We start from the raw sequence: 144,179 nt of genomic DNA, 5'->3' as shown, positions 1-144,179 counted from the left end.
CTCAATACCGGCCAGCCGTGCTCACTTCCCACCATACAGCTCATACATTGAATATTTAGCTCCTACAGGCAGTCCCCGCTTACCGGCAGCGTCGGTTAACGGCGATCTGGTTTTGCAGCACTTGTCTAACAACATTGTTACTGTAAGTGGATTTTCGGCACCAATCTACGGTTAGCGGCGCTGATATCTGGTTAACAGCGCCATTAAGCGGGTTATTAGTGCTATTATCACCGATTTTCGGTTAGCAGTGCTCGGCCAGGAGTGGAACCCCCGCCGTTAATCAGGGACTGCCTGTACAGGGAAACAAAGTTTTTCAAAAATTTTACTTCGTATAACAAAAGGGAAATTATCTTAATTTTTGGATAGAATGTGGGTCAGTATACATTGTTTTTTGCACTGGGGTGTTTTGTGATCAAAAAGAAATTTTATCATTAGATATATAAATAAGTGAATAAAAGGTACTGCTCAAGTACAGCATAAACAAAAGGCAGATAAAATAATTTTGATTATATATATTATTACAGTATTTGTCTTATAGATAAAATGCAATAGTTATTTGTGCATAAAGTTTCCCAAAAAATATTTGAAAGTTTTATTCTTTTGGTGTCCATTCCATAGGATTTGGCAGTGTTAATTGCAGGGGCAATAGAAGTATGTGAAAAATTATTAATTTGGTAATTTCATTTTTTACTTTTAATGGTGGTTGGTAATTTGCATGTAATGTTGATGATGACAAATCAAACTGGATTTATACAGTATTGGTAAAAGTAAGAGATTTGATGACATGAAATTATCTTCCATCATTTTGCTAAATGATAGCAGATGGAGTGTATGTGATGCATGAATACCAGAGCCTTTAAGGTTAAACAGCGTTTTGTTGCTTTGTTTATGGTTTACAAATTTGTCTGTTATAATTTTCAGAATTTAGGAAGTGACAACTTAATTACATACTGTGTACCTTACTGATTCATATCTTCAGGCTCTCCACAAGGTATTTCTTGTGCCCTACAAGGGTAGCAGAATGATAAATAGACCAAAATTTCATGAGTAATGATGGACTTGAATTTGTGCGGTAGTGTAAGTGAAACTAACCATATTCTGTACTTGGAAGTACTAATAGGTGACAGTAGATATAAACAATGCACAGTACTGGTAGTTTCAAATATCTCTAGATACCATGGCTTGTACAAAGCCATGGATGACAGCAGGTAATGGATATCTGAAAGGGGACTAAGTAAAGGAAGTACGGGACTGTCTTTAAAATGAGGCCAAAAAACAATACTAGAATAAATGACAGTACAATTTTTTTTTACCATTATAATAAAAAATGATGGTCAGCCACTTTTTATGGTTAAGTTTATGGTAGGGACATATATTTTATTTAGTTTTGAATAGAATTTATATTTTAAAGTTTTTGAAGCAAAATACAATATGTTCAGAAATGTCTGCTTCCAGGACCAAAATTATTTGATACAGATTTATATTTACCAATGGAAATATGTTACTCTACAGCTACTAGTTGTTTTATGTATGTCTCAGTGTCCATTTGTATGTTGATGCAAATCACTCATAAGAATTAAAATTGGATGTTATTGTTGCATAACTTTCTGGCTTTTGGTCTAATACTTCAGATGCTTTGTTGAAGATGTAAATGTTAATAGTTCCTGATGAGTGTACAAGGTGTTCTTGAGATTTTGCTTGTACTGTTTTAGGTCAAGTAGCCCTCCCAATTGAACCATTAAATATGAGGATCATATTTCCTCCAAAACTTTAACTGCCCCCCCTCGTTAGACTACCTGTAAAGTCTAAGCTTATGCTCATCTATATTATTTGCCCAAAAAATATGCATGCACCTGAACACCATAAGTAACACACAGTAGAACATTTAAGTTGCACGGGTATACCCTGCAGTTTATATTGATAGTTCCAAATTTCTAACAGGTGTAAGATTATGTTGCCATCTTACCTAATAAAACACATCAATTCCCATAACTAGACAATGCTTCTATGTTCACAGCAGGACTAAATGCAATAAATTCAGCACTTTATTAAAAACATGTCACCATTGTTACCATTGTTCATTTTCAGTGACTCAAAGAAGTGCTATTGAAGCACTTCAGAACCTTCATAAAAAAATTCTCTTGTATAGCAAATTAAGCTTGTATTCCACAAATTATGCAAAGCTGGTGTAAATGTAATACAGGCAGTCCCCAGTTAACGGGGGCTCAGTTGATGACGATCCAGTTTTATGGCGCTTGTCTAGCGATGGAAATCGGCAATTTTCAGCGGTGAAAATCACCAATTTCCGCATATCGGCGCCGATAATTGGGTATTGGCGCTGATACATACCTAACAGAGGTGTCAATAACTGAAAATCGGTGCTTTACGGCGCCAATTAGCCCTGAAAATCACCGAAAAAGTGCCGGAAATCACCGATTTTCAGTTGTCATCACACCTCCAGAAGGGAACCCCCGCCGATAACCAAGGACTGCCTGTACTGTACAGGCAGTCCCCGGTTATCAGCAGCCTCAGTTACTGGCGATCCGGTTTTTTGGCGCTTGTCTAGCGACGACGATAACCAGATTTTCGTCACTGATAACCGGTTAACAGTGCTGATCGCCTCTTATTGGCAGCACTGCTAACCGGTTATCGGCGCCGCTAACCAGGGATCAGTGCTATTATCACCGATTTTCGGTTAGCGGCGATTTTCGGTTGTCGTCACGCCGTCGGGAACAGAACCCCGCCGATAACCGGGGACTGCCTGTATGTTGAATCCTTACCCATTTCAGCATAAAGGAAGGTGAAACCAATAAGGCAACCAAAGCTGCAGTTAATTTGACCAGATCAAATGTAACCATCCCAATCAGTGATTATTTAACATAAACCTGTCTTGTTTAATAAATATAGTAAACCCCCTGTATTCGCGGGGGATGTGTACCGCACCCTGCGAATAGCTAAAATCCACGAATACTTAAAACCCCTCTAAAAACACTTAGAACTGCCTATTTTGATAGTTTAAACACAGGAAAAACTCTAAAAATGCTTATACCTGAATATTTTAAGTTTTATCACAAAAAGTGCATTCAGTCATGAAAATTATATGAAAATACAGTAATTAGTGAATATTTCTCAGTGAAAAATACCGCGAATGGGAGAATTTTCCGCGAATAATGGGTAGATATGTTCCACAGAGAAATCTGCGAATATGTGAGTTCGCGAATTATGAGAACGCGAATACAGGGGGTTTACTGTAGAAGGGTTTTGGGAATAAAGAACCTGATAACAAAATAAAGCAGATCAAACCCTTGGTAATAAAGGCATTCTTCAAACTGAAGAACACCAAACTAAATTCTTTGTATCACTGATCGCACTTGATTGACCCGTGGGTACTTTATGAATAGGACACATGAACCAATCCTTGTATTCAGAGAATGAAGGTCAGTACTAACAGTTACACATATTGTATGTGAATGTCCAAACTTCAGCCAGCATCATGTGTCAGGTTTTGAGAATTAATCAGTAAGAAAATTTTGTCAGAATCTTCATCATTTTCAATTTATCCGGTTATCAAATTTTTAACAAATACAAGGTATTAGGTAAAATAAGTTATGGTATTAAGGACAAACCCTTTAGGGCAGCCATATGATAATTAAGCATGTCAGCTTGGTGGTAAGGTAAACTACTTCATAATAACATGTATCAACTTTCCTACAAATTTTGAGTATTCTTACATTAAGACAGTAGAAAATTATCAAAATTGTTAAAACCAGTGAAAATGTATTTTCTTTAATATTATTTCTTAATTTGCTTCAATTTGTCATTATAATGGATTTTACAGCATTGCAATCAGACATTTGATTACATTATTCTTGTAAAAAGAATCATTAATTTGGCAAAGCCCAAAAAGACATGCATACTGAAGGTAGCTTACAGAAAATTCCACTTTTATAACCTTTACTTTAGCTTGTGAAACAAGAGAATGAGAAAGAAGTGAGATAGTTGGATAAAAACACAATGGGCCTCCACCCACCAATTGTGCCTAGAAATTACTTATCATTTGAATCTCCCCAAACTTCCTTACCAGATCAGTAGTACTGTCAAATGAGTAATATTTATTCAACTTTAAAAAGATATATTGTACCATAAATAGAATTTTATCTGGTAATTCCATATATTATTTTAATAAAAATGGGCACATACACATTGATGGTTGCCACATCAGCAAGATAGGAAGGTTCAGACTAACTTTGAAAAGGAAAATTGAACTTGCAAAATATACTCACACACACACCCACAAGCATAATCACATACTACTAATGCATGCATGAGAAAGGAGATTTTCCTTTCATAACATCATGCTTTATAAAATTTTTGACTCACTTTTTTGTCAGATAATCATTAACATTAATCACCAGCATTAAAATACCTGGAAAAATTAGTTTTTAAAAAATTGTTGGAGACAGAGTTACCAACTGTCCACGAGTCTGTTATTTCAAATCCATGATCTGATTTAATTACCTATTATCATTAATACCCTAAGATTACTAAACTCATTGTTTTTGGTAACATTTTCTGTCGGAATTTAATGTATTCTTTGATCGTATCTAATCTTTCTGGCTATGTTGTATGCGAGGTAAACTGGCCTAGGCATGTTATAAGCTAAGGTTAAAGAGGAAAAAACTAGGAATCCAAAACCCTTTGTCCCACTGATTCTGGATTTGAGTCTCTCTGTTCCATAATTAAATAGTTTAACCAGATGCTACACTTGAGCATCTGAATCATGATACAAAAGTACAGTGTATTAATCCGGTATGTTATTTAGGTATAAACGATAGTTTAACCAGATCTGAATAGTTTGACTCGCTAGCCTAGCTTCAAGGGGTTGTTCTTATGAAATAAAATAAAATAAGTAGAGTATTGCTATTAAAAAAATTCCTTTGTGGTTAAAGCAGCCAAATATATAGCCGTCTAACAGAATCTAACATTAATAAAGCAAATTAGACCCAAAATGTGGGTTCAGCAGTCATCACTTAAAGGAATTATAAAGTGAGGTTATCATGAGTAAATTTTGAGAATTACTCTTTTAACAGTTACTCAATAGTTATCCCCTATAACTCAGTTCCCATCTGTAGTGTGTGTGTGTGTGTGTGCAATACAACATCAGCCATGTGATATTTTGTGTGAATGACCAAATTGCAACTAACTATGAATAACAAGGATTTCTTTTCACAAATCCCTTGAAGAAATTGTCAGGATTTTCAACATTTCAATCTATTACAGATTTTTATATAAAGCTGTAAATTATTGATAATTTTTTTTATTTGTTTTAAAGCTCTCCTAGAGTTATGGAAATTAAAATAATTTAGAAATGTATTATTATGGATGAATATTGCAGCTAATCTCAAACTGGTAGGTGGTTTCAACTCTCAGTGTATATTGTACAGTTAGGACCTTTGTGTTATGTGTTTTGTAATGTGTGATGCTCTGGCATGCATGCAATAATTTTTGTATGCAATGTAAATGGGTCCATGTTTGAACTTTGTTCACCTTTTGAGAGAAGAGGAAATAAAATTTCTTGAGGGATGGTTACATGTACAGTATATGCATGGATTCATTAAGTGAGGATAAATGTTATTTGTAAAAAAAAATCATGATTAAATCATTTATATAAAATTAAAATCCTCATGAAGAAATAATTTGCTATTATTTGCTTATGTAGAATCCCTTGCTTCTAACGTTATAACTCCAGTCATCAATTCGCTCTCTGTATAGTTTTACTGAAAGATTCACCAGTTGCAGTTCATATAGAGAATTGTGGTCAGGCCAGGTAACTTGTGAAGAATCTCAACTGAGTATTTAAAAAACAATATATGGTAATAAAAACAGCTTGAAATAGTTGTAGAATCTTCATTTTACTCTTAATTCTCCAATGGGAGTCTGAAGAGTAAAAATTTTCACCACAGAAATGATTGCCTTTGAAGTTACTTTCCAATCGCTTTCAGCATCCTGTGAGTGTACTGCTTTGATAAGAGGAAAGGAAATAAAAAGTAATGGGTTTCCTACCACCTCATTTGGAGTTAGTTTTCTAGTTGTTTAGTAGTCTTGTGCATCCTTTTTGCCTTTATTTCATGTTTTCGTTAATATAGCTTTCTCTTCAACTTTGCATCTTTTTCTTATGGTAAAGAGTATTGGTAGAAAGCATTCCATCATCCCAGTATAGTAATATTGCTGTGTTATTTAATCATGATTACTGCCATCTAGCCTTTTAAAAATACAACTCATTTAGTGTTGAAGGTGAAGTAACTGTCAAAATGGGGAGAAACAAATGTCTTCCTCTGCTATGTATATGTACAAAATATAATAGAATCACCATTTTTTTTAAATATATGTAGTCTCTTATTATTCTTTATTAGAGGTGAAGTATGTTTAATTTTTGAAACCCACTGATACTGTATGTAGAAGGCAATAAATGCAACTATTGTTAATGAATCTTTTAATGCAATGCAAGCATGTTGAGTTTTGATGAATGAAGTAATCTCACTCAGCACAAAGTATAATACTGTAATAAGATTCAGATGATTCTATAGAAGGTTTCTGTCTGATTACTGTAAAAAACTGTTGTCTGAAAAAGCAGTTTTGCTTGTCATTAGTAAGGTGTTGTTAATTTATTTCAAGTTTTTAGTATTTTATTTACAGTTTAGTTTGTTTATAATAGTTACAGTTTAGTAACTACAGTGACAAAAATAATGATGACCTTCTTGTCCCACTTAACTCCCTAACATTTTAGAAAGTGCCCTTGGACCTGCTTAACTCTTCACTTTTTAGGAAATGCCCTTGAATAAGCAAGTGATTGGAATGGATTTTGCCTCTGAATACTGGCCTTTAAACATTTAAAACTTATAAAGGTGCAATTCAAGTAGCCCTTTTATTGGCTTGTTTTTTATTTTATCAAAGTCTTTCAGGCATTTGCCAAGTTGTTGAAATAGTTACTGTTGATGATGTAAGAGTGTAATAATTTTTCCTAGGACAGTTCAGGAAAAATGCTTCTACTGTTGTGTCTTGCCCTCCAAATAGTAATGCACTGATATTGGACAGTTTTCTTCCAGTTCATCTCAGAAGTAATTTGGACTTGTTGGCATATAGCTTGTATGGGTTTTTCAGTTTGCTGTTAATTTAAGTCAGCTAGAATCTTGTTCACTGAAAAATATTTAATAAATTAGTCCATAACAGTTGGTGTTGTGTTCACTGGGAAGATATTTAATACTTTTTAATCTATATTGTACATCATTTGGTATACAGTATTAACTTGAAAGTAAGCAGTCAGTTTTTTATTATTGTTCAACACCATTTCATAGTTAGAGTACCGGTATGTGCATATGTCACCAATAATATTTGGTTCTAATTCTGTTGGTAGGCGGAACTGGTATTGTGCTAAGATGACCTTGTGATTTTTAATAGAGGCAACATTCTCTCCAAAGTGACGGTTTTATCTCTCAGATTGAAAGGTGAATGAGGTGTCTCATATTGTAGACATTCAGCAACTGTGATAGTGAATCATGGCATGTTGAAGATTATTGTGTAGCTGATGGTAAGATACATTTATATGAATTTTAAATTTTTATGCATTATTTGGCTACCTAAGTAAAACTATGTATGTACTTTTGACTGAACTTTGTGAAAATAATGGCCAGACAAGTGTATTTTGACTCTGTGGTCTGGTCTAACTACCTTTTAATAAATATACAATAATAATGGTGAAAATAGTGGTGAGGAAGTGCACTAACCTATTTTAGAGATGGGGTACCACTTATATTTATTTTTTTCCTCATTAGGAATGTGACTTTATATTGGACTAATCAAGTATTGCCCAATGCTTAAATTAACCCACCTGTAAAAGTTAGGATTTAGCTGGTAGAGTTCTTTAGTGTGTGTTGCATGTAAAGGTTAGCAAGCTAGATCAATACTTTATAGAGAGAACAACTGATGAGCTCCCAGTGAAAGTATGCCTTCCCTTTCTCTGTGTGTGAGAAGGATTTGAAATCAAACATACTTCTAAGCTAATTGGTTCCAGCGGAGAACAGTCTTTTTTGTTTTTATGGAATAGATACATAAATGACTTTAATATTTATAGGAAGCTTGGGTCTTTGATCTTCAAAAGATACTGTAATTCTTAATGTTGGAAAGGTAATGTATAATTTAGATTTTCAACCAGATTTGTCTGTGTCCTGCCCAAATATCATTACTTTACTACAGGAAAGGTTTGCCTTAAGTATTAATTACTGATCAGGTAACATATCAAGAAAGTGAAGCTAGTGATAGGAGGATATGAGCTATTGTCCCATCTTAAGAATGAACTGCACAAGGTGATTTTTTTTTTTCCAATTCTACACCAGGTCAGTGGACATATTATGGTGACCAGTTAAGTTTTGTACCATGTGAAGGGAAGAAAGCTGTGGGTGCTGCTTAAAGGGTATATTATTTATTTTGATAATGTAATTGAAAACTTTTGGGACGGAAGTGTTGCACATATGTTAGGGTTAAGCTAATTGTATTTATATCAAGTAAACAATCATATTTTTGCCCTCATGAATGACTGTTACTCTTCAAAATGTAAGACTCCTATGTCCATTATGGAGGAAGCTCATTGAATTATAGATGTTTGATAAGTACAGTCTATTGAAAATTTTAAAAATTTCTTGGCCGTTCTCTTACATTATTTAGGATAAGAAATACGTGAATAGCTTTGTATCATAAGAACACCTTTGAGGCCTTTAAGGTTATGTACAGTACAGACTTGGTGTTAACCTTGATTTGTAAAATTACTGCTAGGTTTTTCAGATTACCAGGGCTATCAGTATATTTTACTTACTGTAGAATACTTACTGTACATCAACCGAAATAACTGTGTTCTTGATACACTATTATAAATCATGAATAATACAAAAGTAGAAGATAGAAACCTTACCTAAACCATATTGTGAAGTTGTGATTAGTGAATTTAAGGTGGTCCTGGCAACTACATTTTCAATTAGTGTGATAAACACAGCTTTTAGAATAATGCACAGGTTAGCATTTTCATTGTATATTAAAAAAATCACATTGATGGACATGGTTATTTCATATCATTGTTGAGAATAAGAAATTTTATAATGTATATTAATTTGTTGATAAAGTATACTTAATTGTTGAGTACAAGTACTTCAGCTCCTAATCCTTATTAGAAGAAAAAATGAAATGCTATATATAGCATAGGGTTTTTAGTATTATTTTTCAACTTATTTTTGTGAATTTTATTGTTATAATTTTTATTTTGAAGACACTTTATGATTCTCATGTTCTTATTTTATTGGTGCTATGTTTATACATTCAAGCAATCCACGTTCCCTTAGTTCTGGGAAAATTATATATAATTCTTCCCCCACTTTTTGCTGCATATTCAATTACTTACAGTAATGCAATTAACATCTTTGAAATTATTTTATTTATTTTTTTATTTTTTATTTTTGTTCAGAAGATGCACTTCATTATTGCAGTGCTCGAGTTGTCTTTTTTCTCTCCCAGTCGTGACTTCTTTCCAAGCAGTCGTCACTTGAACATTGTTTGTATTCAAGTCATCAAACCACTCTCACTAAAGTTTTTCTAACTGCGTCTGAAGCTCTTAATGTCACACACACACTGAGCCATTTCTTTTAAACATTTGTAGTTTCATTTACCCCTTTGCTTATCCTGAAAGCAAAAATAATAATGGAACTGTAGATTTTGGTGCTATGAATAATAATTTTTTGTTAGGAAGTGAAGATGTTAATTTTAACCCATTTTTTTTTTATTTCATTCTGTGCTAAGTACTTAAAGAGTTGAAGCACTTCAAAATAATTGGGTAGTTGATATAAATTATTTGTTTTTGTAATGATTTGTTACTGTCAAAGTATGTTTGAAATTCAGAGGCTTAAATATCCTAATGAAAAAATATTTCTGTCCATTGTATTTTTTGAACACTTGTTACTTGAGCAAAATCTTATTCCTTGTAATTTTTAATTTCTTTAAATTTATTACTTGTATTACCAGATGCGGTCAGTTACTTGGTTTATTTATTTATTTATTAAGGCAGGTACTATTTTACTTGGGAAAATTACTTTGAATCTCTTGTTGCTGCTTTACTTTTTTTTACCTTATCATCATAAATGCTGGCTGTTAAGAGGCTATTTTATATAGCTTTAATGAAGCCTTGAATATAAAGGGAAAAGAGAAAATCAAGAGGCAAAAGTGTAAATTTTTGCTTGTTTTAAATTATTGGCATAATTTCCATTAAGATGGTGATAGTAGGTCTCAACAGGAACTGGTTTATTTGTACAGTACAAGGATTGTACGAGGACTCCAGTAGAACACTTCCCCCTCCAACTACAGTAAATTATGTTGATCATATACAGGAATGCATATACTATCTGCATGTTTAAGCCAGGATTGAATTTCTTCTATGTTGAATTTTTGTACATATATGTTCCTGAGTCATAATTACCTTTAGATGATCAGTGAAAAAATTCAGTTACAGTAAACCCCCGTATTCACTGGGGATACATACCACAACCCCCTGCGAACAGTTTACACCCCCTCTAAACATGCTTATAACTGCCTATCTTGAAAGTTCAAATACCAAATGTATACCTTAAACTAGCATCCTATATCAAATGTACCTTAAACTATTATCCTATTACTGTATTAATCTCTGAAATTATATTATTAGTATCATTTCAAAGTCATCGTAAACATTTTACCCTTAAAAATATATACTGTACATACTACTAACTCTTCGAGCCAATAACAGAGAGAGAGAGAGAGAGAATATATCTTTCTATCTATCTATCCATCTCTCACATTCTGAGTATCCTTTGGCTGGAGAGAGAGGGTGTTTGTTCTTACATATTATGACAAAGAAAGAAAGAACAATTTTGGAAAGAGAGAGAGAGAGAGAAGTTATTCTTACGTTAGATAATGATTTATGAAGGAAAAAGAAAGAGAGAGAGAGAGATTTTCAGTATTCTTATGACCATCTGTGGGCAACATTACCTCCCCTTCGTGGTTGTGTCAATATGTCAAGTTAATTGACTTGCACTCCTCTCGCTCTGAAGAATCCGAGAAAAAGACTGGGAATGATATGTATTTGTTTAAAATTTATAATAATTTACTATATAAAAATGCAAAAGGTTGTAATTATAGCATGGAAAATATGGAAAAAATTTATAACAAAGTAACATCACGTTTAGCTATAAAAACTACAGTATACAAAACAAACATATGTTACATATGCATAAAAAATCTATCTCAGTTGAGAGAGAGAGATTTTTCAGTATCCTTCGTATGGTATTTTGACAAGAGGCAACATCTTCTACCCTTGTGGTTGGTATGACATGATATGTGACTGGTTACACCACCCCCCCCTTGCTCCAAAACTTTTGGAAAAAGATGAGGGAAAGAATTTATATTAAACTGAAATCTTACTAATTCTCTATATTTTCTTTAATGAATTCATCTTTTGCTGTGGTTAGTACATTAATATTAATGTCTGAAAACTAGTAAATCATTTATTTATCATACAAACAAATAAACATAAATATTACATATACATAAAAATTCTCTCATCTCAGTAAGAGAGAGAGAGTGAGAGAATTATTATTTTTATTTAATATTAAATCTTATTAAACTTAATATTAATATTTGAAAATTACTGTAAATCATTATTTTATAAAATGCATATGCAGGTACAGTACAGTATTTAGTCACAAAAATATGAAAATACAGAATGTTGCTCAACAGAAAAATCTGTGAATGGGTGAGTTTTCCCACAAATAATTTATAGATAGGTTCCACAGAAAATTCCGCGAATTGTAGGAACACGAATCCGAGGGGTTTACTGTGATGAAAAAATACAAACTTTGTGCTACTAATCTTAGCTTGTTCTACTATACTGTATATTGCTCTTAACTGTGTAAGGACTAAGGTTGTCTTTTGCTGGCATTTGACCAGTTTTAATAAATTATAAATCTGTCTTCTTCCCATACAGCTTTAGATGCCAATGCAGTACGTATATGGTCAAGACAAGAGGTTTGAAATGGCCAATATTAATTTAAGATTCTAGTACACTAACCTGCAAAATAAACAAGGACAAAGTTATTCACTACTTTTCATAAAGTATTACTCTAGAAATAATGATTAAAATTATTGAAAGGTAGGCATCCATCCAACTATTCTTGTCAATAGGTATCCATCCAGTTATTGTTGGTTTTAGTGTAATTACTTGTTACAGTAATGAAGCCATAGTTATAGATTATGGGAGATATTCCCACAGGTTGCACTGTTTCACATTCGTTTTGAGCAGTGCACTACCAGTTTTGTGACCTTGTAGCCACTCATGCAAAAGACAGGGCACTATAAGCTTCCATGGGTATTATCTAGCAGTAGTATGAGTACTTTGTATTATCAAAATTGTTTATGGCAGAAGGATGTGGAATTAAGTACTGTACACTGTAATGGCGTATAGTGACAGCGACCAGACACACTGTACCAGAGGTGAAAGTGTCAAATTCTGCTCCTGTTGTGATTTGCTTTAGAGGAAGAAGTGACTAGACTAAGTCAACCTAAACACTGTCAGAATCTTGAACAAGATGTTCTCACCTGGTGTTCTGGTTGCATGCAAGACTGGTCAGCTTGGCCAAGCAGGTTTATTATATCTTGGCCAGACAGGTTTATTATATCTGAGTCTTAAGCAAGAATTAAGACAATTACACTTATGATGTCTTGTAAGCTCAGCAAAAGGACTTGGCCCTCTGGAAGTAACTGACACTGAGTTACAGCTTATTTTCAGAGGTCAACCGGACTCTGGTGCCTATGGCCACTTGGAATTATTGACAGGGTCTTCTTCTGGACAATTGGCTAGCCTTCACATTCTTCAAGGAATAGGTAAAACATCACTTGGACATCCAACTGGCACTGTTATTCCTTAAGGCTACAAATCAACTTGGGCATCATCAGAGTGTCATCCAGGGCTAATTGTGTTATCCACACGTAACTCAGCAGTTACCAGTTAGTCATAATGGTGTCCATGGGAAAGCTGGTTCCCTACAGCATTTAACATTCAGACCCTTCAGCTTCAGTTGAAATTTTGTTGGATAGCAGCCACAGTGTTGTTTTTTATGTCTGCTTTTCAGTCACATAAAGCATTATTTTGGATCTTGGTATTGACAGTAAGAGTAAAATCAGCATTGTATGTTTTTATATATATCAAAGTGTGTGGGACACCAACTGTTGAATCTTTAAGTGAACTTAAAGGGATGTGGTTTTCTTGGGCAAGCATATCAACATCCTCGTGTTGCTGGTGGTCTTCCAGCTTCCTTGGCTCCAAATGAATTGAGCTCTTGTCCTACAAAACTACAGCTAACACCTGAGTCAGTACAAGACCAGACAGTGTCCCTTTGTCTTATGGTAAGGAGAATCACAATATCACCACAGTACTACAGTTTGTTTTAAGAGTAAAATTTTGCAGTGTTTGTGCGCACACTTAAGCAAGAGCCATCAGACCTGTGCCTTAAAGTGGTCTCTTCACATGGATGTTTGCAAAGCCGTTTCACTGATAGGAACTATCACAGCCATGAATGCCAGAACTACTGCTGTTCTATTCTCTGCAGCTAGACCCAGTGGCTTGGGCAATGGATGTGATGCTCCATGTCTGGGGTAGCCTTAACATTTATTCTTTTCATTGTTCAGTTTTATGCATCAGTTGCTGGTAAAGTTTAGATAATCTTCACTCACTTTTGAGGCAACAGCAGGAGCAATTTCCAGACCTAGAACTTGAATACAAACCCTGAGCCTTTTCCACTTGTAGGGGCCTTCTTCTACTGGTACCCACACTTTCATTTTGTTCATACGTGGAACAAACCGGGGTCTTAACTTGATAAATTTTTCTGGGGCCAGCTGGAAACCAGTAAAAAACATCTAAAATTGTTGTGCAAGGAATTGGTGGCAACAGGGTTCGGCAAATGGGATGAGAGAGCAGGCATCAGCCGACCTTCTCTCACTTGATAACCTGTGATGCATCCAGTTTCTTCCTTACCACCTTGCTGGTAGGATGTGCTGCTGCCCTTCTTGCCAAAAGCCAGTGTTTTCCTCTCCTTGCCTGTGTTTCCTTTGGTTTGATTTTTGTGATGTGATAAAGTGCTGTATTGTGTGTTTTGCTTTTGATAATGCAAATCCAAAACTCATCTAAGCCACCCTATCCTAATCCTCGGAGAAAACATCCTGGGGTTGATAACTACCCTTCCTCTTGTTTTCTTGCTTCGTACGAGACTGATCCTCATTCAACTTGCAGCAGATGCAGGTCTAATGCTTGTAACGTTACTAATCCTTGCCCTGGGTGTCGTTCTTGATCTCCTGAGCAATGGAGGATCTTTACCAGGAAGAGGCAGCATAGGAGGAAGTCAGAGGTGCCATCTTGTTTGGGGGGGGCCGTCTTTCCTCCTTAGATGGGTGCTTCTCAAGCTGCTCCATGTTCCACCTCTTCCTTGTCCAGTTGCTTCTTCCTTGTCCAGTTGCTTCTTCCTTGTCCAGTTGCTTCTTCCTTGTCCAGTTGCTTCTTTCCTCCAGTTACTTCTTCTATGGAAGATTTAAACTTCCCATTCTTCCATAGCCTTGCCCTTGGAAATTTTGGGAGAGGGGTCCAGAGATAACCTCTTTTGCTGCCCTTGCTGTCTTGGGGAGGGGAGGCTCCCACCCCCCCCCAGAAGGGAGGAGGCAGCGCCATCTTGTTTTATTGTTTAAGGAGCTGATGCGCAAATGTCGGACATTTGGGCGCTGTTAGGCCTACCGAGGTACCAATGGATGGCCTCTTATCCCACTTCATGTCTTCTCGCGTACCCGTGTTGGCCGCCTTGACAGTTTCCAGACCTGCTGCTCCTCCTGTATCTTGGTCTAGTGCTGCTGTTCCTGGTACGACTCATCTGTCATCAGGGTTCCTCACTCATCATTTTGGGTCAACCTCTGCAGTGGCAACGCCTTCTCGCATTCCTGTCTCATCCACCATGACAGTTTCCAGACCAGCTGCTCTCCCTGCTCCTGTGCCCAGGACCTTAGTTCTTATGACATCTCATCTGTCATCGGTTTACTAGTGTTTTGGTTCAGCTTCCGCAGAGGCGGCTTCTGCTCCCGGTCCGTCTTCAGACTCTCATTCAAACTGTGGTGGACAGAGTTGACATTATTTTCCGAGAGAGGTACGGACGTGTTGTGAAGAGGAAACGTCATAGACCTCCTCCTCCATCCTTGTCTTTGTCTTTTCTTCCTTATCGTCTTCTTCTTCGTCTTCTCCGCCTGCCCAGTCTTCCCCCATCAGATGGAGGATTAGAGACTTCATCACTGTTCCCCGTTTGAGGAATCTTAGGACCACCTTTGTTTCTTTGTCATCTTCCAACCACATACATGGCTCTCCTGCTCATGACTGTTTCTGATGTTGAAGTGTCATGTCTTTCCGCCTCTCGGCCTTCAAGAGGCCTTTCCAGGAAAAAGACTACAGTGGTTTCGTCTTCCCCCGATCGACCAGTTCAGTTTCTTAGGAAAGATGACAAGGCTTCTATCAATAAGTGCTGTGTGGAGGTTCCTCTGTCAGTAGAAGTGAGAAAAGACCTGTGCTGGCTGAACAACGAAAACTTGGCTATAGGAGTGCCTCTTCCTTCACCAACTCCAGAGCTTCTGTTCTTGGACACGTTGTACGAGGGTTGGGGAGCACATCTAGAAGATCTTCTGACATTGGAAGTGTGGAATCTTCAGGACAAGCAACTTATATCAACCTTTTGGAGCTGAAGGCAGCTTTCCTAGCACTTCAGGAGTTTCGGGAAAGGGTGACGAGGCACTCCATAGTTCTAATGTTGGACAACACTATGGTGGTGGCCAACTTCACTTACTGACAGTACTGTTGCACCAGTGGGTGATCGATCACTTAGTAGACCTCTCAGCCAGGTATATTCCAGGCAAGAGGAACGTAGTGGCTGACAAGCTAAGTCGTCAGTGCCATGTCCTAGGGACGGAGTGGTGTCTGCATCAGGAGATAGCAGACAGGCTATTCCATCTTTTGGGGAGACCAATGATAGACCTGTTAGCAACAAGATTCAACAAAGTTAGAAGTGTATTGTTCGGTGGTTCCAGATTCCTTCGCCGTGGCAGAAGACGCCCTGCAACATCTATGGGACAATCTGGAAGTTTACGCCTTTCCTCCCTTTTGCCCGATCCTTCAAGTCTTGGACAGAGTAATGATTTTCCAGAATCTCAGGGCGACCCTGGTAGTTCCCTTGTGGCCTCATGTAGAGGGGTTGCCCGATCTGCTAGCTCTGCTGTCTGCAGTTCTGAGAGAAATTCCCCCAGGGCACAACCTCCTGCCAGCCTCACATTGAGAAATATCTCAATCAGTAGGGTCCCTATCTCTTCACAGCTGGAGACTTATTTAGTATCTCCTGTGAGCAAGAGGTTTTTCTTGCAGAACAGCGACAGAGATGTCTGGCTATCTCAGGTGATCTTCCTCAGCTGTGTACCAGAGAAAATGGGCCGTCTACTGTGATTGGTGTCGTTGACAGGGTTTCTCTCCAGTCGGAACTTCTGTTCAGCAGTTAGCTAATTTCCCTGTTTTTCTCCATACGGAAAAAGTCTTTCTGTCTGCCATCAAAGGCTACACAGCTGCTTTGGGTGTGGTTTTACATTTGAGAGAAGTGGACCTGTCCTCCTTTTCAGAAATTTCAATGATGCTCAAAAGTTTGAGCAGTCTTGTTCTCCTAGAGACCTTAAACCTCCTAGTTGGGACCTGACTCTGGTACTAAGTAGTCTCACTTGTGTACTCCATATGAACCTTTAGGTCAATCTTTGGACAGAAACTTGACCCTCAGGAGCTTCTAACTGGCCTTAGCTTCATCAATGAGAGTGGGCATACTCCATGGTCTCTTATTTAATGTTAAACATATGAGGTGTTGGGGGTCAGTAGTCCCTTCAAATTCGCCCTGGAATTCGTGGCTGAGACTCAGAATCCCTCAGCTCATGATGACAGATTCGAGTCCTTCTCTATTCTGGATGAATTGTTACTTTGTCCTGTCAGGGCACTGCATAGTTACCTAAAAAAGTACTTGTCACTTCAGACCCGGGTGTCAAAGACTTTTTGTCAGCACAGCCTGGAACAAGAAAGAAGTGTCCAAAAATACTGTCAGCACAGGCCGGAACAAGAAAGAAGTGTCCAAGAATACCATCTCCTTTTGGCTACGTGAAGTGATTAGACATGCAGTTCTTCTTCAACTTCGAATGCCAATACAGTGCATGCAAGAGCACATGATGTTGGGATTAGGCCTCTCTTTGGCATTCAAAAAGAACTTGTCTGTTCAAGGGATTCTGAAGGTTGGTACTTGGCTTCGTCAAACCATCTTCACATCCTTTTACCTAAAGGACGTTGCCTACAGGTCCTTGGACACTTTTTCTTTGAGTCCAGTGGTGGCTGCTCAACAAGTTGTGTAGCTCATCCCGTAGCAGGACTGTATCTTACCTAAGATGATGGTATGAAAGTGAGAATGATTGAGATGACTGGTCTTTTTTCTTTTCTCTTTCTTCTCTACTGGCGGGCAGTTAGAAGATTGATCCATCATACCCTGGAACTTGTTAGACAGGTGAGCGAGTGGTCATTCTGTTTGAATATATTGTATTCATACAGGAATATAACCTTTCAGAAGCTAGTCCTTCCTCTCTCTAGCAAGGTTTTTTATCTGAACAGATATAGCTCTTTAAATTCCACCTATGCAGTGAGTAAGAGTCACATTGTATATTAGCCCAGTAGTCTGTCTGTTTGATAACTTTTTATCTAGCAGATCAGATGCTTACGTCTCCTTCCTTTGCATTCTCTTATCCAGGAAACGAGACCAGGTGTGCTGAACCTCGAGTCAGTTCAACTTTCTTTCCTCCCACCAAAAGTCGGTCTATCCTTACGTTAAAACCTAGGTTTTCAGCTTATGCATAAAAGACAAATTTTTAATTAATTTGTATTTTTCATGGCTAACAAACTTGCCGTCTTAATGTATACTTCCCACGTCTTGCCTCCCCTCGTTCTTTTCCTGGGCTGAGAAGAAACCGGATGGGTCACGGCACATCGGGTGAGAGAAGGTCGGCTGATGCCTCCTCTCTCATACCATTGGCCGAACCCCGTTGCCACCAATTCCTTGCACCACAATTTTAGATGTTTTTTACTGGTTTCCAGCTGGCGCTAGAAGAATTTATCTTTACATTAAGAATGCAGGTTTGTTAACTATGAAAAATATAAATTAATTAAAAATTTCTCATTTCCTCAGCAGTCCAGAAACATTTCATCTTCAGATATGGAGGAGTTTATCCTGCAGAGTCTAAGAGAGGCTTTTTGGAAGTTAAAACAGCAACAGCTGCTATGACCCATGCCACACAATATATGCACTGAACTTGAAAAGATAAAGTTGCCAATATTCTTGGCATGGTGTAGCAAATGGTGTTCTATTCCACTTGAAGCCTTATTTCAGTTTAACTAGATTTCTTAGGTTATCCAAGGAGCATTAAGAAGCTCTCTCTCTGAACTATTAAAATCTAATGGCAGATCTATCCAAGATTTTATGTTTTCTCATGTCCAGTCAGTACTAGCCCTTTGGCTTCCTCTTAAATGTGTCAGCAAGTTTCATGCCTTGGGTAGGGATCTTATTCTAGCCATTGGTCTTCCATTGGTATACATGATATGGCTGTGGATTCCTTTGCTACTCTTCTTTACCTGCTCTTCCTGATAAGGATTCTGCAATACCACCTTCTGGTGAAGAGTCCCCTTGGGTAAAAAGTCATCAGGACCTATCTTGAGAGAAGCCAGGTCTTCAAGTCCCCTTCTTGCCTTTTTCTTCATACTAGCTGCAGGAAATTCTAGTCTTGAAGAGTATTATCTCTTACTACTGTACTGTCTTGGTCAGTAATCTCTCATGTTTACCTTGATGTTTTGCAGAAGACTTTACCTAGCTCAGGAATATGGTTCATGAGATCCATGCACATTCGTGTTCATTCTGCAGCTCTGAACCATGCGATAGGCATTGTCAGAACACTTTTTCAAGATTTATCTCATTGATGTCCCATTGATGTGTATTTGTTGGGACTGCCCATTGCAGCGGGATACATTTTATCAGTAAGGAAGGAATGTGGGTGATTCATCCTATCTTTTTTTCATGATCCTCATTTGTGGTTTCTGGTACACAGTTTAGGAGTGTTTTCTTGAAGTTGCCTTCTTGCTTCATGTGTTTGCTTTACATGGAGTAATTGTCTTCTTGCTTTAAGTTCTGGTCTGCTTTTTACACAACCCATATCTTTGTTGAAGGTGGCAGTCTGCTTCTACATTTGCTTTACATGGAGTACAGTAGCTGCCTTCTTGCTGCATGTATTCGTTGGGACTGCCTATTGCAGCGGGATACATTTTATCAGTAAGGAGGAATGTGGGTTATTCATCCTATCTTATTTTGATGATCCTCATTTGTGGTTTCTGGGACACAGTTTAGGAATGTTTCCTTGAAGTTGCCTTCTTGCTCTATGTGATTGCTTTTCCTGGAGTAATTGTCTTCTTGCTTTAAGTTCTGGTCTACTGTTTACACAACCCATATCTTTGTTGAAGCTGGCAAGCTGCCATTGATGATACTTTTGTTCTCCAAGACTTTCAAGAAAAGGATAGACTTTTGTTCTTAATCTTATCTTCTCTTTGGCTGTCTCCTTCCTAAGAGATTCAAGCTACGATAGCTCACCCTATTTATGGTAGATGCACTGTAGATAATAGCAAACTATATGCAGACCCTACATAATTTATAGTGTATGTTAAACCTTTAATGAGAAAAATATACATTTAGTAAGTATTTTACATTATCATACAGTATCGGCATGAAATATTTCCTTTCATAACACCTCACATCAAAAGACTCATTCTTGTTGTGTATCCTGACAACCTCCATAAGTTTTTTCAATTGTGATGATAAGAATTTATTTCCTTACTAACAGGAGCCAAGTGTTGCTTTCTGTTTGGTTCAGAAGCTGTACTGTTATCATCATATTTTGAGGCTTTGGTTACAGCAAATAAGGGCTTTCAAGTACAAAGACTGATAAACTGTGGGATCAGTGAGAATGCTAAAGGCATACTATACTGGATACAGTCTGAGAAGAAACTGGCAGACATAACACAGATATACTGTAGGAGCAGTACTTTCCACTTAAATTTTTTTTTTTTTTTGGGGGGGGCTGCAATAAAGTGTAGAGTGCAGCCACACAGATTTATGATTTATAGGTTATATTTGAACTGATGTTTTTAGGAAATAAAACTTTTTCCATACAAACCAGTTAGTCGTATTCCTAGTGCCCCTCCTCCCATCCTGGCAGTCTCCATGGTTGAGGTTGGCACAGAGGCCTTGTGGGGTGATGGAGTGTGGTTTGGACATGCACAGGTTGATCTTTGTCTTTTAGGAATCAGAGAGTTATATTAATATGGCCAGGAGAGCCATTGCATCAAATAAGGCTATTTATATACTGGGTTTTTATGAAAAAATTTGTTTTATTCTGGGAGAACATTGTCTTTGTATGATCGATGGTTTTACAGGAAGACCACTGAAATTTCTGAAGATCTTTTGAATCTTGGTGATCTTCCCATGCAGTGGGAGGGTTATTGCCAAAGTGAATATCCCATGTTTGGTGCCATACCAATCTCAAGCAGTTGTGATATTCTAAAAAGAGAGTGCAGTTGTAGCTATCTACTACCAATATTTATACCAACATGCTGTCATCTTCCCATATGTAAACTTAGTGTTCCGAGTCATCTAAACCTACAAATACAAATATCTATACTGTACTGCATTAAAATATTCTAAATTAAACCAGTTTGCCTAATGAATTTTCCTTTAACCAAACTTTGCCTGACTTTTTTTATAGCTTTGTTTGGGTTATGAAGAAACAGTTTAACCGTATCACCAAATTGAAAAAAAATAACATATCTGGCATGAAGGGATTTGTTCGAAAATTGGTAATCTTTAATTGTATCTTGACAACAATAAGCACTGCTTTTCTTGTGGGAGGGTAAAGGGAAATGATGTTGATAAAGTAGCCAAAGCTATGATTCCTATGACTAGATCAAATTTCTACCAGTTAGTAATTATTAAATATAAAACCTATAATGTTTAATAAAATGGCAGACTTTATGGATTAATGCACTTGATAACAAACCAAAAAAGTCCACAAAACTAACTTTATCCCATCTATGAATTGGCCTCGCTTATTTGATGCATTGATACTTAATGAACATTCACATGACTGAATCCCTTGTATGCAGTTAAATCAGTTTTATGTGAATGTACGAACTTCAACCAACAGAAAATGCCAGGTTTTGGAAAGTGAATTAAGGGAATTTTGTCAGAACAATTTTTAATTTACAGTTATCAATTTGTCAAGAATTTTAGTTAATAAAATGATTATCATCCAAGGCATCCCCTCAAGGCTAGTCCTTCAAAGTTGAGTATTTTAACTAGGGAGTGGCTCACTCTACGGAACAGCCAACTGCCTTGATACTGGCAGTACACATCCACTTACAGGTTTCCTTCACATCAAGGAAAGAAAAGCACGTTTAAAATTTTAAGCAACATGATTGAGAAAATGTTAAAAAGTTACATAGCACCTTCAGAGTATCATCTTTATATATTATATAGGTGAATGTTTAAGAAATTAATGTACAGTATACTGTCAAGTTCAGAATTTTTTCTCTGTGCAGAATTTTTTGTATGACATGAATAAATATATCAACTGATGTTCCTTTCCTTGTTTATTTTCATACTCTACTGAAAGAGAGAGTATGAAATTAATTAACATAAACATTCAAATGACTTGGTATTTTTAGTTCCTCTTTTGCTACTAAACTCTAAATTTTTCCCTTGCCTTTAAGATGATGGTGGTGTGTTAAAACAATTGTGCTTAAGTAACAAGTGTCAAATGTACTTTTTAAAAACTAGTTGTAATTGTTGCTCAGGAAAGCTTTACTTATTGTCATTTGATTTGTCGTCCTTTTGTATATTATTATTATTGTTAAATCTGTAAGCCTACTGTATAAGAGTTTACTTTTTAAAAGTATAAAATGAATAATATCAGTTAGAAGTTACTGCTGTAGTACAAGGCAAGTCATATCAGGTACTTACAGCTACAAGCATTAGGTTAGTGCCATGTGTTTGTTACAAGTTTAAATCAAGATTTTCAGAATATGTACATAAGTGTAAAAGTCTACTCATGAAAAATAAAGGTATCCTTTCTCTCAATATGTGGAGTATATTGCCCTGTTGTGTACTTTAAGTAGTGTAAGTTTTGTTAAAATGTTTGTTAAGTTGAAAGCCAAAACCCCAAATTTCATTTACATTAATACCTCACACTACATACTTACTATGTTCCAAGATGTGTGACAAGTCGAAAATGACCTAAATCAAATAAGTAATTTAAAGGAGGACCTAGACACCTGATAAACCCACATGAGTAATTCCATGTCACTGGTACTATACATGCACAGTAGGTTGTTTGATAGTTAAACATTTTCCTGTCTTTTACGTAAAGTAAATACATATGTATAGTATTTTAAATTTTAAAAAATTTATATTATAATAATTAATTATGTCGTACTGTTTATATGTACAGTACAACTACCTGATAGGTGACATCGATGTGCTCAATAGGCTAGAAGAGGAAGAGGAGGGAACTGTATATAATACTGAAGGCTCAGTTTGTTCATTTGGATTACTATGCAGCAAGAACCTATTGAGGGTGCCTTGAATTCTGTTGTTCTTTTCATCCAAAATCATCCTGTAAGAAACAGCCGAGTCATGCACTGGTCCCTCAAAAACACGTGTGCAAAGGCCTGGAGCATCATGTTAATGGTGAAGAGTCTTGGTTCTGTTTCTGGTGCGTGCTTCTCTTTGAAGTGCTAGTGCATGTGAAGTTCCGCCAACTCGCATTGTCAGTGGCTGCTCGTTTACCTCAAATGCTGTAATGAGAAATTCTTCTCCAAGTCCATTTTCAGCTTATTGCTCAATGTCATCAGGGCTTTGTTGATGTCCACCTTGGTTGACAAACCCATTAAAATCATGAACAAATTGAGGAAATGGTTTCTTCCAGATGCCATCTGCACTCATGGCTGAAATTTTCTTCCAAGTGGCATTTTTATTCAGGACTGCCTTGCAGATGTCAGAACCCTTCCATTGTGTATTTTTCATTCGTATTCATTGCACCTACAGCCTGGCTGTTTGCCAGAGGTAATAGTGCTTGAAGATAGCAATGATCCCCTGGTCTATGCATTGCAAGATAGTGGTGTTGGCTGGAAGGTAAACAACAGTGACGTTTGGTTGAAAGACAACAATGTTTTGTGGGAGGCCAGTAGCACTGCCCAAAAAAGGATCTTGAAAGTGATACTCATTTTCCTTATATTATTTCTGCATTGCTGGTTTAATTTTATCGAAATTTAGCTTTACCGCCAACTACTGGGGTACTTACAGCTATACAGTGCTTATGACAATGAGAAGAGAGAACTGTAGTGGTTGGAGAGCAAGATGGAAGAACTTGAGTGGGAAAGAAAGGAGGTAAGGAAAAAGGCTAAAAAGCAAGTGCAGTGGGGATTGAATGGATGCTGCAGGCTACCTTTAATAATGCCTACATTGCACCACTTGAGGTGCAATTAACAGCACCAGCCCTCTACAGGGGCCACTGCTGGAAAAGGTGGTTGGAGAACCAATGTTCAAAAATAATGGCTATCACCCATGCCTTGATATTTGACCTCCTTGTAACTGGGAGAGGCCTTGGGATGTTTTTCAACACTCAAGGATTCTCAGCATGATACTGTACACCAGCAGCAGCTTTAGCCCAAAGTCACCTGCACGATTGCCTCCCAACAAAAGTGTTAAACGGTCTTTTGTAACCTTGAACCCTGGCACAGCCTTCACTTTCTTGGATATAAATGAACAGCCTGGCATTTTCCTCATGTTCTCCTTTGGAGGAGCATTAAGGGGAATCAGCACATTCCCATGTGGCAAGTATGCATTTCAGGGCATATGCAATCCAAGCACTCTCACTCAAGAGAGAGGTCTCCTTTGATCTCTTCTACTCTTGTGTGCAGTTTGCCATGAGGGCTTGAGGCATGCAAGAGAGGCTGGTTCACCCTCTTGTTTCTCACGTGTCTTCTTACTCAGTTGTGACCAAGCATAGGAGCAGCAGGGTCAAGGTCTGAAGTTCACTTGTGCAGCCAATCTGCTGGATCTTGTCTGCCTTCTCCTGCAAGAGGCTTTTGTCTGGTTCGCAATGAAAGGGGGAGTGGGAGACTGGTGTGATCCCCTCTTCAGGCTAAGAGGGGACAGCTTCTGCCTTTGGGATCTCTTGGGCTATGAGGGCCTCTCCCCTGGTACCCCTACAGGTTAAGCTGGAGCAGCGCTGTAGATGACTTCAGCTTCACAACTGCCTACAATTGTATCTACGGATCTTTCCTTGGGGATTGCCCCGGAGGCACAATCTTTAGTCAGGTCACCATATTCACAGTCAGCTCATGGTGTTTGGAAGAAATGAACACCCTATTCTGTGAGTTCAGGGGTTCCCTTACCTCCAGTTGATTGAGCAAGCTCCTCCCCCCTGCAGCTTTCATGCCAGCATAGGTACTACAAGCCTAAGGATGCAGAGGCTACTTCTCTGTGGATGGATGTGTCAGTCTACAAACTGACAGCCTCCACCTGGAGAGCCCCATTGGAGGGGATAGTGCCATTAATGCACCTCAAGTAGTGCACTATGGACAGTACTACAGGGTGTTAGCAGTTTTCCTTCAGCCCCTAGTTGCTTCCACTTTTTAGGCCTTTTAATTTACCTTCATTCCCATTTTCTGTCTTCAGTCTTGAAGTCCTATACCTCTAACTGCTACTTCTCAGTGCTGTTGTTGGGCTTTCCCCCAGTTCCACCTTTAGTCCTTTTCTTCATTTCCTTTTTCAGGATCTCTTCATCTTGCTGTCCAACCATTCCAACTCCCTCTTTTTATTGTCTAAAACCCTGAATGGTCCAAAGTGCCATAGTGCTTGGCTTGACAACCTAAATTTCATTAATCCTATGGAAACAAAAACCTTGGAATCCATAGCTAAGGCATCTCTTCAGGCTGCCTTGTTGCTATATCTGTGGATGAACACTTTTGACAGACTATGCCATGACAGATATCTTATATTCAGATAAGACCTTCTAGTCATGCTTTTGATTGATCTGCAAGTTGCTTACTTTCAAGTATCCATTCCTTAGGACTTTCACATGAATCTCCGCTCTGTCTGCAATGAGATGGTCTTCCAGTTCAAGGCCTTGCACTTCAGACTGGCAACAGCTCCTAAGGTGCTTACCCCCATTATTCACCTTGGTCTTGGCTTCAGAATGCCTTCTTCTGGACAGATATTATCTACTGACCTTTTGTCTCTAGTTAGGAATCGTGATAAACTGACAGAAGTCTGACTTAATTCCCAAGCAGGAAGATAAAAGTGGGCATGCTCTTGGATTCAGTAGCATTAAGAGCCTTCCCAGTGGGCTCTCATCTGAGCAATTTCAGGGATACAGCTGTGAAGTTCCTGTCCCAGCAGGAATATCAGTTCAGCTTTGGCAGGCGGTCCTGGGCAATTACTCGTCTTTGAAGAAGCCTATGCCCCACGAGTGGAGTCACCTTCACTTGCATCAGTGGCAACTGAAGCAACACTGGTTCGCTCTTGTATCTCCCTTCTCAACTCATACCATTTGAGTTGGGAAATCAGGGAGGATTTGTTGTGGTGGCTAGAGGACAGAAACCTCTTGAAGGAAGTTCTATTGTGCTCCCCTCTTTGCAAATGCTTCTGTTTATGGTTGCATCACAAAGTGGTGGGATGCAAAACTAAGAATATACTTTGTTTCAGGTGCGTGGACAAAGGACACTTCATTTGCACAACAATATCTTTGAAATGCAAGCACCATGGATAGCATTGCAAGCACTCCAAAAACATGTGAAGAGGCACCCATTGGTGTTGACGAGTGACAAGACAACCATCGTAGTCCACATGCAATGGTTTCTCACACCCTATGCCAGTTGGTGATGCAGATACACAAGTGGACAGTTCTCCAAGCCACCAAGTTGTCAACCAGATACATTCCAAGCAGGTGGAACTTCCTGGTAGATCAGCTCAGTCATCAGGGTTAGGTATTGAGGATGGAATAGTCCTTGCACCTCTGGGTAACAGAGAAGTTGTTTGAGATTCAGAGTTCTCCCAAGATTGATCTGTTTGCAAACAGATTATCCAGAAACCTCCAGTCTTCTGTTCCCAACCCCAGACCCCTGAGCATCGATGGAGGATGCATTCCAACATCCCTAGGACAATCTGGATGTATACACGTTCCCACCCTTCAGTCAATTCCACAGGGTGTTCTTCACCCAAGGTCTTCAGATAACTACAATGACTGCCTGTTGCCCACGCTGAGTGGTACGCAGATCTGCTGACACTCTTAGTTGAGGTGCACAAGATTTGTTCGTGAGACCCATCCTCGTGTGTCAATTCCACAGTTGCAAGTACATCAGGCAGTTCATGCTCTCTGCCTTCATGCATGGAGGTTATCCAGCATAGCCTGAGAGTGAAGCTTATCTTGTGGGGTGACCAGAGAGTTGCCTGGGTTCCTCCATCATTCTCCAAGACCATGTAGTACCAAGGAAAGTAGGCCATCTGAGATTTGTGTCATAGAAGGGGTCTCTCTGCAGCTGGAGCGTCTGTTCAGCGAATCGTAGACTTCCTTATCTACCTTTGCCAAGACAAGTTCCTTTGTTTTTGCAGTGAGAGGCAATTGCTCAGCTTTAATCAGGATTTCAACTGCATTCCTTGTATAGATATCTAACACTTAAAAAACTTTCTCTCAGGCTTTGGTCTTGGCAAAGAGGGAAGGGAAGTTATACTGCTTGTCTTATCTTGTTCGGCACTCAATCAGAACCCATCAGTTTCAGAGAAGCAATTACAGTTTCTAGATCCCCTCCCTTCGAGACTTCTTTGGTGGAAACCCAGATGAGATGCTTCTTTGCTTGGTCTATAACATAAACTGCTATCTGAAGAGAACCCACTCCTTGAGGCCGGAGCATCGGAGACTTTAGTTAGTACAGGAAGGTGAAAACAGATGTCCAGGAAAGACCCTTTCTTTCTGGCTTTGTGAAGTTACCAGATGGGCATATTACTCTTCTCTAGGGAAGACTGGACTTTCTTCTATATAAATTGAATAGGGGGGCCTCCTCCAGTTGACTGGGAGCAGAATGACTAATTCGGAATAGTCTGGCTGATCGACGTAGGCATTGATTGGCTAGAGCCAGGTCCAGGGAGTTTTGGTCATAGAGCACGCTGTCTGAAGTAGCAGATGGCTGAATTGTTATCCCAGGTGTGCGCCTTGCCATTCTAATTGTGATAGGGAGTAGAGGGGGTTAAGAATAATGGTCAGCAATAGCTTCCATCAGAAGATGGCGAGGGCCCCCTTTTATGGGAGGGGGCGATGGTCATTGTCGACATTAAGGATTTTCACCCTCCTTACGATCTGCTGCCCCGGGGGAGCCACTGCCGTGTTCCCTCAAGTAGTGGTGGTATACATTCCCTTGGAGAGTTGAGTCGTAATCACACCAGTGTACAAATGGTAACATCCATTCTCAGGCATGATATTTGGTAAACATGACATTTTTATAATAAAATAAAGTTTTATATATACTTACCAAATAATTACATAGCTACAGTTTCCACTTGAATGGCAGCTTAGATTCAAAATTTCACGGGTAGCGCTCCAATATAGTTTGTGTAAGTGATCAGCCCACCCCACTAACCGAATATTGGAACAATCTAGCAAACAGTTCTCATTCGTTTTATGCCTTATGTCCATCAGAGGGGAGGAGGGTGGTCTCCGATTCTGTAATTACCTGGTAAGTTATATAAAACTTTATTTTATAAAAATATCATTTTTATATATGTACCTTACCAAGTAATTACATAGCTGAATCCCACATTGACAGGAGTTGGGATACATGGACATAATATTCTACTCCAAAACCATTAAGTCATGTAATGAATTTGAAATAGAAAAGTTGCTAGCATTGAATACAATCTGTGGAGCATCACTATATTGTGATTGAAAATAATGAGTAAAAAAGCCACAATAATATAATTGATAAATTGTATTTTTATAATACAAAATTTACAAAAAGGGAGGAACTTTCGATCGCTTATGCAACGTTCTTTTCAGCCAACTGAATAAAATACACGGTTTTTCTTGAAAAAGACACGCTGAAAAGAATTATGGTGATAGTCGATCCAGGAAAACATCAATTCTTCTTTCAGTGTGGACTTGGCAGTTACATAATGGCTGCTTCTCCGCATCTCGGCCAACCGCTAGATGATCTTAACGGTTGTCGCCAGTGTAGGAAATACCACTGAGGATTGTTCGTGGGCAGCCAGCATCGCGCTCAAAGTTGTTTCTGCGACACCATTTTCGACAATTTGTGCAGGGAGAGATGAGATAGACAGCCAGCCCTCGAGAACTGCTCGAAATTTAAATTTATGGAATGACAGACTAGCCTGTCTCAGGGGGTAGCAAGTAGCGATTGTCATCTATCCACTGCAAACATTTATTTCTTCCACTGCATCACTTGACCCACTTGACTACTTCTATATACATTGGGAGGGAGCCAAACTATACATAAAAGTAGTCAAGTAGGCCATAGAAGGGTAGTGGAGGGGCTTTGATAAATATTTGCAATACACTAGATGGCAATAAAGCCTTTACGCAGGAGGACATACATACAGACAGGCTAGTCTGTCATTCCATAAATTTAAATTTCAGGTAGTTTCTCGAGGGCCCTGATACTGTGTCTTCCTCATCTCTCCCCGCACAGGTTGTCGAAGTGGCAGTTGTCGCAGAAACAACAGGCACCGATGCTGAAAGTCTTTCTCCACCCACGAACCACCTAGTCACCAGTGGTGAGCACCATACGCTCGAGCGACAGCCGTTAAGAAGATCACAACAGTTGGCCCACAGATACGGGGAAACAGCCATTACGTAACTGCCAAGTCCATACTGAAAGAGAATTCGATGTTTTCCTGGATCGACTATCACCAAAATTCTTTTCAACGTGTCTTTTTAAGAAAAACAAGTATTTTTATTCAGTTGGCTGAAGAGGACCATTGGGCAAACGGTTGAAAGCTCCCTTGTTTTTATCCCCTTTTTTGTATATTTTTGTATCATAAAAAAAATACAATTTATCAATTATATTATTGTGGCTTTTTTACTCACTGAATACAATGCTTGTTGTTCCTTATTAGTTAAGAGAGCCTGCAGTATAAAACTGCAACTGGTTGTCGCTCAACTTAACCTGTAGTGGTGTGGTGGTAGAGCCAAGGGTCGCCTCTACTAAAGTGGGAGCTTTGTAGCGAAGGCTACCAAAGAATTTTGGTGATAGTCGATCCAGGAAATCGAACTCTCTTTCAATGTGGACTTGGCAGTTACGTAATGGCTGTTTCCCCGTATCTGTGGAAGTTATGCAGCTAAGGGGTTATCCAATAGCTAGCAAAACTTTAATAGGTGCCCTTGCCCTGGGGCAGTACCAACGTAAAAAAAAAAACATACACTGTCACCTACACTGAAATAACACCACAACCCATCCACTGAGTGGTGGGTGCTCCATGTACTTTGTACCTCCTGGCTCCTAAAAAACTCTATACCTCACTATAAGGTGAAGAGATAGTACGAGAAAATCTTATGCTTCCTCCTCCCACACCATGACAGTCACTATCCTGTGGTACTGCAGAATTTACATGCTATTTAGCTGGTGCCAGTCTGGAGCTGGTGCCACGCGTGCTGTGGAAGTAACTTGGATCGGTATATCACTGGTGCCAGACTGTAGCTGGTGCCAGGCGAACTGGGCGCCAGCTGAGCTGCTGGGAGATCACGGAAGCATTAAGCTCTAAAGTTGGAGCCAGACTGTAGCTGGTGCCAGGCGAGCTGAGTGCCAGGGGAGCCTGAAGCTCTGGGGGCTCTATAGCTGGGGCCAGACTTGTAACTGGCACTAGGTGAGCTGGGTGCCAGGTAAGCTAGCAGCTCGAGGCTCTGGAAGCTCTAAAGCTGGCGACAGACTGTAGCTGGCACCCGAAGAGCTGGGTGCCAGCGGAGCTAGAAGTTCAGGTTTCACTTCTTACGATAGTGAGACGCGAAGGACGATTATACTTCTGGTGGGTTGATGCAGAATGGAAGTAATGGGCATATGTGCCTGCGAGACATGAAGGACGATATACTTCCAGTAGGCCAATGCTAAGTGGAAGTAAGGAACATATGTGCCTGAATGCTAAAGAAACAGAGGCTGCTCTGATGACCTTACCTTTCACTAAAAGAAGGCAAAGTTTTTCTCCTGGATCTGAGAGCGTTTCAGAAATTCTTTTTAGGATGAAGGATAATGTGATCTTAATCCAAGGGCGAGGGGTTCTTGATCAAACATCAAAGGATAAAAAGGCCCTCTAGATTAGCAAGTCCTGTTCAGGTAAATACCTAAAAATCCAGTTAGACGGAGAGTTCACTCTTTTCCCTCAGAGTTGGTGAGTGCTCCTGGGTGCTTAGAGCTTGCGCTTGCGCCAGGTTGTAGTTGGTGTCAGGCAAGCTGGACACCAGGCAAGTTAGGAATTCAGGAGCTGAACGGAGCTCCTGGAAGCCAAGGACATCTGTTAAACTCTAAGGGAGAAAGAACAGATCCAGGTCTTGGGTGAATCCTCGTTCTTGGTTAAAATCAAATGGAAAACCGAGGATAACCTATCTCTTGCTTCCTAGCTGGGTGTGAAAAGGCCTTGAGAGGTCTTTGAGAAGAAGATAAAAGACCCAGGTCTCTGTGCTTAACCAGAGATAAGCATAGATCAGTACCTCTTCAAGGAAAGCGAGAGAACCTAGATCTTCTCAGAAACAAAGAGTTAATCTGCAGCAGGGTCAGATGTTTCTAAAAAGAAGAGACGAAGAGTCTGAGACACCAGCTTTGGAAGACAACCAGTAAGTCTGGGAAAAGGAGGAAGAGAGTGACTTCTGAATCTTGTGATAGCCTCTTCAACACGTATTAAAGACTCTTTAGAAGACAATCCTACACAGTCTGGCGCCTGTCTGGGCAAGAGCGGACCACACCTGGTAGCGCTGTATTTCTGAAGCTAGGTTGTCTGAGAAGAGACAGTTTTGGGGAAAGATCTTGAAGAGTCCACCAACAACTGTAAGTAACTGGAAACTGAGCCTGAGACTGTTCAGCACTTCCTCGATCATGTAGAAGGTTCCTTGAAGAGGCAAACAGGTCCAAGGTTGGCTTGATTCATACAATAAAGAGATTCTGACAGCTCAGGGGACTGAAAGGCCATGATGGGAAGGACAAGCTTCTGACGGCCCAGTACTTCCTTCGACGTTTAGTCCCTGAATAAATGACTAGAAGACTTGATTGATCTGTCAACAGAGGAAGAACTCTGCTGTTTGGTCGAGAGGGAATGCTGGATCCAGCTTTCCAGCTTAAGTAGATGTGTTAGGACTGAGGTCTCATCCAAATAGACTACCATAGAGCAAGTGTCAAGCAGTACTAGAGCTGTAAGGGAAACACTTTAGCTCTCCAAAGTATAAGTGAAGGTCCCATTCTTCTTGGGGACTGAGTCCTGGACATCTTCCCGGTTCTTGAAGTGGGCTCCTTTGACCTAGATCTGAGGTGCTGAGAAGAAGACTAGAACTAAGCTCAGCAGAAGAAGGAATTCCCTTGCACAAGTCATGTTCAGACAGCCACCACTGGAAATCTGACTAAAGAAACCTGGGCTAAGAAACAACACGGAGGTGTCCAACCGTGTTTCCCTGTCCTGGTAAAGGTTACTGTCAAGAGCCTTTGAGCCCCTTTTCTTTTTTGAAGATAATGAAGAAGTCATTCAACATGTAAAGACAAGTAATGCCCAGACAAAAGGGAAAGTCAAATGCAGGAAGAGTTAGGAATCGGGAGAGGTCAAAGCACAGACTCCCGATTGGGAAGCCCCATCCCGAAAGGCGGAACTAAAAAACTCTCTGGAGTTCAGTAGGGATCTGGAAGAGTGCTCCCTGCATATCCAAGCTCCTATCCAATCGCCCTGGAGAATGGGTGAAAGAACTATCTGGATCGTCTCCCTCTTGACCTTCATCTACTGTCCAAGAGAGAGAAATGAGGAACTGTGGTCATGCAGCCCATCATCAGGAGCCAAGTACAAGAAAAAGTGTCAAGAGCTCCGAAACTAGTGTCAGAGCGGCATTGTTTGGGAGCAATAGCCCATTGCAACTGTGTGAATCTCACAGTAGAAGAGAGCACCTGAGATCTTGTAGAGAATACAAAGCAAGAGCAGAAAAAACTTAAAACCATAACTGTCCAAGTCTGTACATGACAGGGCATGGAAATAATCCAAGGCGCCAAGCCTCTGGCACCGGATGCTCTGACACTGGACACTCGGACACTAGACTTTAGTGGACGATGTAACAGGCCCAACAAATTACAAAGTTGGTGCTGAATGGTCTCCAACAAAGCATAAGAGTGGATGTTCGGACACTGGGCACTCGGACATGGACACTGGGTGCTCGGATAGTAATCACTTGACCACTGTGCACTCGAACACTGGACACTCGGAGGCACTGTGCACGCGGACATTAGACACTCGGAGGCACTGTGCACTCGGACACTGAACCTTGGAGGCCACTGAGCACCCGGACACTAGGATACATACGGACACTTGGAACTCAGGCGCCTGGAACCTGGGAGCTCGCGAACTCAGGAGCTCAGAGCTCGGAACTTGGAACTCAGGAGTTCAGAACTCGGGCGCTCGGAACTTGGGTGCTCTCTGACTCTGTCCAGATTTGGAGAGCAATGACAACTACTGATGCAACAAAACTGGGAGATATATCTTTAAAATGGCCGAGATAAATCCAAAAAAATGCCATTGGCATCACTGGTCTACACTGTGATCCATAACTAACCACACTGGGATCCCGAAAGTGTCAATGGAGCCTCTTGTCCACACTGGGATCCTTATCTTGCTCACACTGGGATCTGTAAACCGAAAAAATGCCATCGGTGCCACTATGGCCAAAGCAAGCACACCTTTATGAATGCCTTTTCAATGGCTGTCCGTCGAGACCTGTGGACAAACAGGTTTGGAAGTGATCAGCAAGACAGCAGCAGTCCACTCAGACAGCACGACTGCCCTGTCTTACATCAAGAATCAAGGGAGAACGCACTCATTCTCCCTTTAAAGCAGCGAGAGACTTCTTCTTTGGGCGAACCAAAATCACACCAGACACATGACACATTTCATTGAAGGGAAACTAAACGTTCTGGCGACGAATTGAGCCGCCAGAAGCAAGTTCTACCCACAGAGTGGACCCTAGGTCCTCTGGGCTGCTGAGATCTGTGGAAGCTGTGTGGGAGACCAATCCTAGATCTTTTCACTACCTCCAGAAATCATCTCCAGTTGTTTTGTTCGCCAGTCCCGGATCCTTTAGCATGGGCAACAGATGCCATACTACAGGACTGTCGAACAAAGACCTCTATGCCTTTCTGCCTCTCAGTATGGTGAGGCAAGTAATAAACAAATTTCAGACTCATCAAAATGTATCAGTGATTTTAATAGCCCTGTTTTGGACATCAAAGGAGCGGTTTCCAAATCTGTTCCACCTGCTGGTGGATTTTCCAAGACTGCTACCTCAAAAACCTCATCTACTCAGACAGCCTTACTTCAGATGGTTCCATCAGGGATTGTCTGGCCCTGACAGGCTACAAACTGTCAAGATCAGCTTCGGAAGTTATTGCCAAGTGTAGATGACAGTCCTTCGACAGAGTATGTCAGGCTAAGTGGGTAACATTTTGAGCTTGGCGTAGAAGGCAGGGTATCTTGTCTATTCAGACATCTGTAGTGAAAATAGCAGATTTTCTTCTATATTTGAAAAAACCTCTAGAAGCCTGTCTACTTCCATTATCAAAGGTTAAAGGGCCATGTTAAGCTCGTGTCTTCTGACACAGGGAAGTAGATCTTTAATCAAATCAGGACTTGTCGGACCTCAGTAAATCTTTTGACACCACAAAACAGGAGGAGGTAGCAGTAGTGCCAAGGAACTTAGACATAATTCTTAAATGGTTGTCTGGCCTTTGATTTGAGCCCGTGCTCAATTTCATTAAGGGACTTAACTAGGAAGACCCATTTCCTGGTAGCGTTGGCAACAGCAAAACGGGTAAGTGGAATTCATGAAATGGATAAGAGAGTTGGCTTCTCCCAAGGGAATGCTGTCTGCTTTTTTTCCATAGGGTTTTTAGCCAAAAATGAGACATTCTAAGCCCTGGCCTTGTTCTTTTACCATTAAAAGTCTGTCAGGAATTTTAGATCCAGGGAAGAGGAGAGAGCTCTGTGTCATGTGATGGCTCTAAAGTATTACCTACAGAGAACAGAGGGAGTACGTGGACCCTCAAGTGCTCTATGGTGTTCAGCCAAGAATCCCTCACGTCCACTGTCGAAGAATGCCCTGGCATTCTTCCTCAGAGACCTCATCTTGGAAGCTCATTCCTTGATTGGGGATGATGCCTTTCCCTCTTGTAAAGTGAGAGCTCATGAGATAAGGGCTGTCGCCACTTCACTGGCATTCAAACGTAATTTATCTCTCATCCATGTCGAAGGACTGCCGTCTACACTTGGCAATAACTTCCGAAGCTGATCTTGAAAACCCCTTCTTTCGAAGTGGCTTCCTGACAGTTTGTAGCCTGTCAGGGCCAGACAATCCCCGATGGAACCATCTGAAGTAAGGCTGTCTGAGTAGATGAGGTTTTTGAGGTAGCAGTCTTGGAAAATCCGCCAGCAGGTTGAACAGGTCTGGAAACTGCTCCTTTGATGTCCAAAAAGGGGCTATTAAAATCATTGATACATTTTGATGAGTCTGAAATTTGTTTATTACTTGCCTCACCATACTGAGAGGCAGAAAGGCATAGAGGTCTTTGTTCGACCAGTCCTGTAGTATGGCATCTGTTGCCCATGCTAAAGGATCCGGGACTGGCGAACAAAACAACTGGAGACGATGATTTCTGGAGGTAGCGAAAAGATCTAGGATTGGTCTCCCCCACAGCTTCCATAGATCTAATCAGACCAGAGGACCTAGGGTCCACTCTGTGGGTAAAACCTGCTTCTGGTGGCTCAATTCATCGCCAGAACGTTTAGTTTCCCTTCAGTGAAATGTGTCATGAGTCTGGTGTGATTTTGGTTCGCCCAAAGAAGGTCTCTCACTGCTTTGTAAAGGGAGAATGAGTGCATTCCTCCTTGATACTTGATGTAAGACATGGCAGTCGTGCTGTCTGACTGGACTGCTACTGTCTTGCTGATCACTTCCAAACTGAAGAACTACAGTCCTAGATGAATTGCTTTCAATTCTTTGACGTTTATATACCAGTTTTTCTGCTCCAAGGACCATGTCCCAGAGACTTCCTTGCTCCCTTAAAGAGCTCCCCAACCTACATCCGACGCATCTGAGTAGAAGTCTAGGTTGGGGCTCACAAGGCGTGACCTCCCTTCCAACAGCCTTCCTTCAAAACTCCACCAAAGTAGGTCTCTTTATCTTGGGAGTCAGAGAGAAAACAAACATGACTGGGTAATTCTTCCTGTTCCAGCTGATCCTTAGGAAAAACTGCAGCAGTCTCATACATAGTCTGCTTAGGGGAACGAACTGCTCTATGGATGATAACGTTCACACAAGACTCATCCATTTGTTGGCAGAGTAGTTTTCAAGAGAAAGGAATTTGTTCACTGTCCTCAGACTCTACTCTCTTCGGGAATGGAGAAATCTGAAAATTCCGTCTATCATCATTCCTAAATAAGGAATCTGTTGAGAAGGCGTCAGCTGGGCTTTCTGCATGTTGATCATTAAGCCCAGATCCTGGGCCAGGAGAAGGGTACTCCGAAGGTCCTCTGGACACTTCTATCTCGAGTGAGCCCAAAGGAGCCAATCACCTAGATAAAGGGAGATCTTGATTCCCAACAGATGGAGCCATTTTGCGAGGGGAGCAAGAACTCTTGATAAAAACTTGTGGAGCTGGTGAGAGACCAAAGCACAGAGCACAAAACTGGAACACTCTGTTCTCATAACAAACATGAGATACTTCCTTGAGTCCGGATGGATAACAGCATGGAAGTATGCGTCCTGCATATCAATGGATGTCATTCAGTCTCCCTGGTGAATGGACAACAGGACAGTTCGGTTTGTCTCCATCCTGAACTTTGTCTTCTGGACGAAGACATTCAGGGCGCCGACGTGCTGGAAAGGCCTCCAGCCTCCTGACAACTTGGGAACCACAAACAGTTGGTTGTAGAACCCTAGGGAGTTCACATCCTCAACAACTCTCGCCCTCTTCCTGAGGAGGGACGAAATTTCCTCTGAGAGGGCTAATACCTCTTTGAGCCTACAGGGTAGGCTGTCAATACTACTGGCATGCTGACCAAAGGAGGCTTTTCCTTGAAAGGGATGGTGTAACCCTCCCTCAGGACATTTACAATCCAAGGTCCTGCCCCCTTTCCCTCTCCATTTCTCCCAGAAGAGGAGGAGTCTGGCTCTCGGAGTCCGGAGGACAGAGTTCTCATTTACGAGAGGAAGCTCTAGCTGAGGACTTTTTAATGGCACGTGAAGCCAACTTACACTAGATTGGGGTCTAGAATAAGCTTTCTGCCTGCTGCCGCGAAGGGACATCTGCAGGGGAGAGACTGTCCTAGAAGTAAGGGCAGACATCTCGTTAGAACGCCTAGAAGGCTGGGTCAAAAGGTATCTGGTGCTCTTCTGTTGGAGATCTGATGCAATCCCCAGTACTGTGGTCTGTGGGAACAGATGGTGACGGTCCAGAGGGGAAAACATGAGCGCCGACTTCTGCGAGGGAGTAACTCCCTTAGAAGTGTACGAATACCACAGTTCCCCCTATTTTAGTACTCCCATTGTATATAGGGAAGCCAACTCTTGGGAGCTATCCCTGATACCCTTGTCGATACATGAGAGGACTCCTAGCCAGCCCGTAGCACTATCTTCGGGCACAAGTGAACAGTCCTTGATCTTATGGGCCAGAGCACCCACCACCCAGTCAAGGAAGCTCAAAACTTTGAAAACTTTGAACAAGTTTTTAAGATGATGTACTAACTCCAAAGCATTGAACATAATCTTCGCTGAAGAAAACACAGATCTTCGGGATGAGTCTCTCAACCTGGAGAAGTCCCCCTGGGAGGAGGCAGACTCCCAAGGAAGGAGCTTCCCCTATGGCATACAACAAATATCTCCTCTTAGATAATCTGGAAGGGGGATAACTGAAGATGGCTCTTCCTTGATCCCTCTTCTCTACTAGCCATCCATCAACTTCACTCAAGGCTTTCTTCGTCGAGGAAGAAAGCACCAACTTGGGCAACTTCGCTGATTCAGTAGTCTGAGATTCCATTAAAAAAGCAGAACCAGGCAAAGATGGGGCTGCCGGAGAAAAGAAACTCGAAAGGTAACAAGGAAATACCTAAATAAAAATGCATAAGCCATTGGGCGAGTATCCTGGACTAGTACATCATCCTCCTCGTGTGAGGATACTGGAGACAAGGACAAGTCTGGTGGTTGAGGAGCAGATGGGGCCTTCTTGAGTAGGCTCAAAATACGTACTGTCCAGCTTATTTTGAATAGGGTCCACAGCTGCGAGCAACTGAGAACTAGTTGCAAGATTAGCCTGAAGGAGAGAAGTCAGCTATGCAGAAGGGGGCACTGGGTGCTGAACTGCTGGAACCCCAACCAAAGGAGACGGAGCTGAGAGGCCGACAGCAGAAACTAGATGATCAGTCGAAGATGGGTGTTCAGGCGCCAACGGGCACTCTGTAACGGCTGAATGTTTTGACATTAAGGGGTGCTCAGGCGCTCTGTGGAGCTCAAGAGAAGACGGGTGCTTGGGCACTGGAGGGCGATCAAGGGCTAAAGAGCTCTTTGACATTCTCGGGTGCTCGGGTGATACCGGGCGCTTGACCCCCAAGGAAACTTTAGGAGCTGCAGGGAGCTAGGGTGCTGGAGGCCACTCAGGAGAAGACATCTTGGAAGATGAGGAACGCTTACAAGAAGCAGAGCTTTGGGCCGAACTCTGACTCCCACCAAGGGGACATTTTGAGGAAATATGCTCCAGGCTGTTACAATGACTGCAGGACAGAGAAGGGCTGCGCACAGATTCCTTGAATCTTTTACAAGGCACTAGAGGAGAACGCGACACATCTGACGCACGTCTTTTCAGAGGACATGATTCGTCCACAAAGCACCATTGGCATCTGGGACTAGACTCCTCTGAACCTGACGAAAGACGATGCACATCCAAAGATACGCCTTTCCAGTGGCGCCTGGCTGCAACCTGAGATTCGGCAAAAGGTTCAACCGAGGGGGCGACTACCCGTGAGCAGACCCCACCAACCTCCGTTAGGCTACCAATCTGACTCCTCCCAGGTTTAGTGGAGTATGCCATTGACCTTGCCTAGGGAGAATCAGCGGGACGAGTAGCCTCCTCCACTAACACTTTACTAGCACTAGGCACTACTGGGTGCTCGAATCACTCTTTTTGTCCATTAGGACTTTCACTGATGATGCTAATTGGGCTATGGACTCCACTATCAACTCAAACCTTTTATCAATCTTGACTTGAGGCTGGCAATGGGGTTGGGTTCGGAAGCGAGAGAGCCAGGAAAAGGAGAGAGTGGCACACAGAAGGAGAACTGGGACTGGGATTCACAGAAATCATAGGAACATCAACAATGGCATTAACATTAGAATTAGGAGATTCCTGGCTAGCTAAAGACTTACTACTCTGTCTAGCAGTTGCCTTCCTCTTTTTATCCCTAGCCAGTTTAGTCAAATGTGACCTCAAAGTCTTCCACTTCTTATTATCCCAGTCTGAACACTCCTTACATCTTGCATCAGCTGAACATACCTGTCGCCTACAGTGCAAATCGTACGTAAATCGTAAGATTCTTTAGTCAAACGAGTATTGCAGCCTTTGCTGCAGTAACTAAAGCTAGCTGAACTTGAGTCTGACATCATGAAGCAAAAAAAAGTCAACTAAAAGTCGCAATCGGGAAAAAAAACCACAAATTCAATTAAAATAGTGTTTCAAAAAAGAAACCTAACACTATCTAAGTGTGCCACAAGGCTACCAATACAAGAATACTTCACCAATTGATGAAAAGGACAATCAGAAAAAATTACATTTTTATGATAAAATAAAGTTTTATATATACTTACCCAATAATTACTCAACAGCAGCTTAAATTTTGAAAATTCACGATAGCGGCACTTTTGTTTATGTAGGTGACTAGCCCCACCCACTTCCGGGGTAAGAGAGGAACAACTCAACCAAGAGGCTCAATTTGTTTATGCCCAAAAGTCCATGCCCAGGGAGGAGGGTGGGCTCTGTCCGTAATTGCTGGGTGAGTATGTAAAAACTTTATTTTACCATAAAAATGTCATTTTTATATAGGTAACTTACCCAGTAATTACTTAGCTGAATCCATATTGACAGGGGGTGGGATTCATGGACATAATGTACCCCAAATTATTAAAAAGGTTAATGAATTTGAGAACAAAATAAAAAAGGGTTAGCACTGATACAATGCTTGTTGTTCCTTACCTGGTGAGAGAGCTGCTGCAGGTGGATACTGCCTCTGGTTGGCGCTCGTCTCAACCTTGTAGCGGCATGGCGGTATACAGTAAACCCCCCGTATTCATGCTCTCACGATTCGCAGACTCACATAATCACGGATTTCTCTTTTGAACATATCTACCCATTAATTGCAGAAAATTCACCCATTTGCAGTATTTTTCACAGAAATATTCACTAAATACTGGATTTTCATCTCATTTTCAGGATAAATGCACTTTTTGTGATAAAACTATTAAAATACTTAGGTAATGCTCGAGTTACGATAATTCACCGTACGATAAATCGATTTTGCAATGGGGTAAGCAATTAATACCAATACATCATTATTATTTATAAAATATTTTAAAATTTCATGCAGGCGCAGGCAGCAGCGTAATCAGGCAGTGAAAGAGACCAAATTACAATAGACAACTTTTCCTCCATCTCTTTATCCCATCTTCTAGTTAAAAAGTAAGAGAGATTGATAAAAGTATTGTTAGTAACGTTATACTCTTGCGTAAATGCTTACAGCCATAAACAACCAACCAAGAAACTGTTGTTTTGCTTATAACCGAATCGGATAGCAACAGCCGTTTACCTGTTATTTCAACCATCATAAGGTAATAAACAATTACTGTAGGTTATAGCACAAATGGCGTTAAGTAGAATAGGACTGATACATTTTTACATTATACCCTTATTTGGTATGGATAAAAGATTGTCAAGGAAATATTCTGCTAAATTTAAGCTGCAAGTTGTAGCTGAAGCTGAGAAAACAATATTCAAGCTGCTAATGACTCTACTGTAAATTATCGTGCATCGGCAACATGGATGAAACTCAATCGTAATTAAAATGGAAAGTATTTTAATCAAAACTACTGGGCATGAAAGAACACATTATTGTTATTTTACACTGTTAAACAATAAATACATAATGCTCGGGATTATGATGAAATCATGAAAATAGCAAACAAAATCTTGAATTTTTTTTTTACACAAAACAAACGTCCCTAAACGGCCATTGTCAATCGTCATCTATTATAACACAAATGATGTTAAGTGGAATAGGACTGATATATTTTTACACTATACCTTTATTCGGTATGGATAAAAGATTGTCAAGGGAATATACTGCTAAATTCAAGCTGCAAGTTGTAGCTGAAGCTGAGAAAACAATGTTCAAGCTGCTAATGACTATACTGTAAATTATCGTGTATTGGCAACATGGATGAAACTCGATTGTAATTAAAATGGGAGAGAAAGTATTTTGATCAAAACTACTTGGCATGAAAGAACACATTACTGTTATTTTACTCCGTTAAACAATAAATACATAAAGCTCGTATTATGATGAAATCAAGTGAAAATAGCGAACTGAATCTTGAATTTTTTTTTTTACACAAAACAAACGCCCCTAAATGGCCATTGTCAATTGTCATCTATTAATGAAAATAGATAAATTAATTTCATGAGGAGACGTATTTTAGTTATATTTCGACTTAAAAACACGAACACTGACTTACTTATCCAGAATGTACACTGTAGAATTGAAAAAGGCAAAGATTATGTTTAAAAGCTACTGAGGTAGTGACTGCCCTCATATCATGGGCTCTTACCTTCAAGACAGGTAAGTCATCCTCATTAATCTTGGAGTGTGCTTCCCTAATGAGGTCTCTCAAAAAGAATGAGAGCACATTCTTACACAATGGCCTAGACGGGTTCTTCACCCTGCACCACAAGGTGCTTGCTGGACCACTGATCTTCTCTGTCCTCCCAAGATAGAAGAGCCCTTACAGGCCAAAGAACTCTCTCTTTCTCTTCTGCCCCTAAGATGTCTGCTAAACTTTTAATAGTAAAAGAATGAGGTCAGGGTTGTGCTGGACTCTCATTCTTTGTAAGAAAACTCAAGAGGAGGGAATACACTGCATCCCTCTGGGGAAAACCAGTCCATTTATCCATCGTGTGGATTTCACTAAATATTTTAGCTGTGGCTTGGGCCACCAGAAACAAAGTCTTCTTACTAAGGTCCCTCAGTGAAGAAGAACGCATGGGCTTGAAACGGGAACTCGTAGGCCATTTGAGGACTACGTCAAGGTTCCAAGGACAAGTCTCTTCCCTCTTACTCTTGGCTGTGTCAAATGACTTAATCAGGCTGGAAAAGTCCTAGTTCACTGATATGTCTCAACCTTTGTGCCTAAAAACAGAGCTGAGCACAGATCTATACCCTCTTATAGTTGAAGAGGAAAGGCCTCTGGAAGATCTCAAGTATAGAAGAAAATCTGCTACTTGTGCGAAAGTGGTCTTAGAAGACGAGATGTTGCATCTTTTACACCAGAGTCTAAAGACCGCCCACCTAGCCTGGTAGATTCGGTCAGTAGACTTACGTCTACATCTAGCGATAGCTTCTGCTGCAAGCTCTAGAAAAGCCCTCCACTCGTATAAGTCTGCTGATAGTCGAAATCCTGTCAGAGCCAGAGTGGATAAGCCCTGATGGAACCTCCTGAAATTGGAATGGCAGGCAGGAGTCTTGGGAAGTCCACAAGAATTCTGACCAGTTCCAGGAACCACTCTTTCTGATGCCAAAACAGGGCTACTAGTCACCCTGACGTTCTGGTGCAACTGAAATTTTCTGAGCACCTGGCCTATCATCCTGAATGGAGGAAAAGTACACAGATTCAGGTTGGACCAGTTCTGCAACATTGCATCTGTTGCCCAAGCTGCGGATCTGGAAACAGGGAACAGAACAGAGGAAGATGATGGTTCCTGGACGTTACAATAGTCCAGTGTAGGCTCCCCCCACAGCTTCCAAATTTCTGAACAAACCCGACAGTCTAGAGTCCATTCTGTGGGGAAGTTTTGTTTGTGGCGACTTCACTCATCCGCTATCACATTGCATTTCCCTTAAATGAATCGTGTTGTCAATTGGGTTTGATTTTGGTCAGCCCAAAGAAGCAGCTCCTTGGCTGTCTCGTCGAGGGAGAACGAGTGGTTCCCCCCTTGAAGTCTGGTACAGTATATGCCAACGCTGTGGAATTGTCCACATAGATCGCAACCTTTTTGTTGCTGACTTCCTCCGCAGTGTTGTAATCCTAGCTGGACCACTTTCAACTGTTTCAAGGTGATATGCAGGTTCTTCTCCTGTTGGGACCACACCCCTGAAACTTCTTTGTCTCCCAGGAGAGCTCCCCAACCCAGATCCGACGCACTGGAAAAGAACTCTAGGTCGGGGTTCACAATGAAGAGAGACTTTCCCTCCAACAACCTGTCTGTGGAGCTCCACCACCGCAGGTCTTCTTTGATCTCCTCTGTTATCGGAAAAACGCACAAGTCCTGATTTATTTTGCGATCCCAACTGACCCTGAGGAAATGCTGAAGAGGTCCCATATGTAACCTTCCCAACTTTACGAATTGCTCCATGGATGCCAGAGTGCCAAGCAAACTCATCCATTGAGTGGCTGAACAGGTTTGGAGTGAAAGGAACAGGCTGACTTTCTTCAGGCAGTCCTCTATTCTTCTGGGGGATGGAAAAGCCTGAAAAGTCTGGGTATCTATCCTCATCCCCAAATAATGAATCTGCTGAGGAGTTAGTTGGGATTTCGGAAGATTTAGTAATAAACCCAGATCTTGTGTCAAAAGTAGAGCTTTTTGAAGGTCCTTCATGCATCTCTCTTTCGTGGGAGAGCGTATTAGCCAGTCGTCCAGGTAGAGAGATATGTTGACTCTGAGCGAGTGGAGCCACTTGGTCATCAGGGCGAGCACTAGAGTAAAAACTTGTGGGGCTGTTGACAGTCCGAAACACAAAGCCCAAAACTGAAAAACCTGGTTCCCGAAGACAAATCTCAGGTATTTCCTCGATTCCTGATGTATGGGAACATGGAAGTAAGCGTCTCTCATGTTGAGAGAGATCATCCAGCCCCCTTGATGAATGAATGCGAGAACGGATTGGGTCGTCTTCATGTGAAGCTTTTTTTTTATGAAGTTCAAGGCATTCATGTCAAGGACTGGTCTCCATCCTCCTGTGGCCTTGGGAACCATGAACAACCGGTTGTAGAACCCTTTGGATTCAATAGCTTCCACTACCTTTATCACTCCCTTCTTGAGGAGGGAAGAGACTTCTGATAGGACTGAAAACTTCTCCGATCCTACAGAGTAGGCCTTTAATTTGACCAGAGTGCTGGCCAAGGGAGACTTCTCCTTAAAGAGGATGGAGTATCCCTCCTCCAACACTTGTACTGCCCCTTTCTCCCTCCACCTTTTCCAGAAAAGGTGGAGTCTGCCCCTATGGGTGCATGAAGGACTGGGTCCTCACTTCCGAGCGGTAGGCTTTGAGGAAGATCTCTTGATCGCGCCCACAGCAAAGCAAACTGTAGCTCGTGGTCTACATTGAGGCCTTTGTCGGACACCTCAAAAGGGCTGCGACTGAAGGGGAGAGGAGGACTTGGAGGTAATGGTGGCCTAATCCCTGGGATGTCTAGCTGACTGCACAAGTGGATCCTGTGTTGACTTCTTGTGCAGGTGGGAGGCAATTTCTTCGACCGCTGCTCATGGAAACAGGTGAAGGCCGTCAAGGGGCGACAAAAGAAGCACTGATTTGTGTGAAGACACGCCCTTAGAAGTAGAAGACACCCATAGAGTAAACCCCCCATATTCGTGAGGGATGTATTCCAGAGCCCCCCTGCAAATAGTTCATATCCACCAATACTTAGAACTTCCCTCTAAAAATGCTTATAAATGCCTATCTTTAAAGTTCAAATATCAAATGTATACTTAAAAGTATCATCCTACACAAAATATACCTTAAATTATTATTGTATTACTGTGTTAATCTTTGAAATTATATTATTAATGTAATTTCCAAGTCATCTTAAACATTAGAACCCTTAAAAATATATACAAACATACTTCTAATCCTTCCAGCCAAAACAGAGAGAAAGAGAGTGAGTTACCACCAATTTATATTCAACCAGCTGTGCTGGCATGGGCAGAGAGAGAGAGAGAGAGAGAGAGAGAGAGAGAGAGAGAGAGAGAGAGAGAAGAGAGAGAGAGAGAGAGAGAGAGAGAGAGAGAGAGAGAGAGAGAGAGTTACCACTTTTATATTCAACCAGCTGTGCTGGCATGAGCAAGAGAGGGAGAGAGAGCGAATTTATCTTTTCAATCTCTCAAGGAATGTTAATCCATTTCTCTTTTAGTGACTGACAACAAAAAAATATATGTTTGTTTTTTGTCTTCCAAAGATGTATTACCTTTACATACTATGCATTTTTATAATGATATACTGTAATTACAACATTTATGCATTTCTGTAGTAAGTTATGAAAAATTTTCAACAAACAAAGATGTATTACCTTTACATACTATGCATTTTTAAAACACTATGAACGCACACACACACAGTGTGCATATGTGTTAATACCAATTGGTTAAAGAGACTCAGATTAGTAGTATCTTTTCCTGAGAGAGAGAGAGAGAGAGACTCAAATTAGCAGTATCTTTTTCCTGAGAGAGAGAGAGAGAGAGAGGCTGAACTAAATATTATTTATCCATCTATTTATTTCTCACATTCTACCCTTTGGCAAGAGAGAGAGAGAGAGCGAAAGGAAGGAAGAAAAAAAGAGAAACTGATTTGATCACTTGAGGCAACATTTACCCTTGGTCAGAAATGTTGAGTAATTTGACATATTTGATAGGTTCACCCTCCCCACTGAGCTCCAAGACTCACGAAGAGATCAGGGTTGGAATTTGTTGGTTTAAAATTTTTCATAGATTACTACAGAAATGCATAAATGTTGTAATTACAGTATATCATTATAAAAAAGGAATAACATTATCCCCAACATCAACATAATAGATCAAGCGACCGAACATTGCCGCCTACGCCTCCTGGAAGCCCTACACATCAGCAGAGAGAAGCCAAGTCTCAATACTATACAGGAGACCTTCCTCCTCCTGACATCGGCATAAAGGGCACCACCTACTGGCATCCCGGATGAGTGAACCAATCAGGAACATCCATCTGTGGGCAGCAACCCTCCGAACAAGACACCCATTAACGTGCACTCGAGCGCCTGCACGCAAGAGTGCATACAACCACCACCACTTGTGAGGAGACTTCGCGCAAGGAGAATCGCCTCAGGCAGCCAATGAAAAATCGACCTGATCTGAGACCCCCTATATATGCCGCCACGAGCGCCCTGTGTCTCCAGACTCATCCCAACGTCCAGAAGATGACCATTGAGCTGGCTGAAACTTGTCGACACAAAAAGTACTAAAAATACCAGACAGATGTCAGAAAAGAAAAAGAAGAAATACCAGCGAAAATACCATCAGGAAAATCTACGAATCTACATCCCAGGTTTCAGTAACCTGCTGTAATGGCTTAAAATAAAGAATTTCTTTTGTAAGAAATACGCTGTTTCATCCATCGAAATATGAACATTGGGGCAAATTACTGACTAATATTGATGTGCAGGAAAAGCGAATTATTATTAGAAGAATTGAGAAAAACTCAATATAAAATCAATTTGCAAAATACAACTATTTTATTCAACAAAAATATTATTATTATTATTATTGTTATTAATATTTGAAAACTGGTGCTTCTTAATTGGTAAATCATTTATTTATCTTATAAAACAAATAAACATACCATAAAAATTCTCTCATCTCAGTAAGAGAAAGAGAGAGAGAGAGAGAGAGAGAAACTGAGATAGGAAGAGAGAAAGAGAGATAAACAGGTCCCCTGAATGGAGGGGAGGAAACCAATTTCTTCCTATCTTTTCTTTGTTTTGAGTTCCATATTATTTCATCTTATTACATACAGTATTATTTAACCCTTAAACGCTGAAATCTATTTACAAAAACGTCTCCGTATACCTGCGGCGTCAGTGAGTTAGCGAAGCGGAAAAAGTTTTTTCAAAAAATCACAGCACACTTAGTTTTTAAGATTAAGAGTTCATTTTTGGCTCCTTTTTTTGTCATTGCCTGAAGTTTAGTATGCAACCATCAGAAATGAAAAAAATATCATTATCATATATAAATATTGAAATATATGACCGCAAAAAAAATTTTCATATATAATTTTATACAAATCGCGCTGTGAGCAAACGGTTAAAGCTACCTGGATTATTTTTTTTTCTTTGTATTGTACACTAAATTGCGATGATTTTGGTATATAACAAATTGTAAACGATCAAAGCAACACAGAAAATATCACAACATGATGCATGGATCCGTAACGCCGCTGGGACGAAAAAAATTTTTTTCAAAAATTCACCATAAATTGAAATATTGTGCAGAGACTTCCCGTTTGTTGAAAATGAAGCTAATTGATTGAATATTACTAGACTGTAAGTGTTTTAGCTTACAATTGCAGTTTTTACCATTTTGGTCGAGTTAAAAAAATTGACCAAGGTCGAATTTTTCTATTTATCGTAATTTATATGAAAATATTTCAAAACTGATAAAAGCTTCACAACCATGAGTTATTTTCTGTTGTATTCTACATGAAATTGTGCACATTTTAATATATAAAAGTTTATGTAACGACTAATATAAAAACGGTGCAAACATTACGACAACGTGACGAAAGAATTTCCGAGATGTTCGGCCGAGTTACCGGCGGGACGTAAGGAAAAAATTTTTTCAAAAATTCACCATAAATCAAAATATTCTGCTAGAGACTTCCAATTTATTGCAAAATAAAAGGTAAATGATTGAATATTACTAGAATGTAAGAGTTTTAGCTTACAATTGCGTTTTCGACCATTTTGGTTTGTTAAAGTTGACAGAAGGTTGAAATTTTGGCAGTTATCGTGATTTATGTGAAAATATTTCAAAACTGATAAAGCTACAACTATGAATTATTTTCTGTTGTATTCTACATGAAATTGCACATTTTCATATATAAAAGTTTATGTAACGACTAATGTAAAACGATGCAAATAGTACGACAATGTGGCGAAAGAATTTCTGAGATGTTCGCAGAGTTACGGCAGCGCCAGACGTAAGGAAAAAGTTTTTTTTCAGAAATTCACCATAAATCGAAATATTGTGCTAGAGACTTCAGTTTGTTGCAAAATGAAGGTACATGATTGCATATTACTAGAATCTAAGAGTTTTAGCTTATAATTGCATTTTTGCCATTTTGGTCGAGTTAAAAAAGTTGACTGAAGGTTGAAATTTTGGCAGTTATCGTGATTTATATGAAAATATTTCAAAACTGATAAAAACTACAACCATGAGTTATTTTCTGTTGTATTCTACATGAAATTGTGCACATTTCCATATATAAAACTTTATGTAACGACTAATATAAAAACGGTGCAAACATTACGACAGCGTGATGAAAGAATTTCTGGCGCGGACATAAGGGAAAAAGTTTTTTCAAAAATTCATCATAAATCGAAATATTGTGCTAGAGACTTCCAATTTGTTGCAAAAATGAAGGTAAATGATTGAATATTACTAGAATGTAAGAGTTTTAGCTTGCAATTGCGTTTTGACCATTTCGGCGAGTCAAAGTTGACCAAAGGTTGAAATTTTGGCAGTTATTGAGATTTATATGAAAATATTTCAAACTGATAAAAGCTACAACCATGAATTATTTTCTGTTGTATTCTACATGAAATTGCGCACATTTTCATATATAAAAGTTTACGTAACGGCTAATATAAACAGTGCAAAATTACGACAAAATGACGAAAGAATTTCTGAAATTTTCGGCTGAGTTACTTGTGGATTTAAGGAAAAAGTTTTTTTAAAAATTCACCATAAATCGAAATATTGTGCTAGAGACTTCCAATTTGTTGCAAAATGAAAGGTAAATGATTGAATATTACTAGAATGTAAGAGTTTTAGCTTTAATTGCGTTTTCGACCATTTCGATGAGTCAAAGTTGACCAAGGTTGAAATTTTTGTAGTCGATTGTGATTGGTCGTCCACTTGGCACCCAACAGACAATTTTAGTCGGCGTATTATACGTCCAGTAGGCATTTAAGGGTTAATCTTCCAGTATTATTATTATTATTATTATTATTATTATTATTATTATTATTAATCTTAATAATACAGGCAGTCCTCAGTTATCAGCGGATCGGTTATCCGCAATCGGTTTTACAGCGCTTATGTAGCGACAAAAATCAGCAATTTCAGCACCGAAAATCACCGATTTCCGCTTATTAGTGCCGATAATTTTCAGTTATCATCACACCGTCAGAATGGAACCCCCGCCAATAACCGGGGACTGCCTGTATTTGAAAATTAGTAAATAATTTTTTTATCATGAAAAATGTATTTAGTCATGAAAATAACAAAAATACACTAATTAGTGAACATTTCTCAACGAAAAAGTCCCTGAATTGCCAAATTTTTCGCAAATAATTTATAGATACTGTATGTTCCACAGAAATTTGTGCGAATTGTGAGAACGCAAATACGGGGGGTTTACTGTAGTTCTCTTTTCTTAAGGATTCCCACTGCATAAAAGGAGGCCACCTCTCACGAACCATCCCTGATGGCTTTGTCGGAGCAAAAAAGCACGCTGTGCCAATCTGCTGCAACATCATCAGGAAGATTGGGGAAATCTCGAATCTTCTTAGCTAACGTTCCTATGGACAGTCCATAAAGCTTAGAACCTCAAGAACATTAAAAAGGTTCTTAAGCAAATGTTCTATTTCTAAGGCCGAAAACAATCTTGCAGACGTGAAAGCAGACCTCCGGGCTGAGTCAATAAGACTGGAGAAGTCCCCCTGGGAGGTGGCAGCCACTCCCAAAGAAGGAGCTTCTTTAGTTGCGTATGACCAATATCTTCTAGAAGATAAACTTGGGCGGAATACTGTAAGAAGCCTTGCCTTGACACCTCTTCTCCGACAGCCACCTGTCTACTTCACACAAGGCCTTCTTAGATGAAGACAAGAGAACCATCTTAAGTAGTTTGTTGGAACCAGATGGCTGATCACTCATCATAAACGAGGAAGCCTGAGAAACAGGCACTGCAGGGGGCGAAAAAATCTGGAAAATTCTGCAGCAAATACCTAAACAAAGCAGTATAGGCTAATGTAACTCCTTCCTTGCCCATCTCTTCCTCCGAAGAAATAGGGAAAGCAAAGGATCCACAGGAGCGACTACTGATGAAGACGTAGCCTTCTGGAGGAGTCCCAAAATGTTGTCTAATTGCCTCTGTAGAGGTGCCAACAAAGGATCCAATTCCTTTGCAGGCAGGAGGCCCATGCCAAGAGACAGGCTGGAAGGAGCCAAACTAGCCAAAGTCGGCACAGAGTGCTTGGACGAAGATGCTGACACAACAGGAACTGGCACCTGGCGATCCGGTGCCACTGAAGTTCAACCGAAGAAGGGAGCTTGGGCGGCAAAGGGTTGTCAATGACTGAGTCTCAGAAGCACAACGTTGTTTAGGAACCACTGGGGGCTTGGGCGCTACTTGGCACCCATCTACAACTGGGTGCTTGGCTAATCCACTGGGCGCTCAGCCTACTGGGCGCTCCGTCACTACTGGGCACTCTAAAACTCCTGGGAGCTCAGCCACTAATGGGCCCTTGGTGACAAATGGGCACTAAGCTCTCTAAAGAACAACCTGCAGAAGAGCACGGGTGCTCCTGAGAAGAGGCATGCTTAGATGAGTAAGAAGCATGCTTAAAAGAAACAGATAAAAGTCCAGGCGCCGCTGATTGTCCCAAGCACTTCACAATGGCTGTGGGCTACAGGGTTCTCTATGCCTTTTGCTGGGTAGCGGAGGGGACTGATCCCTGAATGTCAAGTGCCTCTTCAGAGGACACGACTTATCTGAGAAATGCCACTGGTGCCCCTTACTCAGACTCAAGTCTCCAGAGCTCAAAGAAAGATGATGAACACCTGACACGCCCTTCCAGTGGCTGTCTTTGTCGCAACCTGGGACACAACAGGTGTGACTGATGTGACAACTAGCCTTGGGCAGACCCCACCTACCTCCCTTGGGCCTCCAGTATGCCTCCTCTTGGGGTTGGGGGAGTATGGCGGTGACTTTTACCTAGGAAAGTCGGTGGGACGGACAGCCACCTCCTCCACTATCACTTCACTTGCACTTTTCTCACTAAACTTGTCCATGAGGAAGTGCATAGATTCCCCAAGGGCCACTGAACTAGTGAGTAGACCAAACTTTTGGTCAAACCTTTGCTTGAGGCTGGTCTAGATCGGAAGTGTGGGAGCCAGGAGAAGGAGTAGGTGGAATTGGAGGAGAGCTGGAAATGGGAGAAATTAATTCAGCAGAAGAAAAAGTAAGTATACCTTAGTTTTACTGCCAGACCACTGAGCTGATTAACAGCTCTCCTAGGGCTGGCCCGAAGGATTAGACTTATTTTACGTGGCTAAGAACCAATTGGTTACATTAGCAACGGGACCCCAGCTTATTGTGGAATCCGAACCACATTATAGCGAGAAATGAATTTCTATCACAAATACATTCCTCTAACTCTTAGATCCAGCGGCCGCGGAATTGAACTCCGGTCCATCGAGACACCAGGCACATCAACGTTACTAGATGCAGGATTCGTACTCCTAAGAGAACTACTGTAAGTCACAATTAAGGTTATCACTGAAAATCTATCTAAATAATCAATGCCAAAGGCTACTGGCCAAAAATACTCCACGAACAGGAAGATCTCGACCAAAAAATTCAAACTCAGCTGCGAATCTTAACACCATGTGTTGTCTTAAGCAGGCAGAAACAAACTGAACTCTTGGTTGAGTTGTTCCTTTCTTACCCCGAAAGTGGGAGGGGCTAGTCACCTACATGAAAAAAAAAAAAAAAAAAAAAAAGTCGCTACCGCGAATTTTCAAAATTTAAGCTGCCACTGAGTAACTCTTAGCTAAGCAATTACTGGGTATGTTACTTATATAAAAATAATAAATTCCAAAATAAAGCTGCTGCTAGTAACTGGTGTACAGGCATCGGCTGGCAGAAACAAATTGAAGCTCTTTTGCTAAGTTGTTCTTGTCTTTCCCCTAAAGTGAGCGGGGCAAGTCACCTACCCAAAACAAAATAGCGTGACCCGCAAATTTCAAAACTTTACCTGCCAAGCGAGTGAAACTAATAGTAATGTAATTATTGGTAAGTTACTTATATAAAACTAAATGTTCAATACTCAAAAAGATGCGTACTAATTGTCCTGTTCACAAGGTCCTACCATCCATTTTCATGTCCACACTTGGATGGTGAAGGATACAGCAAGAACAAATTCTGGTATCAGTCAATCTATTTATTCATAAAATTGATGTTATTGACAAAGTTATGAGCTATAATTATGACTTTATGCATTATCTGCAATGCATAATACAACACGTTTGGCTTCTTGTATTATCTGAAAGGCATGATACATCATGCTGAGAAGTCCAAGTCTGTGTGCCATAATATAACTGCTTCAGTTACTTATTAACATTAATAATAATGATAATTGCTGCTTCAACAGCATTCAACTTTAGTCTTCCCTATTATGTTAGCCTTTTTATCAGCAGGTACATGATACAGGTATAACAAATTCCCAAAGGACATGGAAAGATATAGTGCATTCATCTACAGATAATGAATAAAATACAGTACTAATATGTACTGTACAGGTATTTATAGGTATTTAAGGTTAGTACAAGTCTGTGCAGGTTGATTCATCGCTGATCGACTACAGTGAAATGTTTTTGCTGTAAAGCTTGCCTCCCAAAATGCTGGAACTCCTTTGGTCGTGCTGATCAATGGGGTTAAGGGGTTTATGCTGTTGTCCCCCTGAATTGGTACAACTGGTATAATGGTTTGCTCAGGTGTGGAGGTGATTTAGTTATATCATACTTCTCTTCTCACTGGTATTGGTTGATTACTTGCCTCTCTCTCTCTCTCTCTTTTATTGGCCAATTTTCTATGTTCACTTTCCCATTGTTTGCTGTTAATCCAGGAGTGGCAGCCAATTCAGTTGGTGACATGGGAATACATTCTCACTCTTGATTGGTATTTAGCAGGAAAATGAGAGAGAGACAACACATTGCCATGCCACCACCTAACCAAGCTGCCATTCCTGGAGTAACAGAAAGAATTTGGAAAATCAGAGAATGCCAAACACCAGCAAGCCATGACACCAGTCTTGCCAGTGAGGGACACAACAGCAGAAATGGCCCAATATCCCTTGTCAACACAACCAAGGAGGTCCCAGCATCTTAGAATGCAAGAATAACAACAAAAAGTCTCACTCTGCAACTGACCAATAGCAGTTTGACCTGCCCAGACTTCTACTAACCTTAAATATACCTGTATACATTTTAAATTTATTTTCTATGTAGATGACTCCTGTTTGCACACTGAAAAATTAAGAGTTAATGGCTAAACAGTATTAAATCTTTACACATCCTCTGGGAACTGGTTATATCATATACCTTCCAATAAGAAAAAAGAGAAGGCTGTACAAGCTGTATGCTGTTGAAGCCACAATTGTTTTTAAAGACACTGCCTTTAAAAGAACAACTCCTTCCAAATAATAATAATATAAGCATCTACCTTTCCAATCTACCTGTTCCAAAATACCTGCATGAAACTACTAGAGCTATAGTAACACATACCAAAGGTCCACTTCTGCTAGAAATACATGATTTTACCATGCACTTCTATGCAGAACATGACATCATACCTCCTCTTCTGATAGTTCATCTTTTCTTTTCCAAACAGTTACATGAGCATTTCCTACTTCAGCCAGTCGAGCACATTTAGGTAAAAAATAAGGCAAATTAGCCTCTTTTTGAAAATCCCAGGAAGACTTGAGTATTTCTTTCAACAATGAAAAAGTCTCAACCACACCTTCCCCACCTAGACAGACTTCTGGCCCAACTGACCAATTGTATACATCAGAAATTATTAGTAATCCTCCCACTCTCACATACTGTCCAATAGTTTCTAAAAAAACTTTGGGATCATGCAAGTCTGTGAGGGTATTTGAGACCAAGATACATTCAAACTTCCCACATGTATATAAAAGAGAACATACGTCTTCATTCCAAAACACTACTTTCTTCCTATCAGCTGAGTCAGGCACACGTAATCTATAAAGTTTAATAAACTTCCCTCCTTCACTAGAAAATGGAGACCCAAATTCTGCAAACTGTTTCATCTGTTGCCCTGCCATTATCATTGGCATACTTACATCTGTTCCAATGACTTCCTTGAAAATACTCGACAGGTAGAAAGAAGTGACGCCAGGGCCACAACCTACGTCTAATAACCGGGCTTTGGCTACTCCATGCTCATCACAGGTATTAACAACAAATTTTGCAAGTTCTTCATGATAATTTTCTGCTGTTCTTGGGATGAGGTTTTTCAAGTGGGGAAGGTCTTCCAATTTGGCATAGTGATGAACCAAATATTGTTGAACAACTTCTGTCCTGGTATATTGTTCTACATATTTTCTAAGTTTTCTAGATGTTTGCTGCCACTTCAACACTGCCAGTGTGGCAATACCTGTAGTTACTAAAGCCAGGCCTAGGGCTGAGAGGGCAACAACAGTCTTATCCAACATTACAACACCTGCAAATAGTAAATAATATACTTCATTTGCATCTTTCATCATGTAATTAAAGTGCAAACAGTAAATAATATACTTCATTTGCATCTTTCATCATGTAATTAAAGTAAAGTGCTAGCTATACTGCAATACAGTACTGCTTTAAGTGCCTAATGAAACAAAGCACAATACAGTAATATAAAATGAACATTCTGCCGCTAGTTTCCTCAACAGGTATTACTTTTAGGCTCTAATAACAGTATTTACTTTTAAGCACTAATAGTAATTAAGAATTATCAACCACATTCATTCACCATTCTCCTGGATTTTGCAACACAACAGTGGTAATCTATATCCACACCCATTCTATACTATACGGCTGAGCTTTATTAGGCATAAATACATAGAATTAATTTAAAAGTTAGAAAAATGTAAACCCATTTTAGTTTTATAATTTTACAAACAAACCTAAAAACACTAAGTTTAACTCTTTCAAGAAATGTCTGAACAGATGAAAATGACCTTTTTATGATAAAATAAAGTTTTATGTATACTTATCCAGTAATTGCTTAGCTAAGAGTTCCTACTCAACGGCAGCTTAAATTTTAAAAATTCGCAGTAGCACTACTCTCGTTTATGTAGGTAACTAACCCCGTCCACTTTCAAGGTAAGAGAGAGGAACAACTCAGCCAAAAGCTCAATTTGTTGATGCCCAAAAGGTCCATGTGAGGGAAGGTGGGCAGGCTCCATCCATAATTACTGGCTAAGTACAGTATGTATAAAACTTTATTTTATCATAAAAATGTCATTTTTACTTAAGTAACTTACCCAGTAAGTACTTAGCTGAATCCATATTGACAGGCGGTGAGATTCATGGACACAAAGTACTCCAAAGCATTAATAAGTTAATGAATTTGAGAACAGAATAAAAAATGGTCTAGCATTGGTACAATGCCTGTTGTTCCTTACCTGGTGAGAAAGCTACTGCAGGTAAATACTGCCTCTGGTTGGCACTCATCTCAACCTTGTAGCAGCGTGGCAGAATAGCCAGGATCGCCTCTACTGAAGTGGTACTTGCTGATGAAGCATCGACATAAGCTTTCATGATGAAGGCCATTTCCGAATGCCAACAAAGCCAACAATATAGCCCCTGCCCAGGGTGCAGCACAGTAAACATAACCACCAGAAAAAACGAACATCACCACCTACACCTTTCAATTAAAAAACACAAATCCACCACCCAACACTAAAAAAACTGGTGGGCACTCCTGGTACATAGTAACCCCCTGGGCTCCCCTAGGACTCAATTACCCTAAGTCAAGGTGAAGAGATTACATAAAGGAAGGATTACTTACTACATTTCCTCCCCGAACACTACGCCAGCCATGGACAAAGGTCCTAACGTACTGCATTTTTCGTAGACTGTCTCCACATCTCTTAAGTAGTGCATCACGAAAACTGATTTACATTTCCAGAATGTAGACTGAAGAACAGAAGCTATGGAAAGATTATTTTTATACATGAACTTACCTGTTGTTTACATATAGCTGTAATTCTCGATCTCGACAGAAAATTCAAAACTGGCGGTCCTGCTAATATATGGTCAGGTGATACGACTACCCCGCCCTCTACCGGGTACCTGGATCCATTTCCATCAACAACTAATCATATTTTCTCTGTCGGGCCGGGCGACTAGTCGGCCTGCCTCTTCAGTAAATTCATCAGGTGCTTTTAAATTTTTCTTTGGTGAAGTACCCACTTTTGTTGACGGTTCTGGCTTGTTTTTTGGCTTGGTCGAGATTTTTTTTCTAGTTATGTCTGATTCAGGATCTCAAATTAGATATTGTGGGGGTTGTAAACTGAATGTCTCGGTCTAACATAGACCCTCACTCTTCTTTGCTCTAACTGTAGAGGGAAATTGTGCGAATCTGGATAGATGTGATGAATGTTAAATATTGTCTGTGCTTGATTGGCAAAAGTTGGCTAAATATCAGGCAAAATTAAGTAAAGATAGGACACGTAAGGCTTTGGCCAGAAGTTCCTCCCAAGTAGGGAGTAGTATTGCCTCTTGTTCTATTCCTGCCCCGAACCTGTTGTTTCCAACCACTAAAAACTCAGACCTTCAGACCTTCCCGGGCAAATTTGATGGTAAGATTTCTAACTCTTTTCTCTAGTAGTCGATAGAGAAGATTGGCCAGGATGTGAGTGCGATGTCTAGACATCGAAGTGTTGCAAGTGATAGTGTTGTGGAGGAGGTGACTGTTACGTCCCCTTGCTCTCCTAGGTCTTGGCCTCTGTCCGGCTCCCAGGGCTCAGGAGAAGACATGCCAAAGCCGAAGGGGGAGGCGAGTGGGGTCTGCTCCTGAAAGCAGTTGCTCCCCTGAACAGTCCTGTTGCGTCCCAGGCTGTTGCAGCTCGCCAGTAAAAGCGATGCGAAGTGTCTTCTTGCCTGCTTCTGTTTAGTCGAGAGGAGTTGGAAGCAGTCAGAGTCTAGTAGGCTGCTGAAGAGACGCAGAGCTTCCTCTCCAAGTCAAGTTCCTATCAAGGAACTTTCGGCACGTTCTCCTCTTCCGTCTTGTAGCTTTTTGGGATAGCCCTGAGATCTCTTCTTCTTCAGGCAGTCCGGATGTATGTTCTACGGATCGTAGCGGCGCCGGATCCTCCTGTTAGCATGCAAGTAGCGGCTTCCTTCCTGTTGAAACCCAAGTCGGCTTTTATGCCTCCGGTTCCTGGCCCAACTTTGTCAAGAGTGACAAATTGGACAAGATTTTGAACTTTTCGAAGGTTTTAAAGCACCAGCACTTCAGGATCCTTCTGCAACTGAGCTCGGTCTCTGCCCGCTCACGACCTGGCGCCGCCGGCTTTAGCCTGCCTCCGCTTCGAATCGCGCTCCTGGCGCCCGCTTCTAGCCCGGTACCAAAGGCACTCACGACGCTACTTTGGCGCGAGGCGCTCTCCACAACACGTATTCCAAGCTGACAATGTTTGCCAGCTTCTGGCGCCAATCGTGGTTTTTGCGCCTCTTTGGCTCTTGGATCTTCTAAAATCCCTGACTCCTCTCAAGCTCATGTTTGGATACGCTTGACGACGGTCGGGCACTTAGCGCCGCGGTGACGCTCGCCACACTCAAGAGGGATAGCAAGTTTGGCTCCTGGAGACGTTTCTATCCGCCATGCTCCAACTGCTTCAGAGATTCTCTCCCCAGTTTCGATGTTTCGAAGTAGATGATTTCCGTCTGCTCCTAGAACTTTAAGCATCTCTTACAACTTTTGAAGAACATTTTCAAGAAGACTTTTGCTCCAGCCAACCTCCTCCAATCCAACTACGCAGTTTGCCAAGGATTTTAAACCTCCTTCCTCGAGATTTCTTGAAGCTGGTCCTGTCTGTTTTCAGGACGAAAAGAGCTCTCCGAAGGGAAGAAGGATGGTTGAGCAGAAAAAGATCTCAGGGTAAAACATCTTTCTGTTTTCCCCCTCTCAACTGTCTTTTAAAGTCTCGTTAGTGGTATGAGACTGTCTAAGTCTTTTCCTTGGGAGAGACTGCCTCCTCTCAAGGATTTCTCCAGCCTTGTGGATTCTGCCCGTCGCTCAGCTTTTTCTTAGTCCAAAGTCCATTCTGCGTCTTGGAAATTGACCATCTGGTGAAGAGTTCTATAGGATCTTGGAGATCTTTTCTTTTATTGACTGGTCTATAGGAGCCTTGAGCAGGATAGTGAAAGTCTGTGATCTTCCCCCCCAAGACTGCTCACGGATCTTGATGCTATTTTGGCCTGCCTGGACAAGGAGCCATCATGGAGTGAACGTCAGAAATTGCCTCAGTGACTGCTACTGGCATTTTGAAGAAGAGAGCACATTGGATTTCATTTGTCGCGAAGAGGAGTCTCCAGGAACCAGAAATCTGCTCTTCTTTTTGCTCCCTTTGTTTAAGGAATCCTTTTCCGCCCGTTAGTTAGGGAAATTTGAGCTCTCTGCAATGAAGTCTACTCAAGACCTACTGGCTCATTCTTGAAAAGACCCAGGTTTTCAACTTCTCAGTAGTACCCAAGCCTTCTTTCCCTGTATCCTCTAGGCCTCTCTGGGGTACTCCTTCTCGGCCCTTTTCGTGCTAGAGGAAGAGGAAAATTCTCTTCTCATCCCCAGAAAGCTAGGGGTACCAACCTGATGAGTTCAAGAGGTCCTTCATGCGACGGTTGGAGCCAGACTAAAGTCGTTCTGGCAAGTTTGGGAGGCCAAGGAGCAGAACCCTGGGTGATCAACGTTCTGAGAGAAGGCTACACCATTCCCTTCTCAGAGTCACTCCTTTAAAGTCTTCGGAAAACCAGTAGACTTCAACGTATCATCCAGGGACTCGAGAAACTTGTGGTGCTGGAGGAGGAAGTTACTTCCCTCCTTCAAAGGGAGCCATAGAAGGGTCCTCGAACCTTCATCTCCTGGGTTCTACAACCGTCTGTTTCTGGTTCCAAAATCGTCAGGAGGATGGAGACCAGTCCTCGGCGTAGCGCCCTGAACAAATTTGTGCTTCAAACACCATTCAAGATGGAAACCACAGTCGGTTATCAATTCCCTGAAGGAAGGAGAGACTGGATGGTGTCCCACTCGATCTCCAGGACGATACTTTCATGTAACTATCCATCCGAGATCAAGGAAATTCCCTACGGTTTGTGTTCAGAGGCAGGACTTTTCAATTCAGGGCTCTTTGCTTCGGCCTATCAACAGCCCCACAAGTTTTCACAAGGTGTTTGATGGCTCCAATTGCGAAATGGCTTCACTAGAGGAATTCACATTTCCTTTACCTTTGACGACTGGCTGATCCGGTCTCCGTCAAAACCAATGCATGAAGGACCTACAAAAGGACCCCTTTCTCTTACCGACGAATTGGGACTCATAAAATCTTCCAAAGTTACAACTCTCTCCATCTCAAGACTTGACTTATTTGGGAGTTACGGATGAACTCAGTTCTTTTCAGGTTTTCGACGTCACAAAAGGATCGAAATGCCTGCTGAAAGTGAGATACCTGATGGCAGCCAAGACTTGTTCTGCCAAGGAATGGATGAGCCTTTTAGGCACCCTCTCATCGCTAGGACCTTGAATCAGTCTGGGAGGCTACATGAGACCTCTTCAGTTCTTCCCCAGCAGACCTGGAAAAGGAAGAAAAGACACGGTTCGTTTGTTTTCCTCTATCCACTACGGGTAAAGCAAGACCTGTCATGGTGGAACGACAGGAGCAAACTAGATCGGGGTTTGTCAAGACAGAGGAACCAGACCTGATGTTGTTCTCCGACGCTTCAGACGAGGTTGGGGAGCAACATTGGGGGATCTTCAAATGTCAGGCAATTGGTCTTCATCCCAGGAGCAAAAAGAGCAGAAAGAGTTGAAGGCAATACATCTAGCCTTGGAACATTTAATTAGCTTCAATCTGGAAAACAAAAGATAGTAGTGCACTGGGACAACTCCAGCTCTGGCGTGCCGTGAAGAAAGAAACAAGGGAGGCAGGCACTCCTCTCTGTTCGAGATCGCAAAAGACCTGCTTTTGTGGGGCAACCAAGAACATAGAGCTAGTAACTATCCTGCTTCATCCGGGAGCTCTCAATAAAAGCGTGAAGCGGATATCCTCAGCCAGTCACTCAGATGGTCATTCCAATGGAATGGACCCTCCACCAGAAAAGTTTGCCAAGGCCTGTGGAAGGTTTGAGGGAACTCCCATGCTAGGACCTGTTTCTCAACGAGGAAAACCACAGACTACCTCTCTTTTGCTCTGTTCCAGACCCAGAAAGACATTAAGCGGTGGATGCCATGCTCCTGGACTGGTCGGGTCTCTTCCTTTATGCATTCCCTCCCTTCAGGATGCTGGAGAGTCTGAAAAAGTTTCGAGCACACAAAGGTGTGTCAATGATCTAATAGCTCCATGGTGGCCAGGAAGATCATGGTTTCCAGAGCTGGAGAAAAGTAGTAGATTGGCCAAGGAGGTTGCCATTCAGACCAGACCTTCTGTGCCAGTTGCTTCAGAAAGTTCCAGGGAACCCGTCAGATCTAAATCTGACAGGGTTCAGAATCTCTCAAACGACTCTACAGGAGGAGAGGCTTCTCTAGAAAAGTTAGGCGCAGGCAATGGCTAGGATCAACCAGGCCCTGCGTCTACAAAGGTCTATCAAGCGAACGTGGAGCGCTTCCAGAGTGGTGCTCCGAGTCTGGAGTGTCTTCCACTTCTATGACTCTAAGCCAGGTGGCGGATTTTCTTTTGTTTCTGCACAAGGAGAAGAAATTGGCTGTCAGCAATTATTAAGGGGTATAGGAGTATGCTGTGGAGTTTTCAGGAATAGATTATGAGACCTTTCCTCGGACAAAGATATTGCAGAACTCCTTAAATCCTTTGCTACCACTAAAGGCAAATCTCTTGATGTACGGAGCTTTGGAATTTGGATGTGGTGCTAAAGTGGCTTACCTCCAAATCTTTTGAGCCTTTGCAGAGTTCCTGCTCCGTTAGGAATCTAACTAAGAAAACTCTCTTTCTCTTGGCACTGGCCTCGGCAAAAGAGTAAGTGAGATTCATGCTCTGGACAAAAGAGTTGGTTTTTGTGCGGATAAGGCTGTAGTTTCTTTCACCTTGGGTTTCCAAGCTAAGAACGAAAACCCTAGTAATCCCATGCTACAAGGAATTTCCCATTGCTAGCCTATCCTCCTTGGGTGGAAGGGGAAACAGAGACTTCTCTGTCCGGTCAGAGCACTGAAATTCTATCTGGACAGGGACCAGAAGTGTAAGAGAACTCATGATTTTTATGAGGCTCAACTAAGAACCCCAAGAACCCTCTATCTAAAAATGATTGCTTTCCTTTTGGAAGAACTGATACAGGAGGCACACAAAAGAATTAAAGGGATGTGGATTTCCTTAGTTAAAGTGAGGCCTCTCATGAAATTGGGACGCTATTGCAACTTCTTTAGCCTTCAAGAAGAACTTGGCTTTAAGGACATTCTAAGTTCAACTTATTGGAGATGTTCGTCTGTTTTTTGCCTCGCATTATCTGAGACAGATCCAAACCACATATGAAGACTGCAGCACGTTGGGCCCCTTTATTGCGTCTGACACGGTGATGGGCAAGGAAACCAGAGGCTCTAGATCCTCTCCTTAGTTTCCTTGGGTGCAGAAGTTTCTTTTGGTCGACTAGAGAGCCTTAGAGGTTAGATGGCCCGTAGGTCTAATTTTAATAGGTTGGTGTGAGTTTTTATGGTTGGGTGATATGATGGTGGATGTTTTGAGTACTGCGCCTGAGCAGGGGCATTATATGCTTTGGTTGATTGTGTCGAAGACGGCTGGGCCAACAGACCTTTCTCCCTATATAGCAACCTGGCCTGAGCTACTAGGTCCAACAGTTGCACTAAGGATAGACAAAGGTTACAGAGGCAGTAACCAGAAAAAACAGCTTCCTTAGCAGGTAAGGATCCAAAGAGTAAAGGTCGTTTTTTCTTAGCCTGATGATCTCAGGTTTTTTCATTTAACACTTACAGCTGTCCAATGCCCCCTGCCTCAATGTGGCAAAATCTCAGCTATATGTAAACAACAGGTAAGTTCATGTATAAAAATGACATTTTATAATAAAAAAAGATTTTTATATCACTTACCTGTTGTTTACTAAAAACATTCCCACCCCCTCCCGCCCCGACAAGGGGACATAGAAAATATGATTAGTTGTTGATGGAAATGGATCCAGGTACCCCGGTAGAGGGCGGGTAGTCGTATCACCTGACCATATATTAGCGGGACCGCCAGTTTTGAATTTTCTGTCGAGATCGAGAATTACAGCTATATGTAAACAACAGGTAAGTATGATATAAAATCTTATTTTATTATAAAAAATGTCATGTTTAAAAGCTCCCGAAGTAGCAACTGCCCTCACATCATGGGCTCATAGCTTCAGAACAGGTAATTCATGTATGCTCTCAAAAAATGAAGAGTCCCTTAGATAATGGCCTTGATGGGTTCTTCACTGAGCACCACAAGTTACTTGCTGGACCTTTGATTTTCTCTGTTCGATAATACAGTATCTGAGAGCTCTCACAGGGCACAGAACTCTCTCTTCCTCTTCTGTCCCTACAATGTCAGATAAACGTTTAATAGAAAAAGAATGAGGCCAAGGTTGCATCAGATTCTCGTTCTTTGCAAGAAAGCCCAAGATGAGGGAACACCTGCATCCCCTTAGGAAAATTCAACCCGTTTATCCATCACGTGGATTTCACCAACTATTTTAGCTGTAGCTAAGGCCACTAAAAACAGAGTTTTTCTAGTAATGCCCTTCAGAGAGGAGGAACGCATGGATTCGAAGCGAAGACTCATAAGCCATTTTAGGACTATGTCCAGGTTCCAAGGGCAAACTACTTCTCTTTTAGATTTTGTCATGTCGAACGACCTGATCAAGTCAGAGAGGTCCTGGTTTGTAAACAGAAATATCTATACCTCTGTGCCTAAATACTGAACTCAGCATCGACCTATACCCTCTAATCGTTGAGGAAGAGAGGCCTCTAGAAGATCGTAAATACAACAGAAAATCAGCCATTTCTGCTAAAGTGGTCTTAAAAGACAAGATGTTTCATCTTTTACACCATCTAAATACTGCCCACTTATTTTGGTAGACTTTATCAGTAGACTTTTGTCTACATCTGGCTATAGCTTCTGCCACCACTCTAGAAAAGCCCTTCGCTCGTATAAATCTCCTGATAGTCAAAATCCTGTCAGGGCCAGATTGGATAAGCCCTGATGGAACCTCCTGAAGTGGGGTTGTCTAAGCAGACTTGGAATGGCTGGTAGGAGTCTCAGGAAGTCTACAAGTAGGCTAATCAGCTCCAGGAACCACTCCTTTTGTGCCAAAAAGGAGCTACTACAGTCATCCTGACATTCTAGTGTGAGAGAAATTTCCTGAGTACCTGGCTGATCATCCTGAACGGGAGAAAGGCATATAGGTCCAGATCAGACCGGTTCCACAACATTGCGTCTGTTGCCCAAGGTAGTCGGTCTAGAAAAAGGGATCAGAAAAGATGAAGACAATGGTTTCTGGACATTGCAAACAAGTCCAGCTTGGGCTCCCCACCCCAAAAGTTTCCAAAGATCAGAGCACACCCGACGGTCGAGCATCCACTCTGTGGGGAGGACTTGTTTGTGGCGACTTAGCTTGTCTGCTATCACGTTGCATCTCCCTTGGATGAACCGAGTTATCAGTCGAGTTTGGTTTCGGTCCGCCCAAAATAGCAGATCTTTGGCCATCTCGTAGAGGGAGAACGAGTGGCTCCCTCCCTGAAGTCTTATATATGCCAATGCCATGGTGTTGTCCACGTAGATCGCCACCTTCTTGTTGCTGACTCCTTTGCAAAATGCTGCAACCCTAGGAAGATCTCTTTCAACTCTTCCAAGTTGATGTGCAGGCTCTCCTTCTGTTGAGTCCAAACCCCGGAAATTTCTTTGTCCCCCAGAAGAGCTCCCCAACCCAGATCCAAAGCATCGGAAAAGAACTCTAGGTCAGGGTTCACAACACAAAGAGACACCTCTTCTGATAACTTGCCTGCAGGGTTCCAACACCGCAGGTCTTCCTTGATCTCCTTTGTTATTGGAAATATGCACTCGTCCTGATCCAGTTTTTTATTCCAACCTGCCCCCAGGAAATACTGAAGCAGTCTCATGTGTAACCTCCCCAATTTCACAAGCTGCCCCAAAGATGCCAAAGTGCCTAGCAGACTCATCCACTGGGTTGCTGACCATGACTGGAGCGACAGGAAAAGGTTGACTTTCGTCAGGCAGTCTGATATTCTTCTGGGGGATGGAAAAGCCCAAAAAGTCTGAGTATCTATCCTCATCCCCAAATACAGATCTGTTGAGGAGTCAGTTGGGATTTTTGCAGATTCAATAACAACCACAGATCCTGTGTCAAAAGTAGGGGATTTTGCAGATTCAATAACAACCACAGATCCTGCGTCAAAAGTAGAGTCTCTTGAAGGTCCTTCATGCACTTCTCTTTCGTGGCCAGTCGTCCAAGTAGAGAGAGATCTTGACTCCTAGCAAGTGGAGCCACTTGGTCAATGGTGCGTGCACTCGAGTAAACACTAGCAAGGCTGTTGATAACCCGAAACATAAAGCCTGAAACTGAAAAACATGGTTCCCTTAGATGAACCTCAGGTACTTCCTCGAATGTTGAAGTATGGGAACATGGAAGTAAACGTCTCTCATGTCCAGAAATATCATCCAGTCCCCTGGACGAATGAATGCGGGGAAGGATTGGGTCGTCTCCATGTGGAGTTTCATTTTCTTGAATACAATCATTCAGGGCACTCACGTCTAGGAATGGCCTCCATCCTCCTGTGGCCTTGGGAACCACAAACAATTGGTTGTAAAACTCTCCAGAAAAGGCATCTTCCACCACCTCTATCGCTCCCTTCTTGAGGAGGAAAGAGACTTCCTCTGAGAGGGCCAAAAACTTCTCCAGTCCTACGGAGTAGGCTTTAAGTCGATGGGAGTATTGGTCAATGGAGGCGAATGACCTGCTGCCATACCCCTTTCTCCTTCCACCTTTCCCAAAAAAGGTGGAGCCTGGCCCCTACGGGCACATAAAGGACTGTATCCTCGTTTCATAGCTGCAGGCTTAGGGGAGGATCTTCTGATTGCTCCTGAGGCAAAACGCACTGTATCTTGCAATCTTGACTGAGGCCTATGATGGGTGCCTCGAAAGGGCTGTGGCTGAAGGGGAGAAGCAGACTTTGGAGTAGTCGTGGTCCAATCCCTGGAATGTCTAGGTGACTGTACGAGGAGATCCTGAGTGGACTTCTTGTGCAAATGGGAGGAGATTTCTTCTACTGGCGATTGAGGAAATAGGTGGAGACCATCAAGAGGTGAGAAAAGAAGCACTGACTTGTGGGAAGCCGTAACGCGCTTGGAGGTAAAAGAAACCCACAGCTCTCTCTTCTTAACCCTTAATGGACAGATCCCCTCAATAGAGGATCTAAAACAGGTTTTGAGTGGTGGACTGATCCCCTCTGAGGAGGATTAATATTAAGCGCCATAAGATCTGTCTGTATCGAGCAGGAAAGAATAAAGAATTCAGCTCAGCTCAATTGTGGGCGTCTTGCGAACTTCAGTATTGTTCTTGACTTGGAGGGAGAATGTTTTGCTCCTCTCTCTGCCATGACATCTTTTTATTTGCTCATAAATGTACCCAGGGATTACTGTTGGTTGTAGTTCTTCTCTTTTATGATATGATGTCAGTTATAGTTGTAATTTTGCAAAGAAATATTAGAAAAAACATGTATAAATCCAAAAAGGTCACTGCCTTTCCCGATCTCAGTAAATTTACATAAATATTTTACAACAAATATCCTCAAAATTTGTTACTGATTTTAGTTCTTATGTGTTATGATATCGTGAGAGTTGTAATTATACTTTTACAAAATAAAATCAAATAAATGATTATAAAAAAACATGTATAACTTGGTAAAATTTACGAGTGTTTTGTAAAAGAGGCCCCACACAGGGTTGTAAATACTCACTTTCAACTTCCTGTGGATGCTAGGGAAAATTTTTTAGAATTTTTTTCTTACACCATGTTCATTTGCATATCTTCCTCTTTCCATTGATGTGTATTTTTCTTAAATTGGCCTACCTTAAAGTTTGTCTGGTCTGGGGGTGTGCATTATATCTAATTAGCCCATCCCTTAAGGGTTAAGTATGCCCATAGCATACAACAAGGCCACTTCGAGAGAATCGTCTCTCACGGCCTTGTCGGTACAAGAAAGTATGCTGTGCGCCAATCTGCTGCAATGTCCTCTGTGAGATCAGGAAAATCTCGGATCTTCTTAGCTAAAGCTCCGATGGACCAGTCCATGAAGCTAAGAACTTCAAGAACCTTGAAAAGGTTCTTAAGCAGGTGGTCAGTCTCAAGGGAAGAAAACATAACTTTGGCCGAAGAGACAGCAGATCTCCGAGCCAAATCCATCAAACTGGAGAAGTCCCCTTGGGATGTGGCAGCCACTCCCAATGAGGGAGCTTCTCCAGTAGCGTATGACTTATATCTCCTTAAAGAAAGACGAGAGGCTGGAATGCTGAAGGACGCCTTACCTTGATGCCTCTTCTCAGCTAACCAAATGTCCACTTCCAACAATGCCTTCTTAGAAGATGAGAGAACACTCTTAAAAAGCTTCTTCAAACTTGTCAGCTAATCACTCATAATGAATGAGGAGGCTGGAGATGCAGGAGCTGCTGGGGCAAAAAAATGGGGAAAATTCTGAAGTAAATACCTTAGCAAAGAAGCATAGGCTGATGGAACTTCCTCCTGGCCTATATCCTCTTCATCCAAAAATAGGAGAAAGCAAAGGATCTGCAGGCGTGACTGATCTAGTTCTTTAGCAGAAGTTGGCCCTTACCAATAGATGTGATAGCAGCTGGTAAACCAGTCGATGACAGTGCTGAGAGCTTGAACGAAGAAGCCGAAGTAACAGGAACTGGTACCTGGTAATCCGATGGAAGTCGGACTGAAGAAAGGTGCTTGGGAGCCAATGGGTTGTCCGCACTGCACGATGATCTGATACACTACCTTGATCTGGCGCCGATAAGTGATCAGGTGCCATCTGGCGCTCGGCTGCCAGCAAGAGATCGGCTACCACTGGGCGCTCAGCTACTAATGGGAGCTCTGTTACTACTTGGCACTCTGTTACTCCTGAATGTTCTATCACATCTAGGCGCTCAGCTACTGAGGCGTTTCACCAAACTCCCAGCATTCCAGTTCTAAAGAGCTCAGCACTGAGACAGACGCTGGCTTCAAAACGAGTGATTATCATAAGAACCTGCCCAGGTGCTCTCAAGGAGAGGCATGTTTAGTCGAATGATGAGCATGCTTAGAAGACAGATAATCCAGGCATTACTGAAGGTCGATCGGACTGAGAAAAGTGTTCAGGGCTGTCCCAAGTGCTGCATGATGTCTGTGGGATACGTGAAGGCTCTCAAAGCCTTTTCCTGGGAAGTTGGGACTTATTCCTGAACAAAAAGCACCTTTTCATAGGGTGTGATTTATCTAAAAAAATGCCACTGGAGCCTCTTACTCGGACTTGAGTCTCTGTAACTCGAAAGATCATAAACACCTGAGATGCCTTTCCATTGGCTGTCTCTTGCTGCAACCTGGGACGCAACGGGTGCGACTGAGGGGGCATCTACCTGTGGGCAGACCCCACCGACCTCCCTTGGGCCTCCAGTATGCCTCCTCCCAGGAGAGTTGGTGGGACAGGCAGCCACCTCCTCCATTATCACTTCACTGGCACTAGCACTTTTTTCACTAAACTTTTCCATGAGGAAACGCATCGATCCCCCAATTTGGGCCACAGAATTTGCGAGCAGACTGAGCTTTTGGTCAAATCTTTGCTCGAGGCTGGCGTAGCGGTCCGGGTCAGGAGTGCAGAAGCCAGGAGGCGGGTAGGTGGAAGATAAGGTGGGCTGGAAATGGGAGAAGTTAATTTGCTAGAAGACAATGTTCATCAACACCTAAGTGTCTGAATAGAACCCTTCCAATGATTTTACTTCAACTCTAGAAGCTGCTTTCCTCTTACGGTCTCTCTAATTTAGAAAGATGAGTTCCTAACGTTTTCAATTTTTTGTCATCCCATCCCTTACACGCCTCGCACATCAAATCAATTGAACATACCTGTCCCCTACAAGCAGTGCACAAAGTATGCAAGTCATATGAAGCTTTAGTTAGTCGAGTATTGCAGCCTTTGCTGCAATACCTAAAACTAGAAGTGCTAGAATCTGACATGGTCACAACTGGTAAGTCAAAAATCAGTAAGTCTATTAGACTGGTCACAAGAAAGATAACTGAAGCCATCTAAATAATTAATGCTGAAGGTTACTGGGTCAAAAATACTTCACCAACAGGGGAAGATCTCAACCAATAACTCAAATTCAGCTGCGTAACTTAACACCGTGTTAGTCTTAAGCTGGCAGAAAACAAATTGAGCTTTTGGCTATCGCGAATTTTCAAAATTTAAGCCTAGTAGAAACACTTAGCTAAGTAATTATTGGGTAAATTACTTATATAAAATAAACCTATTGCATGATAACAAACCCATCTCATCCCAAGTCCAATTTTACTGACTTTTTGATATCATTCACAGATGTTCCAGCTATCATTAAGCCCAAGGTCTGTCAGTATATAGGCAATTTTGGTCATTATACCACTGAGACGGACATATCTGTCATTCAGTATATCCTAATACCACCACTGGAAAAATGGTCTGGCTAAAATCTAGAGCCAATTGGGATTGCATTATTGAAGCTTGTCCAGCAATTAATATTTCAGATGCTTATCTGATTCAAATCTCCAGAGAAAGTTGAATGAAATGCTGATTGCTACTTAGTTAGGTATGTACCTAGAAAGGTCAACAAGACTAGGAAAAATAACCAGTCACAGTTTGATGATACATGTAGACGAGCTTACCATGACAAACAGACCAAATTCAGCACATGGAGATGAAATCATTCACACGAAAACTACAACATATTACAGTACTTGGTTTTGCCATGCTGTGAATAGAATTTACCATATAGCCTGAGAAAAATCACAATAATTCTTTAAAGGGAAAACTTGAAGAGGATACTTCACCTCATCTGTGGCGGACCAAATTGGCATCGCCTATCTTTGGGTCAAGCTTGTCTTCCATTCCACCACTACTAACAGATAATGGTAGACTGATTGCTGGCCTTAAAGAAAAGGCTGAACTGTTTCATCAAGCTTTTGAAGCTAAGCAATCAGCTGAGGATGCCCCTCCCCTTGATACTGATCCTGAACCCACTCTAACAAAATTTGCATTTTGCTCTAGTGATGTCAAGAAAATGCTTGATAATCTTGATAGCTGTGGTGGAAAAGATCTGATGGTTTCTTTCCTTTATTTTTTAAAAAGTTTTCTAGTGTCTCTCAAGATTAGTAGATTCTATATATTTTTGTCACTGTAGTAGATTGCATAAATTTTTGGCACTGTAGTAGACTCTATAAATTTTTATGTCACTGTACAGTAGTAGCTTTGCTGATGAGTGCAAGCATAGTTATACTGTACAGTGCCCGTTCCAAAGTGGCTTATCTGCAGACTGCAATAATGACAGGCCAATTTCTATTCACCAAGTATTCTCCACAGTTGCAGTATTTTAAGCAACTATACAAGTATGTGGAATACAAAAGATAGTTGGCTAATGCTCTTTTACATTGGACATACCATTTGCAAGATAACCATGAAAAAAGTTTTGAGTGTAAAGTAATTCAAATAGATTTTAGTGCTGCTTTCGATTTAGTAAATCACAAAGCACTTCTTTACAAACTTCAGAATCTTGGATATGTTTTAGGAGTACTTCATAATTTTCTACAAGGTCAGCAGCAGCAAGTTGCTGTTGATGGAATCTTGAATGGTGTTTCACAAGGTAGTATTCTTGGTCCGCTGTTATTTTTAGTGTATACAAGTAATATGGGTGTTGGCCTGGAAAACAAATGGTTCAATATGCCGATGATGCAACACTTCTGGGTGCAGTAAAATTTCCACTTATGAAAAATGCAGCTAACCTTAGTCTCAACCATGACATGGAGAGCATTAGTGAATGGCAGAGTTGGTTTTCCACCAAATCCTCCCTTTCAAGTTTATGGGACTCTGATGAATGAGTCTAAAATTTTGACTATACTTCATGTAAATTGACTCACATCTTTCCTTTGAGAAACTTCTAATGAAACTGTCAGGATGTTGTGGTTTTATTTCCTCTTGGGAACTGTTAATTAATTGAGAGGTGCAGAGCAAGAGCAATGGTTCAATTCATTAATCTTGGGGAGTAAATAAAAAAAACTACTACTTAACCTCAAGATTTATTTAGTGCTAATTTTGTTTACAAAATCTAGTTAGCAGATTAACTTTGAATTTCCGCAAACAATGTCTTCCTATATAAACCTGCCTAATCAATAACTACCCTGCTTAAGAATAATCAATAATTTCCTTACCACAGTAAATATTTATGATGGCCATCATGCTTACCATAACCTAAGGGTAATTTTTTTATAACCAGAATAGCCAAAATACTTTAGTCAGTCATCTTATCACCCAACTTGTAAACCCACCCTATATATACCTATCTTGAGAAAATTATATTAAAATAATCTTATAATAATACCAAGTTAGTCCTCTTAGCACAAGCACATAGGTCAAATCAAGCTGAACATAAATCAGTTTCCATTTTGGATACACAATGCATTTAGGTCATACTGATTTGCACTGTCGATGCAAGTGTTTATAAAGCTATCATCAATATTCATTCAGAGAGCATTTGCATGACAGCTTAAGTTCAATCCATGAAATTTGTAGTACAAGTACCAAGAGCAAACTATCAACCATCCAACATGCCAGACTTCATTTCCCTAACTATGTTCTCCATTCGCACCTCAATTTATACTCTATTCCTACAAACCCCAGCCACATGACCTACTACCCTGCAAATTGCACACTTAGTCCTAGGCCTATCACGCATTGGGGCAAAATGACACAATTTCCTTTTACACCTGCATCTTGCAATTCACAATTTCTTGCTATATACATATGTCCTTAAGTTCCTACATTTAAAACACCTCACTGTCTTCACCTCTGTAAACTCCCTCACATGATGTCCTACCTTATCACATGCAAAACAGGCTCCTAATTGGATAAACTCTACACACCTGTTTCCATTGCACTTCTTGTCCAATCCACCTCACAACCGCAACAAACAAAAGACAGACTTACAAAATGACACATTTTAAAAGTAATTTGTATTTTTCCTAACTATATAATCCTGAGGACTTTATATAGGAATTACTTCAGCAAAGCTGCAACTGGCCATTAAAACTTTTAACAAGGTGGTATGGTAGTTAACCACCAAAATGGGTGGAAAAGAAAAATCCAGGAGAGAAGAGTGTCACTTGCTTTCAGCCCCAGGTAAATTTGTGTCTACTTGAGGGGTGGCATGAGGCAGGCATTAAACTATAAAGACCCCAGGTTTGTATAGTTAGGAAAAATACAAATTACTTTTAAAATCTGTCATGTGTTCCTACACGATACATGAACCTTTCAGTCTTTATATAGGAAGACTTACTTCTTGGAGGGAGGAAGCTGGGTAAGTCTCTCAACTGACTAGTAGTTCGCCATGCTCAGGTCTTCATCCTGGTTGAGAGATCAAGGAAGAGGACCGTGCCCCTGACAAAATGAACGAAGTATAGGAACTGTATGTTCAACTGTCAGACTTCTGGGCACTTTCTCAAGTAGATGGGTTAAAAGCAACATCATTCAAGAAGAAAGGTTAGGCTGAATCTTGTCGTAGACAATTACAGTATGCGGCCATGTGTAAGCAATGGGTTCACATTGTCTGTCCCTCTCTCCCCTTGCTAGAGGGAGGAAGGATTTGCTTCTATATATCTGAGAGATTACAGAAAGGATGCTCAGATATATATCACTCACTTGCATCGACACCTGTTTCAGCTTGTGACGGCTCAATAACCTACCCTCTGCTCACAGGGGAGGGTAATGTTGAAGGAATGAGGGAGGGGGAGAGGACCAATCACTCAACACACTCTTTCGTTCACAACCCTACATTTAGACGAGATACTACCTGTCCTCTTAGAGGAGCCAGGTAAGCTACACAACTTATTGGGCAGCCACCACAGGACCCATGGAAAATGTGTCCAGGGACTTGTGGGCAATATCCCGAAGGTAGAAGGAGGTGAAAGTGGTCTGACGTGACCCACACCCCCCACCTTCAGAACCTGAGGAACCGACAGATGCTTCCTAAATGCGAGGGATGGACCAATGCCCCTAACTTCATGAGTTTTCACATGAAACATACTGGAGTCCTCCTCACCTGACGTGGAGTACACCCATTTGATTGTCTCACGAAGCCAGAAGGATATAGTGTTCCTGGACACTTCTTTCTTGGTCAAGCCAGTGCTGATGAAAAGTCGTCAACACTCAGGCCAGCACTCCAACGGGACACAGTAACATCTCATCTGGATCATTATCAACAAAGTCCTCTAGGGAGGGGATCATAAAGGACTCGAATTTGGTGTCAGGGACCGACAGATTCTGAGTTTCCACTATGAAATCCGGGACGAAATCAAGCACAATTGATCCCCATCCGCTCAAGTGTTTCACATTGTAGGAAAGTCTGTGTAGTTTGCCCGCTCTCTTTGCCGATGCCAGCACTAGCAGGGAAACAGTCTTGAGGTTTACATCTGTCTGACAACTCTTGTAAGGGCTCATATGGTGCACCAGTCAGACTCCAAAGTACGAGAGTCACATCCCACTCCGGGGGCCTGAGTTACTTGGGAGGGCAAGACTTTTCGAAGCTCTTCATCTACAAAGATATCTCCAGCGAGGAGATATCCACACCTTTCAGGCGGAGGACTAGGCCCAGGGTGGCTCTATAGCCCTTAACCGCTGAGACGGAGAGGAGCATCTCTCAGTGAAGGAAGACGAGGAAATTTGCTACATGCTGAACAGTGGCTCCGACCAGGGCGAGAGACACCGTCCATGACCCCAACTACAGAAGACGGCCCATTTCCCTTGGTAGATTACGGCAAATGACTATCACAGATATCCAGACATCTCTGTTGCTGCACGGCGAGAAAAGCCTCTCATTTGTAAGAGATGCTGGATAGTTTCCAGCCATGAAGTGCAAGCGACTCCTTGGACTAGTGGAACTGTTCTACGTGTGGCTGATGCAGGAGGTTGTACTAGTGGGAAATTTCTCTCAGTGCCTCAACGAGAAGAGCTAGCAGGTCTGGACACCATGCGGCATGTGGCCATTAGGGAGCCACAAGGGTCAACATGAGGTTCTTGGTGATCATTACCCTGCTAATCTCAGAACGGAACAGAGAGAACAGTGGGAAGGCATAAGCGTCCTGGTTGTCCCATGGGTGTTGGAAAGCGTCCTCTGCTGCTGCCCATGGGTCAGGAAATGATGGAGGAAAATACCTGGAGCTTCTTCTTGTCTCGCAAAGGTCAAATCCTTGGCAGAGTTAACGAACCCCCTCCCCAGGTTGCAATCTTGGACACTGTGAGGGACCACAGATCCAGCCAAGAGACTGCCTGGAAGGCTGCCATTGCAGTGGTTTCCGGGGCCGCTGCTTCCTGTTGCATGAAGACTGTGTCTTCCGCTCCAAGCTGCTTCAGTGATAGGCCCAGAGCTAGGCGAACCAAGTCCGGGTCGATGTGTTTCGTCAGCAGTGGATTTGTCAAGGGCACGTAATATTTCTTCTGGCGAGACAGAGGAGGGGGAAGTAGCTTGGCTGAGCGGTTTGATCGAAGGGAACTCTCCTCCCCAGAGACAAGAGAGTTAACCTGATCTAACACACCCTTGGCAATCCTTTTTGGGGCCCCAGTAGACTTCCAGGCCAGAAGGATGATCAGTGGATGTTGCCGTGGTCCCTTCCCTGAGACCACTGCGTTGACAAATCAATGCAACTATCTCCAAAAAGGTTCTCTGTACCTCAAGTGAATCTGCGTCTTGGGGAAGAGGACCCTTGAGTCCTTCCGATCTGCAGTCCTCCCTCGATACTCCCTACAGGAGGGAGAACCTCACCATAACGCTCCCCACTCAACCACTTGGGCATACTAACGGGTAGGTCTGAGAACCTTGTCCCCTTCCTAAGTCCTCGTGGTAGGGCTATGACCAGATAGTGAGTCCAAGTCATGGGCCCTTCTGTTCGACTCGCGGTTCCTGGTAAACCCCCAAGAAGTCAAGGGGACAGGGGAGGGGGAGCGAGTACCCTACCTGTCCTGCTGGAACCCACAGTACCAACAGGGGAGTTAGGCTGGAAGCGATCACCAACCCACAGTGATGGCTTCACGAGTCTAGGAAAGCCCCTCCTGCTGAGCGAATGCGAAGGGGCCCTGTCCTAAGGAGAGGGCAGAGGCTCACGCGGATGCATGTGAAGGCTCTTGGGAGGGGAGCGAACCCATTCGCACTCTCGGAAATGGGAGGTGGGCCAGGAAGAGCAGTCGCACACTCTCAGGCGAAAGATTGTCCCACCCTCATGACGTGCTTCAGTCATCGTCGAGGCCTCCTGGCGAAATGACTGTAAGGGGGACCTCCTCAACGCAACTCCCAGTGAGCGGACCCTCATGTCATCAACACCTTCATGGAACCCTGGATGCGTACTCAGGCGAGTAGCAGAAGGGGGAGGGGAAGCACATGCCTGATTGGACCCCGTCCTCTCTCACGTGCCTGAACCACAACGTGGACTGGTAGAAGAGACTTGCGATTTCCCAAAATACGCTCGCCCCTTGGAGATCAGCGTACTCAAAGCTCCCGCGGTACGTGATGGTTCCGCAGATGACCTCTCTGCTCGAAAGTCTGAGGAGATTCAAGTAGAGGCAGGCACAATACTACACTTAGAGCCAGAGCTCCGAGCAGAAAAGCTGGATGCTTGGATTTCCTCAGAGGTCCGTGCATCCTCGGCTCCTGAATCAACGAGTCTCGAAGAAACTCGTGACGTGGCCCCCAGAGTCTGAAGACCGGGGAGCGCCAGCGAGAGATCCCTGTGTCTCTCTTGAGGAGGGAGACATCCATTCGGAAGACCCAGTGCAGGACTTCTTCCAGGAGGGAGAAGAGACTTCCTTCTACCTCTGCTTGTGGGTTTTGGAAGAGGGGGGGGAGGGAAGGAGGCAGAAGGCGACAACTCTCCTTGATCTTTTCTTGGACTACTTCTTCTTCACCTTCTTCAAAAGGGTGTAGAGGATCTGCTCCCCTAGGTTGGAGGAGGACTCAGGAACAGACACCTGGGGAGCAGGAATGGGCACCACAGAGGCCACAGCAGGAGGGTCTTGTGTACTACTGCCAGGATCATCAAAGTAGGGTGCATCGATACTGGTAAAGGCATCAAGTAGTTGGTTGTCATCGTGACAGTCGACATGGTGACTGTCATTGATGCATGAGTCACAGGAGAGGGAACAGGGATGTGAGTCATTCGGAGGTGACTGAGGATGGCCCGCATCAAAGGGACTGCCAGGTCTCCCGGAGCTCTCCCACCTCCACGCCTGAAACAAAAGTCAGGTGGGGGGGGGGCTACCTCCATTCACGCCGAGGGAGACTCGTCTCTTCCCCAGTGAACGGAGGCCACCGCAGGGGACTGTCCTGGCTTCCAGTTCCCCAACAATGATCTCCTCCTGACAAGGAGAGAGAAGACGACGAAGGGGAGGTAACAAGGCATGATAGTTTCACCGGGGGATAAAAGCATCCGAAGGATTATTTGCCAAGATTGTCATCGGGGGCGTATTACCCTCAGATGACGACTTGGGGAGCTTCTTTTGGTACTTCCTCCTCAACAAACACTTCTTCCATTGCTCTGGAGTCCAGTCACAGCACTCCTCACAAACAGAGTGAGGTTCACACTCAAATCCCCTGTACAATGTGCAGAGGAAATGAGGATCTACATCAATAGGGGAGCGATAATGACTGCAAGCCTTATCTACAGTAGCAGGGGATTTACACATGGTAACTGGCTTGCACTCCAATGGCTTAAATGACTTGTGGGTTTGCTCCATACAGGCAGTCACCGGCTATCGGCAGGGGTTCCGTTCTGACGGTGTGATGATGACCAAAAATTGCCAATAACCAAAAATTGGCGATTTTCTGCATTTTTTGGCAATTTTCAGGGCTTATCGGTGCCGAAAAGCACCAAATATCGCCAATTTTCCATTATCGGTGCCAATAAGCGGAAATTGGCGGTTTTCGGCTCCGTAAATTGCCGCTTTTCGGCGCTAGACTTGCCCGTAAAACCGGATTGCTGATAACCGCGGACTGCCTGTATTAAGCAAGCACACAAGGACATAAAAAGCAAGTAAGAAAAGAAACAATCCCACCAGGAAAATCGATGTCCCAAGAAGAACACGGCAAAAGCAACATCAAGCAGGGTAGAGGGCAGCAAAGCACACCTATTCACAAGGTCGGCTGAAAGTAAAGTGAAGCTCTACCGACTGGGCGGGCAGGACTCCCACCTGGTCATTAGGTACTTAACCCTTAAACGCCTACTGGACGTATCATCGTCGACTACAAAAAATTTCAACCTTCGGTCAACTTTTGATTTCTCGACCGAAATGGTCGAAAAATGCAATTATAGCTAAAACTCTTACATTCTAGTAATATTCAATCATTCACCTTCATTTTGCAACAAATTGGAAGTCTCTAACACAATATTTCGATTTATGGTGAATTTTGAAAAAACTTTCCTTACGTCCGCCTTGCGGTAACAAGGCGAAAATTTCAGAAACTCTTTAAATCATTTGTCGTAATTTTGCACTGTTTTATATTAGCCATTACATAAAGTTTTATATGTGAAAATGTGCACAATTTCATGTAAATACAACAAAATACAACCCATGGTTGTAGCTTTTATCGGTTGGAAATATTTTCATATAAATCGATAACTGCAAAAATTTCAACCTTGATCAACTTTGACTCGACGAAATGGTAAAAAAACGCAATTGTAAGCTAAACCTCTTACATTCTAGTAATATTCAATCATTTACCTTCATTTGCAACAAATTGGAAGTCTCTAGCACAATACTTCGATTTATGATGAATTTTTTGAAAAAACTTTTTTCTTCGTCCGCCAGAAATTCTTTCATCACGTTGTCGTAATGTTTGCACAGTTTATATTAGTCATTACATAAAGTTTTATATGGAAATGTGCAATTTCATGTAGAATACAACAAAATAACTCATGGTTGTAGCTTTTATCAGTTTTGAAATATTTCCATATAAATCCGCGATAACTGCCAAAATTTCAACCTTCAGTCAACTTTAACGACTAAAATGGTAAAAAAGCCAATTATAAGCTAAAACTCTTACATTCTAGTAATATTCAATCATGTACCTTCATTTGCAACAAACTGGAAGTCTCTAGCACAATATTTCGATTTATGGTGAATTTCTGAAAAAAAAAAAAAAAAAAACTTTTTCCTTCGTCTGTGTAGCGGTAACTCGGCGAACATCTCAGAAATTCTTCCAGTCATGTTTAAGTAATGTTTGCATCGTTTTACATTATCGTTACATAAACTTTTATATATGAAAATGTGCGCAATTTCATGTCAGAATACAACAGAAAATAATTCATGGTTGTAGCTTTTATCACTTTTGAAATATTTTCACATAAATCATGATAACTGCCAAAATTTCAACCTTGGTCAACTTTAACTTTCGACCGAAATGGTCGAAAAATGCAATTGTAGATAAAACTCTTACATTCTAGTAATATTCAATCATTTACCTTTATTTTGCAATAAATTGGAAGTCTCTAGCACAATATTTCGATTTATGGTGAATTTTTAAAAAAACATTTTCCTTACGTCCAGCGGCATGTAACTTCGGCGAACATCTAGGAAATTCTTTTGTCACGTTGTCATAATGTTTGCACCGTTTTATATTAGTCGTTACATAAACTTTTATATATGAAAATGTGCGCAATTTCATGTAGAATACAACAGAAAATAACTCATGGTTGTAGCCTTCATCAGTTTTTGAAATATTTTCATATAAATTACGATAAATAGAAAAATTAGACCTTGGTCAACTTTAACTAAAACCGAGTAATGGTGAAACTTTGCAATTATAGCTACAACACTTACAGTCTAGTAATATTCAATCAATTAGCTTCATTTTTCAACAAACAGAAGTCTCTAGCACAATATTTCGATTTATGGTGAATTTTTGAAAAAACATTTTTTCGTCCGCACGTTCAAGTTCATGCATCATATTGTGATAATATTTTCTCTGTGTTGCTTTGATCATTTTACAATTTGTTATATACCAAAATCATTGCAATTTAGTGTACAATACAAAGAAAAAATAAATAATCCGTTAGCTTTAACCGTTTTGCTCACAGCGCGATTTGTATAAAATTATATGAAAAATTTTTTTGCGGTCATATATTTCAATATATATATATGATAATGTTTTTTTTTTTCTGATGGTTGCATACTAAACTTCAGGCAATGACAAAAAAGACCAAAAATGAACTCTTAATCTTAAAAACTAAGCTTTGCTGTGATTTTTGAAAAAAACTTTTTCCGGCTTGGCGCTAACTCCTGAGCACGCCGCCGGCATACGGGAGCGTTTTTGTAAAGAAATGAGGCTCGCGTTTGGGTTAACTACCATACCACCTTGTTAAAGTTTAACGGCCAGTTCTAGCTTCACTGAAGATAATTCCTATATAAAGACTGAAAGGTTTGTGTATCGTGTAAGAACATCCGACCAACAAACCACAAACGAGAGTGCACTCAACCTTATGCCGCCACCACTTACGGGTCATTTCCCGCCACCCTGCTATTCTCCTGACTCTCGTCTTCAGGGCGTCTTATGACGTCACAACAACAACTGTTGCACCATTTCTAACATAAGGAGCGAACTGCTTTAAAAACATCTAATAAAATTAACTGTGTACTTTGTATACATTTCTTAAATGTATAATGCATATACCTACTTCACTAGCCCACAAAATAAAAATAAAACAATAATGATTAAATTTATAAAGCTGACAGATAATCACACTTATCTCCTTCTCCCTCCCCTTCAACCTCTTCTTATCCTGACCCCCTCTAATCTCCATTATTCTCCAATTCTTTAGCCTCTACATAATTTCTGATATTGCAATATACTCCCTGAACACCTGAATTAGCCCTGGTCACTGACCTGCCCGAACTATATCCCCCATAATTTTACCCACAAAGTGGGTAATAAACTGTCAGCGTTACCAACGCTACAGGAAAAATCTTGTCAACTGAGTTATCTGAGGTACCATTGACAACACTGCTGCAAATACCGGCTGACAGAGGCCAACATCCCCAATTGCTATTAGTTCGCTGTGCTGTGGGCGTGTCCCACATCAAGCGAACTTTTGGTCATTTAGCCCGACCCCCATTTAAAGAATCTGGATATCAGATCACGACTTTGGACTGTTTTCAAAGCCTTTTCTTTTGGATTTACGCTTTTTGACTGAATTTGGGACTTCTCTCCCGGTTTTGACTTTGGATCGGTACTTTGGACTCGTTATGGATAAGTCAGACAAGAAAACGTCGCGGTCTGCTAGCGCCATTGCTTCTACTTCGTCTACAGCTTCGACAACCGAGCCTTCTACTGCTGGAGATGCTGCCGCTCATCAGTCCTGCAAGCGTAGGATGAGTACCCTCAAAAACGATTGACATTCTGTTTGTATTTTATGTAGGAAGGTTCAGTGTAGTATCAGCCAAAGATGTGACGAGTGTAGGTCCTGGTCAGCAGATCAAATGGAGGCTTATATGAAACTCAGAATATCCTTAGCCTCGAAGAATAAGCGCAGGTCAGGACCAACTGTAGGGTTACAATCAGTAGATAAGGCAGCATTAGATTCAGAGTTATTCAAGTAGTTAGAGGACAGGTTATCATTCAGTATGTCTAGCCTATTTTCTAGCCTGATGAGTAAGTTAACTGACAATAGAGATACTGGCAGTAGTAGCACAGTTGATTCTAATTACTCTTTTTCAGCTCCCTTCTGCCTGTTCCAGAACCAGCCCTAACGGGTGCCAGGGGTCATGGAGAACCATAAGCCTCGAAGGTAGGTTCCACCAGACCCCCGCGCGGAGCAGGCAGTGTTGGCAGCAGATTCCCCCCTTCCCATTCAAGGTGTAAGTTCTGAGGTTGATGTAGAGTTAGGTAAGACACAGACAAGTAGGGAAAATACGTTAGGAAGTGTTCAGGAAGAGAAGTGGAAGGTGAGTCTTCTTCAGGTTCGGGTTCGGTTGGGGTTTCTAGTGTGACGACTTCGTCTTGGATCCATCTTCGGTTTTATTTCATGCTTTGAGTTCTTTACAACAGAAGATTGCTATCTTTACAACCGAAGATTTCTAAGTCCGTGGTTCGTCGTTCGGATGTGGTTTCGGGTTTGTCGGGTTCTGTAGTGTTGGAAGTGCTCGCGTCTTCAAAGTTCCTCTTCCTTGATTGAAAAGTTTGGTTCATCTTCAGTGGTGGTAATTCTGGTGATAGGGTTTTCAATTTGGCTCAATATAATACAGAACTGATGGGTTTGTCACAGGGTTATAGATTACTAGTTAGGCAATGTTTTCAATTTTGGGTTTTCCAATATTCACGATCACATCTTGAAGAACTTTCCTGAGTTTGCTAGTGATGTCTGTCAAGATTATAAAGGGGAAACAGAGTCTGTCTAGTTTTCTTTCTCTAAAAACTATGGCCTCTTCTGCTGCTTCTGAGTTTTCCTTTTTTCCCCGATTTCTTCTAAGCCTTCTTCCAATGTCTTTACACAATCTTCTTTATCAGGTCACTCTTCGAAGGGCTCTTCGGAGTCTTCTCTCGTTCATCCTGTTTTCTTTGCCATTAAGTCAGCAGAGCAAATAATATTCATTGGTTCAATCCTGCAATGTTGGAGTTTCGGCGGCTCCCTCTCTCTCTTCGGGGTTGAAATAAGGTGTACCTTTGGCGAGGATGTCTTCTTTAGCCACCTACAGGGTCCTGTAGTTTTTCCCAGGCTTCTGGTCTAGGTGCTTCAGAAGTTGCTGAGTCTTCCGCAGCTCCGTATTTTCACACTTTACTGGGTTTGGCAGTGTAAAGTGTGTCCACCCCCAGTTCTTGCGGATGCTACAGCATTTGGTGTTTCGTCTGCACCATCGTTGAGTGTATCAGTACCGATGGTGTCCTGAGCTTCTCTCCTTTTTCACTAGAGTAGCTGGTAATTTCCTTCTTTGGTTACATTGGTTCCTGTTCTAAGTAGCTTGTCTGAAACACCTTTGAGTACTGTTGGTATGTTCTCCACCTGTCCAATGTTGGCAGTAGGTGCTCCGGTGGTTACTCCGAGTGTGGCTTCTTTCTTTTCTCTCCTTCTTCAACTTCTTTCCCAACTTTTCCTGCGGTTATTTCTGTTCCACCTTCTAAGGTGTTTAATGTGGGTTCGGCTTTGGTTCGGGTCATCAGGGAGTTCTTCCTCCCTCTCCCTTAATCAGTGTGACTTCAGCTACGGATACCCGTCCTGGTGTGGCGTTGGTTCATCTGGCGTTGGTTCATCTGGCGTTGGGTGGATCGGGTGTTGCAGCCTCTCCGTTTGCAGGGGTGGGTGCTTGTCGCCCAGGTGTGGTTGACCCAGGCGTTATGTCATCGTTGCTGGGTGGTGTGGGGTTTGCACAGTTGAGTGCATCTGACTCAAGAGTTTTGCCATTGGCTTTAGTTGGTACAGGGTTTGCGCAACCGAGTTACAGTTGGCTCAGGTATGATGGGGTCAGGTTTGTCAGGTGTTGGTCTTGCACATCCTGGTGTAGCAAGTTCTGGGTTATCAGGCGCAGCTCTTGCGGGTGATCAGTCTGTCTCTTTTCCTGTCCCAGCTCAGTCAGACCAGTCTGACAGAGAATGCTCTTTTGAAGAAGAGGAGCTGGTACCAGATACAGGCTTTTTCTCCAGTGAATGAAAGCGAGTATAAGTGGATGGTGGACTGTATCCATTCTCTCCATTCACAGTCCAGGCTCCTGAGGAACCTATACAACCAAACCAAGCAATGTTTGAATCATTGTATGCAACTAAACTAGTAGTCTCCCAAACATCAAGTAAACCAGTCTGGTTAGGCCAAGTCGGGCAGGTGTTGAGGGAGGCGGACTCTAGGTTAGCTTCTCTCATTGGGTCGGGTAGACAGGATTCAACCTTGCTTCCTAATCGGAAGGGGTTCTATAGAGTAGCAGGTAACCCTTCTGCCGGTGTCAGAGTTCCTCTCAACGAATCTGCTGAGGCTCTTCTCTCTCGGGCTCCATTGTCGAATCGTTTGGTAGCGGTTACATCCCGTGAGGCTTGTATTTTGGAGGCCACTTTTCTCAGCCAGTCTGAGGCCTTGTCCCACTCTGTGGATGTTGTCTGGGTTGATGGGGTTTCTCAAACAAGATGGATATACTCCCTTCGATCCTGTACTGTTTGACAACCCCATCACTTTGGTTTCGATAGGGTTGGCATACCAGGCTAACATTTCTGACTGGCTGTACAATGTTCTTTGGCAAGAAGAGGAGGACTTCTTTTAAATCATCTTCTGCCTCACTATCCCGACTTATACATAAGGGTTCTGTTGAGGGTGCCTTTTGAGCTCTGCAACAGTCTTTTAACAGAGGAGGATGTCTCCTCCATGGTCAATTTCGTGTCGTCGTCATCAGCAGTAGGGTCACAGCAGGCTATGATTTGTGTGGCTGCTCAGGGTTCAGGTGATGTGGCCAGTATAATGAACTTTGTTGATCCTAACTCATGTCTCTGGTGTCAGCAATATGCATCATCGAGGGTACAGAATGTTGAAGTATCTAGCACTTGGCTGAGCCTTGTCACCTCTTTAGAGGAGCTAGTAAGGGCGAAGGACTTCTTATTGAATCTATGCAAGATACTAGGAATTCGTCTAATCTTTGCCATGAGTTGCCTGGTTCCAACACAATCTATAACCTTTCAAGGATGAGGATTCTCTCTCTTCCTTTGATTTTTTTTTCCCAACCCTGGAGAGGATCCAGTCAGTCCTTCAGCAAGTAGAGGTGTTCCTGTCCAACAGGGAACAGCTGGTACCAGCCTGGAGAAGCCTCTTAGGGAGATGTCTTCTCTCTCTCTTTTAATTCCAGGGTCTCGTCTCCGGAGCCGTTTCCCTTCAGGTATGTCTCAGGAATCGCTGGGACTTCCGCAGTGAGAATGCAGTTATATTCTGGAGCGATTCTTGCCTGTCAGATCTTCTGTGGTGTTCAGAAGAAGTGCATCTGACATCCGGAAGGTCTGTCGACTCCCCTCACTCGATGTTTCCTTTGTACCCAGATGCCTCAGATCAGGTTGAGGAGCAACCTTGGAGAGCAGGCTTCAGGCCTCTGAAGGGATCGGGAACGAGGGAGTCAATAAATCTTTGAACTCAGGGCTGTAAAGGCCCTCCAGGTGTTTTCAGTCCTAGTGGCAACAGAGTAGTGGCTCTGTTTTGCAACAACATAACTCCGTGTCGGTATCTGAAGAACTCGGGGGGATCCAAGATCAACAGAACTCAATACTATAACACACAGAGTCCTGAGAAGGTGCGAAGAACAGAAAGTGTCTCTTCTTCACCTACTTGTATCAGGGAGTCTCAACGTGCTGGCTGACTCGTTAAGTCACTCTCATCAGGTATTGGGGGGGAGAGTGGACTTTGGCTCAGGAAGTAGTATGTCCGGTTCTCCGGAAGTGGCCAACATCTGTGGACTTTTTCGCGACAAGATTAAACCATCGTCTTCCATTTTATTTCTAACCAGTGGTGGACCCCATGTCGATAGGCACCATTGTGACATTACAAAATTGGAATCACATGCAGGTGTATGCTTTCCGCCATTCCGTCTCATTTATCAGGTAATCAGGAAATTGCAGGAGAGTGTCAAGACGTCTATGACTCTAATAGCTCCTTGCGGGCCCTACACCCTTGGTTTCTGGAACTCCTAAGCTCCTTATGGAAGTTCCGATGTTCCTTCCCTTGCGGAAGATCTTCTCTGACAACCGCATTTTCACCATTATCATCCAAACCCTCATGTGCTGAACCTAGTTGCAAGGCGACTGCCGAGCGAGCAGCTAGACAGACTGGACTCTCTAAAGCTGTGCCTAGACAGCTTTCTTTCAGCTTGAGAAAGTCAACCTGTAAGCTTTACCAGGTCAGCTGGACAATGTATAGAATTTGGTATCGAAAGGAAGGTCATTCCATCTCTAGACCTTCCATGGTCAAAATAGCTGATTTTCTTTTATTCCTTCGGAAAGTCAAGGTTCTTTCGTATTCAGCTATTGCTGGCTACCGCTCAACGCTTAGCAGTACATGTAGTTTCCATCTTCCCGAAAATTTCTAGTACTAAGATCATCCATGATTTATTATATTCCTTTAAGATTAAACGTTCTGTCTTGCCGACTCGGGCTTCTCCGTGGGATTTGTCAAAGTTCTAACATTAAGACAACTGATCAGGTGTTTTTTTCTTATGGCTTTAACTACAGCTAGAAAGGTGGGCAAGCTTCAGGCAGTTTCTAGGCTGGTTTCCTAGTCGGAAAATATGTATTTGTCTCTTCTTCCGGAATTCGTGGTGAAGTCGGAGTCGGAGGTTAACTCTCTGACTCGTTCGTTTAGGGCTCTTTATCTGCAAGAGTTCGTTACTAGCAATCCAGTGGACATGTCCTTATGTCAGGTGCGAGCATTAAAAGTCTATTTATCAAAGGCTGAGAAACTCCTTCCATGTCCGCGTATGCTTCTCATCTCTCCGCGGAATCCTTCCCGTCCGCTGTCAAAGAATGCGATTAGTTACTTTCTGAGGGAGATGATTTCCCAGGCTGCTTCTTCGTTGTCTTCAAGCTCTGTATCACCCCAAGCACACAGTATTCGGAGTACGGCCACTTCATCTTCCTTTCTAAGGAATTGTTCAGTGTCTTCTATTCTGGAGGCGGCTTCTTGGAAATCCATCTCAATGTTTATTTCCTTTTACTTAAAAGACATTCAATTAAGCCTCGTCAGGAGGATTATTCTCTTAGTTAAATGTAACAATAACTCTATTATCTAGGGTGCATTCATTTTATGAGGTGGTATTGCCTTAGTGTGGAGGTTCTTAGGTTAACCAGATAGAAGAATTCCTTTTAATCATTAGAATCTTCGGCAGCAGTAATAGTATAATCACATGAACTTAGGTTTAGTACATTTTTAAGTATCTTAGTCTTTGATAATTTCCCTACGAGAGTCCAAGGAGGCTCTCTAGTAGGCTAGGCTCTTTCGCTGGCACTGAGATACTTCTTCGCTCATCAATCATCGGGCCTTATCCGGAGGATCAGCGGCTCAGCACACTGCTTCATTCCCCTCCATACATGAGAGGCTCTGAATAGCCACATGGGAGGTTCATCGTACTCCTCCATACATGGGAGGTTCTGAAGAACCACACGGGAGGTCGACGGACTGAGACAGTACTGACCTGACTGACGGTCAATTTTTGATAGCGAGTGACTCAATTGGGGATGTTGGCCTCTGTCGGCCAGTATTTGCAGCAGCGTTGTCAACAGTACCTCAGGTAACTCATTTGACAAGATTTTCCTGTATCGTTGGTAACGCTGACAGTTAATTACCCACTTTGTGGGTAAAATTATGGGGATATAGTTCAGGCTGGTCAGTGACCAGGGCTAATTCAGGTGTATTACAATATTAGTTTTATTATGAAAACTTCATACTTACAATATTAGTTTTATTATGAAAACTTCATACTTTCCCCTGACACTCCTGCTTTAGTCAATACATCAGCTATTTGATGCTCTCCCTTTTATCCATCTCACCTCCTTTATTTCTTCAGATTCTATTGTTTCTCTTATTGCTGCAATATCAATGTTTAATCTGTTACTACTTACTCCTGTACAGTACTTGATTCAAATGCAGTCATTAGTGTTTTGCTATCAGTTTTAACCAATGCTTCTAATTTCTCTCTCCTACTATCTCTTCCCACAAATGTTTGAAATATATCAATCCTTCTATGGCCTCCCCAACACTCAGAGCTTCTGCTTCAATGGTGGATTTTGCTACTCTTCTGGATTTCTACCATATGGGACTTCTCCTTTTACCATCTGTCAAGGATATCACAGAACTCAATTGTGTATGACCATCTTCAATATTTCCAAATGAAGCATCTGCATAGGCTTCCCAATAAATCTTTTCTTCTTCCAACTCACTTGTTATCACTTCTTCCATTATGTTCTTAGTTTTTCTCACTAGAGTATTTTAATCAGCTTTTTCATATCTTGAGTCGTTCCTTCTTTAAAAGCTTTACTCAATTCATTAACATCATATGATATTTCTGGCGTGGCGTTTAGCGATACCTAACTCGACTGTCCTACCACTAACCTATACTATGTTAACTCCTTTTGTCATAACACTATTACCTGTACATCTTCTAGCTTCCGTTTCTCTTACAGAATTTATATACAAGTACTGCCACTGATTACGACAAATTCTATTTTCCTTATGTTTTACCATTACTCCTATATACTTCAAACTTTTACTTTCTTGTTCTCCTACTTGCAATTTCCCTTTCAATTTCCCAACTGTTTCCTTTAAAAATCCTTCAGTTCCTCCATAACAAAAATCATCTACAAGTGTGCATAAAATACCATTCAATTTATTGTCTTTCCTCCAAAAGAATATATTACGTTCTAATCTCCTTCTCTAACCTTTGAGCTCCTTCACCACTTTTACCACCTTACAATACCATGCCTTTGCTGCATCTTAAGCCCATAAACAGTTTTCTTCAATTTCCATAATCCACTCCAACCATCTGTACTATGTATGTAGTTTTAAATATACCTCTCTTTGTATTTCATCACCTTGTAAATATTTCTTCTTCAAAACCTCTAACTACCAATCTTGCTTTGCACATATCCTTTCTCTCCCTTTTACCTTTTCAGTTACTATCCATCTTGTAGATATAGCATTTTGTCCAACATCATTTACCTTCTCATATACATTGTTTTCTCTCCAACTTTGTAGTTCTTTTTCTTTAGCTTCAATTATAGTTTATTTTCAAATCCTAGCAAAACCTCTTCTTCATCTTCAATTTTTTCTACACGACTATAAACCCTTGTCACCTGACTGTGCGTCTTGTACACTGTATAAACCGGCCCAAAATTTGCTTGATCTTTTTCTTGCAAGGCTTAATATAGTCCATTCCTGTACTTGTCCTGTATTTTTGTTTATAGCTCTAACTCTATTTCCTTTTTGAATTTGGGTATCTCTTCTATTAACTCAACTTTCCCCTAAATCTTCCAGTGTTTCCTCAGCCAAATCTCTTTCTGTAGTCTCTTCTATATCTGCATTCCTCCTCCAGCCCAATACCACCTCTTTTCCTTCCTGCCCATCTATAGTCCCTTCCTCTGATGCACAGGATTCATCCTTCACAGTAAATGTTTTGCCAATTTACAGGTATCTTTATAGGGATGAAGAAATTTGTTTTATTTAGCATTTCCCAACATTTTGTGAGAGAGAGAGAGAGAGAGAGAGAGAGAGAGAGAGAGAGAGAGAGAAGGTAATTGTCGTTGTGAGTGGTTCGGTTGTTGGAGTTGGTTTACTGTCTCTCTCTGTCTGTCGGGGTTTTCGTTTTTTTAGAGTCTTGAGTCAGAGCTAGTGCTGGTCTGTCGTTTGGTTTGGACAGTTTTTTGTGTGCTGATGCAAAGTTGTTGTTTCCCTTGTTAGTGTGCTGTTCTTGTTGCTGTATGTTCGTGAGTCGTGTTTTCTGTTTGGTTTTGGTTTGTGTGGTTTGTGTGCTGTGTTGGCGGCCGTGGGCCTGCCCTCCATCTTCAGCAACGAGGACCAGGGTGAGTGTTGTGTACTGTTTTTTGTGTTTTGAAATTCCATACATCTTTTCTTTTTCTGGTGACAGACTTTGAATCATAGTAACATGTTTTTTCCAAATACTAATTGGTTAGGGGAGAAACCCCCATTGTTTATTGAGCAGTTCCTGGAACTTGCTCACCATCTGAATGCTATTGCCCAATCCACTTCCTCATCATCTTTCATCTATCCTAAGCTTTCTTTGATTATGCCTACTGTCTTCTCACATATTCCATTGCTCCATGGAGATTCAGATGCTGTGGCCAATACTTTAATATTTCATCTTTCTGCCATCCTCCTTCCTTTTTCATTTTGAAATTTCCCCCACCCCCCCTCCTTTGTCTGATAATATTTTAGAAGGTTCTCCAAACATTGCAAACCACCCATCAAAAAGTCTTTATAATAGTTTCTGGTTTCTTGTCTTTTATCCAAAAAGCCTGACAATACCTCGTTGCCATATCTACCACTAACAAGAACTTTGTCTCTTCTATCTCTCCCACATCCATTGCTACAACTTCATTAAATATTTTACTCCCAGAAAATCCCACTACTGGTTTAGCTGGATTTCTTTTGTATCTTTTACATACCTCACAAACTTGCAACCAAGTCTGTCAGTAACTTCTTTATTTCCTCCTTTTCTCTTTTCTTTTTCCCTCAAACCATCACTCCACTGTGCTTCTTCCGTTAGCTTCCATATTTTATCTCTACTTCTGTGACCAAACTGTAGATGTAACTTCATCATTGCACCTTTAATTTTCCTTAGTCTCTTTCCCTTCCATCCCTCCAGTAACAAATCTTCTTCTACCTTCCACCTCAAAATTGGTATTCCTAGGTGACCTGTCTATCTTTTCTTACCTTTACCTTCAATGTCCCTAATACTTCTATTTTAACACAATTCTCCTTTAAATTTATAGTCAGACCCATTTTACTCATGGTTTTCTTACCTATTAACCACAGTACATGACCCTGCAAAATTTCTGTCTTCAAATAAAACTTTTTGTTTTTCAATATCACTGGTATTTCCATTACAGTACAGTACTCTTCAACTAGTATGATGACTCACCAAAATTAAATACTTTATTAGACTCTTTCTTAGTATCATTCATTCTCTTTAATTCTTCCTGATTCAAACCCACAACAATGCGTACTAGTTACAATTCCCCACAGACTGTCGATTTACATCCTGTCTAAAATTGCACCAACCTCTTCCCAAGATTCTTCCTCTATTTTACTAACTTCTCCTATAAAAACTTTTTCCTCTTCTTGTCCACTTTCTAGTTTCTTCTTATTTTGAAAATTCTGAGGACAATCCTTAGACCAATGCCATTCCGAATTGCATATTGCACACAATGTTACTTTCCCTTCTCTATTTATACGATTTCTTCCACCTCTACCTTGATTCCATTTTCGCTGATATCTTTCGTTTACTCTCTCCTGAAATTAGCATAACCTTCTGATCCCCACCATTCCCCTTCCTCTTTATTCCCCAATCCCTCAAGTATTCTTTTCATTATCTGTGACACTGTTTTATAATCCAACTTTCCTTGACCACAAGCTGTTAATACCATTTGTTTTTGATTGTCTGTGAGATTCGTTTGTTCTAATACATGAAAACCCTTTGCTTCCCCTTCAAGCATGCATTTCTTTATCACTCTACGACACTCTGGGTCTGCCTTCTCATACCTAATTATAACATCTCTCATCTTTTCACTAGATTCTCTTTCTATTTTAAAATAATGTTTCATTTTACTGTAATTTTCCATTAGAGTATCTTTTAGATATACCTCATCTAGTTTGGAAGATTATCTCTGAAACCTCCTTAATCCTTAAGTTCATCTCTAGCTATCCTTTCTGTCACTTCTAAAGCTTTTCCTTTTAAGCTCATTCTTATCTCTATCCTCAGATATTTCACTTCTCTGCACACCACAAGTCAGTCTTTTACTTGTCCTCTCAATCCTTTATACTTGCTTCGTATCCCGCTGAATCTCAGACACTCTCTTCCCCATTTCCATTCCATCCCCAAATGCTTGCTGTCAGATCCGTGCATTTCTGACTAACCATGCTCTGCTACCACTTGAATAAACTCTACATACCTGTTCCCATTGCACTTCTTGTACAATTCAGCTCACGACCACAACAACAAATGATAGACTCACAAACCAACCAACAAACCACAAACGAGAGCGCTCTCAACCTTACGCAACCACCACTTACAGGTCACTTCCTGAGAGAGAGAGAGAGAGAGAGAGAGAGAGAGAGAGAGAGAGAGAGAGAGAGAGAGAGAGAGAGAGAGAGAGTTGTATCCGGACTGGCACCACTCGCCCTCTCAAAACCCAGTTCACCGGCCCCCCCATAAGGTACTCAACAAACGAGGGGCCCTAAATTACCTTGTCGACTGCAGGAGGAGGAAAGCCAAATGGTTACACATAAACCTACTGAAGCCATACCTCAATAGAGAAGACCAGAATACCGAGGAAAGCCCTTCGGCTCCAGGGGCGCTGGTAGGCATCATCACCACGGCACCGCCGCCCTCGAAGAATTAAGAAGTACTACACCGTCTGGAAGTCATTACTCCGGGGCTAGATGACCACAAGCGTGACTAAGTGCACCAGCTGCTCAGCGCACACCTGCAGATAGTCCAAGACCTACTCAGCTGCACTGACCTGGTAGAGCACACCATACACCTGCGGGAAGGTGTCACTCCAATAGTGCAAGGATATTACTGAGTAAACCCTGAGAAGGCTTAGAGAATCAAGAAGCAAATACAGCTCCAACTCAAACTCAGCCTGATCGAGCCCAGCTACAGTGAGTGGTCTTCCCTAGTATTCGTAGTCCCTAAGAAAGGAGACAGGCCCTGCATAGACTTTAGGAAGCTGAACAAGGTCACAAAGCCTGAGACCTACCCTCTCCCTAGGATCGAGACGTGCTTGAATAGCCTGGGCAATGCACCATACCTAAGCAAAATTGATCTTGAAAGGAGATATTGGCAGGTGCCCCTGTCAGAGGAGTCATGCCCCCTGACTGCCTTCACCACACCCACTGGTCTCTACCAGTGCAGGGTGATGCCCTTCAGCCTCAAAAATGGCCCTAGCTGTTTTCAGAGGCTAATGAACAAAGTCCTGGCAGGAATTAAGAACTGTGTCGTCTTTCTCGACAACATCATAATATATGCCAAAACGTGGGAGGAGCACCTGCAAATCCTGAACCAAATCCTTACTGCCCTACGCAAAGCCAACCTGGTCATCAACCTCAAAAAATGTCAGTTCGGCATGGCCAAAATAAAGTATCTCGGTCATCGTGTGGGAAACAGCAAACTAATGCCCAAGGATGCTAACATCCATGCCATTCGGGACATGCCTTACCCAAGAACAAAAAGGGAAGCTCAGCAATTTATCGGAATGGTGCAGTACTTCTGGCGTTTTAATACGAACTTCGCTGACTGCTGCTGCCCTGATCACAAACCTCTTCTGAGGGAAGCAGCCTTTTCATTGCATTCTCAAGTGTGAGAAGGCATACAATCACCTCAAGGCACTCCTAATTAGCCAACCCATTCTCCATACACCTGACTACAAACAACCCTTCTGCATGGCGGTTGATACCACTGAATTGGCATTGGGGCAGTCATGTTCCAAGAAAAGGTTGAGGTTAGGCGCCCGGTAGCCTACTATAGCACTATAGAAAAAGAACTCCTGGGCATGATCTTGGCAATGAGGCAATTTGAATCCTATCCTGCCGATCACAAATTCCCATCGACTGTCTATACAGATCATAACCCCCTTAAGTATCTCACACAGCCCTTCGTTGGCTGAGTTGGTTAAGCTTCAGACTGTCACTCGATGGGCCGGAGTTCAATTTCCCCGGCCGGCTGATGTAGAGTTAGAGGAATTTATTTCTGGCGATAGAAATTCATTTCTCGCTATAATGTGGTTCGGATTCCACAATAAGCTGTAGGTCCCGTTGCTAAGTAATCAATTGGTTCTTAGCCATGTAAAATAAGTCTAATCCTTTGGGCCAGCCCTAGGAGAGCTGTTAATCAGATCAGTGGTCTGGTAAAACTAAGGTATACTTAACTTAAGTATCTCACAACTTCCCAAAACCAAAATAAGTGCCTGATGCATTGGTGTCTTGACCACCAAGATTACAACTGGAGGATCGAACACATTAAAGGTATAGATAACAAGATCACTGATGTCCTTTCCTGGCAGCTCTAAATAATTACTGTACTGAAGTAATAGCCTGTCACTCCCCCCTCCCCCGGTGAAACATGGCACTCCTGCCAGAGTGAAGGGTCACATTACACCTGGTTGAACTAGCATTCCGAAAGTGTAAGATACTTCCTTCCTTGACTCTATCCTTTCCTTGTAATGTCGATCTTGAGTCCCTGACTCACAAAACCTGTGTAAATCACACGCATAATTGTACATCGCGTGCGTGAGTAAGTGCCACAAGGCACCGCGATGTTTAGTGCCATGTCTGCCCAGTGCTGCCATGTACAGTACAAGTGTCGTGGCATCACTAACATAAGCCCACGGTACTTCGTTTGTAATGCCTCATTAAGGCAAACTAACTGCATGACTTTGACATCACAAGTTAATGACTTTGACATCACAGATTAACTTTATCATTAAGTGCATGACTAATTTTGCAAATTACTTTGAATCGATATTCTAACCATATTTTGTGTTGTTATTCTGATTCATGATACATTAAGTTGTCAAATACTTTTATTTTAGGTTGGATATAATGCTGCAATAGAGTAACAACAACATAAATCTAATAATTGTTTTCCAACGTATATTTTTGCAACAATGTACATTTTATAAAGGATAAAAAGAAATAACTGCATTTAACTGATTAGCAAATTATTAAGTTAAGATTTTAGTGAGATTAAAGGGAAGTAAGGAGGAGTGATAATTTTATTCAGTCAAACTGACATCGTGAACATTCCCACTGACAGGTTGGAATGTCAACTTGAATGGGGAGGTGTAGTGGGTAAGTCACCTCACCGCTACAGTGCAATGATGCACAGAATAAACAATTCAAGTTTATTCAGCTGAAACAAGGAGTAGTTACATTAATAACACTGCTGACTAACAAAAAAGACAAGCTGAGGGAAAACATTGCCCCTTCTGGAAGAAACTCTCATTCTCACCCCTTAAAATAATCTCTTAATCCTTTTCCTTGACCTAGTGACTGCTCAAGACCTTTCTTCCAGGTACCACCTTTTTTGGGAGGCCAAATCCCCACCAGAGGCACAGATGAGCCAGCAAGTCTTAACTCCAAAGAAAGCACTAGGGCCATAACAGAACCACCATGTGGCCAGGGCTTCCCATGGTTCAAAGGAAAAAAAACAAACTGCAGGGCCAGCAGACACTGCCAACTGGATAAGAGTCATATCACCAAAGTCTTAAAGGTGGCACGGGTGGCGCTCATCAAGCATGGCGAAATCCAGACACTTGTCCCTTTTCTCTCTACTCCATCAGAACCTCGATTCTTCCCACACTTGTGTGCTTTTGAGCCTGAGTCTTTCTTTGTGGTGAAAGCCCCAATTCTTGCCCTCCATACTGGCACTCAAGGCGCGTCCCGTCTCAACGAGAAGGTAAAGTACCAGAAGTGAGGTTTTGCATCAGTCATGAATATTTATTCTTCTACTAATTTATTTTCCTTTCTGAGAGTTTAATTTTCTGCAAGACCTGATTTGTTTAGTGCAGTGGGTAATTATGCAAAAATTCATGTAATATACTGGTGTCACAAAATCAGGTTGCTTTGACACCTTCTGTGCAACCCCACTAGATTCCTTAATTACGCTATCTATTTTTGTGTAAGTAACCTAATGCATTCTCGATTGCAGACAGAGTTGCTAGCTGTGGAATCATCTGTTCACCTTGTGCCTGTGCCATGGTCATAGCCACTGTCCCTCACCCGACGGTATTCTACGAAGTGGATTTTCCCCATTTCTGTTATTGTGTAAATTGTTGTAAATTTAGTCATTTGACAGGAATCTGTTTTACCTGATGGGTTTTTGAAATTCCCCATTCTTCTGATTTAACTGTTAAGTGTAAATACTGTACAAGTGATTTTAAGTGAACCTAAGTGTTAATCTGCAACTTTCGAGGTTGAAGTAAAGCCTTCAGCTTAGATTTCTTTCGTGTATTTTTACCCGAGTTCACACCTGTAGTCAGAATTGAAAACCCCATGGCAAATTCACATTCTTCCCAGGTAAAAATCTTATACAATGTACAGCTGAAGGCAGCGTTCAGCAATGCCATCCTTGTTGCTGCAAAAGACATCAAATTAGTTTTGATACCCCATTGACTGCTAAGGCAAACAAGATTACACTTAAAACACTTCCTTGTGACACTCCTTCTTCTTGGTTGAATACATCTGACATTGTTGCTCCAACTTGGACCAGAAATAATCTACTTTTTGAAAAAGCCTTGATATAAAGAGGCAAATTGCCTCTCAGGTTACATTCATAAAGAACTCTCAGAATGCCATATCTCCATGTTGTATCATAAGCCTTCTCAAGATAAAAAAAAATCAGTGATGTGACGCTGCTTGTTAGCAAAAGCCTCACATACTGTACTGAAGATTCCATTCAAAACAATACAACAGTTGTGGAGTGCATACTCTGAAAACCACACTGAGCAGGCAACAAATATTTACCACATCCCAAGTACCACATCAAATGTGTGCTGAGTGATTGACTGATTATGAAATTTAGGTCTTGAAGACCAAGTGCCGGAACCCATCAGGATTATTCAGTGCCGTAATGAAGGTGAAATATATAAATTAATGATATGATTGATAATGAATATGTGAATGATGATTTCCATGATCTTACACAGACACAGCAATAGGACAATAATTCTCTGTCTTCAATGGGTCTTTCCCTGGTTTCATGAATGGCAGTAATTTTAACATCTCCCAAAGCTTAGGGAAGATGTGTCCTTGGAAAATTCTGTTAATAAAGCCTAATATGAAAAATATTACATTTTATGATAAAAAATAAAGCTTTATATATCCTTACCAAGCATGCATTACCTAGCTTTCTATGTGGCAGTCTAACAGTATTCAAATTTCCACTGGTGGTGCACTTCACCATCACTTGTAGTAGGTGACAGGGTCCACCCACTTTCGCGATTGACTGGTACAACTCAGCAGAGATCAATTCGTTGATGCCCAGTATCCACTGAGGGGAAGAGGGCGGGCTCCGATTATGTAATTGCTTGGTGAGTATATATATAAAACTTTATTTTATCATAAAAATGTCATTTTTATACAAGTGACTTACCAAGCAATTACATAGCTGATTCCACATTGAGAGAAGGTGGGAATCATGGATATGTTCTAATCCAAAATGTTAATAAAGATAATGACTTTGAACTAGGAAGGTTGCTAGCACTGGGTCAATGCTTGTTGTACCTTATCTGTTAAGAGAGCTGCTTCAGTCCAGTACTGCCTCTGGTCAGCGCTCACCTTAACCTGTATGGGGCATGGCAGTAAGGCCAAGAGCCACCCTACTTCAGTGGGTACTTTGCAGCCATGGAAGTTCACCGATTGCTGACAAAGACAAAAATAGCGCCCTTGCCCTGAGCATAGACCAGAATAAGAACACAACACTGTCAACTACAACCAAAATTAAAAACCACCACCCCAACCATTAAAAACTGGCTGGTACTCCGGGTAAACTGTACCCCCAGCCTTCCCTTAAACTCAATGACCTTACAACAAGGCAAAGAGAGAAGAGGGACAGAGAGCCCCCTATGCTTCCTTTCCCAACACCATGCCAGCCATGGATAAAGGACCCAAAGTACAACAATTATCAATAACAGTTTCCCACGTCTTTAAAATAGTGTGAAGCAAACACCAATCTACACTTCCAAAATGTTAATTGTAGAATGTTTTTGAGAGATATGTTATGCCGAAAAGCCAGATGTTGCAACAGCTCGAACATCATGAGCTTTGACCTTAAGGGAAGGTAAAGCATCTTCTTGAACTTGAGAATGTTCTTCTGTAATCAAACTTCTAAGGATGAAAGAAACGGCATTCTTCAACAGAGGTTATGAAGGGTTCTTCACTGAGCACCAAAGCTTGTTGGAAGGTCCTCTGATTTTTTCTGTCCTCTGAAGATAGTACTTCAAGGCTCTCACAGGACAAAGAAGTCTCTTTTCTTCATCTGGGCCGAGGATGTTAGTTAAGCTTTTAATAACAAACGAACAAGGCTATGGCTTAGAAATGTCCTCATTCTTGAGAGAACATACTGCATTCCCATTTAAAAAGTCTACCCTCTTGTTGAAGGCTTGCAGGTCACTAATGCATTTGGCGATGCCAACACCACGAGAAAGAGAGACTTCTTAGTGAATTCTTAAAAGAGGTTGAGCTGAGGGGTTCGAAAGTAGAGCTCATAACCCACTTCAGAACAACGTCCAAATTCCAGGAGACAACTCCAGGCTTTTCTAATTTGGAGGTTTCGAAGGATCTGATGAGGTCGGTGAGGTCTTGGATGAAAGATCTGGGCCCTAATAGCGAAACACCCGAAAGACTGACCTATACCCCTTGATGATGGTGAGGAGACCTTCCTATCAACCCTCAGGAAAAAAAAAGAATTAGCTAACTTTATGTGGTTTCACAAGACGAGATGTTATTATGTCAGCACCATCCTCTGAAAACTGACCACTTGGATTGCTAGAGCCTGTTAGAAGATCTTCTGCACACCTATAAAAACTTCTGCAGCTTGCTTCAAAAAGCCTTTGCTCTAACAAGGCTCTGACAAGTCTGAAGCCTGTCAGACCAGAGCGGACAATCATGATGGAACCCACCAAGGGAAGTGGGGCTCTTTGAACAGCGACTGTTTTTGTGGCAGGAGTCTTGGGAAGTCCACTAACAGATGCAGCAGATCCAGAAACCAATCCTTCCTGGGCCGGAATGGAGCGATCAGGGTCATTGAGACGTTCTGGTGAGAGGAGAACTTGTTGATCACCTCCCTGATCAATCCGGAGGGTGGGAATGTGTAGAAGTACAGGTCCATCCAGTCCAACAGCATGGCATCCGTCACCCATGCAAAAGGGTCCGGGACTGGGGAGGAAAAGATAGGCAGGTGATGATTTCTCAATGTTGCGAAGAGGTCCACAGCTAGTTTGCCCCAGAGTTTCCAGAGATTGTCGCATACAGGGGAGTCCAGAGTCCACTCCGTCAGCAAAACCTGATTACAGCGACTTAACTCGTCTGCGAGGACGTTCATCTTTCCCTGCACAAAGTGGGTGATAATCTTCACCAGGTACTGCTCCACCCAGAGAAGAAGGTCTTTTGCCATCTTGTAGAGAGAGAAAGAGTGGGTGCCCTCTTGATTGCGGACGTAAGACAGCGCTGTGGTGGTGGCCACGTAAACCGCCACTACTTTGCCGGAACCTAGAAGAGAGAAGGCCTGGAGACCCAGGTGAATGGCCTTCAGTTCCTTCACATTAATGTGGAGTGCTCTCTGATCTATAGACCATATCCCTGAAATCTTCCTACTCCTTGGAAGGGCTCCCCAACCTAGATCTGAAGCGTCAGAATAAAATTCTAGGTCAGGGTGCAACGGTAGAAGAGACTTCCCTTCTCGAAGTCTTTCTACAGACAACCATCATTGAAGGTACGTCTTGATCTCTGCGGAGATGGGGAAAATGAAGGAGTACAGTTGGGTTTTCCTGCTCCAGCATGCTTTCAGATAAAACATGTGGAGTCTGTCCAGCTTTACGAACGGTTCTACTGAGGCCAAGGTTCCCAGCAGACTCATCCACTGAAGTGCTGAGGAAGTCCTGAGGTCTAGAAAGTTGCAGACAGTCTGGAGACAGGAGTTGATCCATTTGGGAGAGAGAAAAACCCGAAAAGTCTGAGAGTCCAGAATCATCCCTAAATAGAGAATCTTCTGTGTCAGAACTAATTACAACTTGTGAAAGTTGACCACAATGCCCAACTCCTGCGTCAGACAAAGAGTCTTAAATCGTCCACGCACTTCTCCTCTGAAGGAGAGGCAAATGTTGATGTCAAGAAGTTGAAGCCATTTCCCAAGAGGAGTGAGGATTCAAGTAAACACTTTGGGGTGGTGGATAGGCTGAAACACAAGGCTCAAAACTAAGAGACACTTTGAAAACACAAAAGCAGGAACTTTCTTGAATCTGGATGTCGGGACATGAAATAGGCACCCCTGCATGTCCAGGGTGACCATCCGAGTAACCTTGGCGTGAGAGGACTGTGACAAGTGACTGGTTTCCATATGAAATCTGGTTTTCAGCAAAAAACAATTCAGAGGCGCTGACATCAGAACTGTCTCTAGCCTCGATGACTTAGGGACCACGAAGAAATAGTTGTAAAATCCCGCTGCGAAGAAGGGACTCTACTTCCTGAGAAAAGGGCAGCAAGCTTCCCAGCCCTGGACAGGTAGCCTTGTGCCATTTTAGACCTACGCGGGTTGCGCAAAACCCATTTTCGTTGTCGCCAGCGTCCCCTTCAAGTAGGTGGACTCATTTTTCTGGAATAGCTGGTCTTTATTAGAGCTGACATGGAAGTAAGGCGTGCCGCGCGAAGTCACGCCACGAACACCAGTATTTCGGCGCCGAAAGTTTCTTTTGTGTATATTTCAGCACTACCTTACACTTGTCACGTAAAGTAAAAGTGATTTTCAATACTTTTGTAAAATTTATTGCTGCATCATTATTATTTGGACTATAAGTGATAATTTTCTGGTGAAATATTAATGGATGGTTGCTCTACATAGACCAACTGCCATTTTGGAGATTGCTCATGGCCAAGATGGTTTTTAGTACTTTTCTAATTTTCCATTTTTTCATGTTTGCAGGTTTAGCCATGTCGAGAAATTCGTGAAGGAGGAGGACTACAATAGCTGCTTTTTCTGAGATGACACAGTGATGTGGAGACCCCTCTGAGATTGTTATCGAAGCAGACAGGGTGTTTGATGGCCTGCCACGGCGCCCACACGTGGGAGGATGAGAAGCAGAAGAGTCACTCATGAAGACTTGGAAGGCGAGGTTGGAATGCCTCGCACCCCAGGAGAGCAGGCCTTCTCGTCGAGGGCTGCAACAACTTTGCCCTTCCCCTAGCCCCTCTGAGTTCTGAAGCAGGAAGAGGAGGAGGGACCACTACATCCTGCAGCTGGTGAAGCCCTCAAAAGTTACCACAAGACATATACAGAGGAAGGACAAAACAGTTTGGCACTCAGGCCAAAACCCTGCCATGCCATCTATTTCAAAAAAGGGTGACAACATTGGGGAGGTGCTCCTACTAAAACACACTAACTGCTAAGACACCCTTGGAGGTGTTTTTCGTTGTTCATGAAACGACCCCTTGCTGGCAAGTGTGTGTGCGCCACAGGTGACAAAATCACGTCCTTAGTGATAAGGTGAAGCATAAAACAACCCCACCTTCAAGACCTCCAACTCATGGAACTGGAAGGCACTGCTTGGTGTGCTTATCATGGCAGAGGCGCCTAAGGACAACCACCTCACTACAGAAGAGATGTTCTCCCCACAGCATTAGGATGCCCTTCTGCAGGAGTGCCATGAAGCGAATGGCGCTTGCATTCCTCATGAGGTCACTAGGTTTGATAATGCTGGCACAAGGACAGACCGTCTGAAAGGCGGACAAGATACGCCCATATCAGGAAGTTTGGAATACTGTCATCCACGACTGCATAGGCAACTACTCTCAGGGCCTCATCTTGCTGTAGATGAACAGCTACTAGCCTTCAGGGGACGTTGCAGCTTCATGTTTATTCAAACAAACCAGCAAAAATGAAGTAAATGTTTTCTTCTGTGAATATTTGTAAATATTTTGTATGTTAATATCATTATCAGTAATACTTTTTGTTTACAATTTTTCAACATTTCTGTTTCGTTATAACAAATCTTTCAAGTTTTGATTTATAACTAATGTTAGTTTTCTTCTTTCCTCTTTAGGTATGCTATCAAATTGGTCATGGCTTGCGATGCAGAAACACATTATATGTGCAATTCAATCCCCTACTGTGGCAAGACCTGCACTGTTGCTGACAGAATCATATCGCTGAGGAGTTTTTTACTACAGAGTTGGTCAAGCCCTTCAGGGCGTGAGCGTGTTATTTACCACAACAACTGGTTTACATCCCTGCCCTTAGCAAGACCTGCAGAAATAGGATGCCTTGGTGAGCACTATTAAATATCAAACCCTACATGCCTCTGGAATTGCTAACATTTCCAATGGAGTTGGGACAGTGGGTTGCTGTCTACAACTATGAAGATAAAGCAACCTGATGTGCCAGCGTGTGGCGTCAGCCAGAGAGGATGCGAGATTTTATCCCCATCCACCATCAACCCACACTTGTGGAGCGTCAGAAGGCACATCCACATGTGCTATAATGCAACCAAGGAGGGTTCGACACTTTTCTGACCAGCTGGTAATGCTGCTGCATGACCTGCAGCAGGAGGACCCGTGAAGTGGCCCTTATGTGTCTTCTTTGGCCTACTCAACATGTGGTCCCAATAACACCTTCATAATATATCGCACCGACCAAAAGTGCCAAAGTTTCCCGAAGAAAATTTGCTATGGATTTGGCATGAACTTTGTCGTCCCTGGGCATTCAACATGCAGCAGAAGATATCTTCCAAGGGATGTCCCATCCCTGATTTGTTCTGTGTTTGAGTGGAAGACATCCGCCATTACATGCAAATGAGCCAGGGACGATCTGAGCTGACAGAGATGCCATCTTTGCCCCTTCACTCCTCCTCTAATGCGAGATCAAAAAATTTTGTGTAGCAACTGGGAAGACAACCTGTGCCCCACACCTGAAGTACACCTGTGAAAAGTGCTCCAATTCTGGTAAGTGTTCCCAAATTATTATTATTATTGTCTATTGTTTATTTTTTTATTATAACATATTACATTTAAAAACATTTAATATAAAAATAAAACCTTTTAAACCATGTCATACTCATTTTACATGAAAAATAATTTAGCTGGATGGCAGAGTGTGGTGCCATCCAAATGTACCTGTTTTTACCCATTTATAGCTTTCAAATTATTTTATTTTATTTTTCCCATGATTTTAGATGCTTGCAGAATACTTAAAAAATTTCATCAAATCCATAAAGATTTAGTGGTAGAAAAAAATATTTTTGTTATGCAAAGTTTTCTATTGATTTAAAAAAAAAAATGTACATATATTTCTCCTCTTTCCAGATTTGCAGTTTTGAGCTATCACAATACAGCTAGTCTCAAAAATGGTGCTCAACCCTTCAAATCTTTCAAAGCCTGCCTCGTATTTCTCAAGAATTCCTGAACCTCAGGACCTCTTTGTAGTATAAATGTATGTAACTTAATTTTGATACTTATTGTCAGATTTTTGAATAAATAGGGTATTGTTTTTATTACTAGAGTTTTTCTCTACACCAATTTAGAAAGAAAGTACTTGCTCAGTAGTTTAAAAAAAAAAAAAAAATGGAGTTATCGACCCGGTAGTCGAACAGCCAAAGTTAGTGTGTCTAAAAAGTACACTACCTACCTGTCGTGTGACAGGTTTCGAGGCTACCTGTGGGGGGTTGGGAGTGAGCCAAGTAGGCAGTCAAGTTGACCAGTGACTTGGATAAGGGAAGTTTCTCTTGGAAAGGGATAGAACATCCTTCCCTCAATACTTGGACTACCCAAGGTTCTGCCTCTCTACAGCTCCATTCCTCCCAGAAGAGGTGTAGCCTGGCTCTAACCGGGGCGCGAAGGACTGAGTTCTCATTTCTTAGCAGCTGATTTAAAAGAAGAATTCTCGATCGATCTAGATGGGGGGCACAGATTGGTCCAAGGTCTAGGTTGAGATCTAGATTTTCCTCCTTGAAAGGGCTGCTGTAGAGGAGGGAAGGGCTTGGTCGTTGTTGCAGGAGCTCCCTTAGGCCGCTTGGAAGACTGAGCCAGAAGATCAGTTGTAGATTTCTTCTGAAGGTCAGACAGGATCTCCTTAACAGTATCTTGGGGGAAGAGATGGAATCTGTCTAATGGAGAGGACAAGCGGGCTGACTTCTTTGTTGCGGTGACTCCTTTAGTGGCAAAGGAGCACCACAACTCTTGCTTCTTCAAGAGTCCCATTGAAAACAGGGAGGAGAGCTCTTAAGAGCCATCTCTGACTGCCTTGTCTGCAAAAGAAAATACCCCCAACCAGTCAGAAGAGAAATCTTCAGCCAAGACCAGACAATCCTCAATCTTCCTAGCTAAAGCCCCCACTGCCCAATTCAGGAAGCTAAAAATTTCTAACACCTTGAACAGGTTCTGGACAAGATGGTCCAGTTCAGGCAATGAGAAGGAACTCTTCGCTGTGGAGAATGCAGAACGTGTGGCATCAAACAAACCAGAGAAATTCCCCTGGGAGGCAGAGACTCCCTAGGAGGGAGCTTCCCAAGTGGCATACAAATGATACTTTTAGTTTGCAAGGAGGGAAGGCAAAGGTTGCTTTACCTTGGTCCCTCTTCATGGCCAGCCACTCATCCACTTCTCAAAGAACTTTCTTCAAGGAAGAGGAAAGCACCAGTTTGGGGAGGCAAACGATGTCAGCAGTCCAGTTCCTCATAAGGAACATTGAGGCTGGGGAATAGCAGCAGGCTCAAAGAAGTCTGGAAAATTAGCCAAAAAGAATCTTAGCAACGACGAATACGCAGACAAAGGAGCGGTATCTTGTTCCGGTTCGTCCTCGTCTGAAAAGACGGGAAATGGAGGTGTCCTTGCTCTTGAAAACAGTGTTTTCTTCTTTAAAAACCCCATGAGTTCCTCAAGCTGGTGCTGAACTGGGGCTACAGCAGAATCTTCCCGAGCTGATTAAGAGGGAAGAGGCGCCGAGAGCCCAGATGTTGACGCTGAACACTCCAAAGTTGGTGCCAAGCAGTTGGGTGCAGAAGCTTGAAGTGTCAAAGTGGGCGCCAAGTTGAAGGAGATGGGTGGTCCGAGCTGAGAGAGTGCTTAGCAGGAGGTGACAGGCGCTTACTTTAAGTATCATGTCGCTTTGAGATCAAATTAGGGCGCTCGTGACTCAACAAAGGTTCCGGAGTATCCCAAGCAGCTTGATGACGAGCCGAAGAAGCACAAGCAGGCAGAATGGAGAAACTGCAGGAGGGCTAAGGACTCACACTAGCCTCCTTATATCTCTCGACAGGAGGGGAGCTGTCTGCCATATTGGAGTGCCTCTTCAAAGGCCGAGAGACGGAAGATCGATGCCGCTGGTGCCTCGTGTCTGGCAAAGAGTCTTTCAAATCTGACGACAGACGAGAAGCACTGAACAAGACACCTTTCCCATGGCGCTCTATCATAGCCTGGGAACGTGCAACAGGCTCAACGGAGGGGGCGACTGCTCGTGGTCAAACCCCACTGGCCTCCCTTGGACCTCCAGCATGTCTTCTTCCCAGTGCGCAGGTGCGGGACAGTGACCTTCGTCTAGGAGAACAGTGGGATGGGCAGCCACCTCCTCAACACTCACAACACTGTTCACTAGGCGTAGCACTAACACTTGGCATAAATTTCAACACAAAATCCCTGAAAGAGGAACCTAATTCCACACCAGTATTGGCCAGATATTCAAATTTGTTGTCAAATTTTGCTTCAAGACTGGCAACAGCGTTGGGATCGGAAGCACGGGACCCTGGTAAAGGAGTTTGGGGTAAAGGAGTAGGAGGGCTAAGGATGGGAGACATAGCATGAATCAAAGGAGAAGAAACAAAACAAAGCTATCTTCTACCACATTAGGTAAAGAAGGAATCTCCTGGCTAGCTCTACTTTCGGCTATAAGGGCCGCCTTCCTTTTCCTATCTCAGTCTAATTTGTCCAGACGGGACTTCAAGGTCTTCCATCTACTATTCTCCCAATCCTGACACTCCGGACATGCAAGCTCTCTACTACATTCCTGCCCCCTACACTTGACACACTTCATAAGCTAATCATAAGTCACTTTAGTAAGTCTAGTCTTACACCCCTCAATGCAGTAACAAATGCTTGAAGAGCTGGAGTCAGACATATTTGACTATCTTTAGAAATAAAGTTAACAAACAATATTACTACGATAGAGAAAGCCACCACAAAAAAATGTGTGAAAGAATACTTCACCAAAATTACTGGACAAAATCCAAAAAAGATGAAGCAGTGACTGTGCAAGACTACCGATGTTAATCGGGAGCCGGCAGAAAACGAACTGATCCTCTCTGCCGAATTGTACCTGTTAGTCCCGAAAAAGGGCGGGACCCTGTCACCTACACAAGTGATGGCAGCGTCACTGCAAAAATTTGAATTTTGTTAGACTATCGTATAGGAAGCTAGTAGTTATGAAAGTGCTTGGTAAGTCACTTATATAAAACTCATATTTTGGGGGGTATGCTTAATCACTGAATATGTTATATCGTCCAGTCCAGGAGCTGATTCATTAAATTTATATACTTGAGATTCAAACTCCCTCATAGTAAAAGGTACACTATACAGTATTGTTCATTCCTTGATGTATACAAATTAATTTCTACCTGTTCCATTAGCCTTCTTTGAGCTGAATAGGGTCTGTCATCATTTTTTGATGCAACATTTGCAAAATGATTAGCAAACTCATTTGCCACTACAGTAACTGGGGACCTGCTACTTCACAACCATTGGTCTTGATAACTGGAGGTTGACATGGAGAAAATTTGCCTGCTATTTTTCTAATTCTCTCCCTAACTAAAGTCAAGGGTATTTCTGAATTTAGTGAAGATATGAAAATTGTCCAAGATTCCTTTTGTGCCTTTTTAATTTCTATGCAGAAATGAGCTCTTGCTTTTTGAAATTCAACACGGTAATACTCATAATACTCACATCTTTTTCTGTGGTATCTGGTGAAAACTGGCCTATAGTTCTATGAGTTTCCTGGAATTTATGAGTTCACCAGGGAACTGGTCGCTGGATAAGTCTTCCCAAAGTCCTAGGTATACAGTATATTGGAGACCAACCGAGAACATAATTGTATTCAAAAAGTGAAGAGCATCATCTACACAGGGAAAGTCAAAAGCCGGGTCACCTATTCAGCTGTGTTCCTGGAATGCTGCCCAATCAGGCTTTAACAATGTTCCATTTAGGTAACCTTCAAGATGGAGCATTTGAAGCTACATTCACCATTATGGGAAAATGGTCACTGGTAAATCTATTATTTATCATTCTCCAATTAAAATCAATAAGGAAGTCATCACTGCATATAGATAAATCAATTACTGATAATGTGTGTGTAGACTCCCCAGCACTGAGGATTCCCATATTTTCACCCTCTATGATGGAACACAGGCAACTACTTCTTTGACTGGTGATGATGTCACCCCAAAGAGCTTCTGCTATTCATATCTCCCAGAATAACAAAGGGATGTAGTTACTGATGAATAAGGGGTTTAAATTCTCAATGGGGAAGGCTTCTCTAGGTGGCAGATAGAGAGAGCATATTGTATATCTTCTTTGCAAATGGATATGTAGACTGGACACTAATAGGATTTTGTGGGGTGTTATTCGTAATGACCCCCACAAAATCCTCTATATAAAGCTACACCCCCATGACTTCTTATATTTATGTTATAAGGAGAAAGAGAGGATGTATACTCTCATGGGCTGGGATTCGTATTATTACAAGTCATAGTCTCCTGCAAGGCTATACACACAGGAGCCACTTCTGATATGAGCAGCCTTAGTTTTTCCCATTTCACTTTTAATGCCTGACCCACTGGAGAAAATTAACCCTTAAGGGACAGGCTAAAAATATATCAAGCACATCCCCAGACCGGGCAAACTTTAAGACTGGCCAATTTAAAAAAAAAAAAAAAAAATCAATCGAAAGAGGAAGATATGCAAATGCACATGGTGTAATAAAAAAAATTCTACAAATTTTTCCCTACCTTCCACATGAAGTTGAAAATGACTATTTACAACCCTGTGTGGGGCCTCTTTTACAAGATACTCATAAAAATGTCACAATTTTTAAAAGTAAATTGTATTTTTCCTAACTATACAAACCTATACATTAACTATACATTAGGAATTACTTATGGCGAACCTGGACATGGCCGTTAAACTCTTGAACAAGGTGGTTAAGCAGTAACTGCCGCCAGGTAGGCAGGAATACCCACCTGCCAGGATTTAAACATTCCAGTTTGCCTTTTGGCCCAGGTTCAGATTGAGGGGTGGCATGAGGCGGGCATAAAAATGTAATGTAAAGGACCTCAGGTTTATATAGTAAACCCCCGTATTCGTGTTCTCACGATTCGCAGACTCACTTATTCTCGGATTTCCCTGTGGAACGTATCTACCCATTATTCGTAGAAAATTCGCGCATTCGCTGTATTTTTCACTGATAAATATGCACTAATTACTGTATTTTCATATAATTTTCATGACTAAATGCACTTTTTGTAATAAAACTATTAAAATACTCAGGTATAAGCATTTTTAGAGGGTTTTTCTTGTCTTTAAACTATCAAAATAGGCAGTTGTAAGTGTTTTTAGAGGGGTTTTAAGTATTCATGGATTTTAGCTATTTGCAGGGGGGTGTGGTATGCATCCCCCACAAATACAGGGGTTAACCGTAGTTAGGAAAAATACAATTTACTTTTAAAAATTGTGATTTGTTCCAACACAATATACTGTACAAACCATCGGTCCTTTACATTAGGAAGACACTGGTTGGAGGGAGAAATCTCAGTGAGTCCCTTGAACTGACTGGAGTACTGCACACCTGGGCTACTCCTCCTGGTTGAAAGAGCAAGGAGGAGTACTGTGCCTCTGACATATTGATCGGACTGTAGGAACTGCAAGATCAAATGTCAGATATCGGGACCTTTTCACTTAAGTGAGGAATCGTAACTCATGAGAAATAGGCTGGGAAGCAATTTAAGAGTTGGAGGCAATAAGGGAAACCCAAAAAAGGGTTTTCCTTATTGGCAGAGTCTCCTTCCTCCCCTTGCTAGAGGAAGGAGCAGAACTGCTTCTATGATTCTCGAAGAAAAATAGAACGGGTGCTCAATGTGTAGTCTTACAGCATCAGATGCCAGATCCAGCAAGTGTTGGTTCGAGTCCCATTTTCATCCTGAAGAAAGAGAAGTAGGAGAATGAGGAAGGAGGAGGAGGAGAAGCCAGTCACTCTCGGGATCCTTCTCACTTCCAGAACCAACACCTTAAGTGAGATGCTACCTGTTCTCTTGAAGGAGCCAGGTAATAAAACACAATTTGTTGAGCAGCCACCACAGGACCAAGGAAAAAAGGTTCCAAGGGCCTGTGGGCAAGACTGAAGGTAGACGACAAGTGTTGTCTATGAGACCACATCTTGCTTCCAGACCAACAGAAACTTCCAGAATGGACCAAGCCACTGACTTCGTGAGCACTTGGGTGGATTGTACAGCTATCATCGTTGCCAGCTGCCAAGTACATCCTTCGATCGCTTCTTCCTTGGGAGAGACAGTACTAGCGAAAATGCCAACAACATCCAGGTTAGGAATGTCAAGCCTTTTCGGAAAGTACCGCAACTCCCTAATAGGACAAGGTAACGATTGATCTGGATCATCGATATAAAGTCCAAGGAGGAGGGGAACAAGACTTGAACCTGACAACAGATGCCAATGGATTCGGAGTCCGCCACGACATCTGAGAAGATGTCGAGGTACTGATCCCCTTCACCAGCTCTTCCATCTTCTACGCCAAGGCCAGAGTGGGATGAGAGATGGTCCTAGGAGGGCACATCTCTGTCCGACAACTCTCATAAGGGCGCGTGCAGAGCACAAGACAGGAACCCTAAACGAGAGTCACATGCCACGCAGGGATTAGTTCCCTGCAACAGCAAGATCAAAGAAGCTTCTCATCAGTTGCTAAATCTCAACTGAGGAGAAAAAGGCTACTTCAGATAGAAGACTAGGTCGCAAGGGCCTACGTTCTTCACAACTTAAATGGAGAGAAGCAACCCTCGGCGGAGAAGACGAGGAAGTCCAGACTTGCTGAAGAGTGACTCTGACTCGAGAAGAAGTTCCGTCGATGACACCAACCAAGATGGATCCAGTCCCTGGAACAGTGCTGCAGAGGACTTCAAGAGATATCCAGCTGTATCCACTGCCGCTTGGTGAGAAAGCCTATGCTTGCAAGGAAAGTTGGAAAGTCTGCCTGAAAAACCGCTTCTAGTGTAGCTGCCACAGGAGGTTGGGTTAAGGAGAACTCTTCTCGATGCCTCGGAAGCAGAGCTATCAGGTCGGGTGAAAGGCAAAGTCTTCCAGCATTTGTCTGTAACTCAGGGTGAGCAATGCTTGTTGAACCCCTAGTGAAACAAACAAATAGGGCAGGAAAAACGTGGACATCGATGTTTCCCATGAGGACAGCATGCCCCACAGTAGCGGCCCATGGGTCAAGTACCAAGGAGCCAGAAAACCACAACTTTTATTGTGCTGAGAGGCAAACAGAAAGACGGTAGGGATCTCTCAGTAGAGCAGTCTCTTCATGAATCTTTGTGAAGAAAAGAGTGAAGAGCACACTCCATCCCGATCACTCAAACCTGAAGCCGAGCTCGCCTACCAGTACATCTCATACTTTATTTTAACTAAAATCAATAACAAATTCTGAGTATATTTGTTGTAAAGTATTTACAAGATTTACTGATATGGGGAGATGCAGTAACTTTTTGTGACATATACATATTTTTTCTAATATTTCTTTGCACTTTTCTTTGCAAAATTACAGTTATAGCTGACATACTACCAAGAACTAAAACCAACAGCTATCCCTGGGTATATTTATGGGGAAGTAAATAAAAAGACATCCTGAAGCTGCAAAGAGGCATTGCATCCTCCTTTGAAATCTCAAGGCATACTGATCAATGTCTCTCACATGCCGGGGCATTATAGTTCCCTTAAGTCAATGATGGACCATTGAAGTGCTATGAACATCTTTCCTGCTAAATTCATTCAAACAGTATGGCACACAACATTAATACTCATATGAGGATTCCCATCCACCACCCACAACCTGTTATAGATACTCATTAAGGATTCTCATTCAATAAGGGTTAATGAATTCTACTTTGCTCTTGAGGCTGTTAAACTGGAGCTTCTAAGTGCTTTCAGCTTACTGCCTTGCTCCTGCTTTTTTCCAGAAGGAGACCAATCATTTATGGCTGCCTTTCTTTTCAGAGGGTCATCAATCTCACAAACACCAGACAAAGCTGGCGCTGCTTGAGGGGGGGGGTATGTGAGAGTCAGACAAAATTGGTGCATCCTCCATACTACATACAGTTGGTGCAGACTCCACGAAGACACAAGCACCAGATAGTGATAATATAGCCTCCAGAGAGGAGGGAGTGCCAGGTATCCTTGGCACTGCCACCCAAGAGGCAGGCGCGCCAGAAATCACTGGCGCCTCCTCCGAAGAGGCAGGATTGCCACAGACAACTGGCACTGCCTCTGAAGAGACAAGATTGCCAGAAATCACTTGACCTGCCTCCAAAGAGGCAGGAGCACCAGAAATTACTGGCGCAGCCTCTGAAGAGGCAGGAGTGCCAGAAATTACTGATGCAGCCTCCAAAGAGGCGGGTACATGTCGTCACTGATTTTCTATTTACATTACCTGTTGTGAAAAAACTGGATCCGTTTTTTTCTCGACAATCCTTCACAACATTCAAGATAAGTGAGGGGGAGTGGTAAGCAGGCGGCTGAGTGCGTGGTTCACGTTTTTCTGTAAACATGTTTGATTATTATTTGTGTCCGGCGAATTGCCTGAGTTGTCTTTGTCTGGAATGTCAGAGAGGCACTTTTTTATACAATTCAAGTACATTCTTTTGTAAAGTAACCTATGTAGAAATTTTGAGAGGGAACCGAGGTGACAACGAGACATGCAGATGGGCAAAATAGGTCTTTCTCGAGGTTATACCATGTCGTCACTTCCCCAGCCAAGTTGTCCGTTTTGTAACAAGCCGGTTCATCTGGTATGCTAGTTTGATCCTTTCACATGTTTGACATCCGAGGTTTAATCCAGTTAATATTTGGTTAAAGTGTAGCCTGACTGTTTGGAAGTAAGTTTTGTGCAAAATTGTAGCTTTTAGAGGCATTTTGTTTTTGTTTTATAGGTTTATTTACTGCTTTCAGTGTTGTGTCTTGTTTCCGACCATGTGGTCCTTAAGAGTGTGGGTTTAAGTTTCATGTATGTTAAATTTTAAATAGTCTATTTTTTTTTTTAAATAAAATTGTAAAACCCTGCCTGATCTTGATGGACATATGCTTCAGTGTTTGCTGGTAGTGCCCTCCAGGCCTGACCATCCCAGTCCCATACCATCAAGGACTTAGAACCCTCCCAGTCATGGGGAAAAATTCACGACATTTGGTCCTTCAAACCAGATGGTTGGTATCAGTAAGCATCAGGAATGTCCAACAAGTGATGGTTTTTCGAGTTGGCTGAGGAAGTGGCAAAGTGACAAGGGCATAATAGAACTTCAGAGTACAGCAATCACTGTTTTCTTGCAACACAGAATTTTGATGTGACTTTAAGCAACATGGCTGTTACAAGTAACATGCAGGCCAGTTCACTGGTTGCTTTACTGACAGATGTGGTAGCTGAGGCCCATCGTGAATTGTTGGAGACACGCTACGGTGGTGTACCAAAATCTGATTGATTGCATTGAAACCGATGAGCAAATGCTGAGAAACTTCTATTTGACTTAAAGTTGGAATAAAGCTTTGAATTGTCAATTCATCAAGCGCTCGATGAGGCGAATAATGTAATTGCCCTTCTCCTTACCAGAATTTAATTCCTTGCTAGCATATCGCAGCAACGGACTAGATTGCCAAAGTTAAAGAACTTCCTTTACCTGTTTAATGGTGAGATTAGCGAATACGCTACCTTTAGAGAATTGTTTGATGTTCACGTTAACAGACGTACTGATTTAGATAACATAACTCAGTTTACATACTTGCTTGGTGCCCTCGAGAAAGAACCGCTTAGAGTAGTCAAGGCTTTAAGTTAACGGCTGCTAACTACGACGTTGCATTAGGGTTGTTGGAACGTTACTGTGGTAATCAGCAGCAAACGTTAGTTGTTTTGCATCGGCGACTCGCCAATATCTTTGTTCCCAAATTCAACCGCTTAATTTTAAAAATTTCCGCATCGAGTTGACAGTGTTGTTAGAGCAAATTAAATGCTTGAGTACAGTAGATATGGGGCAGTGAAAGGTCATGAGTCTGATTAATCAGAAGCCCTCTCAAGGCGATGTATATTGTAAAGTTGTGGATTACTTGAGAAAGTGTGATTACACTTTAGATGAGTTTTTTGAGGCACTTGATTTCCTCACTAGGAGTTTGGAGGACGACACATTGCAAAAGGGAGAAGAGAGTCTGTAAGACCTAAGAGAGTTGCATTTCAAACCTCTCATACTAGAACGTGTCCATTTTGCCAAGGTGAGCATTCGGCCAGCAATTGTACCAATCACACTACCGCTGAAGACCGGAGGCAACACAATGTATTTCCATAGGTGCTTCGACAAGCACTCAATGTAAGACAGAATTGTAAATTGTGTAATGGTAGACATCATAACTTGATTTGTAGTACTAGTAATAATGCTTTCAAGTCTCAGTCAAATGCACCTACCAGGCAGTTCAACAATATAACTGTACAGAGTCAGTCATCAAGTCTTGTGACATCTAAGCCAGTCAAGAGCCAATGTAGAAATAGAAATCCCGAGGGTTCTAATGTAAGTAGAGTAAATGAGAAGAAAAAGTGATAAAAAACCCTGTGTCAATGCGAACTCAGGCCTGCTGTCAACACTGTTACCAACTGTGTCAGCCATCTTGTATGCCCAGGGCTGACATGCTCCGACTACAGTGTTTTAAGACACTGGGAGCCAACGTAATTTTGTATTGAGTCGGCTAGCCCAAAAATTAAGGTTGCCAGTACTAAAGAAAGTCTCCCTTAGTACTGCACCATTTGGTTCTAATTCAGATGGGAAATAGGGTAATAAGGACAAACTTGATAGTGCATGAAAGTGTGAACTCGCCCATCTACAACTTGGGCCTAGTTAACGTAAGACATCATTTGCAAAACAAAGGGTACAAAATGGCAGACGTGGAAGTTCGTAATGATGTGTTTAAAAATGTAAACCTGCTGATTGGTGCCAACTATTTTAATCACTTTGTCCTTAGTATGGACAAGCGTGATGGGGTCAGTCTTTTTGTGACTCATCAAGGGGTGTCTCCTTATGGAAAGGTCCCTCAGTGGGCACTTGAGGGAGTTGACACAACTTCCGTTAAAGCCTTGCGTGTCTGCTGAACAGTAGAACCGACCCATGATGTTGATGAATGGTGATGACTTGATAAGATTGGTATCAGTCCCAAAGAGCAATTTTCCACCTCTGAGAACGTAGCCATCTAGAAAGGAAAGGACAGTCTAGTACGGACTGATCAGGGTTATCAAGTAAGTCTCCCCTTTCATGATGAACAACGTCCAAGTATCAATTATCGTAATGCCATTGCACAATTAAATGCTTTAGAAATGAGATTTGATCAAGATCCTGGTTACCGAACCGCTTATGAGCAAGTCCTTCAGACTTATCTTGAAGCTGGGTTCATATCCCCAACTTGAGAATAGAAGGCTACTACATGCCTCATTTTGGTGTTAAGAAAGAGAGCTCTGCTACCCCCCCTTTGGACCATGGTTAATGCCTCCTCCAAGTCGAAGGGAGGAATCTCCTTGAATGATTACTTGTATCCAGGCCCTAGTTTAGTAGAGTTGTACGACCTTTTGTTTAAGTTTAGAGTAAATCCCTACGCACTAACCACTGACATATCTAAAGCCTTCCATCAAGTCCTCCTTGATCCACAAGACACCAAGTATGCTCAATTCCTGTGGTATGAGGCCCTGTCACCAGCAGCTACCTTTGCTTTCTCCTTCAACAAGTCCTTCAGACTCTCTTTAGGGCAGCCGGGAGGGAAGAGTTGATAAAATCGTTTTATGTTGACAATTATGTTGCCACCTATGCTACTGAGGGAGGAATTTGGGATAATTATTTAACAGTTAAAGAGTTTTTAGATGAAGCTAGCATGCCATTGAGGGGGTGGGCGAGTAATAGCCTAGCCTTTGATTAACGGGTAGGAATTGAAGAGCCCACTGAGATTTCTGTGTTAGGAATGTTATGGGATAGGAGTAGTGATCAGATGTGCTTGAAACCCTTCAAAGGGGTGGGAGAATTGCCTAGTAACTGGGTTCCCACAAAATGTGGATCCTTTCCTTGTTAATGTAAAATTTTTATCCTTTAGGGTTGGTCAGTCAACATTTGTTAGAGGAAAGTTGTTTTTACAGAAAGTATGGGAAGAAGGTATAGGATGGAATGATGTCCTCGACACAGAAAGACAGACAGAGGCAATGAAAATCTTAGAAGAGCTTGTCAATGTGCATATGTTAAAATTTAGGAGAGGAATTTTGATACGTGAATCAGAAATTCATTGTCTTTACTGATGCCTTAAGTAAGGCATATGGGGCAGTAGACTATGTCGGGGGAAGTAAGGGAGAAATGGAATTTTCATTCTAAAATTAATTTCAACCCTTACCTGGATACTTCATACAGCACTTAGTTCGCACTAGTTTAAAACAAATTACTTACAACATTATCACCTGTTACTAACCCAGGTTAAAGAAAAATTTTAAACCACCAATTATCACTCAGTAACGACCGGTGTAACAGCGCCACGCCCCCTCTCCCGCTCAGCTGATCATCAGTAATCCCAACATTGGAGGTGGGGAGGCTAATAGGATGTGGGGAAGGCTATCCTTTTAAGTATATTGATGAATTTTAGAATGAAAATTCCATTTCAAAATACATTCCTGGTACTTTTGTCGAATGATTCCCAAAAATTTTACTGGAGGTGGATCGATCGGCACTAGAGGTTGATTAGTGACCTGCCGATCCAACTATTCTACTCATTGACTTGTCTCACTAGAAGGAAGCTGCTAACCTAGACTCAGAGTTCTGCCGACTCATGGAAGTCAGGTATGAGAAGGTCTGAGTCTCAGGGATAAGAGTGTGGAGGCAACATGGCCCTAATCCACTTTGCTTATATAATGAGTCTCAGGGATAAGAGTGTGAGGCAACATATGCCCTAATCCACTTTGCTTGTTTATATGAGAACAGTCAGTCATGTCAAGTTAGTCTTCAGTTTGCCAGGGACTTTGAAAAAAGGATCCAAACATACCGATGGAAATTGCAATAATGATTAATGTTAACCAGTTAAATTGCTTATTAATCAACTGAGAACGTAAATATAATAATTTTTAAAATATATATTTAACTAAAATATATGTAAATAATGAGTTAATTAATTAATGACCTGACCAGTACAATCAAAAGGTCCCAAAGAGGAACAACCATCTAAACTCCATGAAATATCTTTAAAATAAAATAGAGAAAAAGATAGAATTGGATCTCCAGGATGCGTTGGTGTCCAGCACCCTAGAGATAGAACAATTCTTAAGAAAAGCCGCACTAGTGGCTATAGATCTAATGCTGTGGGCCTGGAGGAGGACCCCACACCTCCCAGTGCTCCAGCACAAATCCCCTCTCAGGAAGAAAGAAATGGCATTTGGAAATGCTCTTCCTGGGTCTCTCTTAGGAGAAATAAAGGTAGACACTTGAGAGGGACGAGGTCCTTAGTCCTGTCTAGATAAACAGACAATGCCCTAACTGGACAAAAGAGGTGAACCCTCAGGAGATCACCTTCAAGTCTCTGAGGTTCAGGATAAAAGACCTGGGAACAGGCTTACTAGCTGATTCCGTCTTACGCCATGAAGTGGGAGACATAAGAGAGAACTAAATCCTCTCCTGAGGAAGGGACCAAGAGGAAAGGGCTTGGAGCTCACTGACCCTTTTAGCTGTGGCTAAGGCTACTAAAAGAGGACCTTCTTCGTCATGATCCTAGGTCCTTTGATGCCAAGGTTCATATTTAGAAGACATGAGGTCTTGCAAACCACATTAAGATCCCAAGAAGGAAGGAAAATCTTCCCTAGGAGCTTGGTCTGAAGGCTTTAATGAGATCTCTGATGGCAGGTCTGAGCTGATGGAAGGTAGCTTAAATCTAAAACTGCTGAAAGCATAGACCTGTAAGCCTTAATGGTAGGGACAGAGAAATGACGATGCTCACCACTTGTGAAAGAATTCCGTAACCTTAGGAAATGGAAGGATGCAAATAGAATGTCCTTGCCTCGTCACCAACCCTCTAGATATTTCCACTTAGATTGATAAGAGGCTAAAGAAGATTTCAGCAGTGGCTAAGACCCAGCCACTCTGAAGAGAACCCTGAGGCTTCAAATCGCTGAAGAGTTGGAGACGCATGAAGACGTGACCATTTGGGATTTCTGTGGAACCTGGCCATTGAGGTTGACGAAGGTGGTTCCGTCTGGGTGGAAGAGGAACGGTGGTTCCAGAAGGTGTTCCATCAAATCTGGGAACCACTCCCTTGAAGCCATAGTGGAACAATTAGAGTTAGCTGACAGTTGGTGGAAGACTTCAGCTTGTTGATCACCTGGCGGATCATTGCAAAAGGGGAAAAGCGCAAGCCGAAGATTGTCCCATGGGATAACATCGCATCCACCCCACAGCCATAGGGTCCGAGGTTGGCGCAAGTATAAGCATCTTGCGAACGGTGATTTAGCGATGTTGCAAACAGGTTGGTTCACTGGCCATCTCCTCCAGAGCTTGTTGAAAACTTCCATGTCCAGCGTCCATTCTGACCCTATGATTTGGTTGGGTCTTGAGAGAGCATCTGCAATCACGTTGCAGCCCATAACAAACTGAGGCGGAGAGTTCTGCAAGGTCTCTGTCCATCTCAAGATTCTCGGTGTTGCTATATCGCTGAGAACGACTGAGCGGACACCCCCGATGTCTCAAATATGAGATTGTAATGTAAAGTTTTCCGAGACAGCCACCGTTCGGTGAGCAAATCTTGAAAAAAGTGAAGACCCCTCTCACCTTTGATCAAGCTCCTTGCATTGATGTAAGTCTGTTGGATTCCTCGCTGGACCAAATCCAACTGAGGCGAATTGGTTCGTCAGATTTCAAGCCTCTGCCCACGTCCGATTGCGTCCGGTTCAGCCAGAAGCTCTGGTGTGGAGTATGTCATGAAAAAATTGGATCTGTTTTCAAACAATCCACTTCTCATCCACCGAGAAGGATAAGTGACAAGCCGAGTGGTAAATCAGGACAGAGTTCGTGGTTCCCAGCTTTTCCTGAAAGCCAGTTAGTGCCCTCATGCCTGTGTTTGTCATGTTCAGGAATGTCAGATGAGCTCTTTTTACAGATGGACATTCTTTCAAAGAACCTCTAAAATGTAGAAATTTTGAGGAGGAATTCTTCTGCTATTGAGACAGAACCTTTCAAATATCAAGGGAGTTTAATGATAAAATCAAGGACTCAACCCTACCCCAGATAAGTCATAGATTGAGAGTGGTGTCAGATTGGAGTTCTCGAAATTTCAACAATTCCTGAGAGTCTGATACAGGTCTGGTAATAGGTCCCTTGCGGATCATTGCTTCCTTGGGAAGCCAGAACCAACCATGCGTCCAGGTCCATTCAGGAGTCATAGTGCCGTTGTCTCCGGCCTGGTGGAGAAAGCAGAGGCAGATATATATATCTGCCCTAGTGAACACCTTATTTTATCATTAAAACCAAACACAGGAAACTTTGAATTGCCAAGCCCTGCCTCCAGCTACGAAGCAGAGGAACTTAGGTGGGCAGAGGACAGCATAGGAATCTGAAACAAAACAATTCGATCTATTAGACCATCCAGTCGTCCCTCCAATAGCACTGAAGCTGACTTCGTGATTACTGTGCCCATTTGGCTCGTCTGCTTAAAGGTGTTTAGGATGGAGAGATCGATAATGGGTCTGGATCCTCCAGTCATCTGTCAGGCACCACAGCCACTGTGCTGTCGTAGCCTGGGAGAGAAATCTGAGACAAAAATAACCACCTGACCTGCAAACATCAGATCTGACTCCAGCGCTTAAAAACTGATGGAAAGAGGGGAATCCCCAATCGAGGTGATGGAGTCCAGATAAAAACACAACAAAAATTTTAAAAACTATTCCCTAACCATACATTACGATGGATCTACGCTTTGTCACCCAAGATGTCCAGCGAAACTGTAAGGTCCCCAATGAACAGCAAGACTCATACACTGTTCCCCGTCCTTTAGGTAATCGCGAACACAAAATGACTTCTCCAAAAGGTGGCATTCGGCGCTGGAGAAGCCGCATGTTCTTTTGAAAAAATTAGATTTTGCAACAGCCTACCTCATCGGGCCTTTCAAAAGGCGCAATTAACTCTCTGACCACTCTTATGGGCCTTCTTGAAACCTGGCCTCAAGAAGAAGCCAGGCAGTTTGACCGCCAGGGACGTCAGGTCTTCTCACCCGTGCATCTTAACCTGTCTGCAATGACTCTTTCTTTAGTCTTGTTCCAAATAAATTTAGAGCCAGACAGGGAGGACAATCTTTCGGTTCTTGGCCCAGAATTGTTGCTACCCGTACACCTTTCAGTTAAATGACTTGGGCCAGGGTGGGACCTTCTCATTCTTGACTTGAAAAGTAGCGAGGAACACTGCAATATTGGAGGAACCAACTGACTTAGAATGGAAAAATCTCACTGATTCTCTTAAGTAGCGAGGGGACTAAAATAAAGTCTTCTTTGTTAAGTTCTCAAAGAAGCAGCATGAAGGAAAGTCAAAGGGCAGAAAGGAAAAGAACCACGTTTTTCCAAGATGGAACCAAAACTGATTCACCTTAGTCCCTCGAACATTCCATACAAGATGTCATGGAGGTCCTTCATGGCTAAATATATCTAATCCTCTGTGTCAAAGACCGCTCACAACATACTTCTTATAACCCCAAGATCAGGAGACTGCCAGCTTATAACTTCTTATGAAAAGAAGGAAGTCTGAAATCTGGCTCACGGTAGTGAGGAGGAAATCCCTTCCTAACACCTTGGATAAATACTCCCAATTCTATTGATAAAGATTGACTCTATGTTCTTCTGGCTCACGCTCTTGCCTTGCTTGAAAAACCTCTCTCTAAGGCCAGCATTTCGATAGTCTTGGAAGGTTCCGGAGCGGATTCTGGATGGTATCTCCCAAAATAAGTGGAAACTGTCTGAGTGGGAATCTGGACCAAATCCCCAATGAAGTCTAACATCATCCTCATTAGAAACAGACTGAAAATTAGAAAAGTCAAACCAACCGTATCTTCTGAGGAGGAGGAAAAGGCTTCTGACCACTTCTCCCAGGATCTTGAGAGAAAGGAAGGGAAGCGAAGACAAAGGGACGAAGTAGAAGCAGAAAGAATCTATTGAACTACTCCTGGATCCAGGACAGGATGAAGCTGTAATGACAAGGAGCAGCTGAACTTTGACGTTGCAAAAAGAAGAAGAGTGAGACTGCAAAATATCTGAAGCAAGAACACCTTAAACCCAGACAATGAACCCACTTCCTGGTTCACAGAGGTGGACTGACTCTGTCACAATCCCAGACGAAGGCAAAGCCTGCGAACAACCCAGCGCTGAGGAAAGCCTGCAGCAAACCGGACACAGGTGGAACCTCCTGGAACTCCCACAACAGAATATCTTTTGACAACCTAATGACAGGACGAACCTGAGTGCCTCCCAGTTTTCAGGAGAAAACTCAGTGGTATTGACCCAACACCTTGACTGAGAAAAACACCATCACCATGACCCTGGAAGAACTGACCCATCAAGATTACATCTTCATACTGATATGCCCTGAGATGCCACCTGAACCATGACCCGCTCTCTCCAGAATAAACAAGTTGAGCTACTTGCTCAGTGAATATTTAAACCTAATTGCCTAGCTTTAACAAAATCAATACAATTAATAATATCAGGGAAAAGAAATACCCGAAAGCCTCGGGGATCAACTGGTTTCCCCATGCCGACATCACTTCGGGGGTTAAGACAACTCGAGATCATTCTTCCTTTCTTAGAGGAATGGCAGACCGAGGCAGTCAGGGAATGTCTGAGGAAAACAAGGGTTAGTGGTACAAACATCATCATCTTCAGTCCCTAATCCCCTATCTAAAAGATTGCCTAATTCAATAAAGACATCTGCATCGATTCAGCAATCTGATCCGAAAAAGATGCAGAAAATTGACTGACTGATTTATCAAAAGATCAGTTATATCAGATTTTGACAGGTGCTCACCGTGAAGCATCTGCAACATTTACAACATCATTGCTATTACCAAGTTTAAAGTTCGGTTAAGGGCTCCTCGATAAGCCCTTGAATAGCAGCCGGATCTTAGCTTTAGATTTTCGTTTTTTTGTACTAGAGATTTTGATGTTTGACATATCTGGCAAACTCATCAGATGACCATTGTTCTACAATCGGCACATTTCTTACTATCCATGGGAATGCCCCCTCTACAATTACAAATAGAATTACAAATTGAATGTCTATCATTAGACAGGCTACTCATCCACTTCTTGCAATTTTTACAGCTGCGTCTGGAGTCACACTTGTCAAGGTCCTGTGGCGATAATCCTTCGAATCCATACTGGGTCTAAGAAGCTCCTGACAAAACAGGAATAGCCCGTCCTAAATTGAAAGTGAAGCGAAGCCGAGAGAACCTCTCTGACATCCAGAAAACAACTGATGATCAGCTGAGCGGGACCAGGGGCGTGGCCTGTTTTACCGGTCGTTACCAGAGGTGATAATTGGTGGTTTAAGAATTTTTCTTTATGGGTTAGTGGCATTAAGGTGATAATGTTGTAAGTGTTGTTTGTTTCCCTGGACCGTACGAACTAAGTGCTGTATGAAGTATCCAGGGAATGAAAGGAAACTAAACTGCTGACTAGCAAAATGAAAGCCCCCAAGAAACAACAACTGTTGACCATACCTAATTTAGTTATTAGCCTTGTTGTTAGGAACTAGGTTAGGTAGTAGTTTGATGAATTTGTTAAAAGTCAGTACAGTTGTAATTTGGACCAACAGTAAGGTCGCTATAGCCTGGGTAAATAGCAAGAGTACAATAGGAACGTGTTTATAGCTAATAGGGTAGGAGAGGCTAACTCTTTTACAGGAGTGTGGGATGATTCTGAAGCATGTGCCGACGAAAAGTAATCCAGCAGGTCTTTTGTCCCGAGGGACCAGTGGGAGAGAGCTAACAGACAGTCAGTTGTGGCACTGAGGACTCCTGTTTCTTCATGTTGAAGGTCCTGCCGATCTCCCACAGCTACTAGATGAAGTCTCACTAAGCCAGGCTAATAAGCAAGTTGTTGCCACCCTCCGTGAACTACAGGAAGAAGCAGCCATGATAAAACCCACAGACATCTGGCCTATAATGGAGGGTATTATGAAAAATGTGTTGAAATTTTTAAAAAGTAATAATGTTAATCCATTTCTGAAGCTTGTTTATTTGGAACAGAGGTATTATTTGCCTTCAGTTTATAGTTATTTGAAAAAAGGATCTAAAGTACCCAACGATATCATTAATTTTGTTAACCAGTTAGGGTTAGTTTTGGTTGAGGGTATAATATACTCTAGAAATAGACTAAAGAATGCTGTAGGAAATCGAGATCACTTAATCTTGTTACCATAGAAAACTTGAATTAGTACAATCATACCCTTGAGACACTTGCATACCATGAACATGCATTGTCTTGAAGGCCCGCCTAGTAGAGCTATTTTTCATTTTCAGGAATGTTGGTGCTTTCCAGGACTGAGATGTTTGGCAAAAGGTGGGAGGCGGATGTGCCGCTTGTATTAAATCCTGTCAGCACCCACACTGCCCACCTCCCCACCTGCTCCCACTGCATGAACACAGATGTCACTTCAACCATTTGTTTTTATTGGTCTTGAGTCTATCTCACTGGACCCATCCAGGTAGAAGGAGGGATAGGCTACATCCTGTTGGGACCTCTGCATGGAGCAAAGCCGTCTACTTAAGAGTACTGTTAACCAGGAACCTTGATGCCGCCAGCCTTCATCTTGATGTTCAGGAGACTTGTTGCGATGCATGGGACGCCCTGGCAGTATCTACAGCGACCGCCCACCACCAGACCTTCTGGCGCATGACCAGCACATTCCGACAAGACATCTTCGATGAAGGTGAAGCTCGACAATTCCTGCGTAAGCACAGGATACAGTGGCATTTCCAGATTCCGCGATCTCCACGGAAAGGAGAATTCTTCAAGCGCCTAATTAGGGTTGTGAAACACACCCTCGAGATGTCTTTCAGGCACAAAATCTTCAACGAGGAGCAGGTCCGTACGTTAATCAAGGAAGCAGAAGCAGTAATAAGCAACAGGCCTTTTATGTATACCGGCGATGGCTGGGAAGACGAAGATCTTACGCCCTCTCATCTGATTCGAGGATCTATGATCCAACTGATGTCACCCGTTGTGCAACATGAAAATATGTACTGCACATTGACGACGAAGCAGATGCATCATCAGTATTCTCGTCACCAAGGAGATCTTGTGAATATTTCGTCATCGGTGGCAGACAGAGTACCGAGTTCATTGCAGGAGAGAAAACGGATGTGGGACCTAAATCTTCAATGAGTGTTGGAGCACATTATGTTGGTGAAACTCGACCATAGAAAAAAGGAGTTACTGGCCATTAAGAGGGCGAAATGTTGCTGTCTTCCAGATGACGATGGGGCTAGGCGTTAATGTACTCTATGAAGGGTAAAAAAAACTTTGCACCAGTTGAACACATCATTCCCCTAGAAATTAGTGTGTGTGAGGGTAATAAGGGTGAAGAGAATGACGATAATGAACACACCGATGAAGTGAATGGGAAAGAGGACACCGCACCGAGTGTGGGAGTTGACGTAGGAAAAGTGTAGGTTCTTGCGAGATTAGTGAGTGTACGTGCAGAACAACTGGACACTGATACGAGTGAGTGAGCGAGACTGAAAAGAAGGGCAGCAATAGCCCAAACACTTTGAATGCAGGAATGGGTTTAGGAATGACGATGTATATCATAATGTAAAACCCCAAGAAAAGACTTGTGGCAGGTTGTAGGGAGGTTGACAAACCACAGAAGTGATAGGAAAAGTGTTATCGGGAGTTGTTGCTTCATGCTGCACTTAAAGAGCGCACACAAACTGTTTGAATTGTATGAAATGTAACGCCCAACCCTTTGTACAACATATTTATCATGTCATTGTTTTTTTGAGAGTGGTTACTCCATGCACCTTGTTATTTTGATTACTGTAAGTCTGTTGTGAGCTGTTGAACAAATAGTGTGGCGCTGCAACTGAGTGTCGGCCGCACCTTACCTCAATTCAGACATCACCTGCCTAACCTTCCAATTGCTGTCCTTCATAATGCCAGAAATTCAAAACCCAAAAAGTCAAAAAAATTGGATCTGTTTTTTTCAATCAATCCTTCAAAATTCCAGGACAAGTGAAGGGGAGTGGTAAGCAGGCGGCTGAGTTCTATGACACTTTTTTCTGTAAACACGTTTGATTATTTGTGTCCGGCGAGAAAATCTGAATGTTGTCTGTGTCAGGAATGTCAAAAGAGGCTCTGGGTACTATAACCTAATTCAGGTACATTCTTTCGTAAAGTAACCTATTTTAGAAATTTTGAGAAGGAACCAGGTGACAATGAGACATGCAGAGGGGCAAAATGCGTCTTTTATAGCAATGGGTAAGCTGAGCACTCTTCATGTCGTCACTTCCCCAGCCAAGTTGTCCGTTTTGTAACGAGCCGGTTCATTTGGTATGCTAGTTTGATCCTTCCACATGTTTGACATCTGACGTTTAACCCAGTTAATATTTGGTTAAAGTGTAGCCTGATTATTTGGAAGTAAGTTTTGTGCAAAACTGTAGCTTTTAGAGGCATTTTTTTTTTTTTTTAAGTTTTATGGGTTTTTGTATTGCTTTCAGCATTATGTCTCGTTCCCAACCGTGTGGTCCTCAAGGATGTTCGTTCTCTTCAATGTTTGCTGGTAGTGCCTTCCAGGCCTGACTATCCCAGTCCCATACCATCAGGGACTTAGAACCCTCCCAGTCATGGGGAAAAATTCGCAACATTACCTCTGGTAGCATTTTCATTTCTTCTTCAGTTGGCAGCAACACTGGAAAAGGATATTCCAGGCCTAACATTACTAATTCAATACTGTTTCTTTTGCCTCTCTAAACATGATACGTTCAGTTACCCTTTATGTTTGGATTTCTTTTCCCATGATGTACACATCACAATTAAGTAAACATGACGGATGACTGCCTCCACAATGTACTGTATATCTTGCTTCTTTATTACATACACCATGCTCTCGTTCACTACACTTAACAAATGTGGCAGGCTTACCTTGTAGCTTCTGCCTACAAGACCCTAACATATGTCCAAATTCTTGACAAAGAAAACATTTCCTCAGTCTTGGGACATATCGCTTAACTTTAAAACGTAACCAGACTGCTTTTATTATATTACGCAATTGAGGAGAATTATTATATGTAATCATTAAATACTGTACAGAAGTGGAACTAAGGCTCCAGTGATCTTATTTATTCTTTCAATTCTAATCACACCTTGATCTTTTAGTTCTTCTACCAGCTTCTCCTTCAAGTACGTCATCAGGTGGGGTGCATACTGTATATCAATCCCTTGGAGAAATTTCAAAAAGCATGTGCAGTGGACCCCTGCATACTTATGGCTCTGGATTTGCGGCTTCACCAATTCGTGGATTTTTCTGTGGAACATACAGTATATACATATTATTCATGGAAAATTTGTCTCTTTGCTGTATTTTTCATAGAGAAATATTCACTAAGGGCTGTATTTTCATATTTTTGAGACTACTCTACAGTAAATGCATTTTTCTGTGATAAAATATTAAAATACTCAGGTATACAGCATTTTTAAGGGGTTTTTTGGTGTTTGAACTATCAAAATTGGCACTTACCACATGAGGATTTTTAAAGGGGTGTCAAGCATTTGTGGATTTTAGCTATTCATGGGGGGTTGTGGTACACATCCCTTGTGAATACCAGGGGTTAACTGTACTACACAGTCTACTTTACCTCCTCCGAGATGTGATAATGCTTTCAGTTTTTCATTTTATTTTGCTGAGGTTGATTCTACTGTCAGTTTTCCTTGACCTTTAGATGATATCTTGGGCTCTCAGCCACAACACTTTTCAATGTCTCTGTGCACATAAAAAATATTGCAACTAGAACCTTCAGATTAAAAGGGCACGTAATTACACTAGAAGGTTTCCTAGATTTTTCCAAATACAGGTTGTCCGAGAAGGGTGCAGCTGTCGTCAACTGTGCCAAAACGTTATCATCAGAGGGCCCAGGGATACTTAAATCTTTATAGCTACTACTCATAAAGATCAAATTAGGAAAAAAACGAAAAATTAAACCTGAAAACCTTAAAAAGATATCATCAGCCTTTCATGGAGTTTATTCTTCCACCAATGGCACAAGTGAGAGCTGACTCCCAAATGTCCACCCGCTACCCTACCCCACAGGGGATGCCACAACACAATTCAAGCGGCCCAAGTGTAAGCTAACCCGCTTGTTGAGACAGAGTATTACAAGAATAAAATCATCCCCACCCTAATCGTATTATGGGCAAACCAGATAGAATGCCAAGAGTCCTATCCCCAGAATGAGACCCCCCTGGAATCCGTGGCCCAGCACTGCAGAATAGTTCCACCTTTGAACTATCAATAAGACATCTCTCATGTCCAAACACCATTGGGTATTTGATAGTCCTAACAGTTTCCAATATTTAGCTTCAGATATACTGTGCTGTAAACCCAGTCCCAGCCATGATATCTTTTCCGTTTTATCAGGTCCAATAAATTTTACCAAAAGGGAAAATTTCACAAATTTATACCAAATGACTATGTAAAAATATATAGGACTCTTGGACTCAAACCCAGGAACAAATTCCTGGGATTCCAGAGCCCCCTCACCTGTCAAGGTGTTCCCATGTCGAGGGAGATTTCCTTTACAGATACAGGAAAAATCTTATTGTCCAAAACATCACTAGTAAATCATGACAAAGGCAACTAAGAGTCAGTCTAGGCTCTCTCAGTGGTAGACTAACATCTGCAGAAAATGCCCAGGTGCTTCCTCGAAAAAGCAGTCCCTGTACCTCGGTATCCGAATCCTGGTATATATTCCTCATATAAAGGCTCAGAAGAAATGCAAACTTTCCCTATCCTAGCCTCCATGCCTATTCTACTCCCATATCTTGGAAACATCAGAGGAAAAGTAAACGAGTAAAAAATGCGCTGAAGTTTCTTTGGCACAATCGAGTTTTCTGTACAGCATTTAATGCTGTATGTAACTTTCAGCTACGGCCCATGGAACTCTTAGCGATGGCCCATGAAACTCAGCCACGGTCCGGTGGTGGCCTCAGCCACGGCCCATAAAACTCTTGGCCGCGGCCCATGAAACTCAGCCATTGTCCTGTGGTGGCCTGTGTTGTTGGTACCTGTAGCAGTGCTAGATATACGATTATGGGTAACTTTAACCTTAAATAAATTAAAAACTACTGAGGCTAAAGGGTTGCAATTTGGTATATTTGATAATTGGAGGGTGGATGATCAACCTACCAATATGCAGCCCCCTAGTCTCAGTAGTTTTTAAGATCTGAGGGCGGATGGACAGACAAAGCCGGCACAATAGTTTTCTTTTACAGAAAACTAAAAGTAAACAGTCCCTGGAACCCTTACCCAACCTGGTAGGGCTGCACCTCCACCAGGTGAGCAAGGTCATGGGCAGCTGACAACCTAGATTGACGATGTGCCTATGGGTGAGGAGGGTGCATTCAATCACAAGAATGTGAACAAGGGCTGTCCAAGATCATGGTAAAAATCATCCAAGCCTAAACTAATACAAAAAGAAGGAGGGAAGAGGGAACCTCGTCTATTGGGCCTGGATAACAGGACTGCCTGGTCCAGTCACCTCCCCAGGACCCCTGACCCATTCCCATTTTGCCCAAATGTGTGCAGTATGCAGGAAGTAGGTCATGTGGCAGGAGTGTGTTGGAAGTCGAGCATGAATCAAGGTCTGAATGGGGCAAATGGAGAGCAGAGTCAGGGAAACAGGGTATGAGAAGAGTTCATTGGAATGAACCTTCAGCCTTAGTGGTTGAATGTGTAACTAAATGCAGACACGAGAGAGCGGATGATGGTATGAGTAAGCAAGAGGAAAGTTTGTCAGATGCGAAACAATTATACTTTTACAAGAGATAGTTAACACTAGGAAGAAGGGAAAAGGCAGAAATAGGAGTACAAGTTGAAGTATTAGGCTGGGTGAAATAGATAATGAACTAGATCATACATGTAGTATTTATATATTTAGTTTTTATATATTTCCCACTAAAGATGATGACTGACACAGTAGACAAAGGTGAATTATGTAGATAAGATGAATAACAATGCAGGAAGCATTGGATAATATTGATGATGTGTTATCTGAAGTAAGTACAGAGACTGAATGAGTTCCAGGGATTTAGAGAAAGCAGTCCATTAGTTAGTAGGAGAACCTTAGAAGTTAGGTAGATATCAGGTTGGATTGGACAGTAGAAACAGGACAGATTTAAGAAGTAGTAAGTGAAAAGTAAGTAAGATAGTTTGGATAGTAATAAGGATAGAGATGACTACTGTATGATTAATTTACCAGTAGCCCAAGTATTAATTTATAACCTGTGACAGTACTTTGCCAAATAAAATTTGATGAAAATTTTATGAAAAAAAAAAGAAAAAAGACTGAGTTAGCTTGAATCATGAAGTGAGAATAATGACTGTTAGCAGGAAGGGCTGTAAATTGGCCAGTTTGTGTGCACTAATTCATTATTAATTTGAACAAATTTAATTGATTCATTTTTTATTTTAATGTCCTTGTTCTCACTTCTATTAGAACTTAGTGGGGACTCTTTTTCACTGCAGGTCTGATGTGGTGAGAGGAATCACCTCAATTATATGTTTAAGCTCGAATTTCTTGAACATGCATTGAGATAAACTGTAGAGACTACTCAGGTGCAGTAAGTACCCGACAAGAAATAAACAGTGCATTGTTTATATCGTGACCTATTCATATTACTAAAGTTGTTTTGAGAATAATTTATAAAGAAATTATCAATGACTAGTCTAAGTGTGATTATCATCATAAATGATAGGGAACTGACTGATTGTATTCTTAGGTAGGACAGCTACTGGTTAGGCAAGTTTGTTTAGTAAAATATTGTCTGCAGGAATTCACAGTTGACTAGTGCTGACTACATTTTGTAAAAAAAAAAAAAAAAAAAAAAAGCATCTTTTGGTTAAATAGTACAAATTCCTTAATTTGTTCCCTAAGATTGCTGAAATGAATCATGGTCCACACCTCTCAATTAACTTAACAATTCCTAAGAGGAACAAAACCACAACAACAGGTTTTTACCAAGTACTGAGGATCGGGCATTGCCTTTCTTGCTGGTTTAGCCATGCTCCCATAATGACTCCTAGGGTCAGGAAGACCTAGTGGTCATGGACACCCTTCCCTGACTCAAAAACTAATCGAAGACACATCAACATTCTCCGCAAAATGTCATGATCTCTTTGGATAGCATGTAGCACCCAAACAGACACAGTAGGGAGGTGGATTAAAAAGGACTTGAACCCACATGACCAATGGTTGCCAGTCTCTAATGCAATTCAAAACAATTCCAAACAAACAGATCTCCACCTTCCCAAGTGCCAAACATGCAAGAGCCCAGATAACTCACCTGTAACTACACTGATGTCAATGCCAGCAACACAGTCTTTGGGTTCAGTTCTAGTATGACAACCTCACAGGAGTTATGACCTTCCAAGGACCAAAGACCCAGAAGCAGCAGTTGCACAAGTGGTCCAAAAACCCTGACTGGACTGGTTAGCCATGTTAACTGGACTGTTACCAGTAACCCCAGGGCCAGAGGACCCAAGGGTAGTGGTTGCACCTGTGCATGAAGTAAAAGATGTGACGGTACTTGCAGTACTATTTCAAGACCCCCACTGGTCCCCTCCACAGACAGAACCATCCTTGGTAATTCTAACAAGACTCCCTATAAGTAGAACCACAACAGCATTGAAAGCAGGTGAGGCGGCCATGGAAAACTAAACAATACTTGTCACTAAACCTGGCAATTTGATGCAAAGATCGAGACTATTGATAGTGCATGAGCTGCACAACCAGGGTAAGCTATCCCCTCTCTAATGACCCCAATGAGCCTAAGAAAGAAGGGGCATGGTGCTCTCATCCCTACAACCATCCTACCATGGAAGGAATGGGGACACCTCCCCATAACCCCTGGAGCCTTGATTGCAGACAGATAGTTCAGGAAACAAACAAGCAGCACGAACATGTCGCGCAAACCCTTCTGTATATGATCCCCAAGAATCACTGGGGAAGATTCAGTGTTTCCCCATCACCCTGGTCATCCGACCAAGGAAAGATAAACAGAACTTCTCTGGACTGTGGACAAGACTAACCCAACCCTTAGATCATCTAAACCCCTTTATATGCCATCCTGAAAAACTGCGGTGAGAAGGGCAGAAGGAAGTATCTGTTACTGCGGTCAACCCACCATAGAAAAACAAGAACACTCCAAACTCATTGCTGCCCTTTAACCTCCTCTGTAGATCAAGAAAACATGGCGCAAATCAAGACACACAAAGTGCCATTGCTTACCTTTCTCTCACAGAGAGACAAGACAGAAAGAACCTCATGTCTAATGGAATGGCACTCAGTGCCAACATCACCCAAGAAATCAATCTCCGTCGGTAATCGACACTCCCTGCCCTACCCCAAAGGGAGAAGTGTGCTGAAAGTAGCTTAATAAACCTTCTAATGTGGTGGAGACTCATCCCCCTAATCTAAACTAGCAGCCTTAGTCTGAGTGGAGGTGAAACCCAGCTAGAAAGAAAGATGCAGAATAAGGTGGGGAAGGGAAGGAGAACATGCCTATCTCCTCTCCACCACTGTCAAAAACTACCCTCATCCGCAGAGTTGTCAAGAAATTAGGAAAGACTAAGCCACAGTGATCAGAGGAAAAAGATTACATATGCCACATTTCCCAGCAGAGAAAGGATGGATGTAAGAGGAAGATTACCTTATTAATCAAGGAAACCAAGTTCCCACTGAACTTCTAAGTGGCCAAGACTACCTACCCTGCAAATTAAATATCTTACTAGTATATCCAAGCATGACACTGCAGTTCTGAACACTAACAGAAGCTGCTACATGTCCGATGAAATCAGATATTGGCAAGGAAAAATAACCCAATTCCTTGCAAGAAGGCTTGTTTGGCCAATGGGTTTGAGTCATAGCGATGAAAACACAGTCAAAAGCCAAAAAAGTTCGAAGGGCAGAAATTGGGCAGAGGATCCTGAGAGACACCTGAAATTGATAACAGCCTAAAACAGAGTGCAGTTAATTACCTTGTAAATGAAGTTTAAATGGCCATTTCAGCTTGCTTTTCCAAGCAATATCCCTATGTAAAGAAAGGTTTATATTTGTGTGAGAACGAAAACATAGTAAAGGCAATTTTCATTTAGTCAGGACATCAGCGTTACCCAATCTTGGTCTGGTAGGGCTGGAGGGTTCCGCTGTCCCCATAGTTCTAGTATGACTTACAAGCTAAGTGACTGGAAGGGTCACGAGAAAGTACAATCCATCTGGTTATGCAAGTCCCAACACCCTACATCAGTTCAGGTTAGGAGGTGAAGATAGGTTGATTCCATGTTATTAGCCTTCCGACACCTTCATTCTTCTAACAACTTATCTTCTGCTTAACACTATACTTCTTAGCCTAAGTCTAGACCATATCTATTCATGGAACTCAAATCTGAACCACTTTGGGAACCTGAGATGGGCTGCGAGAAAATTAGTTCATTGGTAATTTCGCCTCTTTGTGGAAACTTCCATAGAATAAACGTTACTCTACATGCTCTAAACCACCCAAAAAGTAACTTACCTGGTTCATTTCTGTCACTTAGCCATCTGACAATTTTCCAATGATAAGTAACTTTGATATTTCTGGGCAATATCTCTGCACGGACTGTATGGAACACTTCCGCAAATACGAAAGTCACTAGGGAGCCATATGTTTAAGAAGGGATTGGCTAAGGAAATCTATTGTAAAGGAAACATACTAACCTAATGTACCCTAACCTAACCTAACCTAGCAGGCTGTGTTAGGCGGGAGCCTCTGGCCCCCAGACCACCTGGTAAAGGTAACCACTCTTTACCAAAAGTTCCCCTATAACACTGTGCATGCGCAATGGCATTCCAGGATGGCCAGCATACAAAAACATAATCAGTTCTGGTAATTCTAAGCCGGCTGTCCGCGGTGAGCTAGACTGTGGGAATTGACGTTTTCCTATGTTATTTTACTTCCTTTAGAAAAATTTAAAGTAATATGTTGTCGGCCAGCTGTAACTAAGCTGTCATTGACCTTTGAAGAACTACACGACTTGTATTGCCTAACGCGGGTAGGTCTAAGCCGGCATTCCGGCAAGCCCCCACCTCCATAGCTAATACGGCAAAATTGTAACAGTAAACCCCTTAAAAATACCAACCTAACATACCCTAGAGGTGTTTACTGGTTACAATTTTGCCGTATTAGTATGGAGGGAGGTGGGGGCTTGTCGCAGCGAATGCCGGGCTTAGACCTACCCCTGCTAGGTACTTAAATCGTGTGGTCTTCAAAGGTCAATTACGCTATATTCACAGCCGGCCGACAAAATATGACTTTAAATTCTTGTAAAGCAAGTAAAATAACATAGAAAAACGCCAATTGCCACAGTCTAGCTCATCATGATAGCCGGTTTAGAATTACCTCAGTTCTGAGGTTAATTGCAGTCAACCAACAAATAATGATAAATTCTTGATAAGCAACCAAAATACTGTAGGAAAAGTCAATTTTAAAGGAAACAGGCTACCTGACGCGGAGATATTGCTTAGTTGATCTAAGTACGCAGTTGATGTGTACCACACAGGGTTAGCCTAGGCTGGTCCATGCACTCAGTGTCAAGTGTTACCCTACTTGGGGGTTCAGGGAATGCGCGGCACCCCCAGCCAGGTCAGGGCACGATGCTCTGTTGAAGGTTAGGTTAAGGAGGATCCAGGGGGGAAAGGCACCCCCGACCGCCAGGACACAGAATTCTGGCTAAGCTACAGTTAGGTTTTGCCTGTGAAACTTAGCATTGGACGCCTTGTCCTAACCAGACCGGGGAGCCTCGCCCCCTTTTATCCCCTACTAATTCGTGACCCACTACTCTGCACACTACCCTAGGCAAGCCTAAAGAAACATCAAAGTGGACACCTACCTTAGGAATGGATGGTGCTCGCCTGTTGTGTTAGCGTCTAGCTGCTCTGTTCATAAATGGCAATGGAGCTTTGGCAGTAGTCATTTGGTAGGTTGAGCTTTGCAACAGCTCGGCGTAAAATTAAATTTTGATTCTCACATCACTGTGGTGCATATAATGTTGCTTTTCACATACCTCATTACAGCATCATTTCCAACTGAGAATTATGATGAACAGGCTTATTGTCCCTTACGATACCGTTATTAAGGCCTTATTCGAATAAAAGTGAAGAGCCATCAATGACAGCAAATCATCAAAATTTACACACTACATACATGTACTACTCTGTCTGTAAGCACTGTTTTCTCTTTACCTCACCTAAGTCACCTTGCTTCAAACAACGACAGTTACGACACACAAGTGACACAACAGCAACGTGTACTTCTGGTCTTAAGTGGTTAACTTGGTTAGCGGCATTTGACACTTAGGCTACTATGGTGAATTAAATAAATTTTAGGACGTTGTAAAGATCCGCAACCCCAGAGTACCCATGTAAAGATTGGCTATCCTCAGAATGAACTTGTTAACATCAGCCACCAACCCCCGCCCCAAGTACTGAACACGGCGAAGGACATTCCATTTGGCCGACAACAAACAGATGCACCGCCAGTATCAGAATGAGCTTGTTAACATCAGCCACCCCAAATATTAGCTTGTTAAGATAAACAATCCTCAGGTACTCTGGGGTTGCTGTTCTTTACAACGTCCAAATTTTATATATATACTGTATATATGTGTATTAATATATATATATATATATATATATATATATATATATATATATATATATATATATATATATATATATATATATATATATATATATATATATATATATATATATATATATATATATATATATACATATATACACACACACACACACAAAATAATATATATATATATATATATATATATATATATATATATATATATATATATATATATATATATATATATAATACACACATATAAAAATATATATATACTGTATATATATGTTGAAAATTTATTTAATTCAGTAAAGATTTACCACAGTAAGTGTCAAATGCCGTTAACCAAGTTAACCACTAAGTAATCCGTCCAAGACCAGACGTACACGATGCTGTTGTGGGTCGTAACTGTCGTTGTTTGAAGCAAGGTAAGGTAAAGACAATATCCCGGTATGGGTATATTGTCTGTATTATAGGTAGACAATAACTAAAGGGTTTTGACGGCCATTCTGTCCGGAGTCAAATCTTTATCTCTCATACTTTCACCTCATTTCTTTCGTCCCTCTATATTTTCTGTTAAATCCCTTGTCAAACTTCACTTCTCGCTGTCTCTTCCCCTGCCAACTCGCCACGGGCCAGGGCGGCAGGTTATGACCCACACTCTCCCCAAATGAGTTACAACCACAGACGAAGTTCGGCCGTTCCTGTTGGGTCAACGGATTTATATCAAGGCCCAACCACGCAGTCTGATTTGGGTAGGGACTGTTTGCTGTACAAGAGACTACCCATCCCCAAAACAGTGCTCAACATTGCTACATACAATGTAAGAACCCCCTCTCAAGAGATACACCTGGGCAGCCTCGAAACAGAGATTAAAAACATCAATTGTGACATTATCGGAATCTCGGAGATGAGATCAGGTTCACTTCGTTTGGTTTTATGTACAGCCCCCCACAGGGATAATTACCTCTCTGGCGGGCCCTTGTTAGTGTTCGAAATGAGGTGCTTCTTATATTTTATAATTTTCTTTCAGTGTTTTCTCGTCAGTATCGTAGCTCCTGCAGAATAGGAAGTCTTTAGTTCCATTTTAAATTTGGCGGCGTCGGTGACCCTGGTAGTTGTTACGCCAGATAACCCACAATTAATCAATCAGTTAATCATTCTTCTTGTATGCTCTTCACTTCCGGCGGTATTTTGTTATATAGTCTTGGTGCGCAGTGTTCAAATGCTCTCTTGCCTGACCTACAATAATTTGTTCTAGGTTCAAATAGCCTATAAACTTCACTTGCACGTCTGATTACAATATTCATCTCGAGTCTAAAGAAACTTAAGCAATTCCTCAGATATGTTGGTTCATCATATTTTTGTGCTTTAAAAACTACGCAGTATTTTATACTCTATTCTAGCCTTTACTGATCGCCAATGTAGCTCAATTAGTGCTGGGGTTATTGTCTCGGGACGGTGACGGAAACGTAGTCCTTTTATTAACTTGGCGGCTCTATTTAGTACTCCTTGCAATTTACTTAGCAGGTAGTTAGGGAGACCGTAGTATATAACGTTGCAGTAGTCAAGCCCCGAAAGTCTTTGGTTGCAAATTGCTGTTTTCAGAGTATCTTCGTTTAGGTATTTTCTAATAAATGCAATGTTTCTAATATGATAGTTACAGGTTTTTGTAATATGCAATATATGGTTCTTCATCGACAGTTTATTATCAATAAATACTCCTAAGTTCCTCACTGTTGCTACAATATTTATTGTTGACGAACCAATAGTTATTCTTTTGAAGTGTTCACATTTTCGTAGTGCTCTGTCAGATCCAAATAGCATACACCGTTTTGTCTTCATTGAGTTTCAGTTCTTCGCCGACATCCATTTTTTCATATCTTTCATTATTGCCTCAATTTTACTAATGGTGTCTTCTACCGTTTCGACAGGAAAATAGAACTGGGTATCATCAGCATACAGGTTATACTTAACCTTGTGCTTATTTAGAATTCTAGATAATTCGATTGTTAAAATGCCAAATAGCAGTGGACCCAAAACGCTGCCTTGGGGCACTCCTTTTGTAAGGCTTTTCTTTTCTGATTTCACATTTGATATAACCACTGTAACCTTAAAAGCGGACACCTGCTTTACAACAGTGGCAAGGAAAGCAAACAAAATGGTCTTGGATTTCCCATAAACAAAAACTTACAGAACAACATTGAGAAGTTCACAGCCACATCTGACAGAGTAGCTAGTGTCACTCTTAGAATTTCAAAGCGGTAGGCTACAGACTAACAATCATACAGGAGGCAGGAGGAACTGGATAACTTTTATGATGACCTATATACCACTCTAAATAATAACAAAGCCCATCACAACATCATAATGGGGGATTTCAATGCTAAAATTGGACAAGGGAATGAAGATTGTGTTGGGAAATTTGGATATGGAGAGAGAAATGAGAGGGGAGATGACTTGATCAATTTTGCTGTAGCACATGACTTCAAGATCATGAACATTCTTTCAAAAGAGTGACAACAAGTGATGGACATGGCGAAGCCCAAACCATGATACACGAAATTGAATAGACTACATACTTGTAGACAAACATAATACAGTTAAAAATGTTGATGTCCTGAACCAAGTCAACGTAGGCAGTGATCACAGGATGGTAAAATGCAAAATCCAATTCAACACCAAACAAGAAAGACAAAAACTATTCTTCTCAAGACCAGAACATATCAAAATATCTGAAGCTCTGAAATCTACATTTCAGATAGAGTTACAAAACCGCTATGAGATTCTTGAAAATTTAGAAGACCAAAACAGTAATGAAAATGACCTTGAAAGCTTGAATAATAACATTATCCCATTGAAAGAAGTAGCAAAGAAGTTCCAGGACAGAAAGCCCTCCGAAACCAGCAAATTCTCTGAAGAGACAGAGAACCTTAAGGAAAAACGTAGAAATCTCAAGCCCCCATCAACAGTGCGGGAGAAAATTGAACAAAACTATACAGAAAAGCAACGACAAGACCTTCGCAACAGAACAACAGAAGTAATTGAAGATGTCATTAAACAGGGCAGAGGGTTTAAAACAGCAAAAAGAAAACTTGGCCAAGGGAAGCTGCAATTCACTGGGGTGCTAGAAGACGGATCCCTTACAACCAACCGTGATGGAATAGTTAAGCAAGCAAGGGAGTACTACCAAAAGCTGCCATCTTCGTGAAAGAGAAAATCAACACCTATCTCATGACTTTCCAGAGATCACAGCATGCGAGGTGCAACTTGTTATCAAACAAATGAAGAAGGGGAAGCACCAGGACCAGATAACATCACATTGGACCTAATAACAGATGCTGATGAGCCAGTCCAAGTCAGACTGGCAAGACTATTCAATGAATGTCTGAAGAAGAGCAAAATGCCAGAAGAGTGGAATAAAGCCATCCTTATTCTACTCTACAAAAAAGGTGACCCCAGGGACATGAACAACCAACAACCAATCAGCCTCCTTAATGTTATTTATAAGAGGTTCACCCGAGTTATCACTAATCGAATTGCAGGTTAGCTTGATGAAAATCAGTCAAGGGAACAAGCAGGCTTTAGAAGAGGCTACTCCACAATTGACCACCTACAAACAGTAAACCAGATCATTGAGAAAACAAACAAATATAAAATCCCACTAGTAGTAGTACTTGTAGATTACACCACAGCATTTGACTTGGTCGAAACTGAGAAGGTTATGTTAGCGCTGGAAGAACAAGGAGTTGACTCAGTTTATATCAATGTCCTCCGTCACATCTGTGAGAGAGGTGTGAAATAATGAGCAGGAAGACAAGTACTGCTGGTTTATTGATTGTTTCAGATTTAGCTGGCCTTGTGCCAGCACAGGCTCTTGCTCCTAGAGCAGCCCGTAACAGGTTTATTGATGAAGCGACCCACTTATAAAGCGGCGTGCGGACGTCTGCGTATATGCAGAGACCACGGGTACTAAAAATTTACAGGTGACCTGAGGTCAGACTTTTTCTCTACACAAAACAGGACAGGTACATACAGAAAACATAACGATTAACAATAACTGGTTGGACATAAAAATACTCTGTCACATATATGTGGTACAAGGGCAAATGAACAGATAATAAATATAAAATTCACAATAATGATAATAAGATTGTGTAAGTAAACGGTCTACTATGATGGCTTCTTCTTCATCTGTTAATATAGTTTGTCCTCCAGATTTCTTTATGTGTTTTCTTGTGACATCATCATGTAGAGTGCTCTTAGAGAAGCCATACTGGAATGCCGCTTGTTGCACACTGAGATCGCCCTTTCTACTGGCATCACACGCCTCCTGAAATTTTGTCTCTGACCTTACTTTCATGTAAGAACCTCTACCGCTATCACTTTTCATTGTCTTTTGTGGTTTTGTACCACTTTCTACTGTCTTTTGTGATTTTGACATCTTTAAATTGCACAATGATTTACACTCAATGAAGTACCATAGATGTACATGTCTATATGTAAAAATAAATAAATAAAAGCAAAATGCTAACATATATCACTCATTAGAAAATTCCCATAAGACTAAACAATTTTATTTTGTTCACATTAATAATTATTCAGAGCTATTTGCTCCTGTCCAAACTCAAACCACTTTTTATACCTGTCTGAACTCAAACCACCCTTTTTTTACCTGTCCGAACACAACAGCATTGTTAATGAAAAAAATTATGAATCATTTAAATGCCCAATTAAGTAGACTTAACATGCAGATGATGCAAATTCATGATTTGCATGTCAATCTACTTATTTTTAACAAAATGACGCCTCCCAATTCATTCTACATGCTTTGGGCTGTTTTTCTGGGAGAAGTTTTTCAACATTAAAAAATAAAAAAAAAAAAACCTAATACTGTTCAAATATATTTTTTCCATACATAAACTTAACATTAGGAAAAACATTGCCATAATAAAGAGGAAAATAATAAGTTAGAATCATAACCAGCAATTTTTAATTCATTGGTTCTTTTTATGACATATCTTCTACTAACATTTTTTTGAAAAAACGTCCGAGAGCTCACCCTGCGTCTGAATTTACCCAATCTTCACGGTACCTGAAAATAGGGTTTTAAAAGGTCTAATTTAGTGAATATTTTGGCCCCCGTGAAAGGAGGCCGTGAGGTCCTGCATGTTCCGGCAGGGGGTAGTGAGTGTTCCGTTGCGATGTTAAAGGCGCCTGTGGTCACCATGAGGTCTCCAGGAGCCATCCAGTTTTCTACACCATGTGGAGGAGGGAGGCCCACCAGGCGGGAAGCCTTCTTGCAGATTCCCATCCACTCCATTTCAGCGAATGCACCAGGCCTCCTGAAGGCGCTGTGAAACCTCCGAACTTCGCATGTGTAGGCCCCTTAGTCTTTATATGATGGTAGATGCCATGTTTGGCCGGGGCCCCGGGGACTTGGCGGGCTCGGGCCTGAACACGTCCGGGAACTCTGTCAGCAGCTGTGCGTACTGGTGGCGGCGGGCAGATGGTGGGTGCCCTGGGTCCCGTTGCCAGCGGGAGGGACCCGGCAGGAGTCGGTGTCGAGGAGGCGCTTCTGCCCGATGTCGACTGCCAGCCCAAGTGAGCAAAGTCAGCACCCAGGAGCGGGGTCCCTATGTCCACGACGACGAAGTCCCAGGAATAACTCCGGCCAAGGATGGAGATCAACAGGGCCTGGTGCCGTAGGAGAGGATGGGGGATCCCCATTGGCAGCCGTCAGAGATGCAGCCGGATCGGGTTCACGCTTGAGGTCCTCTCTGGATGCCGGGAAGATCGATCTAACGGCCCCGTGTCGACCAGCATCATCCTGCGGAGGCGGTGTCAGGGGCGTATGTGATTCTGGGCCCCCTGGGTTTCGGCTGCCATGGCGGTCTGTCCTGCTGGCCACTCCCTTTTTGAACAGGCGAATGAACAGGGTTGCAGGCAGTTCCAGGCATCTTTGCCAAACCGCCTGTGGTAGTGGCACAGACCCGGGTAACTCCACTTGCTCTGGGGCAGTGGGCGCCTCCTGGTGATGACAATGACCTCCTGCTCCGCGCCTTCTTCCTGCTGGATGGAGTTCACTGGCAGTGTGGGCACTGTTAACCGCTTCGTTGCCTTCACGTAGTCCGTCAGGTGCTGCGCCGTACGGATCAGGGCGTCGAGGGGCATGGCGTAGGGTTCGGGAATCTGCGTTCGGACCTCCGGGAGGAGCTGACGAAGGAAGATCTCCCGCAACAAGTTTACCTCCTGCTGCTTTCTGCTACCGTCGAAGTCTGGGAGTGTGAGCAGGTCTTCAATCATGCCCCATGACTCCATGGCCAACGTAGATCCTGCTGCAGGTTGGCAAGGTCGATGGCGCCGGCGCCCGCCTCGTGATTGGTAGGAGCATGTCTCGAGGAGGGACTTCTTCAGGAGGTGGTATGTGAGGGGCGTCCGGACAACCCAGGGACGAGTTTCTTATAGACTTCCTCCGGCAGGGCGTGAAGGACTGTGTCAGCCTGCAGCACCTCGTCGTTTAGGTCCGCCATCCTGAACTGGCTTTCAACTCTATACAGCCACGACTTTGGGTTCCCGTGTGAACAGCGTTAGCTTAATGGACATGGCGGCCCGTGCTTGTGCTGCCTGGCGGTGGCGTGTGAGGCGCGGGCATGGGTGTGGCGGCGCCAGAGCCTCGGTGCGGGCGGGCGGGGCGAGATGGGAGGAAGGTAGACATCCGAGTCTGCAAGGTTAGCGGTTAACTGCGAGGAGGAGATGTCTGCGTCCATGCTCGCTCTTTGCCCTCTTACTGGAGTGGGTACTGCGTCAAAACGCGCAGGCGTGCCGTGTAGTCCATTAATGGCGCTGGTGATTTTTGCCGGCGAGAGTCAACCCCGTTAAACGCTGGATACAGCGCCGTGTGGAGTCGCTAATGGCTCGGGACTACTCGAGTCACCACTGTAAGAGGTGCAAAAAACGAGCAGGTGGTAAAAGAGAACAGCTACTTTATTCAAGATCCAGGCAGTTTACAGGCGGTCCCGGTTTCGACGGGGTTCCGTTCTTCGCCGCGTCGTAACCGAAAATCGTCGTGGCGGAACATCGTCGAAAATCGTCAAAAATCAAAAAAACCTTACTTTTAATGCTCTGGGTGCATTGAAAACGAATAAACTACATCAAAAAAACCTTCAAATTATGATTATTCTGCCATTTTAGGGCCATATTTCTTCCGTCGGATCTGCGGCAGTTAACCGCAGAACATGCGTAAGCCGAAATAATTTCTGATGAATATATTTGAAAAGCGTCGTAACCTCGGAACGTCGTGGCCGAACCATGCGTAAACTACTGCCTTATAGCGGAAGACTGGCGCCGAGCCGCGAAAGACAATATCATGATGACCTGTGATACAATAATATACAGCCAAGTACACTTTACAATGTAAAAATAGACAGAACTCAAAATGGATATAATCTTGATGCCTGTGAACGAAGAAATACAAGATACACAATTGACAACAGGTGAACACATATATACACAGTTTAAATGATTGAATTCGCATGACCTGGCACATTAGGCGTGACCAATTGTATAGGCGAAGAAAACGGGACAACGTCACAGAAAACTTGCTCAGCGGAGACTTTACAGGCCTCTGTCCTGCTCCCCTAGCATAAACCTAAACAAAATAATTCAACACATACTTACACTGTGGAACTGTCTCTAATCATGTGCTTGAAATGGAGGGGAGTATGATACCAGGATCGTCTCTAATTATGCGGACCAGCTAGCAGTTGCTATTCCGCTGATAACTGCAACGCAATTGCATACTCGGCAAGGTCGGTCAATGTTATGTGTTTGCCTTAGATACTTACTGTACTTGATTCTGGGCGCCAACAGATAATCGCAGGGAGTTCTTTACATTATCAAGAAATCTTCTGTATTTTATTTAAACATCTGACTAAATAGACTAATTAAGGCAACCCAGCAGACGAATAAATCAAAGGAAATACTGTGTCTTAAGGCCTTCTTCATGTGAGGGAAGATTACGTGAACTCAAGGGTTCTCTTAATTAATTATATTTACATAATAAACACAGATCAGAGGAATGAGGAATTACTGGGCAGGTTAATATTAATAAGGGCCTGCTAAATGAATGAATCCTACACAGGAGAAATATTCTATGCAGATGATGTCTTCATAACAGAAACATCGCAGAGGGGTAGATTAACGGGTGACCTAAGGCCACTGCACATGAGATAGAGCTGAGAGTGGTTCCACAACCAGGGCCAATCTGCAAGATAAGCAAGATGGTTACTTGCAAGAATAATAAGATGCTCAAAGGGAACTGAGGGAATGCGCAAATGATGCCAAATAACTCAGTTCAACACTAAATGCATAATTACGTTAACACTTGATGCTTGAACACAAATTACTGAAGGTGATCGCACAATGGAAATAGAAAATAAATCGGACAGAGAAATAACAGGATCATGACTAAGAAACCTTATTCCGGCACATTACCTTTGTCAAGATGACGATGTCCTCATCCAATAGGGGCGCTGACGCTGGAGGAGGGAATTAAAAATGCCACAATAAATGTATAGTGGTCCGAACCTCGGGGTCAAACACGTGGAGGGTGCAAGGGACAGGCAAAGGTAAGGACATCTGTCCTTGGTGGAGTTCTGAGCGCTTCCCTCTCTGACTGCTGTTGCATGGTCTATTTATAACCTCGGGAATTACGCCTTGGCATCCAGGTAGGTGGCGCAAAGGTCAATCTCTGCCTCGTTTCTATAGCAAACACGTGGGCATTCAGCCAGGCCTCATGGAGAGGTCACCATTCCCGAGCGGCGTGGTGCCAACTTTCTCTTTTCTAGCTCCTTCCTTGCCCACTGTCCAGCGCTAGAATTAAGGCCCTCAGGCAGTCATTTTGAACGGAGAGAGGATTAGGCTTAGCCATCAGGGAGATGGAGAAGAGAGTTGATGAAGGGGCAAATGAAACCCACAGTTCTTTCTACTGTATTTAAGAAATAATTAAAATGAATTGTATTCTCAATCGGTTACATTATTGTGGTAGAACGGGTGAGGTTGCTTGAAAAGAAGTTTCCTTCGTTGCAATACATACCACAACTCTTATAAAGTACATATGGAGGCAAGGAGACACTCCACTCTTCTCTTCTGAGCTCCCGAGCACCCAGCGCCAGCTATCAAGTGCCTGACACCAGCTTCAGAGTGCCCGGCGCCAATTCTTCAGTACCTGCCAAGCTCTTGCTTAAAGACTTGGATCTTCTCCTTTACTCCATGATGAGCCATTCTTGGCACCCATAGCTGAAATTATGGTCTTTCTCCAAGAAACTCCTTCCAAGATGGTGCTCTCTTCGTTGTCCAAGAAAACTCTTGAAGGAAGCTGATGATTGACTTTCGGCTAAGAGGGAGCAAGGCAAGTGTCCTTCACCATTCCTCCTTCTCGCTTAGACTGTAGGAGATATCTGCCCTTCATCACCGGGGAAGCTCCTTCTTTGGGAGTCCTAAGGGGACTTCTCTGGCCTCATCTAATCTTCCCGATGCTCTAAGTTTTTGTTGGCGAAGCTTATTTGTCCATCAGCCATACTGGACAAACTTGTTAAGGACCTCTTCAAGATGTTTGAGATCTTCGGTCTCTTGGACTGGATAGTCGGAGCTCTGGCCAAGGAAAATGAGAATTTCAAGGAGTTAAAGAACAACGTTGCTTCGGTCTGGCTAGGAGTACTACCTGGACTGACTGATTGATTGATTATGAAATTTAGGTCTTGAAGACCACGCGCGGAACCCATCAAGATTATTCAGCGCCGTAATGAAGGTGAAATATATAAATTAATGATATGATTGATAATGAATAAGTGAATGATGATATACTCGTAAAATTCATTGTTAAAATATGAACATAAAAAATGAAGAATGATATTAGATAGAACCAACAAAGACAAGGATATCAGAGATGGGTCTATTAAGCTTGTGGCTCTTTTCTACTTGGCAGTATTGAAGAAGGGGGAATTATGGTGCTCTTTTACAACTAATGGGGTTACACAGACCCAGAAGTCGACTCTTTTGTTTTTGCTGTTGGACCCCAATCTCCTTTTCCCGCAGGGTACTGTGAGGAAAATTGCTTCAGACCTCCAAGGGAAGTCCACTCAGGATCTACTGTCAACAGCAAGAGACCTTCTACAGTGGACAGATCAAAATCAAGCGAGTCTAGTCACTTGACTTGTTCAGGCCAAACTAAGGTTCTGGCAGATGAACAGAGTTGTCAGAAACAGGTCCTTCTCACTGAGTGGACCTTGCACCCCCTGGTCTATCAGGATCCGTGGAATCTATAGGGCAGACCAACTTTGGACCTGTTTGCCACCTCAAGGAACCATTGCATTCCTCTCTTTCGTTCTCCGGCCACGGTCTCTCTAATATGGGTAACACAAAACAGTGTCTACTCAGACAACCATACTTCGAGAGATTCCACCAAAGGTGGTCCAATCTTCCCGACAGGCTTTGGGAAGTCAGGAAGCTTGTAAGAGCGAAAGGGTTCTCTAGACGTGCAGCAGAGACCATTGCAAAATGCAAGTGTCAATCTTCTTTCAGTGTCTACCAGGGTAAGTGAGCGCTTTTCCGAAACTGGGGTCTCAGACACATGTCTTTTCTTCTGAGACATCTGTGACCCAATTGTGGATTTCCTCCTTTATTTGAGGAGATCTAGAATCTCTCGTCCTCCTCCATTAAGAGATAACAAGCTAAACTTAACTGTGTTTAAGCTCAAGGACCTAGATCTTTCGTCAACCCAGTCTTAACGACCTCATCAAGTCTTGGATAGGTCCAAGCAATAAGAAAGAAGATCCAGTCCCCTGGAACCGGGACGTAGTGTTGAAGTGGCTGACAAGTCCCTCTTTTGAACCCCTACATTCCTCTTCTTTGAGAAACCTTTTATGGAAGACTCCCTTCCTTGTGGCCTTGACTACTGCCAAATGTATTAGCTAGATCCAAGCCATCCATAAAGGAAGGTTTTCACTAGAAGAGTCACGGTTTATTCCTTTCCCTGTGATTTTTAGCCAAGAACGAAAACCCATCCAAGCACTGGACAAATTCTTGCTCTATTAAGAACTTGATGGACATCCTCAGCTGTGACGAATAAGAGAGCTTTTTGTCCTGTTATGGGTTTCAGGTAATTACCTGAACAGAACCAAGAAGATCCGAAGGCTGCCCATTAACCTCTGGTGTTCTGTTAAAAACCTTTCTCGCCCACTGACTAGAAGCATTGTCCTCCTTCTGGTGAGACTTAATTCTCAGAATCAGGAGGACATTCTGCCTATTTTAAAGTGAAAGCTCTTGGCATCAGGACTTTCTCTACCTCATTAGCTTTCAGGTACAACATGTTCCTTCCTTCCATTCTGCGATTGACCTACTGGAAGTGCAAATTGATCTTCGCATCTTGCTAATTAAAAGTGTTTGTAATTGTAGTAACTTGGGACCATTATCAGTGACTGGCCTGGTATTGGGTGAGGAAGCATAGGAATTTCTCCTACTTCTCTTCACCTTGAAGTGAGGTATCAATTTTTGGGGAGCCTCAGGGTACTTTGTACCTGGAGCACCCACCACTCTTAGTGGATGGGTAGTGGTTCTTTGTCGGTGTAGGCAACAGCAATGTCTGGTTATTTGTTATGTTGGTACTGCGGCCAGGGCAAGGGCACTTATATATGTCTTGTCAGTGATCAGGCCTATCCTCCGCAGCAAGATTCCCTTTTATGTAGAGCAACCCACGGCTCAACCGCCACACCACTACAGGTTAAGATGAGCACCAACCAGAAGCAGTTTTCACCTGCAATAGCTCTCTTACCACATAAGGAAACGAAATGCATTGTTTCAATGCTAGCCATCCTTTTTATTTCAAAGTCATTATCATACCTTGATGTTTTGGAGTAGAATACGTCCATTCATCCCACCCCATATCAATGTGGAATTCAGCTATGTAATTACCTGGTAAGTTACTTACATGAAAATTATATTTTTATAATAAAATTAAGGTTCATATATACTTACCAAGTATTTACAGAATCAGAGCCCTCCCTCCTCACTTCTAATGGACATAAGGACACAAACAGAATGACGCTACTAGCCAAGTTGTTCCCAGTACTCCTGTAGTGGACGGGCTTATCACCTACACTAAACTATCGAAGTGCTGCCGCGATTTTTAAAAGGCTGCTGCGCAAGTTAGAAACTATAGCTATGTAATTACCTGGTAAGTATATATGAAACTTAATTTTATTATAAAAATATCATTTTCTGACCTACAAGAGGAAATACATCCCTATATGGAAGCAGGCATCTTCTGGGTTCAGGGGATTGATTGATAGATTTATGGCTATCAAAACTGGCATTACAAAATCTAGGTTATTAACGTTTTATTGACATTCCCAGCCACCCCAACATG

General features: G+C 42.1%; 2 protein-coding genes across 3 annotated transcripts in view; one reads left to right on the top strand and one right to left on the bottom strand.

Moving 5' to 3' along the window:
* The window catches only part of LOC136834417 (uncharacterized), a 442,334-nt gene extending 419,988 nt beyond the window's left edge, over window positions 1-22,346 (top strand). The window contains exon 5 of the mRNA XM_067096992.1: window positions 9,512-22,346. The gene's annotated coding sequence lies outside the window, so the exon portion shown is untranslated. The remainder of the gene's footprint in view (window positions 1-9,511) is intronic.
* Window positions 22,347-51,996: 29,650 nt separating this feature from the next.
* LOC136834416 (uncharacterized) lies at window positions 51,997-131,576 on the bottom strand. Of its 2 annotated transcripts, none has more exons than XM_067096990.1 (2): window positions 131,001-131,576; window positions 51,997-54,311 (listed from the first exon to the last, which is right to left on the bottom strand). In XM_067096990.1, exon 2 carries the CDS (start codon window positions 54,301-54,303, stop codon window positions 53,416-53,418), a length of 888 nt encoding a protein of 295 aa, XP_066953091.1. In that variant the 5' UTR covers window positions 54,304-54,311; window positions 131,001-131,576; the 3' UTR covers window positions 51,997-53,415. The 2 variants fall into 2 exon arrangements, with proteins under 2 accessions (XP_066953091.1, XP_066953090.1); XM_067096989.1 differs by lacking the exon at window positions 131,001-131,576 and adding an exon at window positions 123,223-123,315.
* Between the last annotated feature and the right edge of the window lie 12,603 nt (window positions 131,577-144,179).

This window comes from Macrobrachium rosenbergii, chromosome 53 (genome assembly GCF_040412425.1).
Source record: "Macrobrachium rosenbergii isolate ZJJX-2024 chromosome 53, ASM4041242v1, whole genome shotgun sequence".
Classification (NCBI taxonomy): domain Eukaryota; kingdom Metazoa; phylum Arthropoda; class Malacostraca; order Decapoda; family Palaemonidae; genus Macrobrachium; species Macrobrachium rosenbergii.
The sequence above is the reverse complement of the archived record's forward strand: the minus strand, read 5'-3'. Positions and strand labels throughout refer to the sequence as shown.

What these genes read in the sequence shown, in the direction of transcription:
- LOC136834416 (XM_067096989.1), bottom strand. Translation starts at nt 123,268, where the DNA reads ATGACGTACTTGAAGGAGAAGCTGGTAGAAGAACTAAAAGATCAAG. An exon ending in AGAAGAACTAAAAGATCAAG is followed by an intron (nt 54,312 to 123,222) that starts GTGTGATTAGAA and finishes TACTATTTGCAG; the next exon opens with GTGTTGTAATGTTGGATAAG.